General features: G+C 39.7%; 1 protein-coding gene and 1 pseudogene across 1 annotated transcript; both read right to left on the bottom strand.

Moving 5' to 3' along the window:
• Nucleotides 1-40777: 40777 nt before the first annotated feature.
• Nucleotides 40778-106664, bottom strand: ND-B15 (NADH dehydrogenase (ubiquinone) B15 subunit). The gene is made up of 3 exons (XM_090370650.1): nucleotides 106254-106664; nucleotides 65459-65602; nucleotides 40778-40975 (listed from the first exon to the last, which is right to left on the bottom strand). The coding sequence occupies exons 1-3, from the start codon at nucleotides 106395-106397 to the stop codon at nucleotides 40907-40909; spliced, it is 357 nt and encodes a 118-aa protein (XP_090226776.1). The 5' UTR covers nucleotides 106398-106664; the 3' UTR covers nucleotides 40778-40906.
• LOC150088234 (small ribosomal subunit protein eS7 pseudogene) lies at nucleotides 82970-101708 on the bottom strand (annotated as a pseudogene).
• Nucleotides 106665-121896: the final 15232 nt, after the last annotated feature.

Genomic DNA, 121896 nt, shown 5'->3' on the forward strand with positions numbered 1-121896 from the left:
TTGGGGAAACCCCTGGTGCCGTCTGACATAAACACACCTTACACCTTACCTAAACATCAGAGGGGCCAATATGGCCGCCGTTACGAGTGGACGTGTAGTTTAATGCTCTGCAGAATTTTGCTTTAAATATGTGTTTTTACTATAGTTCTTGTATAAAAATGTGTCCTCACTTAAAGATAACGACCAGTGAACTCCCTTGGTAAGAAAATTTGAATTTCTAGTCAGGGAATTTAGCAGGTTATTTGCGTTTTATCTGTATCCTTTTTTTGCGAGACCAAGGTGGTCACCACATGGCTGGCAGCAAGGATGTAGAGAGGCACCAATATAAAGTAGTTGCTACGTGGTTACCCTGCACTTGACTGCGGAGAGTGCCCCCATCAGTGATAAACCTGGGTAGCAAGAGCCACAACTACCAGCGACTGTAAAGTGCTTAAATAATCATAACTTTAACTACAACCACGTGTGCTGTGAATCCCCCCCCCACTTCTCCACAAACTTTCGTCGAAAGAAGTTGCGATTGTAGACCATTGCTGTCATGGGGAAATAACTGTTGCCATTGTGTTCAACACCAAAATAAACCATAGAAGAAATTAGCCCTGTTTCTCTAAGACTATTTTTGCACCTGGCTGTTCCCCACCGCCAAGTGACAGAGGGGACAGCTCAAAATCTTCGCTGACGGACTATTCAGCTCCAAATTCACAGAGACTTGAGGAAGGTGGCCTCATGCTCACCTACACGAACCCGTTCACGCGGGACCTCATAAACCCGATTATTCCTAAAGGTTCGATAATCCAAAATTCGTAAAGAGGCATTGGGAATCATAAAAACCCACAGATGCGCGCAGCAGACCCAAAATTATGGGCCCAACTTCATAGACCAACAACAGAAGACATCAAAACCCCATTCGGGGGCCCCCAGCAGGAAAAGTAAGTATAGAAAGCCAACATTAATCTGGAGCAGGAGACACGCTCCCAAACTGATAACAGTAAACAAAACAAACCAAAAGGACGCCAACGTAGACAAGCCACTGGAGTCCCCCCTCCTGGATCCCACCCTGCCAGGGGGTTCAGTTCACACAAGTCCCTGTTCCTTAAAGCTGCCTTGGAAACCTTATTTAAGGAACAACTAATACGGTAACCACAAGGCTAAGGGCACAAATCGTGAACCTGTGGAACAAGCTAGACACTCTCTTGGTGGAAACCTACCTCGAGAGTGAAAGAGCCAATGCAAAGCTCCAGGCATACATGGAATAGGTATATATAGGTATAGGTATGTTGAGGGTCAGACAGCTCCGGGGATTTCTCCCATCTCCGCGTATGTTCTCTGTATTGAGTGACAGTACATAGAACTATGTACTGTCACTATGTACATTAAGGGCCCGGCGTTTCCATACCTTGTGACGGAGACGCCTGCCAGGTGTACCAAGATACTAATTATACTCTGGCAGGTCCTGCCACTTACTTTCCTGGGATTTCCGTAGCTAGGACCTAAAATAAAGGTTGGAACGATCGCGGTTTATTTCAGTAAAACTGCATTTAGAAAGCGCTGCGTGGGGTTTTACGCTGAAAGAACTATTTCTACAGAGCCTAAAAGGTCGGGCAAAATTTAATGTGATTTAAATTTGGACATTGGCAGTTGCTGTACAAGAGAAAGTGTTGGGAGGGAAGGGTGAAGACTGGGGGGGTGAAAAAGGAAGAAGAGGGGTCGAATAGGAAGGTGACCCCCTTTTTCATGAGATGGGAACCGCCCACTTCCCCTTGCCAGGGGTTGGGGATTTAAAGAAACCAGGTTAGGGCACCTGGTTTAGATCGCCAAATGGCAGGCCAGATTTGGGATGTGGCTCTTCCTAACACCCTGACTAGGGGACTAGAAGATCGTTCCATTAGTTGGTATTTGTTATACTTCAGTCGTATTTCCAGTTCTTCCATTTGCTAGTTTCGGTTTTGGTAGGGATTCTTGTACTGTTGCTTGATGCATTGTGGGTAGTCAGTTCTGGTCCATCAGACATGAGGCTGTTTTGGGACATCCATCATCAGTGTCGTATCACCATAGGCATCATCCTCTTTGTTCATTGCCTTTTCTATTTAATAGCGTCAAGTTTAGGTGTCATTTCTGGGTGTTCAGTCAGTAAGGATTTGTTGATAGGGGCACCATTCCCTTAGGTTCCCTGCTGCTCTTTTCTTTCTCATTTGGTGCGGGTCTGTGGTCTACTTTGTTAATCTCCTGCGTTGTTGTGCAGCACAATTAATGTCCTCATCCTTGAGAAAAGATGCTGTGCAAACTTACTGAACTCTTTGTATTCTTCTTCCGTGTCCAGTAAAAGGTGTTCCCAATTACGAGGAAGGTATGTAGTCTTGGTTATCAGGATGCTTCGGAGATCCTCACAATATTCACATTCATATATTATGTGTTACCAAGTCTCTAACTCTCCGCATCCACAATTTGGGTCGTCTACAATTCCCATTTTATTTAGCTTGGCACTTATGGCACAATGACCCGTCAGTAGGTATGCAGTGTGTAATCCTGGGAAGAACCAATGTGGAGTTCTGGGGTAGACTCTGCTGACTTGAGGTATGAATTTTCTTGTGATTTCTCCTTTACAGGAGTTTGATCATCTCTCTTGCCATGCCTGCCGCAGGTGCAGCACTAGTCGAGCTTTTTCCTGTTTCTGATTATTCGCCATATCTGTTATGTACCCTATGAAGGTCGTTTGGATTCCTCTAGAGAGCAGGCATACATGGAATGTGGGGCAAACCAAATGCGCCAGCGCATACTCACATATGCCCAAGTGTGAGGACCACAACGAGAACGGAGCGACCACCAACCCTCACCTCCCCCGGCAAAAAGAAAGACCCCTACTCCCAAGACCCAACCTGGTCATACTGAAGCCAACTAACACAGAGACTCTTCACACAAATTAAGGAGTAAAGAAGGCTGTACTCACTAACCTCAGCAATGAAATCAAACACACCAGAATAAAATCGATAAGAAAAATCCGAAATGTCGGCGTCATATTCGAGACAGAAACACAGGAGGCCAACAAAATTATAGCACACCCGAAAGTGCCCTGGCCTACAAGCAGAAACTCCCAAGAACAAAGGTCCAAGCATTGGACCTTTGTTCCAGATGACAGCAGTGTAAGATTTGTGCTCCGTCTATTTGTCTATATTTACTTAACTATTAGTCATTTACTAGATATGATTAATATGATAGAAAGCGTATGACTCCCTCCATCTGAATATACTAACAGAAGAAGAAATTAATGCTCAGGTAAAGTTTTATTAATGATTTTCTGAATGTTTATGACTTGCTATTTCATCTTTGGTCCCCTGCAAGTATCCCCAAGGTCACGCACCCTGCTGCGCTAAAGAATTAGACACTACCGCCTAGAGCTAAAGTCAGAAAGAGCTTTCCTACAACAGCCAACCCTCCCTGGAGGATTAAAGAATTCAGTTGGCTATTACAGGCTCATACAATTTACCCTTCAGCATGGAAAAACAACCATCAGAGTTAACTGAACAGATGTGTAGCGTTTGTAAGACCACAAATTAATACAGTCAAGTGTTCACGGTGCAGAATCATAATTGGAAGTTGCTGTTCTCAAGTGGATATAGTGCGTTTAAATCAGAAACGATGCAAGAAGTTTCTTTGCACAAGTTGTAGGTCCACAAATGAAAATGACAGAACAGAATAACTGAATAAAACAACTGAAGCGCCATCATGTATCATAGATACTAGTGACTCAGAAAATGAAGACCCCTCCCCACAGCCCGCTAGCAACCACGCGGTAACGGAGAGGAAAGGGAAACTAAATTACTCCTTAGCTCAAATTTTAGGCTGTGACACATGCCCAGAAGAATGTGAATACAAGAAAACAAGTGACGACCCCCAGGATATTAGTAACATTTTAGACCACACTACAGAAGCCAGCTGTATTGAATTTCAGAGAGAAGATAAAAACGAAGCGTTATACTGCGCCAAGAAAACATACGGAGGCAGGAAGACTTACTAGAAGAACTCCTTCTCCCCATTTTCAAAACTCTCCAGGACATGCAAAAGGAAAATCACGAACTAAGAGAACAAAACATGAAACTAATTGGCAGTCAGAAAGTAATGGATAAGAAACTAGACACCATCCTAGCACAGCTACAAGATATTAACAGACGACATAATCAGACAGCTGAACATTTACGGGCTGGCCTTGCTACCTATCCTAAAGAAGCAAAGAAAGAGCATGATACTCGTCTCAGGACTACCCTCCCAGGCGAAATAAAAACAGTATTGCACGAAGCTGATCCCCGCAGAGAACAGATACGCCCTGAAATTGTGGAAAGTACTAAAAACTACTTCCCGAACAGAAGGAATCCAAAGTGCAGAACAGAAAACAGAGCAGAGACAACTGTCGCTAGCACTGCATTACTCGCAAGCCAACCCTGTATAGATATGAATCACTGCTCCAACTTAGAGCTATATGCACCGAAACAACCTACTTACGCACAGATGGTTACTCTCCCATCAAAATCGGCTGACCAAAGTTCTACTAAAAAAGAAAGCCACCCGCTTCTTACAAATCAGCAACATAATGCAACGCGACCAAACGGCGATCCTACGCATAAAATTCCTGTTTCCTCGCCGAGGTTACCCACAGGATATCGTCCTTGTCTTGCCCAAAGGTACATCACTTCGGTTCAAACGAGAAGGAAAATATTTGTGTCAATATTACTCCTGGTATCATCAGAGAAATGTGTGTTAAGGGATTGGTATCGATGTTGAGGTACGTCAAGTACGAACAAGACATCCTGCCTACTCCTCCTTCACTATATTTTGCCCCATTAATTGTGAAACCCAACTACTTAACAGAAACATATGGCCCAGTGGCACCCTCGTTAAACGATACAGAGAACAATCGACAAGGCCCACTACTAGTGCAGTGAACACCCTAACAAAGCAATAGCAATTAATGAACACCTCGCCAGTCTTCAAAGGGGATACAAAAGTCTCCATTTTTCACAAAATGTTCGCAGCATATCCAATAAACTCCACACCTTGCAGAGCCTTCTAATAAATTCAGGCAGATAAACTCATTTATCTGTCTGACAGAAACGTGGCTCCCAAATAATAAGCAGCTGAACGCTCTAGTAGACAGTTTAGGTTACAAGTGCATTGGTAGAGAGAGAGAGAGAGAGAGAGAGAGAGAGAGAGAGAGAGAGAGAGAGAGAGAGAGAGGCGGAGGAGTAACGATGCTATATAAAACTGATTTCCAGATTGTGAAAGAACAAAGCTCTAATTCTAATAACTTTGAAGCTGTTATCGCCACATTCTCTGGTGAGAACAGCAAGATACAGCTTTGTCTTTTCTACATTCCACCAGAACTTACGAGAGAGACCAGAAATGAGTTCTTTACCTGGCTAGTATCAAATTTAGACATAAATATTGACACAATCATCTTAGGAGATCTGAATATGCCTTTGCCGAGGAATAAAGATGCAAAAGCAGAGCTAGACGCCACAGTAGAAGCACTCGGAATAAAACAATTAACAACACCTGCGACAAGAGGATTACAGCGCCTGGATTTAATTTATTATAACGAGCAAGATGTTAAATTAATAGACAACTCCTTACAGTTTTCCTCCGACCACTACGTGCTTTCAATGGAAGTTGCTCTTCGAAGACAGACTGCCGATCAGAACTGTGGCACACATCAGGGTAATGAATCGAATTTGATATTTTCCACAAAATATATTAAATACGAAGTCATCTTGCAATGCTTAGCGCAATACAACTTTCAAAGTCTATATAAGATGTCCACTGAAGAAGCCATACACGAGATTTCGCGGTTACTTTTGCATATTGCCCGTCTAGGAGCAGCGAAAGTATTAAAGATCTCCGACAGAACGAACTCTTGGTTCACTCCACAAGTTAAAGTTATGTTTAAGAAGAAGCAAAAGCTCTACCGAAAGTTTTTTTTTTTTTTTTTTGGTAGTTGTTGGCGCATCGGCTTCTGTGGCCATAATGCATCTCCCAAGGTTTTTGCAGTACTTTGATCCAAGCCCGAGGTGGAATTCGAACCCGCTACCTTTGGGTTGCCATGCCGGTACTTTACCCACCCGGCTAGCCCGGTCGGCCTACCGAAAGTGGAAAAGAACTGGTCACCCGACTGATAGGACTATGTATAAATGCGAAAGGGCAAAGTTCATTTGACTGAAAAGACAAGCATACTTTGAGGTTATGAAGGAAAAATTAAAAAAAGGAAAGAGAATAGTAAGCAAGAAAAACAACAAAAAAGAAATGACGGACCAGCTTTTTAGAGAGTGGACAGAAGTCACCTTCGGAAAGCCTCTCAATGAAAAACAGAAAAATTGTGAGGAAAAATCCGCGAGATACAGAAAATGATTGAAAAACTGACGGATACCACTGGCACTAACCAAACTGGAGCTAGAAACATATTATGTGAAATTAATATCAGCAGGGAAAACTTATAAAGGAAGCTATTAACTCGCTCCCCAGTAAAGCAACGATCGGGCCGGACCAGTTCCCGCTATTCATGATATAAATATGTAGCGCTTACATAATCGACCCGCTCCACCACCACTTCCAGCGAATACTAAGTGAGGGGGTTATCCCGAAAACATGGAAGAGATATTACGCAAAACCAGTTCCAAAAATAAACAATCCTAAAACCAGTAAAGATTTCAGGCCCATCGCAATCGGATGCTCTCTGCAAAAAAATATTTGAAAAAGCTGTCCTAAACATCGTCAATCAGCACTGCTTTGAGGAGAGGCCAGAATACTTGCATTCTTTGCTTCTTCGAAGGTCGACTATTACAAATTTAATGGAGACTCTACTACGGATACAGTGAGCATTAAATAATAAACAACAGTTGGACATCGTTTTCCTGGATGTAGCAGCAGCCTTCGACGTCTCAATCCCAGCTATAACAGTAATCCTCAAGTAGTATTTCCTCATTTCAGTTGACTTGGCGCATTATGGCCTTAGCTGCCAATGCGCCCTAAAAAACCAAATCAAATCAAATCAAATCAAATCCTCATTTCAGGCAGCACTTTAAGCATTCTGACTAACACCCTTCAAGAAAGACAAATTATCGCAATAAACGGGAAACAAACAGCAACTTACTGTATCTCCAGGGGAGTACCTCAAGGGGGCGTATTGTCCGCCACCTTCTTCGCAATAGCACTAGCCCCATTTTTAGCGCAAAACTGTGAACAATTTATTACATATGCTGACGATTTGAATTTTTTGTAACCTCTAAAGAACAGAAACTGCACCCCATCTATCAGAGGAAGCAAACAAGGCAATCAGAAAGCTAGGAGAATATCTGCACTACATTGGCGTGAAACTTAATGAAAAGAAAACTGCCCAAATGATCTTCACCAACAAAAAGAAGAAAAATGAAATTACGATTTTTGTGAACAATACCGGAGTCCAAAAATCCACCGCACATGTCGGGGGATTTTTGGACTCCGGTATGGATGAAGGATTAAAATTTCATACCTCACTTCGAACACATTAGGAAAAAGACATACGCAGCACTCTGGAGCACTAGACAAGAACTCACCGGTCTCCGAAGCCCTAATATTATGATTCAATACATCCTTAAATGTGTTACACCGATTCCGTTGTACGCATCGACTATCTGGTCATCGGCCCCCGAGAACAACATCAAGGCCTTCTTAGGAGTAGAATACTGGCTCCTGAGATGGCTAAATAAATCGCCGGGAAACCGTTTACCATCTCAAGAGCAGTCTTGTTTGCCAATCTGGACATCACACCCTGGAAGTATATCATCATAACCAGAAACATCTTAACTCTGGCAAAGCTACTGATGGAGAGAATAGATGAGCCGAAAGTGGGAAATGTGATCACTCGCCCTCGGATGATACGACCGAGAATAAACAGGGAAGATCCAAGTCTCAAGTGCCAATTAACTCAATTGGACTCTCTGGGAAGCTTTTTCCCAGCAAATACTGTGAATTATTTTAATAATTTAAATATAGATCCAGAGAAACTATGTACAGACAAAATGTATAGGACAGAAATCTTTGGTAATGTGTACCGGCAGGTACAAATATAATAAGAAGACTAACTTAATAATTTATATAATAATATTTAGCATTTAACAATCATTTAGTAATTAAATAAACCAACTTAACAATTAATTCATTAACCACATACTCTGTTTTTTCTTCTCCAAATTTTATAAATAAGTTCATGTAAATATGTTGTAAATGCTGATATAATGTAACCACACCCTCTAGCCACGTGCTGTTTATGGGTGTCTCGAAAGAGAAATAAACAGATAATAATAATAATTGTAATCTTTATTACAGGAAATGACCTCTCCCCAACACATTTGCAAGGTGAAACCTATCGCAGAAACCTGCAGCAAGCATTTTCGGATATGGACCCATCTAATCTGATAATACCCAGATATCAGACAAACCCAGAAATAATAACTCAACTAACTGGGTGGTAGAATTAGTCCCCCAAGGCCTGGAAAGTACTAACGCAGGCAAGAATCTACATCGATTGGGGCAGTCATCGTTTCAGAGAGCACGTGGCTGTTCTAAAGTGTTTTAGGTGGTGCCGATTTGGCCACAACACACACACGTGTACCCCAACGCAAACCTCTCCAACCTGTGGGCACTGCGCAGAAGTAGGCCATAATTACAACTCCTGCCCCAACAAGACTACTTCACCAGTGTGCACAAACTGCAAAGGCCTAAAGTTACCGGCAGACCACTCCGTCAGGGACAGTAACTGCCACGTGTACTTAAAAGTCAAAGGTACTCAACAACAAAGAACAGATTATGGGAACTGTATATAAATATAAAGATTCTAACACAGTGATTTGCCCAGCATAATGCAAAACGGGCAATTGCAGTCACTGCGCAACTAAAGAAAAAAGTAGACGCGGACATTCTCTTCCTCCAGGAACCCTACACGCACAAGAATGAGGTGAGAGGATACCCACTCATGTACGAAATTGTACAACACAACGGAAATACCCCCTGGGTGGCCCTGGTCGTCTGCAATCCTGACCCCACGGTTACTAAAATAACGCACTTTTGCAACAAATGGGCTGCCTGTGCTCAGATCATCTCCCCATTGGGAAGACATCTGAAGGACAGATGACAACGACGTGGCAGCACTCCATCCGTAATATCTTGGATGTCATCTTTAAGCAACAATACCCGGATCGCACTAACTTCAACTGGAGAGGGAAAATGCCCAGTATCACACCACAGTGCTAGACCCACCCTATATACAGTAGCTCACTGGTGCAGCCTAAAAAATCAGGAATAAGAAATCACCCAGAAAAGACCTAAATGAGCCAGAAATTGCCAAAAAAAAAAAAAAAAAAACAAAGTCATTGAGTATGAACCTGATGTCATTCTAAACCACTATAACCACTGCCTGAAACATAGTGCATTCCCAACAGATAGGAAAATTGCATTAGTCTGCCTAATACTCAAGAATCCGCCCAAACCGTCAGAATGGCCAGAATCCTATAGGCCTAAGGCTCTGTTGTCCATCCAGAGCAAAGTGTTTGAGCGGCTCCTTCGCCAGAGAGTAGAAACCCACTACGAAGGCTGGCTCCTCCAAACAAATTTGGTTTCAAGCCAAGAAAATCAACTGTTAATGCACTGGGGAATATTATAGCCACAGCCACGTATATTGCCAAGAAGTATTTATTGTTGGAGTTTGTGGCTGTGGCTATAATATTCCCCAGTGCATCAACAAAATATTAAATACTTAATACTTTGTTGATGCACTGAAACTCCAACAATAAATACTTCTTGGCAATATACGTGGACTTTGCAGGGGCATTCGACATCTTATGGTGGCCGAGTGTCTTGGGTCGACTCAGAAGAGCCAACATCCTGGAGAACCTATATAACTGCATCAGTAGCTATCTCTGAGATAGAAACATCATGGTGAAGACAACCCCCCCTACAGTCACGTTTCAAGGCATATATACCGAGGCTGCCCGCAGGGTTCCATCTAGGTCCCCCTGTTCTGGAACTACGTCCTGCATGACTTCTTGTACATAGACCTTGGAGAAGTCCAATCACAAGCGTACGAGGATGACCTGATCTTGATGCTGAGGGCAGCTCCAGGGCCCTCTTAGAGACCTATGCAAATTGAGCGCTGACAGTACTACAAGATGGGCTACTTTAACTAACTGAACATCTCACCTGGTAAGACCTGCTTTGTCTTACTGAGGGGCACACTTGCACCAACCAGACCGCCGCAGATAAAGATCCATGGCACTACCATAAAACTGCAAGCCCAAAGGAAATATCATGGAGTCATCGACAAAAAACTATATCTTTCCTACTGCAACTTGTCAACCTACGTAAGATCACAAACTACACTGCCCTAGAAGCCAGGGTAACCCGGTGGCATTTGGTATGTTGAAGGTCTAGTGGCTCCTGGGATTTCTCCCATCTTGTTTTCTGTATCGAGTGAAAGTACCCTGTCAAGCCAGAGATTTAAAATGTGTGGATCGTGTATAATGTAGTCTGCTATGCCCATTGGTCACTTAGGCTTATTAGCCGTCGGGTCCCCGATGGGACCCGACGTTGCCCATACCGTACCACGAGGAGGCTGGTCAGGTGTTACTAGTAAGGAATCAGTACTCTGGTAGGTCCTGCCACCTACTTTCCTCAGATTTCAGCGGCTAGGACCTTAAAAAAATGCTTTAAGCGCTGTTGATGCTTTTGTTTGGTGATAGAGATTTGCTTTAAGAGCAAGAAGGGATTGGACACTGGATGAGTTTTACTCTTGACCGAAAAGGGTCGGGCAAGCAATTTTGGTGTGGTTACAATTTTGACATGTGGGTCTGTGCGCTGCGAAGTTAGATAGATTTGGGTGGGGGAGAAGGAAGGCTGTAGGGGAGAAAAAGAAGAAAGGGACCGATAGAGAAAGTGGCCACTAAACGTTCAGTGAGCATGCCCATGCCACACCAGAGCAAAAGTGGGTTTCGCAGGGAGAGAAGGGGACAGGGGTCTCTCCCGCCGTTGGAAAAAGGGTATAAAGCAGGCCCGGCAAGGTGTCAGACGTGGGTCGCCATTTAGCTAGTTGGCAGTTCGCAGCAAGGCTGCAATCTAAGTCGTTCACTTTGACTCTTCAGGTAGTGGAATGTCTCGGCAGAGGCCAGAATGCGTCACCTGCACGTGACAGGGAAAGACAGTAGGCTACTCCAACTGCATCTAGATAAGTCGGGCAAAAGTGCTGAGAAGTGGCAACTGAAGTTTAACATTAACAAAGGCAAAGTACTGCAACCAAAGAGAAACGTACCAACTGTGAGGTACCCCACTCAGGGAAGTGGAAAGTGAAAAAAGACCTGGGGGTCACTGTGCAGTCAAATATGAAGTTTGCTGAGCAGTGCAGACGGGCGGCCAGGGCAGGTCACGGAGTCTTGTCATTGATATATAAGAATTTTGCTAGCGGGGACAGGGAGGTGATTATTCTGTTATACAAGGCATGGGTCAGGCCACACCTAGAGTACAGTGTACAGGTCAGGAGGCCACACTTTAGGAAGAATGAGTTGCTAGAACGAGTACCAAAAGGACAACAAGGTTGGTGAGGGGAACAAATCGGTGCTCTTACAAAGAAAGGCTTAAGTTCTGTAAATTGCAGCGCCTGGGGAGAAGACACCTGCGAGGTGATCTGATTCAGGTGTATAAGGCCTTGAATGGGTTGAGCAAGCCGAATGCTGATGGGATTCTTGCTCTTGCTCAGATTAAGAATCTGAGGGGGGCACAGTTTCAAATTGAGGAAAGACAATTGTAGAATAGATGTGCGGAAATTTGCCTTTAGTCAGCAGGTAGTTGATTGGTGGAACAGACTTCCATCTTTTGTTGTGGAAGTTGATAGCCTAAATAAATTTAAGGCTGACTGGCTGATTTGGAACAAATGAAGGGGTAAAATGGGAGGGTTTTGACTGATGCTGCATAAGCTTGCTTTCTTGCATCGTATGCCTCTACTAATGCTACTGCTAATTGAGTTACCCAGAGGGCAAGAACTCTCGAAAAGTATCATCAAACCTGAAAAGCCTGTCGACCATTCACGTTCATGCTGACTGACAGCTTTATTGGCAGACCTTAGTAAAGTACTTGAAATGGTTATATCATTTAAATTAACTGATTTCCATTTTTCTGAAATTTTTAGACATAAAATTAATTTGATTTTCAGCACGGTGATATTGCTGATGATACTCTCTTATCTTTTTCATCTTATTTAAAATGCTTTTACTAATTATGTTTTAGCTGGTTGTTGTCTTCGAGAGTGCATTGATTCCCTCTCTTGGGAAAGCACACTAGAAGTGTTAAGGATTCTAAATTTTCCTCACAGTATCTTTAAGCTCATGTGCTACTTTTTTCCTATCATTTTATAACTATTGCATCTGATTTTGAAGCTTTCAAAAAATGTTTTTCTTGGATTTTCTCAAGAGTAGGAAGTAACAAATTTTTGAGAAATTTATTAATGAGAAGTAATAAATTTGTTGAGCTTGAAGTGCTAGTCAAGACATCAAAGGCAGATATTGTGGGGATATCAGGCGTGGTGTCACACAGACATAAGCAGTGCAGAACTGGAATTTGTGGAGTACGTGTACAGAAAGGATAGCCAAGACAGAAAGGAAGGAGGGGTTATGCTGTTAGTTAAGAAACACATAAAATCAAAGGAAGTTCATCCAATCGATGTCGGTGGACAATGCAATGCTGAGTCTGTTTGGTGTGACATAAACCTTGGGAAAGGAAAAATGACAGTAGGTGTGTGTTCTAGGGTTAATGAATCTGATGAGTATAATGAGCAATTGTGCAGAGAAATAGAGTGGGCCAGTAAATCAAAATGTCTCATAATGGTGAATTTTAACATTCTAGATATTGACTAGAACTTGTGGGTTGATCACTCGCAAACCAGCAAGACTTTTGTGGATTTATTTGATAACAGTTTTCTACAGTAACATTTTCGAGGGGCAACCAGAGGGTCTAATAAGTAATACTCTTTAGCATTAGCATTAGTAGAGGCATTTGATGCAAGAAAGCAAGCTTGTGCAGCATCAGCCAAAAAAAAAAAAAAACCTACTTCCACTTCACCCCTCTTTTCGTTCAAAATACCTGTCCAGCTGAGCCTTAAACTTATTTAGGCTATCAACCTCCACCACAAGGGATGGAAGTCTGTTCCACCAACCAACCACCCGCTGGCTAAAGGCAAATTTCCGCACGTCTATCCTACATCTGTCTTTCCTCAATTTGAATTTATGCCCTCTCAGGTGATTTTTCTGAGCTAGAGGAAGAATCCCATCAGCATTGAGCATGCTTAAACCATTCAACGCTTTATACACCTCTATCAGATCACCTCACTGGTGCCTAGTCTCCAGACACTGTAATTTGCAAAACGTAAGCCTTTCTTCGTAAGAGCACCCCTTTGTTCCATTCACTAATCTTGTTGCCCTTCTCTGTACTCGTTCCAGCAGCTCTACATCCTTCTTGAAATGAGGCCTCCAGACCTGTATACAGTACTCTAGGTGTGGCCTGACCATTGCCTTATACAAGGGAATAATCACCTCCTTATCCCTGCTGGAAAAATTCCTGTATATCATTGACAATACTCCATGAGCTACTCTTGCAGCCCGTCTGCACTGCTCAGAGAACTTCATATCTGCCTGCACAACCACCCCCAAGTCCCTTTCATTCTCTACCACTGTCAGTGTAGTACCACAGAGTTGATACGTTGCTCTGGGGTTGCTGTTTCCCATGTGTAGTACTTTACATTTATCAATGTTAAACTTCATTTGCCACCTCTCAGCCCATCTGCTCAACCTTTCCAGATCCTGTTGCAGCAGCATAGTGTCAGTAGTGTCCTTGACAACCCTGCCAACCTTTGTATCGTCTGCAAACTTGGACATTAAGCTTGATATACCATCATCAATATCATTTATAAATACAGAAAACAACAATGGACCCAACACTGAGCCCTGAGGGACTCCACTAATAACATCAGTCCACGATGAGCAGTGTCCATTGATTACCATTCTCTGTCTTCTCCCCCTCAACCACCCCTTTATCCATAGCAGCAATTTGCCTCCAATGTCACACTGCTCCAATTTGTGTAGCAGTCTTCCATGTGCAACAGTATCAAAAGCCTTTCTAAGATCCAAGTATATAATATCAAAGTTATTCCCTGCATCCAGTTCTTTTGTGACTGCATCATAGTATCCAATCAAGTTGGTCAGGCAAGACCTCCCCTTAACAAAACCATGCTGTGTCTGAGCTATAACTGAAGTCTTGTCTAAATGATCCTGCAGTGCTTCTTTAACCAGTGCCTCCATTAATTTTCCTGGAACAGGAGTTAAGCTCACAGGTCTATAATTACTTGTGTCAGCCTTTGATCCTCCTTTGTGAATTGGGGTCACATTTGCACATTTCCAGTCTTTGGGTACCTCCCCTGAGTCCAAGGAAGCTCTCATAATTATGGCTAAGGGTTTGCTTACTTCCTTTGCTGCCTCCTTTAATATAAGTGGATAGATCCCATCCACCCCGGGTGCCTTTCTTGTGTTTATCTTCAACAGTTTCTCCTCCACTTTACTTCCAGTTATTTCAAGATTCTGTAGCTTACTGCTAGAGTTGAATACACCTCTGGCATTCCCCTCGCTGAATAACTCCTCATGTGTGAATGTCGATGCAAAATATTCATTTAGTTTGTTAGCTACCTGAGCAGGATCATCAACAGTTGACCCATCAATATCAAGTGGACCAATCTGATTCATCCCCTTCCTTCTAGAGTTTACATAAGTAAAGAACTCTTTGCTGTTTTTCTTTGCATCCCTTGCCAAGGATTTCTCGTAATCTGCCTTCGTCTGCCTAACCTCCTTTGTAACTTGGTTGCATATAATCTCTTGATCTGATTATCAGCAGTGATTATTCATGCATTAAGTATTTGCAGATAAAGAAACCTGATTTAAAGATGGAACTACCATATATTTAAAGGTGACTAGGAGGGTTCTCAGGAAGCCTTCAGGGACTTAATTTTGTAGGCTACTAGACTTTTCCTTCCCACTAAGAAATACTGTTCAAGGTTTAGGCCTAAATGGATGTCAGATTAATTTATGAAGCTCGTGGCAGAGAAGAAAAATGTATGGGATGCATATAAAGCATCAGGTGATACAGAAGCCTATGGCAGGTATAACCTAGTCTTGTTTTTTTTTTTGGGGGGGGGGGTTTATTGGCGCATTAGCAACTAAGGCTATAATGCGCACCTAGTCTGTAATCAAGTCACAAAGGAGATTAGGCGGGCGAAGGCAGATTACGACAAATCTTTGGCAAAGAATACAAAGAAAAACAGCAAAGAATTCTTTACTTATGTAAACTCTTGAAGAAAAGGGATGAATCAGATTGGACCACTTAACATAGATGGGTTGACTATTGATGATCATGCTCAGGTAGCTGATAAACTGAATGAATATTTTGCATCTACATTCACACGAGGAGTTATTCAATGACGGGAGTGCCAGAGGTTTATCAAACTATAACAGCGAGCTAAGCTAAGTGATTTTGTAATAACTGAGAGCAAAATGGAGGAGAAATTGCTGAAATTAAACATAAAAAAAAGGCACCTGGGGTGGATGGAATCTATCCAGTTATATTAAAGGAGGCAGCAAAGGAAGTAAGCAAACCGTAAGCCATTATTGAGAGCTTCCTTGGACTCAGGGGAGGTCCTCATGGACTAGGGATGTGTAAATGTATCCCTAATTCAAAAGGTGACACAAAAGTAACTATAGACTTGTTAGTTTAACTTGTGTTCCAGGGAAAATAATGGAATCACTGGTTAAAGAAGCATTGCAGGATCATCGAGACAAGACTGCAGTAACAGTTAAGACACAGCATGGGTTTGTTAAAGGGAGGTCTTGTCTGACCAATTTGATTGGATACTATGATGTGATCACAAAAGCACTGAATGCCAAAAATAATTTTGAATTTCAGGAAAGCTTTTGATACTGTTTCACATGGAAGACTGCTGTGCAAATTGGAGAGATATAGCAATTAAGGGTAAGGTTGCTACAATTGATAAAGGGATGGTGAGTGGGAGAAGAGAGAGAGAGAGAGAGTAGTAATCAATGGACACTGCTCTTCGTGGACAAATGTTATTAGTGGGATTCCCCTGGGTTCCGTATTGGGCCCATTGTCGTTTTATATATTTATCAATGATATTGATGAAAGTATATCAGGCTTAATGTCTAAGTTTGCAGACAATACGAAGGCTGGCAGGATTGTTAATGACAGTAAAAAGGCAGTATGCTACTCCAACTGGATCTAGATAAGTTGGGGAAATTGGTTGAGAAGCGGCAACTGAAGTTTAATATTGACAAATGCCAAGTACTGCATATAGGTAACAATAACCGAAGAGAAATGTACCAACTGTGTGGTACTACTCAGGGTAGTGAAAAGTGAACAAGGCCTGGGGGGTAATTGTGTAGCCGAATATGAAATTCGCTGAACAGTGCAGACAGGCTGCCAGGGCAGGTCACGGAGTCTTGTCAATGATATATAGGAATTTTGCTAGCAGTTACAGGGAGGTGATTATCTCGTTATACAAGGAAATGGTCAGGTCACACCTAGAATACTGTGTATAGGTCTGGAGGCCTCATTTTTGGAAGGATGTAGAGTTGCTAGAACGAGTACAAAGATGGGCAGCAAGATTGGAGAGGGGTACAAATGGGTCCTCTTACCAAGAAAGGCTTAAGTTCTGCAAATTGCTGTGCCTGTATAGTAGGCACCTGCGACGTTATATGATTGAGGTTCATAAGGCCTTGAATGAGTTGAGCAAGCTGAATGCTGATGGGATTGTTCCTCTTGATCACATTAAGAACCTGAGGGGACACAGATTCAAATTAAAGAAAGATAGTTGTAGAATAGATGTGCGGAAATTTGTCTTTAGCCAGCGGGTAGTTGATTGGTGGTACAGACTTCCATCTTTTGTTGTGAAAGTTGATAGCTTAAATAAATTTAGGCTATCAACTTCCTAAAAGGCATTTGGAACGAATGGAGGGGTGAAATTGGAACATTTTTTTTTTTTTTTGGCTAATGCTGTGTAAGCTTGCTTTCTTGGATCGCATGCCTCTACTAATGCTAATTCTTGATCCGGAATCTTTTCTTGAATAAAAGATTACTCAAGATTTTTCCAAACTATCTGCTCTAGGATGATCTGGTTTTGCTTTTTCATAACTTCACGCGGAAATTAGAACATACAGCTAATATTTTAAAAGAAATTTATAACTGGTCAGTTGAAAATAAATTAACCATCTCTGCATTTAAGACACAAATGACGGTCTTTAAAGGAACTTTCTCGTCCACCGCTTGTTAAAATGAATGGCGTCTGTTCCCGTTGTTACTTCTTTAAAATACCTTGGTATTCTTATTGACGGTAGACTAACCTTCTTAACTCACCTATGTTCCAGCCCGTAACTACTAAATACGATAAATATTTGTATTGACCATTTATTGTAAACGCTACTGACTTGGTTGTCGTGCCGGATTATAAACAGAAAAATTTAATAAACATAGAAGGAAAAGTTAATAAATTCTCTTTCCAAATTACTCACATCAGTTGTATGAAGTGAAGTCTAAAATATCACACATTGAGCATTCTCTACAAAATCAGTTGTAATTCTTAAAGTAACATGGGCTTCAGGAGCATGGTTCTTTCTTTCTGTTGTGCCATGTTCCTTAGAGTTCTGTCTAAATTAAACTCCGCTCAATGCAGTTTCCTTGTAGTTCTCTTGAGGGCATATCGAGCTGTCTCGACCTCTACCCACCAGATATTATCTGATTTCTTACTCCTGGATCTACGACTTGTTTACTCTGGTGTGTCTTTTTTAATCAGAAAAGGTCTAAAAATTAGTTGTGATGGAATAAATATTTAAATTAATGAAAATCCTAAGGAACAAAAACTACTTTTTAAGATCCTAAAAGCTAGATGTCATGCCTCTGTTAAAGGTGCAGTTACCAAGAATTTTGTACCTTCAATTACATTCATAAATAACAACGGTATTGAATGGTTCATACACGTACCCGAATTATATTTTAACAGGACCATGGGCCCTTTAAGTTAGCGTGTTTTAATTTGTCACATCCTGATTTGTGTCTGGTCAATTAGAAGAATGGCAACAAGTATTATATTCTTGTAAATTTTAATATAATTTTAGAATTTAACTTTTCCATATAAGAACCATTCAACTTAGGAAATCAAATTTAGAAAATGCCATCAACTTTCAGGCGCTTCTAAATTATGCGAATGCAGTGATTTAGTTGCTAATCATAATTTAATTAGCAATACTGATAATTAACCTTTTGAGTACTTAATTTTGATTTCCTCTTTCTTTTTTTAAGATCTTTTCATTGAATAGTTTTAAAGTTAGTTTTGTTGTTTAATGGTTTAAAGTTCTTTTCTTTTAATCAGCTATTGTTAAATCGACAATATTAGTGCCTCCTTGAAATAAATTTTTAAGGCTATTTATGTACTGTCATGGCTTCTTGAAACTTAAAAGTTCACTCTCTAGTTAATTATTACTTAAAAGATAAGAGAATACCCCAATCTTTTGCATTGAATTCTTCCAGTCAATGATCTCCAAATGTAACAAATAAATTGATAAAATAATTCAATGAATTCTTTCACTCACAGAGATATGCCGATTCGACGCGCAACGGAATCAAAAGCCGAGAGTCCCCACGCAACCCCGGAACACATCAAACCAACTCAACAAGACCACGAGGGTGTGTGTGTGAGAAGACATTGTGTCAAAATAAATAATTAAAATCGGAAAACGGCTTACAAGAATAAATAATTAAAATGATTAAAAATTTGGATGAACATTCAAACTTAATTCAACATTAAGAACATCCAGCCTGGACTGTACTTGTTAACAGGAGTGATTGCTTCTACAGGGATGGGATACACTTAAATAGAAAGGGTGCAAGAATATTTGCTGATGCTATCGAGGCAGTGTTAGGTGGGTCGGAAAACTGCTAGCTTGGGGAGAGACAAAGACCAATAGATTGACAGTAGCCACTGGCAGAGGTGAAAGAGAATCTTGCACTGCTTCTATTAGAATGAGCAGAAGCCTGAAAAACAAGATGCATGATATTTCAGAGACTGCTGGGGGCCATTGCGGTACAAGTAAACACATGCGTTGTGTTAGGGTAGCTAAGAATAGAAACAGGTGCAGGTATACTTGCGTGTACACCAAGGCTAGGAGTTTAGTAAATAAATTTGAGGTATTGCTCAAAACATCAAAGGCAGATATTGTTGGGATATCAGAGACGTGGTGTCACACAGATATAAGGGATGCAGAACTGGAATTTGGGGAGTACGTCTACAGAAAGGATAGACAGGATAGGAAGGGGGGAGGGGTTATGCTATTAGTTAAGAAACACATAAAAACCAAGGAAGTGAAGCCAGTCGACATCGCTGGACAGTGCAGTGTTGAGTCAGTTTGGTGTGACATAAGCATTGGGAGATCAAAATTGAGAGTAGGAGTGTGCTATAGGCCTAATGACTCTGATGAGTGTAATAAGAAACTGTACAGGGAAATAGAGTGGGCCAGTAAATCAGAGAGTCTTATAATGGGAGATTTTAATTTCCCAGATATTGACTGGAATTTGGGGGCTGGTCACTCACACACTAGCAGGGCTTTTGTGGATTTATTGGATGATTGTTTTCTACATCAGCATGTTCGGGAGGCAACTAGAGGGAGTAATACTCTTGATTTGATTATCAGCAGTGATTCTTCATGCATTAAGAATCTGCAGATAAATGAACCACTAGGTGGCAGTGATCACAGTGTGCTGAAGTGGGATTTACTCAAAGAAGTAACTACCATTAGGGGTAAAGGGAAGGGTTATTGCTTCCGTAAAGGCGACTACGATGGACTGAGACAGTATTTAAATTCTATACAGTGGGACCAACTGATGATGTTACCAACAGCAAATTCAAAATGGGAAGCATTCAAAGAACTTATCTTGGAAGCTACTAGGCTTTACATACCAACTAAGAAATATTGTTCAAGGTTTAGGCCAAAATGGATGTCAGATGAACTAATGAGGCATATGGCAGAGAAGAAAAATGCATGGATACTTACAAATTAACACATAACACAGAAGCCTATGATAGATACAAGTTGATATGCAACCATGTTACAAAGGAGGTTAGGCAGGCAAAGGCAGATTACGAGAAATCCTTGGCAAGGGATGCAAAGAAAAACAGCAAAGAGTTCTTTACTTATGTAAACTCTAGAAGGAAGGGGATGAATCAGATTGGTCCACTTGATATTGATGGGTCAACTGTTGATGATCCTGCTCAGGTAGCTAACAAACTAAATGAATATTTTGCATCGACATTCACACATGAGGAGTTATTCAGCGAGGGGAATGCCAGAGGTGTATTCAACTCTAGCAGTTAGCTACAGAATCTTGAAATAACTGGGAGTAAAGTGGAGGAGAAACTGTTGAAGGTAAACACAAGAAAGGCACCCGGGGTGGATGGGATCTATCCAGTTATATTAAAGGAGGCAGCAAAGGAAGTAAGCAAACCCTTAGCCATAATTATGAGAGCTTCCTTGGACTCAGGGGAGGTACCCATAGACTGGAAATGTACAAATGTGACCCCAATTCACAAAGGAGGATCAAAGGCTGACACAAGTAATTATAGACCTGTGAGTTTAACTTCTGTTCCAGGAAAATTAATGGAGGCACTGGTTAAAGAAGCACTGCAGGATCATTTAGACAAGACTTCAGTTATAGCTCGGACACAGCATGGTTTTGTTAAGGGGAAGTCTTGCCTGACCAATTTGATTGGATACTATGATGCAGTCACAAAAGAACTGGATGCAGGGAATAGCTTTGATATTATATACTTGGATCTTAGAAAGGCTTTTGATCCTGTTGCACATGGAAGACTGCTACACAAATTGGAGCAGTGTGACATTGGAGGCAAATTGCTGCTATGGATAAAGGGGTGGTTGAGGGGGAGAAGACAGAGAGTGGTAATCAATGGACACTGCTCATCGTGGACTAATATTATTAGTGGAGTCCCTCAGGGCTCAGTGTTGGGTCCATTATTGTTTTCTGTATTTATAAATGATATTGATGATGGTATATCAAGCTTAATGTCCAAGTTTGCAGACGATACAAAGGTTGGAAGGGTTGTCAAGGACACTACTGACACTATGCTGCTGCAACAGGATCCGGAAAGGTTGAGCAGATGGGCTGAGAGGTGGCAAATGAAGTTTAACATTGACAAATGTCAAGTACTATACATGGGAAACAGCAACCCCAGAGCAACGTATCAACGCTGTGGTACTACACTGACAGTGGTAGAGAATGAAAGGGACTTGGGGGTGGTTGTGCAGGCAGATATGAAGTTCTCTCAGCAGTGCAGACGGGCTGCAAGAGTAGCTCATGGAGTGTTGTCAATGATATACAGGAATGTTTCCAGCAGGGATAAGGAGGTGATTATTCCCTTGTATAAGGCAATGGTCAGGCCACACCTAGAGTACTGTATACAGGTCTGGAAGCTTCATTTCAAGAAGGATGTAGAGCTGCTGGAACGAGTACAGAGAAGGGCAACAAGATTAGTGAATGGAACAAAGGGGTGCTCTTACGAAGAAAGGCTTAAGTTTTGCAAATTACAGTGTCTGGAGACTAGGCACCAGTGAGGTGATCTGATAGAGGTGTATAAAGCCTTGAATGGTTTGAGCATGCTCAATGCTGATGGGATTCTTCCTCTAGCTCAGAATAATCACCTGAGAGGGCATAAATTCAAATTGAGGAAAGACAGATGTAGGATAGACGTGCGGAAATTTGCCTTTAGCCAGCGGGTGGTTGGTTGGTTGGTTGGCGGAACAGACTTCCATCCCTTGTAGTGGAGGTTGATAGTCTAAATAAGTTTAAGGCTCAGCTGGACAGGTATTTTGAGCGAACAGAGGGGTGAAGAGGAAGTGGTTTTTTTTTTTTTTTTTTTTGGCTGACGCTGCATAAGCTTGCTTTCTTGCATCAAATGCCTCCACTAATGCTAATGCTAAACGAATTTCAGCTTTTCCCTTCCTAAAGAAGACAACGCACTTAAGGACGGGAAAAGCTGAAAAGCTATGGGTTTGGCATACCCAGCGTCCTGAGCTGGATATCATCATTCTTCTCTTTCTTTCTTGGTGTCTCCCCCCCCCCTCTCTCTCTTTCAGGGTAACTCAGAATTTTTTTTGCTTGGTGCAGCAAAAGTCTCAGGCTTCCTTGCACCATATGGCTAATAATGATAACTCTTTTAGACTGATCGCAGTGTTCAGAGGACGGAACTATCGAAAAGTGTGTGCGCATACGTGTGTTAGGCTCTTAAATGGAGAGATTATTTGTATTCACACTTGCGTAAGAAAGACCAGAAATCCGAAATTAGGTAAGGACTTCGCACATTAATAGAATTTTCGTGTAGTTTCATTTAAAGAATTTTAGCGATCAATAATTTTATCTAATTACGTTGTATGCTTAAAATTTTCACTTCACTGAATACGTGACCTTCTTTGATGGCATGAAATGCCAATTCCGACACGGTTGCGCGCGATGTGCAGACCGAAGCGGCGTGTTGCTTCATGCGTAAATCTGAAATACAGCCAATACAGAATTTAAAAATTCTGTATTGGCTGTATTTCAAAATTCTGTACTCTTTAAAAATACAGAATTTAAAAATTCTGTATTTTTAAAGAGTTTATTGAGTTGCTTATACCATTGTTCGACGTATGGTATAGAAATTGTGTTTTTATTGGTTTTATTAATAGGTATCGTATTTTTTGTCTTATTTTTTAGCTTGTAATCCGATTTGATTTATAATGGAGAATGGACAGCCACTATTGAAAAACGTGTTGGTTAGTATATCAATTTCTAAGTACAGTCCGGCCTCTATATAACGAAATTGATCGTTCCCTTGAAAAAATTCGTTATACAGAAATTTCCTTATAAAGAAATATGACCTTTTCAACAATAAAAAGTACCGTTGCGAGAACTAGTTCAGAAATATAGTAAAAGATGGGAAAGAAGTGGGAATGAATAAATTTTCTAACATTTTAAAACAATTTATCAATACATACATATTAAGAAATGACTACTTACATGATTCCCACAATTTATTAGTACACTTTTAAGAATTATGTTGTAAATTTTTGGTTATCTTTTCTTGTACACTGGATTCTACTGTACATCGCTCATAAAAATGTTCGCATTTGTTTAAACTATAAACATTCAGATATATTTTCTGTTACATTTTCTTTCTACTGAAGGCCTCGATGCAAAGTTTCAAATGCTGCCAACGTTTGTATGGAAGGTTTAATATTGCCCTCATTTTCATCCAACGCATTGTCGATATTGTCACTAGTTCTTTAAATACGCTCCAAAATGTTGGAGTCACTCGGGTATTCAGCTACAATGACCTCATCAATTCCTAAAAATTCGTCAAGATTAAATCTCGCTTGGAATCGTTCCTAAGTTTGCTCAATGTCTTCTAGTAGTTAATCCCACTCATCTCTGTTAATTAGCAAAACCTGCTTTTGCAAATCAATTCTTAATCGTTGTTTCCGTCACACCTTAACTCTGCACTTTCGCCAACTCTGATATGCACATCCACAAATCTATATGTTGTTTGCTTTTCTATTGTTAGTATAACTTTTTTCAGTTTGCACTTTTGGTAGTGCATTTTCAAATTCTTGATAATGCCTTGGTCCATTGACTGCAGTTAAGACGAATTATTCAGAAAGAAGAAAACAAGCTTCACACTTGTAAGTTTCGAAATTACCGAGTGAACGTGGGCAGGGGAGTTGTCGACAGTCAAAGGGATTTTTCTGTTTTCTTTCGTCACCTTTCTATTGAAATTCAAAATCCACTACTCAAAAAATTCGCTTGCGATTTAAAGTTTGTTGTTGTAGTCCAACTTTAATGACTTTACTTCTTTGAAACATCGGAGTTATTTACTTTTGCCTATTACCAAAAGCTTTAATTTTTCATTAATAGCCACATTTGCAACCAAGAGTGTAATTCTCTCCTTACTACTTTTACCACCTAAACATTTGTAACCTTTAAAAGTGTCTTTTTCGGCAAACATTTAAAAAATAGACACGTTTCATCAACGTTGAACATGTTTTTGGACTCATACACCTCCATTTCAGCAATTTACGGTATGGCATTAAGAGCAAGTTGCTGCAATGGATAAAGGGAAGGTTGAGTGGTAAAAAATGGTCATTGGTCTACGTGGACTAATATTATTAGTAGAATTCCCTAGGGTTCTGTGCTGGGCCTATTGTTGTTTTGTGTATTTATCAATGATATCGACATTAGTTGGCAGGGTTGTTAATGACAAAAGGTTGGTAGGGTTCTTAGTGACAGCATGCTACTGCAACAGGATCTAGAAAAGTTGGGCAGATGGGCTGACAAATGGCAACTGAAGTTTAACATTGACAAATGCTAAGTACTGCACATGGGTAGCAGTAACCCAAGAGAAACGTATCAACTGTGTGGTACTACACTGACAGTGGTAGAGTGAAAAGGACCTGGGGGGGGGGGGGGTAGCTGTGCAGTCAGATATGAAGTTCTCTGAGTAGCACAGCCGTGCTACCAGAGCTGGTCATGGAGTTTTGTCAATAACATACAGGGTGTCTCAAAAATATTGGTACAAACGTTTAGGGGAGGTAGGTAACATCTAAAGGAATGTGAATCGCATAGGAACCCATAACCGGAAACGTCACAGTAAGTCGCTACACGGCGCTGTTCGTCAGTTCGCGAGAGGGAAAATTTCTGGTTTACTCATTCAAGCAGTAGTCGCCACACGAAGAGCATGTATCTATATACGAACTGTGAGCTGGCAGCCATGTACCTAGTGTATGGATTAGCAGAGGGCCCACACGGTGTGCTCCCCATGCGGCACAACATCGCTTTACTATAAATGTGTGGGCAGATATGGTCGGTGACTGCTTAGTCGGCCCATACCTGTTACCATCCCGCATGAACTCCGCTAAATATCGGATCTTTCTTGAACAAGTTCTACCAGGGTTACTTGACAATGTTCCAGCAAATGTGGGATGCAACATTTGGTTTCAACATGACGGGGTGCCTGCGCATTATGGAAGGCGTGTTCGTGACCATTTGAGCAGGCGTTTTGGGCGTCGATGGATTGGCCGTGGTGAACCCGTTGCCTGGCCCCCACGCTCACCTGATTTATCAAGCCTTGATTTCTTTCTGTGGGGGCCCTCAAATCTATCGTGTGTGAATCGCCTGTGGAGACGGAAATGGATCTCGTGGAGAGACTCTTCTGCGCTGCCGCTACTTTCAAAGAAACTCCAGGTGTGTTCGACAGTGTCTGCCAATCCATGCTGCGTTGGTTACGCATGCATCGCGTCTATGATGGAACCTTCGGGCATCTGTTGTAACATCATGAAATGCATACATCTCGTACTCCATTGTTAATATTATGTCAAATAAATGTTTGCCACTAATTACTGTCTTGTATCATTTCTGCTTCTTATGCCTCTGCTACTACTTTCCCGTGACGTTTCCAGTTATGGGTTCCTATGCGATTTACATTCCTTTAGATGTTACCTACCTCCCCTAAACGTTTGTACCAATATTTTTGAGACACCCTGTATATATACAGGGTGTTTCAGTTAAACGTCTCGAATTAAACTGCTCCATCTAAATCTTCCCAAAAGCATAATTTTGCACGCTTCCGACTGGGTCCCGGTTCCTGAAACAGGTTGAGAATACAAACGGGGTTTTTCAGAATGGCCGACACAACAGATTTTAAAGCGATTTATCTTTTTTTTTTTTTTAATGCCGCGAGCTACGCTATTGAACACTTCCAATTTTTCAATTACTCAAGGATTTCCTCAAGACATTATAAGGTTACTTGCACAGCAGTTAAAACAAAGCTGAAATTAGGATAACGTTACATGTCTCTGGCCTTTTACGGGATTCTGTACTGTATTCATCACAGAGATACTATATATGTCTACATGTCATGTAGATTCTTGAGTAAATTCCAAGCAGTTGATTGGCAATTTTTTTCCAGTTAATTTGGCAGCATGTATAAGTGCATTTTTGTAGGTAACTTAGTTATTTTTCACTTTTAAGTTCATAGCCCATTTTGCAGATCTATTATGCTCTTTGAGCTCCTTACATCCTTTTTAATATTTAAAATCCTTGGAGCATGTGGTGCAGATACCTTGTGGATTTCCAGTTGCAATAAAATGCTTTCACGACACCATTTCTGAGTTGTTCTCTTAACCACAAAAATTAAATTATTCATTTATTAAAAAATAAAGAAATTTTATTTTTTATTTTACAGACATCATATGGATCCGCTGAAAGGTTTCACGCTTATCTTAAGAGCCCTGAATTCACTAAGAACTAGCAATCGCACTGTACCAGCTAAAACTTTAAATACTAATAGAAAAAAAAATGTTCTCACACAGGACTGTCATTCCTAGCATTGGTGTACACGCAAGTATACGTGCACCTGTTCTTTTTCTTAGCTTCCCTAACACAACCTGTGTTTACATGTACCACAATTACTCCCGGAAGTCTCTGAAATAACCTGCATCGTTTTCCAGGCTGCTGCTCATTCCAATAGAAGCAGTACAAGAATCACTTTCACCTCTGCCAGTGGCTACTGTTAATCTATTAGTCCTTGTATTCTACCAAGCTAGCAGTTTTCCGACCCACCTAACACTGCCTCGATAGCATCAGCAAATATTCTTGCACCCTTTCTATTTAAGTGTATCCCATCCCTGTAGAAGCAGTCCCTTCTGTTAACAGAAGGGACTGCTTCTACAGGGATGGGAAGCAGTCTGTTTAAATACTAACAGAAAAAAAAATATGTTCTCACACAGGACTTGTTATGCATTCACTGTTACTGCCACCACTACAAAGCGAGTAATTTGGTACAGATATCTAAGGAGAAAAGAATTCTGGAAATCAAGAAAAAACAAACAGAATGATGAGTGGCATACAATATTAGAGAACATATTGAATAAGGAAAAAGAGACACTAATAAAAAGAAATTAAGAAGGTATCCTTTTAAAAATTGTCTGCATTTATAACAGACAGTTAAAACAAAGTTTTCTTTTCACTGGATGAAAGGCAATTTCCATAAACTAGTTTTCTGTCTGTGACTAACAAATGCTTTTAAAAACTTTATCGGTGTTAAGATTGATTACAGCTACGATTGTATCTTACCTTTTATATCATATACTAAACAAAAAAAGTATACCTGAAGAAATTTGACGTGTTCCTTTAACAAGATCATAAAGTCATTGTTCTATAAAATGCCGTTCAAACACACAAAATAACTATTGCCTTTTTCTCTAAAATTATTTCAACCCCTCTAATTCATGCATTCCTGTCTTTGCGAAAAATTTTTGTACTTTGAAAAAAAAAAAAAAAAAAATACAATGTGAAATGTCATATCAATCCCATAAAGAACTTAACTTTATGGGACTGAAAGAGTCTATTTTGATACATATATTTTTAAACGTGAATTGTACATTTTAATATAAAAGTAAAACTTGTAAACTTGAAAATAAGAAAGTCTAAGTCTGAGGTATCACTAGAAGCTTGTTGGCAGATCAACACTTTCTGCTGGTAATAGAACTCTTGTCCATTTTTTAATGGAATGCAAATTTTTTGAAAGAAAAATATTTTCATAGTTGTGGCCTTGCAATCTGAGAAATCACATCCATGCATTTTAAAACCTTGCATTTTCATAGAAAACTCACAAAACATGAAACGTGGATTTTAGCAGTACTGGAACTCTATACACAGGATATTCATTTAGTTTTTTCTTGGTAGTGGCTAACTAGAGAACACTGTACCCTTGAGATAATTTCTCTCAGTCTACTAATATGGACAGTAGCAAACTAGAGCCCTCACGTGTAGCACAGTCGGTAGGATTGCTGTCCTCCCCACACTGGATGGAAAAGAGTTCAGTTTGAATCTGGTTGATGATGGAAGGAATTTTTATGGGATTTTCCCATATCGTAGCTGAGTTAGTCTCGGGCGAAGGCAGCATGGTTATATATATTTCAGCAAACAGAAAATTGACCACAGAGCACACAATTTGCATACATAATTATTTTTGGCACATTATGGCCAAGTTGCTGATGTGCCTAAAACCCAATAACAAAAAACTCTAGAAATCACATTATAACATTGATTAACCATTTGATATTAACTCTTGTATTGTTTAGATGTTCATTAACCACTAGTGAAATGTACTTTTGCACTTTGGTGTATGACTCAGTTTGATTTTTTCTCAGTTTAGTACAGGTTGATTTACATTCACTTTTTTTCGCATTAATTTGGCTACTAAATGTTTTTGTTTTGACTGATAGATGACAAGTGACTGACTTGGTACAGTGAATTCTTTTTGCTGCATTTGGATTACAATTTTAAAAAAAATGTTGACTGAATTTCTTAATGGTGTGACTCATCCGCATGGTAAAAATGCCAGATGGTTCAGCCTTTTCCGTTCATTATTCTACTTGATGCATGAATATCATAACTTACTCAACTAACTTATATTTCCGGTTCATATATGTCCCATGTAATTGGGAGAGATTGAAAGTGTGGATGGATGATGGGAAAGCTGATAACTTTCATGTGAAGAAACGTTACAGAGATGAAATGTTAAAATATACGACATATGGGACTCCATGTGAGTTAATTGCAGCTAGTGAAATTTTCCGTTAGTTTTGAGGTATACCTAATGGCCATTTTCATCACGCCTCCGGAGAACAAACAGAGTTGGTTAAGAATTGTTTCTTTATTCTTAACTTAACAACAAACTGATTCGGGGGTAACCTGGGTAATGGGCATTTTGATGTTTACCAATCTTCAAATTTTCATGGAGAATCCTAAATCATCGAAGCCAGTAGTTCATCTTACCAGATTAGACAAAAAATTAAACATTTCCAGTACTGCCCCAAACGTTTACTTTGAACACAGAATATAATTGCGATCGACATGAAAGAAATAAAAAGTGAGAATAAAATTTCAAAAGAAGGTAAGCCAAATAAAGGTAAGGGTGGCAGACGTTGTGCAATATTTTCAGCGGTTGGGTGTGTGGGGGGTGACTGAGAAGCTGCAGTTAGCTAAGCCAAAAAATACTGAGGTTCATTAAAAACCTGCCAAATATGCAAGAAAAAATCTGACGTGAACAAAGCCTCCATTGCCAAGTAATTACTTGGTCACTAGACTGTTGGCATTCGAGGTGAGCGGACGCACTTAGACAGGGCTCCTCAGTTAAGTGGTTTACTTTTGGATAGTGATTTTAAATATTTGATTTATTTAGATATTGTTGGATTATTTTGTTATAGGTTTTCCTGTAACTGTTTGATTTTAATAATATTATAGATATAATTTTTTAAAGTTACTTTCATTGATATTTATTTAATTTTATAATGGAAGTTCTTCCTTAAACACGTCACAGGATATCGTGACTCACACGGAAATAGCCGATGGCGATTTACGGGTGAGTAATGATTTAATCCCGTGGAATGTTTTCCAAGGTCGACCTGGTGACTAATCCTACCTCACCTGGGGATTCTTTTCTTTGTGATCGATGTAAGGAGTGCACCGATCTTAAATTGCAATTTGGTGCACTGATAGAACAATTGGAGTCCCTGAAAAAACGAGTGTTTGCCCGGGAAAATAATGCATCTGGGAGCTCGTCAGGGACTCAAAACTCCAGCAATCTACCAAGTGATGCACACCCGATTCGAGCCTCAAAACAGAAAAACCAAGTGCAAACTACTCTGGTTAAAAAGGACATTGTTTTATTAGGAGACTCCATTGTCAGGGAAACGGCGAATATTTTTTGTAATAAGGATAGGTGGAGCAGAACCGGGGTATGTCTGCCGGGAGCAACTATTGATGATGTCACCAACAGATTATCAGATTTTAAAGGGGGTAAAGAAAATATTATTATTCATGTGGGGACAAATGATATTAAACGTACACGATCTGACGATTTGTTGGAAAAATACAGGACCATGCTGAGTAAATGTCGCGAGCTAGGCCATAATGTCTTTGTCTGCAATTCTGTCCAGACACGATAGGAGGGATTATATGTTAAGAGCCTTGTGGATTAACTCAAGACTTGAAGGAATCTGCAAGGCTTTAGGGGGTAAATTTCTATCAGCATGGCCCACACTTGTAGGTAAAAGGAATCTGTTTTGTAGAGACGGGATACACTTAAACAAAGGTGGTGCAAAAGTTTTTGCCAGTATTATTGAGGATACCTTAAAGGTTCAGGGAAACTGCTAGTTAGGGGGGATGTGGGTAATACTAACAATATTGGTCAAAGTAACTCTTGCACATACCTTAAGAGTTCTTATCTGTTACCCCAACTGGACGTATTATCTAGATGTTCTGGGGGCAGAAACGTTTCACGTGAGCTGGTAGCAAATATCAGGGAAGAGAGCCTAAAAAACTTCAAGGGTTGTTAAATATACAAGAACAGTAAATCTTAATTGTTTATATAGTAACGTTAGAAGTGTCGTCATTAAAATGAGCGAATTCGAACTGCTGCTTAAAACAAGTAACGCAGACATGATAGGGCTTACAGAGACGTGGTGCCATCCGAAAATTGGGGATGATGAGTTTCAGTACGGCTTGTATAATGTATTTAGGAAGTATAGGTTAGATAGAAGGGGTGGTGGGGTAATGCTTCTTATCAGAAGCAGCCTGAGTGCGACGATAGCTTTCCCGGATTCAGACATTTCACATGCTAGTATAGAGTCTGTATGGTGTGAGATGGTTGGAACCAAAGGTATAATGCGAGTAGGAGTAATCTACAGACCAGGTTATTGTGAAGATTATGACAAAAGCCTCTACATGCAAATGGAATCAGCAAGTAAGCGCAATGCCTTATTATGGGCGATTTCAATTTGCCTCTAATTGATTGGAGTAAATGGAAAGGAAACTCGACATGGGGAACAAAATTTTTAAATCAACTAGATGACTGTTATTTGTATCAACATGTCAGGGAAAGTACTAGAGAAAGGAATATCCTAGACCTCATCATCACACATGAATCAGATGACATAACAGGGCTGACAGTAGAGGAACCAGTAGCAGGAAGTGATCACGGAGTTCTACGGTGGATGACGAGAGGGGTAGCAGAAGTAAAAAGGCAAAGGAATGGGTTTTAATTTCACAAAAGGAAATTACGATGCCTTAAGGTACTACATGGACTCTATTAACTGGGTAGATATCGCACAGAGAATGAATACAATTGAACTGTGATATGCTTTTAAAACATTAATCACAGATGCCTTGAATGCGTATATATGCCTTGAATGCGTATATACCATTAAAAAAAAAATACTCCACGAGAAGCGTTCCAAGTTGGATGAATAGTGAAGTTGCCACATTACTTGAGCAGAAAAATGTGGCATGGAAAGGTTACAGAGCAATAAAAAGTACTGAAACCTATAACAGCTACAAGGTGATGTGTAATAGAGCCACAGAAAAGGTTCGACAGGCAAAGGCAGTTTATGAGAAATCACTGGCAAACAGAGCAAAGAGGGGGGGGAAGAATTCTTCACATATAAATGCCAAGAAGAGCAGGACAAACCAGATCGGACCTTTACGTAAGGGAAAGGAGATAGTATTAAATAACCAGCCGTTGCAGATGAACTCAACAGTTATTTTGCATCGATATTTACAAATGAAAAGCCTTTTGTGGCAATGGGAAATTGTGGGAGCAAAGTTGAAAAATATGTAATTAATGATATTGAAATGTTGCAAGATTATTTAATGAAAAAACTTTCGAGCCTACAGACCAGTAAGGCTCCTGCAGTTGATGGAATATACCCTATAAACTTAAGAGAGGCGGCAAGCGAGTGCATTGAACCATTGAATCTAATTATGCGAGCATCACTAGACTCTGGGGAGATTCCCTTGGATTGGAAAAGTGCAAATGTATCTCCCATACATAAGGGTGGCTCTAAAAGTGAAGTTGGAAATTATCGACCTGTCAGTCTGACTTCGGTAGCAGGGAAAATCATGGAGGCAATGATCAAGGGTGGAATTCAGGTTCATTTGGATCAAATTGAAATTCTGAAGGATACTCAGCATGGTTTTGTAAAGGGAAAATCATGTTTAACAAATCTGGTTCTCTATTTCGAAAGGGTCATACACGAGCTGGATTTAGGGAATAATTTCGACATTGTTTATTTAGATTTCAGCAAAGCTTTTGACTCAGTCCCACATGAGCGGTTGCTTTTTATAAGCTGGAACAGGTTGGAATCACTGGGAAAATCCTTAGATGGATAGAAGGATGGCTTCGGGGCAGGAAGCAGTGTTGTGATAAATGGCTATTCCTCAGATTGGGTTGATGTAAGAAGTGGGGTTCCCCAAGGATCAGTATTAGGACCACTGTTGTTTTTAATTTTCATAAACGACATTGATGAAGGTATAGAGGGCGTGATGTCTAAATTTGCAGATGATGTTAAAATTGGTAGAGTAGTTAATGATCACTGTCAAGCTGAGCTTCTTCAGAGAGACCTAGAAAGACTTCAGAAATGGTGAGAAAAATGGCAGCTGTGCTTTAATCCAACAAAGTGTAAGGTATTACACCTGGGAAACAGTAATCCCAAAAAAACTTGTTCACTTGGTGGAGTTCAACTAAACCCAGTACCGGAGGAAAGGGACTTGGGTGTTACGATACGGTCAGACATGAAATTCTCTGAGCATTGTAAACAGGTTGCAAGGAAGGCCCATGGTGTCCTATCGATGATCTATCGAACTTTTGCAAGTAGAGATGGGGACGTGATAATCCCATTATATAAGGCTTATGTTAGACCACACTTGGAATACTGTGTTCAAGTATGGAGACCGAACCTAAAGAAAGACATCGAGCTTCTTGAAAGGGTGCAAAGAAGGGTAACTTGCTGGGGAGATCGGCAAAAGGGCATCCTTATGAAGAAAGACTTTGAATGTGCGTTGCAGAGTTTGGAAACTAGACACCTTAGAGATTTGATTGAGGTGTTTAAGGCTCTGAGATGCATCAGTAAAATGAATGAGGACAACATTTTCAAGATTATAAATGATGCTAGAACTAGGGGACATAAATTCAAGTCACGGGGGGGGAAATGTTTAGATTGGACTGCAGGAAGTTTTATTTTAGCCAGCGAGTTATAAATTACTGGAATAAGTTGCCTTCATGGGTGGTAGAGGCCAACAGTTTGGGGAAATTCAAAGGTCATCTGGATAGTAATTTCAGGTAAGGGGTCTGCGCGGGTAGCACAGTGGTATCGTCACCGTCCTCCCCACACCGGGTGGAAAAGGCCTGGGTTCGAATCCCGTCGATGACGCGAGGAACTTTAATGGGCTTTTTTCACTCTGTGGCTGAGTTGGTCTCAGGCGTAGATAGCAAGGTTTTCCCCCCCAGTAATTGGGGTTTTTTTCGTCCAGCAAAACAGGCAAATCGACCATAGAACATACGCAATTTACAGACACAAATACGGGTTAATGTATTTAATTACGGGCAACTCTAAAATAATTTTTTTTTTTTTCCGGGTAAGGGAAGTGCATAGGATGATAGGTTTAATTTCCTTTTTTTTATTAATTATTTAGTTATTTATTTTATATTATTTATTTATTTTTTGTTTTTATCATTGTTTTGTTTGGATTTTTTTTTTTTTTTGGCTGGTGCAGCATAAGCCATAGGCTTTCTTGCACCATACGGCCGTTACTAATACTAAGTAGAGAAATCTGTAGGTGCACAGAGATCTTGGATAAAAAAATAAAAAAAAAGCAAATTCTAGATTTAGTTATAACCCAGACATACAGATAAAATTATGAAGTTGGAATCAAGTGTTAAACAGGGTGATTCACTACCAGTGCGACAAACTTGCAGGTGTAGGGGGCACAAAGACTAATCGGAATCACATAGCATTGCAGGGTCTGAAATGCATTTGTCATGCAGTAGAGGACGTTGAATGGGAGGTTGCATGAACAGTGATCCCGCTGGAAGTCAGCATTTGCGAACCGGTTCCCGAGGCAGTAGGATAGACGAGTATTCAAACGTTGAACTGGCCGACATGCACCTTGCGTATGGAGCTGCGGACTGTAACGGGCACGCCACTGCGCTTGTACCAGGAATGTTTCCCACACAGGCGTGCTCCTCATCATGATTTTCGCACGTGTGCACAGAAGGTTATGTGAGGCTGGTTGTTTCACAAGAGGTACCAAGGATCGAGAGCGAACGACGAGGACGCCAGACAATGAGGAGAATGTCCTACGTCCTGCAGAAGACAATCCAAGTAAGAGTACTCGAGCGATAGGCCAACAATTAGGTATTTTCCAATCCATTGTATGGAGGATACTGTCAACAAACCAAATGAGTTCATACCATCTGCAACGCGTCCAATCATTGGAGCTTGTGGATTATCCACTCCGGAGGACTTTTGCTACTTGGTTTCTTCAACAGAAACGGTTTGCACATGCTGACTTCCAGCGGGATCGCTGTTCACGTGACCCTTCCATTCAATGTCCTCTACCGCATGACGAAGTCATTTCGGACACTGCAATGCTATTTGTCTTTGTGCCCCCTACACCTCCTGCAAGTTTGTTGCACTGGTAGTGATTCACCCTGTATGTGAGTTGTGCAATGCTCTCTAATGGAAAAATGAGCCTTCTTGGATGTGCTGTAGTGGTGGGAAGGTCCATCTTACCCATTCCATTAACTTTTAATCTCTTAACAGTGTTTTGTTTGGAGCACACACATACTCCGAACATTTCCTCGATTCAATTAAAAAATATAATAGTTCATTTCAAATGACCTCTTTTGGAACAAAACAGGTAACTGAATGAAATTTTATGCTCACATTCGAAGGGCAAAGACAGATATATCACTTGGTGGAGAATTTGTTGCCCACACACTAGGAGAAATTTATAATTCTAAAAATTTACTGTTGTGCACAAAAATAAAATTGGCCGATCACACCCATAAAAAGGCACACATAGGGTTCCAGGATCTGTTCTCAGTACCTCTGCACAGTTACGGCACCCCAATCAAAACATGAAGAGGGGTGAAGATGTTGATCATTATTCCGTTCCACACGAGAACAGTGTCTGCTGTAAGCGTTCCTTTATCTGATGTTGGAGAGATGGTACTGCATTCTCCATCTCCAGATGGAATAACGTCTAGAATCTGTTTAAAGGCTAAACAGGACTTATCAGAGAACAGAACTGTATCCCATTTGCGAGGGCTCCAATTCACCAGTTTTGACAAGCTCTGCAGTGATTTGGTGTTAATGGGATACACACCACTAGCGTCCTTGAGTAACATCCACTTGAATTGAGCCTTCTTAACAGTCTGGTTGGAAATGTTTTCACCTGTGGCTATAGCCTCAATAGACAGTTGATGACAGGACATTGTAGGGATCAGTCTTGATGTTAGAGCCAGATAGCCGTCTGTTATGGTTGACATAGCCTTTGGGCAACCTTTGTCAGCTCTTCATGTAATGGTTCCTGTCTCCTGAAACTGCTTGCATAGTGCAGAGACTACTGTGTGACACATGAAACCAACATGACACCACTGCTTGCCCAGCTTTAAGTTGTCCAACAGCTCACCATCTCAAAGAATCATTTAAACAAAGATGATTTGACATCCTGAGTATTGGAGATGTGGTTATCGCACTGAGAAAACAAAAAAAAAAAAAAATGTAGATCAATTTCTATTGGGATACACACCACTAGCGTCCTTGAGTAACATCCACTTGAATTGAGCCTTCTTAACAGTCTGGTTGGAAATGTTTTCACCTGTGGCTATAGCCTCAATAGACAGTTGATGACAGGACATTGTAGGGATCAGTCTTGATGTTAGAGCCAGATAGCCGTCTATTATGGTTGACATAGCCTTTGGGCAACCTTTGTCAGCTCTTCATGTAATGGTTCCTGTCTCCTGAAACTGCTTGCATAGTGCAGAGACTACTGTGTGACACATGAAACCAACATGACACCACTGCTTGCCCAGCTTTAAGTTGTCCAACAGCTCACCATCTCAAAGAATCATGTAAACAAAGATGATTTGACATCCTGAGTATTGGAGATGTGGTTATCGCACTGAGAAAACAAAAAAAAAAAAAAAAAAAAAAAAAAATGTAGATCAATTTCTATTAGATTCTCAGAATTTGCATACCACAATGCCTATTATATCAAATATTCACCTTCGCCGACTGTTCACAATAAAATATTCATGAATAACATTTTGTTCTGTTAATTTAGTCAAGCAGTGTAGTTAATCAGGGCAAAAACTAGATTCCATCCATCACATCATGCTGTTAACCATAACAAGGGCATGCTGCATAGTTAGCACGCCTGCTTTTATGGTCCTTTCAGCCTTGAAAGCTCCAAAGTATTTATAATTAAAGTTAGATATTTTACTGGATATATACATTATTATTTTATAATGGATGTCATCTGGTCCAACAGCACTAGCCTTGGTAAGCATGAGAGCCGTTCTCAAGCTCCTGTATGGTAAATGGATTATTATATAATAATCTAAATATAATAATATATAATTGATGTAAAACTGAGTGGTTGGTTTTCAGTTTTGTGTTTAAGGAGCAGAAACTCTGGGGAGTAAGATTGTGTTGCGAGGATGTTAGAACGTTTCTCCAAGAGCATTAGCTATTGCAGTTGTCTGCAATAGTGCATCATCAGAAGGGCAACAAGATTAGTGAATGGAACAAAGGGGTGCTCTTACGAAGAAAGGCTTAAGTTTTGCAAATTACAGTGTCTGGAGACTAGGCACCAGCGAGGTGATCTGATAGAGGTGTATAAGGCCTTGAATGGTTTAAGCATGCTCAATGCTGATGGGATTCTTCCTCTAGCTCAGAATAATCACCTGAGAGGGCATAAATTCAAATTGAGGAAAGACAGATGTAGGATAGACGTGCGGAAATTTGCCTTTAGCCAGCGGGTGGTTGGTTGGTGGAACAGACTTCCATCCCTTGTGGTGGAGGTTGATAGCCTAAATAAGTTTAAGGCTCAGCTGGACAGGTATTTTGAACGAACAGAGGGGTGAAGTGGAAGTGGTTTTTTTTTTTTTTTTTTTTTTTTGGCTGATGCTGCATAAGCTTGCTTTCTTGCATCAAATGCCTCTACTAATGCTAATGCTAATTATATTTCAGGACTGATGAGGGGTGTGTGTGCAGTGTATTTTCCCTTCATTTTCCAGATTTAACCAGACCATCTTCATGCTGGTTATCTGGGTAACAGATGATGTGAAATGGATCTACGATTAATTTTGACTATGAGAGCGGATGTGGCTTGTGCATGTTTAAAGGCTATTTAGGCTGACCGTGGTAGGATATTGTCAGAATATCCCCCTGGCTTGAGAAAAGGTGGAAACCAGATGGATGTTTTTGGAACTGCAATTACAGCTGCATGGACAATGCTTTCTGTGATGTACATGATTGTAGCATTGATAGGCTCCTGACTGACTGTAGTGATATAACAATTTTCCAGATGTTGAAAGGCATTCCAGTCAGCCTGATCAATCTTCCACCAGACTAACCTAAAAGGAAGACACAGTCTCAAAGTATGTAAGCAGGTTATCATGGGAAGTGATCACTTTCATATGGATTTTCCTCCACCTCCCAGATACGCAAAAGGAGGAGAGAAGGGGAGCTGATAAAAAAGATCAATGGCAGAAAATGTACAGGTAGGCACATTAAAAAGGTGTTTGTTCCCACATTTATAAGGGATTGGTCGTCAGTGAGCATATGCTCTATGACTCGTACCATTCCACTGATGTCAAGGCACCTCCGTAGCCAGGTGGGCAGGAGTAGCAGTGCGTATTCCTGCCTCGAACCCCAGTCTAATCGAGAAGCACACGCTTCTCGATTAGACTGGGGTTCGAGCCCGTGACCACCAAATACGGAAAGGTCAGGGAATGACCACCGCATATCCCCGGAGCAATATGGCCTTAGTTGTTAATGCTCCTAAAAACCAAATAACAAACAAACAACATTGATATCAGCAATATCCCACAGTGTGTTATGGACACCGTACTGTGTCCAATTCTTCCTCTGCAAAGAGTTCCAAGACAGACTGGCTTGTCAGGTACCTCCTTGGTCTTGACATCCATCTTTTCTTGCATTGATGACGATGTTACTTTTTTACCACTCAATTTTTGTACTGCTGAGGCACAATGAGGTATTGATATTGGAGTGGCAGCTGACTGAGTTTTCTGTGCCGATTTTTCTGAACTCAGTAAATAGCTGGCTATGGGCATAAATTACTTTCGGTGGTACAGTCACATTTTGGTTTCAGTTCCAGTAGAAAGTTTCTTGGCCACCTTTTCAGCATATGTTGTGTAATTGCTATTTCTAGTTTAACTGCTTTTCTGGCCTCCTAGTATGAGATATTAAACTCTGCCTTTTACCTCTCTTGTATTCCTTATATATCTCTGCTTTTTGTATTTCTTTTTTTCTTTCTTCCACCTCCGGCATGCTTGAGAGTATTCAGGGTGCTTGCCTTGGCAATTAATGCAGGTGGATTTTGTGGCTTTGCATGATGTATATTTCTGGCACTTGAAGCACATTAACATGTTTAAAACATATGGATGTACTGTGCGGTTCAGATAACTTTAATCTCATTAGGTGATATTGGCATATTAAAAGTATGGATGAGGTTTCTAATTGGCACTAGATTCCTCTTCCTATGTACAAACATTCTTTACAGCCGTCACTCCTTGTAGTTTCAGTTCTGAACAGATCTCTTCAGACACTTCAAGTAGATACCATTCAGAGATCACACATCGAGATGAATTTAGTGTCTCATGGGGTAATTGGCATTCCCCTCAATAAATGCTGCTCTGAAGAACTGTTCGGCGAGGTTGTCACATTTAATTTCTATAAGGATATCAGCAGAACGCAGCCATCTTACAGAATTTGGGGGACTACCAACCCTTCTGAATAAAGAAGAGCAATATTTTCCTTATAGGTTTCTCTCCAGTGGAATGGAGTATCAGGTATCTAGGTGTTGGACCTGATGTAGCTACAGTCCTGGGCCTCTTTGCTGCATTGGTGGTGTCTGCATCTGTGTCTTTAGCTTTTGGTAGGGGCTGTGTTTGGGGTTCCAGAAGAAAAGTATCAGGATTCATGAGTTTTTTTAGTTTGGTTCAGGGCCCCGACTCCCCACCCACCAGGGCTACCCAGACACTATACATGCACCGCTGACAGCCCATCTCTATCCCTTTCCCTTGGACAACGAAAGTAGGAGGATGGCATTGATGCAGTAGACTGTTGCAGACAAACTTACTAGCTGATTGATCCTGGCCAAGCCATCTAGGATTGCAGAGATCCCTCAACCACAAAGATATGCAAACATGCCCGATTCCTATGGTGTTAGCTTGGAACCTATAGGCTGTGGGCACTAGATATCTAATATGGTTAGTCCACACATGATACACAAGTGATATGACCATGGGGGAACAGCCACCTTTGCTCGCTGTTCCCCTACAACCATATCAATTGTGTATCATGTGTGGACTAACCATATTAAACGTGACAAAAATAAATTAGCATATATCTTTCCCAAAAAAGAAAAATCTGTATTCTGCAGTCTGCCAACAAACTAACTAGACTTTTAACACTGATGTTGATCTGGTTTTACTATGTCTTACTATCCACTGGAACCAAGAACCAGTTCTCCTAAGATCTTGTCCAAAATGAAAAGCAATTTTCCAGCCAGGTGGAACAACCAGCTTCATACAGCCTGACTTATGTGACCCAGTTCTGAATTGATTAAGTTGATATATGCAGTATGGACATCTTCAAACCTCTCTTTCTCTCTGATAAACTAACTCACAATATTACATATTTTTCTTTTGTAATCAATAACAGAACTCTGTATCTTGTTAATTTTGTTTACAACTTATAGCCCATTTGATTATTTGCATATGTCATCATTATGACTAACATCAAAATTTTCAGAGTATTTCCCATTATGACAATTTTTTTAAAAATTCTTTTAGACATTGGGCTTAACTCTATATTGCATTTAAAAGAAACATTATTTACAAATTGTTTTATTTTTTTTTGTACCAAAAGTAATCAACAGATTAATGGTTTGAAATATGCACAAAAGCAGAGAATTTTACTAAAAGAAAAAATATATAAATAAAAAAAAGACAGAACTTTGCGTTCATGTCTTATTTTCAACCATCATTGTGGAATTCTAATATAATGAAGTGTGCAGAATAAATCAGATTTGGCAATCTATTCAAGATGTTCTTATGATGAAGAGATATCAAAATCAATGCCTCTTCATTATTTCTTAGGCCTCATCTTTTGGGTAGAATCTTTCTCCTTTAAAAACATGTCACTTCTGCTCACCAGTTAGAAAATTATTACCATCCTTATACAGGTGAAAAATACCACTAAATAACTGGACATAAAATTAACGTAGAAATGAATATAACTAAACATGGAATAGCAATTACATTTTATGGTCAGCATAAGGAGACATAGCACTGAATGGGTTAACTCTTTTGGAGCAGGGAAATTTTTCTCAGCCTGAGTTGGGCATATAGGTATGGTTGTTCATGCTCAGCATTAACAACCATATGAATTATACATGTTTTCCTTTCCTGATTATGGAAATTTATACCAACAAAATTAATTCGACCAATATTGAAAACCATTGCTGTAGCTGTTAATACTTTATTTCCTTCTTATCTACAAAGTATGTATTTCTTAAGACTCCTAAAAACAGTTAATCTACATTCAGTAATTTCAATACCAACTGAGACTGCAAATATTTATAAAACAATAAACTATACCAATTTAAACATTCGGTCTCTATACTTGATTTCTCCTCTTCTGCATTTTTCTTCAAAATTATCCTAGATAGAAAAAGAAAATACTAAATACACACACACACACAAAAAAAAAAAAAAAAAAAAAAAAAAAAAATCCTCACTTAGGGAATGTCCAGGAACATGAAAATAACTTCTAAAGAAAATTACTGCCATTCAAATAAAGAGTAGCTTTGCATTAGCAACATCTCCAACTGTACCTTCATTCATGCCATTTGCCACCACCTACAGAGAACATTTATATTCAGAAGAATAGTGTTACCTGCAAAACAATGGGCCAAAGATAAAAGTAAATAGATTCCAAAGAGTGATCATAACTGGATCCAGATTAGTGGGAGGTGGGTATCTCAGATGCAGCCACCTCTGCTCGTTGTTCCCCTACATTCATATCACTCACTTGTGAATCATGTGTGGACTAACCACAGAACCACCACATGCTGTTATTGAAAGGAGCAAGAGGAGTCCCAACATGCTGTTCAGCAGAACACTGTGCTAAAGTGAGGCAACTGACAATGCAATACAACATAGGAGAGGATCATATTAACATGGACCATGCTTCTGACATGGTTGGGCTATTGCTTTCAATGGCAAACTCAATAACCCTTCTGACAGCCCATCACAACTGCACCTATAATAGGCATAGGAGCAGAAACATTGGACAGTGAGTGACTAGAAACGGGGTTCCTGGCCCGACGAATCACATTTTCAACTATACCAAGCAGACAGCTTGCTGTGTACTCAACATGTTCTCAAACTTTACTGCATAAAGGAGGGGGGGGGGACAGTATAACAGTTAGGCATTTTCGGATGGGAGACCACAGGCCTCTGATATCTAATGATCAGTGCCTCAGTGGATATTCATATAGGTCCACCATTTCTGACCACATGCATCTGTTTATGGTGAGTTTTACCAGACTACCAAGGCACAATTCAACAAGAATACTGTGTGTGTCATAGTGTTGCAATACTGTTAAGCTGGTTCAATGATCATTCTAGAGAACCAGATCTTCGCACATCTGAATGTGTGAGATGTTGTCGAATAGGCCATTTGGTGCCTGGATGGATCTGGAATCACTGAATACCCTACAACTATGGGATGCAGTGTGGTTGGCAAGGGTTACCATTTTCATAGACACCCTCCAAGCACCTTGCATCACCTGCTGTGATATATCCAGGCTGTGTTGCACAGTAAGATGGTGCAACCAAGTATCAGGCAAGTGTTGTGTTTTTAAAGTAAAGCTACCTCAATGGATATAGGATACACTGAGATAGCTTTGCAAAGAAAATGCTTTAAGTCATAAAAGAATCCCAATTTTGTATATATAATCTTCAATAACAGTATATAATAGAAGCATCATAGATAGAATAATCATGAAGTTTGTGTATAGGGACTATCATTCAACAGAAACATTCTCTGATAATGGTATCACAGTATACAAGCTTTTTTTTTATTTTCTTTTTTGTGAAAGTTGTGGTGGTAGTATGGGAGTTTAATGGGGACGAGGACTATCAGTTCCAAAGTGTATATCTCATATTTTAACACACTAAGTTATGCATTTAACAGAATGCTTACAATGATCATAAATTTATCATTTTTAGATAACACAATAATTCTGATTTAGCATTTGCAAAGGCACATGATGCAAGAAAGCAAGCTTATACAGCATCAGCCGAAAAAAAAAAAAAAAAAAAAAAAATCCCATTTCACCCATCCATTCGCTCCAAACATTTGTCCAGTTCTTCGTTGAATTTATTTAAGTTATCAACTTCCACAACAACAGATGGAAGTTTGTTCCAGCAATCAACCACCCACTGGCTAAAGGCAAACTTCTGCACATCTATTCTACAACTGTCTTTCCTCAATCTGAATTTATGTCTCCTCAGGCAATTAATCTGGGCAAGAGGAAGAATCCCATCAGCACTGAGCTTGCTCAAACAATTCATGGCTTTATACACCTCAATCAGATCACCTCACAAGTTCCTAGTCTCCAGACACTGTAATTTGCAAAACTTAAGCCTTTCTTTTAAAAAGCAACCCTTTGTTCCATTCACTAATCATGCTGCCCTTCTCTGTAATCATTTCAGCAACTCTACATCCTTCCTAAATAATCACCTACTTAAACCTGCTAGCAAAGTATATCATTGACAAGACCCCATGACTTGCTCTGGCAGCCTGTCTGCACTGCTCAGAAAACTTCATATTTGTCTCACAATTATTCCCCCCCCCAGTGTTTTTCATTCTTCACTACCCCGAGTGTAGTACCACTCGGGGTACATTGCTCTGAGGTTACTGCTACCCATATGCAGTATTTTGCATTTGTCATTGTTAAACTTCAGTTGCAACTTCTCAGCCCATCTTCCCAACTTGTCTAGATCCTGTTGCAGTAGCATAATGTCTTTACTGTCGTCGTCATCTGCAAACTTGGACATTAACCTGATATAACCTTCATCAATATCATTGATAAATATACTAAACAACAGTGAGCCCAGCAACGAAACCTGGGTACTCCACTAATAACATTAGTCCACAAAGAGAAGTGTACGAAGAGATTTGCAGTGCACCTCATAAGATAAGAGTGAGTTAATAGTTTTTGTAAATTACTGATTTGAGACTTGAACATGGTATTGACTAGGCTAGTGGAATGTGCTTTATTGTGTGGAATAACAATATACACTGAGGTCTATCTTCTCCCATGATTAAGAAGAAATGTATCAGTATTACTTCTGACTTGCTGTGTCTGTAGTTTAAGCTCGAAACCTAAATCTGCAGAAGTTGATGCTCATAATCAATCCTTTAGTGGTGGCTACAGGATTGATTATGATGTGTGATGGCTTTATAATTATATAGTAGCCGTAAATGCACTATATCAGGACTGTTGGATGTTTTTCAGATTGAACTACTATGTCATTACTTTGAATACCACAATGTCCTGATATGCTACAGAATTTTAAATTTCAATTTGTTCATAATGGGATGAGAAGATGGGGATCAGCATTAGCCATATAGTGCATGGAAGCTTAAGGCTTTTGCTGCACCAGCCAAAAAAATAAATAATAAATAAATCAATAACTAAATAAACCTCTCTAAACCTATCTGACCCTCTCTTTATGCAAGACTATCCAGATGATCTTTGAGTCTCCAAACTGTCTACCGTAATTTGAATTCATAGTCATCGTTCTGAAATTATTTATAGCAGTGAAAATTTCGCCCCCATTCATTTAAATTCAAATGCCTCCTCGATGGTGCCTTGTGACCAAGTTCTTTACCTCACATAATCAAAGTGTTTTTTCATATGGTTATCCTTTTGCTAAACTTACCAGGTGCTTTGCCCATCTTTGGACCTTTTGCTTGACTTTTTTTTGATTTGATCTTACAACTGCATTATGCATAGTGTTGGGGTAAGGTGACACTGGTGGTTTTCCACAACTATGCCATTAGTACTATTGTGAGGTAAACAGAACTCTGTAAATGCCAGAAGTGTGTGTGTGGTAAAGTGTTAGCTGTCAAACGGTCCCAGGGGTTTCCCCCATCTTCACATTGTGTACTCTGTGTACCACAGAACTCTGTGAAGGCCAAGGTTTTCAAAAGTGTAATTGTGTTATGTTATTCCTCTGACCATTTAGCCATTGGGCCCCTAGTGGGCCTCCCGTTGCCCACACTTAGCTGCGGTAGTAGAGGGATCACAGTGTGTTGTTGTGCTGTTCTTCTGGCCACTTGGCTGCAGGGCCCCGAGTGTGGACTCTACATTGTCCACCACCACCACCACCACAGGGAGGTGAGCCAGCCAGTCCATCAATTTCTGGCTAGTCTCTGCCAGCCAGGGTTGCCCGAGCTTAGTGATGGAGACCAAGTTAAAAAGAAAAAAAAGTGAGAGTGAGGGAGATAGTTTGAGGGGAAGCAAAAGTGGGAACGAAGTAGGAAGGATGGGGAAATAAGGCATACTACTGATGAGAGAAGTAGGGATGAAGTAAAGGGTTGGATCCCCCTGGGTTGAGAGGTCCACTCAGACCCAGGGAAAGTAGAAAGCTTGCAGGGCAAGGGTGACCTGCAAAGTGGAGTGCCAGAATGGCATCCCACACTCAGCAGCACCTGACCCACCAGATAGTATACAAGTGCACATTTTTCAGTCTACTGGGACCAGCAAATCCTCACCTGAGGTTCAGGGTTTGGAATCCTACCCTGGAGCATCCAGGGTTTGCAATTTCTTGTAGGAGGTTAGTCCATTTGTCCAGAATCCATCTGAGTAATTTCTGCCACAGTTTAGTCCAGAAGATAGAGGAGATAGCATGTAATATGACTTTGGGAATTTTAGCTCAGCACATACTTGTCCAGTTCCATGGATGTCAAATTAGGGAGGTTATCTCTGAAAAGAGTGCCATGTTAGAATGCCGATTGTGCAAACTCAGTAAGTATAGAATAGATGTGTCCTTCTTGCAGGAGGAGATACTCTTGGTTTCATAGGTTTTACTGTATTTTAGTCATGAGTCTGATGCAACATTCTTCGCATTCAGGGCATATATACATAACATTTCCCAATTTTCAGGTTTATCACAAATGCAGAGAGGGTTTTGCTGTATTCCAAGGGTTGTCAACTTATGATTAAATGGACCATGCCCTGTTAACAGAAATGTTACTTGTGAGGTATAGACCAAGAGAAAAACCAGGGAGGAGACTTTGTGCCAGGAAATGCCACATTAGAAAGAAATTTTTTGATGTAGTTTCATTCCAAGATTCCTACTAAATGGCTTGCACTATGCATGTTGCACCACTCTTTAGAAGATCACTCGTCATGTCTAGTTGAATTCCAAGAATATCAGTAGGGATTACTTAGTGGTTGAAAGAGGCCTTGTTTGGCCTCAAGATATAGAGGCACGAAGCTGGCCAAGACCTGGAGGGCCAGGGTACTATCGATGTGGCAGGCTCTAGTGACTATAAGTAGTGTAACCCTTTGGATAAAGTTGAGCTTTGTCTTGTTTTGCACCAAGGTGGCTTTTGTGCACCAAGCTTATGCGCACAAACAATTGGCAAAGAGATATCTTTGTAGATGAGAGCCAAAGCCCTTCATTTGAGACCCCCAATCCATCCAACTTATTCTAGTTAGCCATGTATTTTCTGATCACTGAAGCCACATAAACCAAGTGGGAATAAAAGATAAGCTTCATGTAAATTACCATGCCTAAGTATTTGATTTATGATGAGAGTTTGATTGGAGTATTGACAATCAATGATTGGAGGTTGTCTCAGCTGAAGGGATCCTTTTAGCAGTATAGAGTTAGTCTTCTCTCCAAATATCAGGGACCTGTGGATGGTGGGCCAGCATTGGAGCTTGGTTAGCCCTGGTTTCTAATTGAGCTCTGTCTGCATGTATAAGCAAGACAGGGTCATCAGCGAAAGAGAGGGATTTTGTACATTCGGGGGTCCATCCCAAGGAACTTGTCAAAGACAATGGACTAGAAGAAAGGCCCAAGGAGTGAGATCTGAAGACAACTCCAAGTGACAAGTCTGGTAATCTGCTGGTATCTAGCTGTAATCACAATTTTTCTTTGGCTGAAATAAGACTTGACACATACATACAGATTTCTAAAGATATTTGAGTGTCAGAGTCGTCTTAGGATATTGGGCCACCAGAGCTGGTTGAAAGCTCGAGTGAAGTCCACAGTAATAGCTAATGAATTTTTGGTGGTTGCTTCAGTAGCTGTGGTGATCAGATATTGTACTGCATCCTCTGTACTAGATCCTTGTTTAAACCAAAACTGCTGTGGAGGGGATAAGCCTGAGTCTGCATAGTGCTTTCCCAGTCTGTAGAGTAGCACTCTTTCCAGGAGCTTAGCAAGTTCTCGAAGAAGGGCTATGGAACAATATGAATTGGAATGTTCAGCTGACTTGTCTGTACTCTTCAATATTAGCTTAAGGTTTGCTCTCCATCCAGATATTTGGGAACTGTCCTGCTTCAAGACATTTGTTGAATGTGGCCAGAAAGTACAGTGGTAATTTTTTCCTTGACTACATCTACTTCAAGATCTCTTCCAAGTATCTTATTTTCCTTGCTTTGTTGTAGTGCAGCTTGCAGTTCTTCCAGGGTGAATGGCAGTTTCAAGTTTTCAATGGTATATTCTTCATTTCCAGAGACAACTGATTGCTGCTCTAGGCTTATTGGGTCATCATCAGCAGGAAAGAGAAAGTCAAGCAGGGTGGCCAACCGTCCCGATACAGCTGGGATTTTCCCGATTTAGAATTAAGTCCTGCTTCCCGATAATACCATCATTTGTTCCAATAAGAGCAGGACATAAAATAATCAACAGAACATAGCCTTCTATTATTTTTTAATATAAATAATCATTAGTCTAAAACTAGACTGATAAAATTCTTAAAATAAAATCAAAGAACAATCATCAATGGAACATAGAAGTAATCACTTCTTTAATCAAATAGTACCTATAAAAATAAGTATGCAAAATATTTCAAAGTTTGAAATTATAATTTTTTGTGACTTCGCACATTTAAGCATATCTTTATTCTTCAGGACATATTGGTGGAATTCTTCACAAGTAAATGGATAATTTACCTTAACTTGTAGTTCTGCCTTTACATTATCTATAAGTAAATCTTTTCTGTTATAGCTCCAGGCATTATTACAGAGTGAAAACACACGCTCTACTGAAGCAGGCATTGAAGCTACAAATTGGAATACTTTGAGAAAGTTTTTTAAACCCTTGTTCTGGCTAAAAAGCTTGTGCCATTTTTTATACGAAAATGGTTTTCAGAGTTTTCTTTTTCTGAAATCATAATATTCAAAACCTCTTTACTTGACAGTATTCTTTGTAAAGTTCGCCAATGTCTATTATGCTATCAAGAGATAATTTATTCATGGCTTCACAAAGTTCGTCAAAAACTAAACATTTTTTTTAGGGAAAAAAAAAATTTGCATTTTAGACAAAATGCTATCTTCAGAAAAATCAAAACATTCTTCAATATATTTCAAAACATTTTTGTACCACATTATTAACTTACTTTTAATAGAAGCTTGTTCGGATATCATCAATCATTTTAAAATATTTGAAGCTACAAAACCTATAAATTCTTTGGCAATCCTTTGTGTCAGTTTGGTCTTTAAATATTTCAGAAGTTAGAATGTCTTCCTTTTCTAGGAACATTAGTGTTGTGAAACACTTTCAAAACATTATGAAAGAAGGCTAGATAACATTCAGTTTTTTCAATTTCTGAGAAATATTTCAGCAAAGTGGTTGAACAGTTTTCTCTAAGTGACAAAGTAAATTTTCAAAGCAGGAAGTCCCTTTAAAATATTGTATATCAGCTTCTTCAAAACAAGATTAACTTTTCCCAACATTTTACGTGATAAGATACCTTAAAAACTAAATTTTCGACGTAAAAATCACATTTATCTATTACAAATTTAATAGAATTATGAAGCATGTATGCAGCACAATGAGAAGGATAGAGATTTGCATTATGTTTCAATATTAGTCGATAAACAGAATGAATTCCAAAATTTACATTGGTATTATCAGCTGAATAGCTTGAAACGTTCTTTAAATCTAGACCAAGTTGTTCCAAGCGAGTTTTCAAATTTAAATGGATTGCTGTGGCAGTTTCATAAGGATCTTCATAGAAATCGAACAGATAAATTTATAATCCGCGATCTGGCGAATAATACCTTGCTAAAATTGGAAAAACTCTGACACATCCGTGATTTGATGCATCAGACAATATGTTAAAATATGCACTGTTTCTCAAGCGACTAATATGCTGTTCTAAAGAACTTGATCCCAACACGTTGTGTGGAAATCTGCTGTACACCAATGGAAACAGTGAAGGTGGAGTTGGCTTTCTGGTCCATAAAGATATAAAAAACAACATTTTGGAATTCAAAAGTACATCACCAAGGATGTCAAGACTACTACTCAGGATTTCTAAGAGGTATAAGCTAAAGGTTATAATGATTTATGCACCAACATCGGGCCATGATGATTAAGAGGTCGAAGAAATGTACACCGAATTGAGTCTTCTAAATGAACAGAAAGCTCAGTACACTATCATTATGGGGGACTTCAATGCTAAGGTTGGAAAGAGACAAAACAGCACAGAAAGAGGAACTATAGGAAATTTTGGAATTGGTGAAAGAAATGAAAGACTTGTGGAATTTGCAGAATCTAGAGGAATATCAGTAATGAACAATTTTTTCAAGAAAAGGATGAACAGAAAGTGGACATGGAAGAGCCCAAATGGATTAACAACTAATGAAATCTACTTCATCTTCACTAACAGAAGATATATCGTGAATGATGTTACTGTCCTGAACAAGGTAAATGTTGGAAGTGATCACAGAATGGTAAGATGCACACTTGATATAGATGTAAGAAAAGAACGAAAAAAACTGACTCGAGTAAATAATACAAAGGTCTTTGAGATAACAGAAGAGGAGAAAAAGCAGTATGTACTGGAACTTAACACGTTTGAGCTTCTGCTGACTGTTCAGGACCAAGATATCGATGAGGAATATTACAACTTTCTGAAAGTGATAAAGCTCAAGAAACCTATAGGTAGAAAGAAATCTAAAGAAGAAAAAAATTAGTCAAGAAACACTTGTTATGATGAACTGAAGACAACAAATGAAGAACAAGAAAAACACTGACAGGAAGAAAAATTGAGTATACTGAGTTATGCAAAGCCATAGAAAGAGACTCAGTTAGTTAGTTAGTTAGTTAGTTATTTGGTTTTTAGGAGCATTAGCAACTAAGGTCTTATTGCTCCGGGGATATGCGGTGGTCATTTCCTGACCTTTCCGCATCCTCCGTATTTGGTGGTCATGGGCTCGAACCCCGATCTAATCAAGAAACGTGTGCTACGCATTGCTGCTCCTGCTCACCTGGCTACGGAGGCGTCAAGACACTCAGAGAGGACAAATAAAATTCCACACAAGAAAAGTAGAACAAGCATTAAGGGAAAACAAAGGATTTACATACCAATGTAAATCCTTTGTTTTAAATCAGCAGTCATGAGCAGTAATACAGAAAGACAAATGTTACTGAAACTGAAGAATAGCGATGGTGTACATAGAAGGCATAATTCAAATAGCAGAAGACTACTATAAAGAGTTATACAAGGAGCAAGGGAATGATGCCAGCAGTCGGGAAAGATGGAACGCAAATTAGTAACACAAAACATACCTGATATCCTTTCCTGATGAGGTAGAACATGCATTGAAGAAAATGAAGAATCAGAAAGCTCCAGGGGAAGATGAAGTTACTGTAAAGTTGTTAAAATTGGGAGTCACAGATATGACACGAAAACGTTTTGTGTCATATCTGTTCACAAAATACATTACTCTTCAATGCAAGACTTTTCACAAAATACATTAGAAAAGGTGTGGCACCTAAGGAGTGGAATAATGCAATCATAGTTTTGCTGCATAAGAAAGGAGATAAATCAGAAATTGGAAATTATAGACCAATTAGCTTGTTATTCCACATCTACAAGTTGTTCACAAGGGTCATTACTAACAGATTAAAAAGAATACTTGATGAGAATCAACCGAAAGAGCAAGCTGGCTCTAGGACAGGATTTTCAACTATGGATCACCTTCACGTAATGTCACAGCTAATGGAGAAGGCAAATGAATATAAAACACCATTATGTCTGGCATTTGTGGATTATGAAAATCATATTATACCTTATCCCTGCGTGGATTATGCATTTGACTTCATACAGTATAAGGCAATATTTCGGGCACTGGAAAGACAAGGCATAGATACCCTATATATTATGATTTTGAAGAAAATATATGAGAGTGCTACCCCCTTTATTAGACTAGATAAAGACAGTAGGAAATTTAAAATCGAGAAAGGAGTTCAACAAGGAGACACAATATCTCCGAAGCTGTTTACTGCTGTCCTTGAGGAAGCTTTCAGAAGTCGCAGAAAAGAGTCAATGTGAACGGAGAGTACCTAAACCGTTTACGATTTGCAGATGACATTGTGGTCATAAGCCACAATCCCAAAGAATTATAGGAAAATCTTAATCAGTTATGCAGAGTTAGTAAGGATTTTGGAGTAAAGATGAATATGGCTAAAACAAAAGTAATGACGAACAAGTATGCCACAGAAAGGGATATGATTGAAGGAGCGGTAATTGAAAAGGTGGAGTCATATACTTATCTGGGACAAGTCATTAGTTATAATAATGATAAATGGATGGAAGTCAAGAGAAGAATAAATTCTGGATGGATAGCATTCAATCAGCTTCCACAACAGATGGAAGTTACTCCAGCAATCAACTACCCATTGGCTAAAGGCAAACTTCCACACATCTATTATACAACTGTCTTTCCTCAGTTTGAATCGATGCCCCCTTCAGGTTTTTAATCTGAGCAAGAGGAAGAATTCAGCATTCAAATTGCTCAACTCATTCAAGGCCTTATACACCTCAATCAGATTGCCTCGCAGGCACCTAGTCTCTAGAAGCTGCAATTTGCACGATTTAAGCTTTTATTCATAATAGCACCCCTTTGTTCCCTTCACCATTCTTGTTGCCCTTCTCTGTATTTGTTCTAGCAACTCTACATCCTTCCTAAAATGAGGCTTTCAGACCTGTACACAGTACTCAAGGTGTGGATTAAATGTCTTATACAAGGGCATAATCACGTCCTTATCCCTGCGTGCAAAATTCCTGTATATCATTGACAAGACCCCATGACCTACTCTGGCAGCCTGTCTGTACTGTAAGAAAACTTCATATCTGACTGCACAATTACCCCCAGGTCTCCTTCATTCTCAAATAACCTGAGTGTAACACCACATAGTTGGTACTCTCTGGGGTTACTGCTACCCCATATGCAATACTTTGCATTTGTAAATGTTAAACTTCAGTTGTCACTTCTCACCCCATCTACCCCACTTTTCCAGATTCTCTTGCAGCAGCATGCTATCATTACAGTTATTAACAACCCTTCATCAATATCATTGATAAATATACAAAACAACAATGGCCCAACACCAAACCCTGAGGGACACCACTAATAATATTAGTCCACGTAGAGCAGTACCCATTAACCACCACTCTGTCTTCTCCCACTCAACCATCCTTTCAACCATTGCAGCAACTTGCCCTTAATGTCATACTGCTCCAATTTGTACAATAGTCTTCCATGTGCAACTGTATCAAAAGCTTTCCTGAAATCCAAGTATATGATATCAAAATTATTTTTTTGCATCCAGTTCCTTTGTGACAACATCATAGTATCCAATCAAATTGGTCAGACAAGATTTCCCCTTGACAAACCCATGCTGTGTCTGAATTATTACTGCTGTCTTGTCTAGATGATCCTGCAATGCGTCTTTAACCAGTGACTCCATTATTTTCCCTGGAACAGAAGTCAAACTAACAGGTCAGTAATTAACCATGTCACCCTTTGATCCCTTTTCATGAATTGGAGATACATTTGCACATCTCCAGTCCGTGGGGACTTCAGCTGAGTACACAGATGCTCTCATAATTATGGCTAAGGGTTTGCTTACTTCCTTTGCTGCCTCCTTTAATATAACTAGATAGATTCCACTCACCTGGAATAGTCAATAGTCTTCGCATGGAAGACTATTGTACAAATTGGAGCAGAATGGTATTAAGGGTAAGTTGTTACAATGGATAAAAGGATGGTTAAGTGGGAGAAGATAGAGGGTGGTAATCAATGGGTGCTGCTCTTCTTGGATTAATGTTATTAGTGGTGTCCCACAGGGTTCGGTGTTAGGTCCACAGTTGTTTTGTATATTTATCAATGATATTGATGAAGGTATATCAGGCTTAATGTCGAAGTTTGCAGATGATACAAAGGTTGGCAGGGTTGTTAATGACAGTAATGGCAGTGTGCTACTGCAACAGGATCTAGATAATTTGGCAGATGGACTAAGAAGTGGCAACTGAAGTTTAACCTTGACAAATGCAAAGTACTGCATATGGGTAGAAGTAACCCCAGAGAAACATACCAACTGTGTGGTACTACACTTAAGGTGGTAGAAAATGAAAGACCTGGGAGTAATTGTGCAGGCAGATATGAAGTTTTCTGAGCAATGCATACAGGCTGCCAGGGCAGGTCATGGGGTTTTGTCAATGATATATAGGAATTTTGCTAGCAGGGAAAAGGAGGTGATTATCCCTCTGTATAAGGCAATGGTCAGGCCATGCCTTGAGTACTGCGTACAGGTCTGGAGGCCTCATTTTAGGAAGGATGTAGATTTACTTGAGCGTGTACAGAGAAGGGCAACAAAATTAGTGAGGGGAATGAAGGGATCCTCTTACCAAGAGAGGCTTAAGTTCTGCAAACTGCAGTGGCTGGAGACTAGGCACCTGCGCGGTGATCTGATTGAGGTATATAAGGCCTTGAATGGGTTGAGCACGCTGAATTCTGATGGGATCCTTCCACTTGTTCAGATTACGAACCTAAGGGGGCAATAAATTCAAATTAAGAAAAGACATGTAGAATAGATGTGCGGAAATTTGCCTTCAGCCAGCGGGTGGTTAATTGCTGGAACAAACTTCCATCTGTTGTTGTGGAAGTTGATAGGTTGAATAAATTTAAGGAGGAACTGGACAGGCATTTGGAGAGAATGGTGTGATTTTTTTTTGTTGGCTGATGCTGCATAAGCTCATAACATTTGCTTTCTTGCATCACATGCCACTACTACTACTACCTCAGGTGACTTTCTTAGGTTTAACTTAAACAATTCCTCAAACCACTTTGCTCTGTTAAAATAAAAATCATTTGTCATTGAGGCTGTCACAGACATTCTCTCAGATATGCCAGACAAGCTGTACTTACTACGTGGGAGTCTAAAACACTGACGGAACTGATATTCGTGTGACACTCAAGTCAAGTTCAACGAAGTCTTGATGGTCTGTGACAGCCAAATCCTCTGCTTGCGCCTTCACGATGGTGGGACTGTTAGCAACCCTGGGTATATCCTCCATGCAATGCACACTGTGGGTGACCATCCAGGCTTGAACCAATAAGGCGTAAGCAGGGGGTGAGGTGTGGCACCCGAACCATATGGAGGAATGCCACCCCTCTGTGTTGTCAGGCAATACTAGGGGGCATATGACTCTATGACTGTCATCAACCGGTGAAATACCACCACTCTGCTTATTGGAGGCTTGAAGTGCAGGAACCCATGTTTAGTCTCCAGAGCTAAGTTCCGGTCAACCCATGGGCTCGAACCCCAGTCTAATCAAAATGCGTGTGCTACACACTGCTGCTCCTGCCCACCTGGCTACAAAGGCACCCTAAAATGAGGCCTCCAGACCTGTACACAACAGGTGATTATCCCATTGTACAAGACAATGGTCAGTTTCGGCCTGACCATTGTCTTGTACAACAGGATAATCACCTCCTTGTTCCTGCTTGCAAAATGCCTATATATCAGACAAGACTCCATGACCTGCCCTAGCAGCCTGTCTGCACTGCTCAGCGAACTTCATATTTGACTACAAAATTACCCCCAGGTCTTTTTCAATTTCCACTTTCCTCAGTGTAGAACCACACTGTTGGTAAATTTCTCTTCGGTTATTGCTACCCACATGCAGTACTTTGCATTTGTCAATGTTAAACTTCAGTTGCCACTTCTCAGCCCATTTCCCAACTTATCTAGATCCACAGTTGGAGTAATATACTGTCTTTACTATTGATAACAACCCTGCCAAGCTTTGTATCATCTGCAAATTTGGATATTAAACCTGATATACCTTCATCAATATCACTGATAAATATACAAAATAACAATGGGCCCAGCTCCGAACACTGAGGAACTCCACTAACAACATTTGTTCACGAAGAGCAGTGTCCATTGATTATCACTCTTTGTCATCTACCACTCAACCATTCCTTTATCCATTGTATCAACTTACCATTTATGCCATACCTATCCAATTTGTACAGTAGTCGTCCATGTACAACAGTATCAAAAACTTTCCTGAAATTGAAGTATATGATATTAAAATTATTTTTGGCATTCAGTTCCTTTGTGACCACATCATAGTATCCAATCAAATTGGACAGACAAGACCTCACTTTAACAAACCCATGCTGTCTTAACTATTTCTGCAGTCTTGTCTACATGATCTTGCAATGCTTCTTTAACTAGTGATTCTATTATTTTCCTCAGAACACAAGTTAAACTATCAGGTCTATAATGGCTTGGGTCACCTTTTGAAACCCCTTTGTGAATTAGGGATACATTTTCACACCTCCAGTTCATGGGGACCTCCCCCTGAGTCCAAGGAAGCTCTCATAATTATGGCTGAAGGTTTGCTTACTTCCTTTACTGTCTCCTTTAATATAACTGGATAGATCCTGTCCCCCCCCCCAGGTGCTTTTTTTTTTTGTTTAACTTCAACAATTTCTCCTCCACTTGGTTTCAGTTATTATAAAATCACTTAGCACCCTGTTAGAGTTTGATAAACTTCTGGAATTCTTCTCATTGAATAACACCTCATGTGTGAATGTAGATGCAAAATACCCATTCAGTTTATCAGCTACCCGAGCACGATCATCAATAGTCAACCCATCTATGTTAAGTGGTCCAATCTGATTCATCCCTTTCCTTCTAGAGTTTACATAAGTAAAGAACTCTATTGTTTTTCTTTGCATCCTTTGCCAAAGATTTCTCATAATCTGCCTTTGCATGCCTAACCTCCTTTGTGACTTGATTACAGACTAGTTTACATCTGCCTTAAGCTTTTGTGTCACCTGATACTTTATATGCATTCCATACATTTTTCTTCTCTGCCACAAGCCTCATTAATTCATCTGACAACCATTTAGACCTAAACCTTCAACAGTATTTCTTAGTTGGAATGAAAAGCCTAGTAGCATCCAACATTAAGTCCTTGAAGGCTTCCCATTTAGAATTCAATGTTGGTAACATCAGTTGATTCCACTGTACATAATTAAATACTGTCTGAGACCCGTAGTCACCTTTATGAAAGCAAAAGCCTTTCCCTTTAGTTTTGATGGTAGTTACATCTTTAAGTAATTCCCACATCAGTACACTGTCACCATTGTCACCCAGTGGTTCCTTTATCTGCAAATTCTTAATGCATGAATAATCACTGCTGATAATCAGATTAAGGGTATTACTCCCTCTGGTTGCTTCTCAAACATGTTGCTGTAAAAAACCGTCATCCAATAAATCCACAAAAGTCTTGGTAGTGTGCAAGTGACCAAACCACAAGTTCCAGTCAATATCTTGAAAGTTAAAGTCCCCCGTTATAAGACATTCCGATTTACTGGCCCACTATTTCTCTGCACAATTGCTAATAATGCTCATCAGAATCATTAGGCCCATAACACACACCAATTCTCATTTTTCCTTTCCCAATGCTTATGTCACACCAAACAGACTCAACATTCCATTATCCACCAACATCAATTGGATGCACTTCCTTAGAATTTATTTTTTTTTAACTAACAGCAAAACCTCTCCTCCCTTCCTACAATGTACACATTGTACTCCCCAAATCCCAATTCTGCACTGCTTATGTCTGTGTGACACCAAGTCTCTGATATCCCAACAATATCTGCCTTTGATGTCTTGACTAGCACTTCAAGCTCATCAAATTTATTAACTATACTCCTAGCATTGGTGTACATGCAAGCATACATGCACCTGTTCCTACTCTTAGTTACCCTAAGATAGCCAATGTATTTACTTTTTCCACTATGACTTCCAGCAGTCTTGGAAATCTCCATTACCTTGCTTTCCAGGCTGCTGCTCATTCTAATAGAAGCAGTGCAAGAATCACTTTTGCCTCTGCCTGCGTCCACTGTTTGTAATAACTGAGAGCAAAGTGGAGGGGAAACAGTTGAGGATAAACAAAAGAAATGCATCTGTGGTGGATGGGATCTAACAAGTTATATTAAAGGATGCAGCAAAGGAAGTAAGTAAACCCTTTGCCATAATTATGAAAGCTTCCTTGGACTCAGGGGGAGGTACCCATGGATTGTAGATGTGCAAGTGCGACCCCAATTCACATAGGAGGATCAAAGGATAACAAGTAATTACAGACCTGCTAGTTTAACTTCTGTTCTGGGGAAATTAATGGAAGCAATGGTTAAAGAAGCACTGCAGGATCATCTAGACAAGACTTCAGATATAGCTCAGACACAGCATCGGTTTGTTAAGGGGAAGTCTTATGTGACTAATTTGATTGGATACTGTGATGTGGTCACAAAGGAACTGGATGCAAAGAAAAATTTTGATATCATATATTTAGATCTTAGGAAAGCTTTTAATATGTTGCACATGGAAGACTGCTGTACAAATTGGAACAGTGTGGCATTGGGGGCAAATTGCTGCTATTATAAAGGGATGGTTGAGTATGTAATCAATGGACACTGCTCTTCGTGGGCTAATATTATTAGTGGAGTCCCTCAGGGTTCAGTGTTGAGTCTATTGTTGTTTTCTGTATTTATTAATGATATTGATGAAGGTATATCAGGCTTAATGTCTGAGTTTGTAGACAATACGAAGGTTGGCAGGATTGTTAATGACACTAATGAAAGTACACTACTGCAAGAGGATCTAGAAAAGTTGAGCAGATGGGGGGGAGAGGTGGAAACTGAAGGTATAACACTGACAAATGTAAAGTAGTTCATATCGGTAGCAGTAACCCCAGAGTAACGTATCAACTGTATGGTATTACACTGAGAGTGGTAGAAAATGTAAAAGGACCTGGGGGGTGATTGTGCAGTTGGATATGAAGAGTTTTGAGCAGTGCAAATGGTCTGCAAGAGCATCTCATTGTGTCTTGTCAATGACACTCAGGAATTTTTATAGGAGGTAATTATTCCCTTGTATAAGACAATTGCCAGGCCACACCTTGAGTACTCTATACAGGTCTGGATGCCTCATTTTAGTAAGGATGTAGAGCTGCTGGAATGGGTACAGAGAAGGGCAACAAGATTAGTGTACAGAACAAAGGGTTGCTCTTACGAAGAAAGGTTTAAATTTTGCAAATTATTATGGCTGGAGACTAGGCACTTGCGAGTGATCTGAGTGAGGCGTATAAGACTTTGAATGGTTTCAGCAAGCTCAATGCCGATGGGATTCTTCCTCTTGCCTAGATTAAATTGCCTGAGGGGACATAAATTCAAATTGAGGAAAGACAGTTGTAGAATAGATGTGCAGAAATTTGCCTTTATCCAGCAGGTGATTGATTTCTGGAACAAACTCCCGTCTTTTGTTGTCATTGTAGTGGAAGTTTAAAGAAATTCAAGGCAGAAGTAGACAAACATTTGGAGCAAATAGATGGGTGAAATGGGAAGGTGTTTTTTTTTTTTTTTTTTTTTTTTGCCCGATGCTGTATAAGCTTGCTTTCTTGCATCATATGCCGCTACTAAGGCCGCCGTAGCCTAGTGGTCAGGCGCGCGGGTGTATAAGTACACGTGCCTTGAGCGACCGGGGTTCAAGCCCGTGACTGCTGAATACGGTGCTGTTTCTTGTATTCTGTCTCTCTTGTTAACTCCTCTGACTGTTTGATCGTCCCGGAGTATAAACAGAAAATTTATTTATTTATTTTTAATGCCGATGCTAATGTCAACAAGTGTCTTCTTAACCTTATAACCCAGGGTGGGTCTTAGCCTTCTCAACAATGTTCCACCAATGAGCCCTCCCAGAAGTCAAATTTCTCCAACTTCTTATTCTCATGGTCTTTTAGATTGTTTTCTACATCATCCATCCATCTTTTTTCGGTCTTCCTCCTCCTCCTCCCTGTAGGTTTCCATTTCATTATACTCTTAGTTGTTCTGCTATTATCCATTTTCATAACATGTACTATAGATTCTAATGTCCCTTGCTTGAGGTTTTCAATTAAAAAAAAAAAAAAAAACAGTCACTCAATCATCCATTATTAATAGCAGTCTCTTGTCCCTAATGGCATTATGCTCTAATTTGCACAGCAGCCTTTCTTGTGGAACAATGTTAAATGATTTACTGAAATCTAACTATATGATATCAAAATTATTCTTTTGATCTAATTTCTTTATTATTGTGTGCATAGTATACAATCAGATTATCCAGACAAGACACCCCTTAACAGATCCATGCTGTGATTTTAACATAATTCCATTCTTGTTGAGATGACCTTTTCAGGTTTTGACTGCACTTACTTCCTTTAACCATTGACTATTTGTTCTGGAACAGAAATTGAGCTTACAGTCATGTAATTACTCACTCTGCCTTCTGACCCCACCCCTTTTGTGAATGGGAGACATTTTTAAATTTATAAATTAAAAACTATGTTATATCAACTAGACAAAATTCACAACAGCATAAAATAGACCAATATTAAGATGTTATATTAATTTAACATAAGTAAGGAATCAGAAAACTCCTCATGACATTGATTCTAAAAGTACAAAAATTACTTGTTAACCTATATACAATGGTTGTTCAATAAAGAATGATCATAATTTTTCAAAACATACCTTAACTGATAATCCATATTGTGATGGTCCTCTGTAAAGTAGTCCCCATTTGATGAAATGCACTTACTCCAACCTTTCTGCCATTCTTCTAAAACATGGTGGAGGCCAATTTTTGACATGCATTTCAGAATCACCTCTGACGTCTTTACAACTTCTTCTGACCACAGAAAAAGTTTTCCTCGCAGCTCCTTTAACTTTAGAAATAAAAATTGCAGTGTGCAATGTCAGGGGTGTAGGGCAGATGAAGAGCACATTTAACATTAATACGGAGTACATTAATATTAAGTACTTGATCACAGTATGAACAATGTGATGTCTCACACTGTTGTGATGCAGCATCCACCCACCTACATGTAGTTGGGTCTGTTTGTGACAAATCTCATCATGCGAAGTGTGCATTACAGTTCTTTAGTAAGGTTCCATAAGAGTCGTATGACATCGCACAATATCCTGGTAAACCATTCCTTGAATGTCAAATAAAGAGATGATTATAACCTTTCCTGCAGAAGCCACAACTTTTACTTTTTTTCGTGTTGGTGATGATGAAGGCTTCCAAACAGAGCTGGTTCGAAATGAAGACATGTTTCATCTGCCATTATCACTTTGTACAGAACCTCATCATCTTCAGAACCATCCGTTGCAGCTTCTGATAAACCTCTGTACCAACTTGCTGTTGCTCAGGTGTGAGTAGCCTTGGAATCCAGCATGCACAAATATCATATGCAAATGATTATGGAGAATTCCGTGCATGCTTCCTACTCATATTTTCAACACCTCTGCCAGCTGCTTTATATTATACAGTATCTTTAGTATTTAGTATTAGTAATGGCTGCATGGTGCAAGAAAGCCTATGGCATATGCTGCACCAACCAAAAAAAAAAAAAAAACTGAATAAAACAATGATAAAAAAAAAAAAAAAAAACTAATTATTAATAAAAGAAAAAGGAAATTAAACCCATCATCCTATGCGTTTCCCTCACTCGAAGGTACTATCCAGATGTCCTTTGAATTTCCCCAAACTATCAGCCTGTACCACCCATGTAGGCAACTTATTTCAGTAATTTATAACTCTCTGGCTAAAATAAAACTTCCTGCAGTTTAATCTAAACAGCTCCCCTTGAAAATTTCATCCTCATTCATTTTACTGATGCCTTTTAGAGCCTTAAACACCTCAATCAAATCTCCTCTAAGGTGTCTAGTTTCCAAACTCTGCAACCCACATATTCGAAGTCTTTCTTCATAAGGATGCCCTTTTGCCAATATCACCAGGTGAGTTACTCGTCTTTGCACCCTTTCAAGAAGCTCGATATCTTTCTTTAGGTACGGTCTCCAAACTTGAACACAGTATTCCAAGTGTGGTTTTTTTTTTTTTTTTTTGGTAGTTGTTGGCGCATCAGGCTTCTGTGGCCATATAATGCACCTCCCAAGGTTTTTGCAGTACTTTGATCCAAGCCCGAGGCAGGATTCAAACCCGCGACCTTTGGGTTGCTGGGCAGACACTTATACCCACCCGGCTAACCCGGTCGGCAAATGTGGTCTAACCAAAGCCTTATATAATGAGATGTCATATCGATGATCTATAATGGGATTATAGATCATCGATACGGCACCATGGGCCTTCCTTGCAACCTGTTTACAATGCTCAGAGAATTTCATCTGAACATATCGTAACACCCAAGTCCCTTTCCTCCAATACTGGGTTTAGTTAAACTCCAAGTGAGTAAGTTATTTTGAGATTACTGTTTCCCAGGTGTAATACCTTACACTTTGTTGGATTACAGCATAGCTGCCATTTTTCTGACAATTCCTGAAATCTATCTAGGTCTCTCTGAAGAAGCTCAGCTTGACAGTGACCATTATCTACTCTACCAATTTTAACATCTGCAAATTTAGACATCATTCCCTCCATCCCTTCATCAATGTCATTTATGAAAATTAAAAACAAATGGTCCTAATACTGATCCTTGGGAAACCCCACTTCTTACATCAACCCGATATGAGAAATAGCCATTTATCACAACTCTCTGCCACCTGCCCTGAAGCCATCCTGATATCCATCTAAGGATTTTCCCAGTGATTCCAACCTGTTCCAGCTTATAAAACAACTGCTCATGTGGGACTGATTCAAAAGCTTTGCTGAAATCTAAATAAACAACGTTGAAATTATTTCCTAAATCCAGCTCATGAGTGACCCTTTCAAAATAGCGAACCAGATTTGTTAAACATGATTTTCCCTTTACAAAACCATGTTGAGTATCCTTGAGAATTTCAATTCTATCCAAATGATCCTGAATTCCACCCTTGATCATTGCTCCATGATTTTCCCTACCACTGAAGTCAGACTGACAGGTCGATAATTTCCCACTTCACTCTTAGAACCACCCTTATGTATGGGAGATACATTGGCACTTTTCCAATCCAACGGAATCTCCCCAGAGTCTAGTGATGCTTGCATAGTTAGCATCAATGGTTCAATGCACTAACTTGCCGCCTCCCTTAAGATTATAAGGTATATTCCATCAACTCCAGGAGCCTTACTGGTCTGTAGGCTCGAAAGTTTTTTCATTAAATAATCTTGTGAAATTTCAATATCATTAATTACATATTTTTTCAACTTTGCTCCCACAATTTCCCATTGCCACAAAAGGTTTTATAATATCGATGCAAAATAACTGTTGAGTTCATCTGCAACGGCAGCTGGTGTATTTAATACTATCCCCTTTCCCTTACTCAAAGGTCCAATCTGGTTTGTCCTGCTCTTCTTAGCATTTATATATGTGAAGAATTCCTTATCCCCCCCCTGCTCTGTGTACTAGCGATTTCTCATAAATTGCTTTTGCCTGCCGAGCCTTTTCTATGGCTCTATTACAGATCATCTTGTAGCTGTTATAGGCTTCAGTACTTTTTATTGCTCTATAACTTTTCCATGCCACCTTTTTCTGCTCAAGTAGTGTGGCAACTTCACTATTCATCCAACTTGGAACCCTCCTCGTGGAGTATTTTTTTAATGGTAAATACACATTCAAGGCATCTGTGATTAATGTTTTAAAAGCATATCACAGTTCAATTGTATTCATTCTGTGCGATATCTACCCAATTAATAGAGGCCATGTAGCACCTTAAGGCATCATAATTTCCTTTTCTGAAATTATAACCCATTCCTTTGCCTTTTACCTACTGCTACCTCTCTTCATCATCCACTGTAGAACTCTGATCACTTCCTGCTACTGGTTCCTCTACTGTCAGCCCTGTTATGTCATCTGATTCATGGGTGATGATAAGGTCTAGGATATTCTTTTCTCTAGTACCTTCACTGACATGTTGATACAAATAACAGTTGTCTAGTTGATTTAAAAATTTTGTTCATGTCGAGTTTCCTTCTCATTTACTCCAATCAATTAGAGGCAAATTAAAATCACCCATAAGACATTGATGCTACTTGCCCATTCCATTTGCATGTAGAGGCTTTTGTCATAATCTTCACAATCACCTGGTCTGTAGATTACTCCTACTCGCATTATTCCTTTGTTTCTCACACCATACAAAGGGAAAGCTATCGTCACACTCAGGCTGCTTCTGATAAGAAGCATTACCCCACAACCCCTTCTATCTACCCTATACTTCCTAAATACATTATACAAGCCGTACTGAAACTCATCATCCCCTATTTCCGGGTGGCACCACATTTCCGTATGCCCTATTATGTCCGCATAACTTGTTTTAACCAGCAGTTCGAATTCGCTCATTTTATTGATGACACTTCTAACATTACTATGTAAACAATTAAGACTTTCTGTTCTTGTATATTTAAGAACCCTAACACAACCCTTGACGTTTTTTAGGCTCTCTTTCCTGGCATTAGCTATCCACTCACTTCAAACATTTCTGCCCCCAGAACATCTAGATAATATGTCCAGTTGGGATAACAGATAAGAACTCTTGAGGTATGTGCAAGAGTTACTTTGACCAATACTATCAGATAAACATGTGTCAGTATTACCCACATCCCCCCTAACTAGCACTTTCCCTGAACCTTTAAGGTATCCTCAATAATACTGGCAAAAACTTTTGCACCACCTTTGTTGAAGTGTATCCCGTCTCACAAAACAAATTCCTTCTACCTACAAGTGTGGGCCAAGCTGATAGAAATTTCCCCCTCCAAAGCCTTGCAGAGTCCTTCAAGTCTTGAGTTAATCCACAAGGCGTTTAACATATAATCCCTATTGTGTCTGGGCAAAATAGTTGCTCCCGGCAGACATACCCTTGTTCTACTCCACCTGTCCTTATTACAAAAAATATTCTCCATTTCCCTGACAATAGAATCTCCTAAAAAAACAAAGTCCTTTTGAACCAGAGTAGTTTGCACTTGGATTTTCTGTTTTGAGGCATGAATCAGGAGTGCATCACTTGGTAGATTGCTGGAGTCTTAAGTCCCTGACGAGCTCCCAGATGCATTATTCTCGAGGGCAAGCACCCATTTTTTCAGTGACTCAAATTGTTCCATCAGTGCACCAAATTGTAATTTAAGATCGGTGCACTCCTTACATCGATCACAAAGAAAAGAATCCCCAGGTCAGCTATAATTAGTCACCAGGTTGTCCTTGGAAAACATTCCACAGGTTCCGCAATGGATTAAATCATTTACATTATACAACAATATTCTTTCACGATTACAGAAAGGGTTATGGTTTCTGTGGTGACAGCAGTAGTTGGAGCTCCAGGGCCGCTGATTTTTGTGTCATCCATCTTGAAACATTCTAAACCACCCGTGAGCTGTGCTATACAAAAGCAGAGATTCATCATAAGCCTCCTTTAACATTTCATATGCTTCAGCTGATATTTTCTTGAGACAGAAACAAAATTTGAGAGCCGCATACTGTTCCTTGTGTGTCATGTCCATTGTTATGTAGGTGAAAACCGAACAGGCATCAACTGCCAAGGTGACACTGTTGATAGAGTCATGTGTGCAGCTGCTGTGTGATGCAGCTTGGTTTAGTCTTAAATTCTGCAGCTCGGCTATAAATAGCAAACAGTACAGCCCTTGTATTAAGTTTATCTTATAAATGTAATGTTTGTTATTATTATTTTTTTTTTTATTACAAGTGCTTAGCAGATATAATAATTCCTTACGTAGTTAGCAAAAACATCTTGTGGCAGATCAGCAGTTGGAGGGGGTATTGATTCTAGTAGAATATGGATATGCCTCTAGGTGGCATTGTGCACTTTTAATATTATGTGTGGCACATGCTGCCAAGGCATATCGAGAAGCTGCAGGGAAAAGGTTGGCCAACTCGGGTTACTGCATAGCACATCTAAGCAAGGTCTTACACATCTCATTAGAACTTGCTTTTTATTTAAATGATAAAAGAAAAGCCCCACTTCTTTCTAGAAAGGATTACATGGAATTATGTAGCTGTGCTCTACATTCAATATGAGACGCTGACCACACCCCATCCTTACTTCCCTGCTTCTTTCCACTGACAGCTAAATGTGCAACGATATGCAGTGCTCTCACAAAATTACAAGGCAGAAGTTTTTGTACACTAGTGGCATCAAATTGGAGGTGTTAAATTATAGCAAAGAACACAGAAAGAGGGCTGCTGAAAGACATTTTTTGGTCACCCCCCTCTCCAACCGATAAAATGCCACCTTTGCTTGTTAATTTGTGTTTCACATATATGGAAACAAACATTTGTTCCTAAAATTCTCCTAAAACCTGCGTGCATCTTAGGGTCTATCACACCTTACTGTCTGGCAAATATAATAAGTTAAGGATTTCATAAAACTGAGCTTGGTATAGTACCAAGCTTTTTCATAGAGCTGTCTAATAAGAAAATATTTGGTTTAGAAAAAAGTATACAGAAAAATGCAACAAATTACAATTAGTACAGTAATATTCTACATTAGGAACAATGAGGATAAATATATAAATAACACACATTTATATATAATATAAATAACACGTATATAAATATATAAATAACACGTATGCATGAACATACGAAAACAAACTTACCCGTCTTGTTTTAAAAAGATAAATAAATCCTACAACTGGAAGTATCGTTGTTACAACATAAGTAGCAAATCCACTGAATGTTGGTTTCCAATGCTTAAACTGTGTATTACGCATAGCCAAAAATCGCTGTACAGCTGGATCAAACTGAAATAAAATTCAAACAAAAATCATAAGCATTATTAGAGCAGTGGTTCTCAAACTTTTTTTACTCACGTCCCTAAAACAGGATGGGTTGGAGTGGTGTCCTCCCCTGAACTCATTATATAGCTCAACTTATTCAAACAATTTTCTTGAGCTTCAATAATGAATGATGCAAGCAACACCAAATAGGTCTATATATTAAGTTTCTATGGAAGATTATAAATAATATAATCTTCCATAGAAACTCAATTCCTAGTGTTTCGATGCAAAAAACCAATCACAATTTAAGGAGTGAATTGTATTTGTGATGAATGGCACAAATCATTTGTTTATATCAATAAAGATGAAAATTTCATCTTGAATAATATGCTTAGGAAAAAATTTTATATAAAATAAATATATTTTGCCTCAATAACATCCTCAATTACATAAGATATATTTATACGAAATAGGCTATATATGATATATGTATCCTATAGAGCAGTGGTTCCCAACCTGTGCTCTGCGGAGACATAAAATAAAATAACGTATTTATACGTTGTCTTAATTTAGGCTTACTGTAAAATATAATAATTTTATTGCATGGACATTGTACAATTGTTTAAATATCTCTTTACTTTACTCTCCCTTATTATCTATCCCCTCTTCCCCCCCCCCCCCCCCCGTAACACTACTCTTAAATAACATTAGCTTGAAAACATAGGGTAAGCCTAAGGAGCTCCTCCATAGAAATTTATTCTAAAAAGGACTCCGCGGGTCAAAAAGGTTGGGAATCGTTGCTATTGAGTATTTCACCTTAGCAATATGCTCAGGAAATAAACCATTGCAGCTTTCATCGTAAGAAACTACTGCGATTTTAAAGTTAAATTACTCTAATTCCATTTTCTTAAACTGCACTTCTAACATTTATTCTGATTTAATTTTGATTATTTGTACACAAAGCTGGTCAGTGACAAATGAAAGGTGACAATATTCTTCGAAGTTCTAGAAAATACTTCTAAAAAAGTGACCACATTACCATGAGAGATGAAAAAATACCAGCTTATATAAGCTTGTGAAGTTCTGAAGAACCTTCACATTACCAATTGGAAAGCCACAAGACAAAACTTATTCCAAAAGGGAAAAAAAAAAAAAAAATCTCCTGTCATGCTAGAAGTTTCTCTCTGAAGGTTTAAACTATGCCACAACTTTTTGGGAACGAGAGTAGCCTTGTTCAGGCGAAGTTTTTACTGCTCCTGGAAATAAGTTTTTTCTGTTTTAATAGCTTAAATTTGCATATTAACTTATTTTCTAGAGTAGCTTTATTTTCATAGTTACGATACTTAGTTTAAAGTGAGAGATTTTGTATGTTATTACTTAGTAATCGGTAAGGGTATCCAATCCACGTGTTACAAGTTTTGCAGCTACGCTGAACGAGAAGTTTTTTAGCCATATTTAGCCGCTTTATTGACCAATTGTTATATTAAATTATTTTCTATAAGTAGCTTTTAGACCTAGTCAAGATCCTTGGTTTATTCTGAATTGAGACAGCAAGATTTTGGAAGTTAATTTATATTTAAGTGTCCGTAGATTTACTGTTCATAACTCGTCACCATTGTTATATGATACGTTATATCCCGAACTAGATAGCGTTGACTTAGTTTAGTATAGTATAGTATAGTATAGTTATTTGGTTTTTAGGAGCATCAGCAACTAAGGCCATATTGCTCCGGGAATATGCGGTGGTCATTCCCTGACCTTTCCGCATCCTCCATATTTGGTGGCTCACAGGCTCGAACCCTGGCCTAATCAAGAAGCGTGTGCTATGCACTGCTACTCTTGCCCAACTGGCTACGGAGGCGCTGTATAGTACAGTATAGTGTCAATTAAACAGTAAAATCTATTAATCTTGTTAAACTTCATTGTTTAACAAGATTAAATTGTACTTTTTAACTAAATACATATAACGACCTAGATTTTACAAACGTAACATAATTAATTAATACATAACTTGATCCGGAAGTTATATAAACGGAACTCGTAGATAATACTCGATTCTGAAAAATATATATATAGATATATAGAGTTATAACTGTGTTGGGATACAAGTTTAGGGTTATAATTTTGTACTGAAATTGAAATTTTATTGAAATTAAATCGAAATCATGACTCAGACCAGAGCAGAAAACCAAAAGGCTCAAGCTATTGGGAGTTAGTTAGTTATTTGGTTTTTAGGAGCATTAGCAACTAAGGCCATATTGCTCCGGGATATGCGGTGGTCATTACCTGACCTTTCCGCATCCTCCGTATTTGGTGGTGGTCACGGGCTCGAACCCCGGTCTAATCAAGAAGCGTGTGCTACGCACTGCTGCTCCTTCCCACCTGGCTACGGAGGCGCCACTATTGGGAGTGCTGTGGCTCAGGGGAGAACTGGGGGGGGGGGGGGCAGTTGCCCTCTGAATCACAGCCTTTTAAAATGCACTGCTTGCTTGATGTTTGTGGAGCAATCTGGTACTGGACATGATATTGCCATGGGGGGGATGTCTTTGTGTGCGCACGATGTAAGGAAATCAGGTGACAACTCAGTGTTGTTAAGGGCCTATATGAGAGCTTGAAGGACAGGGTGGATACCCTCGAAGGATCTAAATTGAGGGGCCCATCAAGCTGTCAAGCTCCCACATCAATGCCAGAGCCTGCACTTGATCATCATGCAACACAGCGGCAACCCCCAAGGCAGAATGCGCTGGTCCCACAGGAACTAGTAGCTATCGGTGACTATTGTCAGGGAAACGGGGAACATGGTATGTAAAAAGGATAGGTGGAACAGGACCAGGCCATGTCTGCCGGGGCAAAGGTGGATGACGTTGTAGAGCGGATATCATATTTTCAGGGCACAAAAGGTGATATTGTTGTATACGTTGGCACTAATGATATTAAGAGTAGGAGACTGTCGGAATTACTTCACAAGTACAGGTCACTGTTGAAAAAAAAAAAAAAAGCCGTGAATTAGGGTTGAATTTGAAAGTGTCTGCAATTGTGCAAAGACACAATAGGAGGGAGTATATGTTAAGAGCCTTGTCGATCAATTCAGGAAAGATTGTGCAAGACTCAAGGGGTAGAATTTTTTTCAGCCAGGTCTGTGCTTGTTAACAGGAGAGACTGCTTCTACAGGGATGGGATACACTTAAATAGAAAGGGTGCAAGAATATTTGCTGATGCTATCAATTCAGTGTTAGGTGGATCGGAAAACTGCTACCTTGGGGGGGGGATACAAGGACTAATAGATTAACAGTGGCCACTGTGCAGAGGAGAAAGTGATTCTTGCACTGCTTCTATTGGAATGAGCAGCAGCCTGGAAAACAGGCTGCAGGGTATTTCAAAAACTGATGGGAGTCATTGCAGTACAAGTAAACACATGGGTTGTGTTAGGGTAGCTAAGAATAGGAACAGGTGCATGGATACTTGCGTGTACACCAGTGCTAGGAGTTTGGTAAATAAATTTGATGAATTTGAGGTATTGCTCAAAACATCAAAAGGCAGATATTGTTGGGATATCAGAGATGTGGGCACCACATCTCTGATATCCCAAGGTATAAGGAATGCAGAACTGGAATTTGGGGAGTACAATGTGTACAGAAAGGATAGATAGGATAAGAAGGGAGGAGAGGTTATGCTATTAGTTAAGAAACACAAAATCCAAGGAAGTGAAGCCAGTCGACATCACTGGACAGTGCAGTGTCGAGTCAGTTTGGTGTGACATAAGCACTGGAAGATCAAAATTGAGAGTAGGAGTGTACTATAGGCCTAATAACTCCCATGAGTATAATAAGAAACTGTACAGGGAAATAGAATGGGCCAGTAAATCAGAGAGTCTTATAATGGGGGATTTTAATTTCCCAGATATTGACGTAACTTGTGGGCTGGTCACTCACATACTAGAAAGGCTTTTGTGGATTTATTGAATGATTGTTTTCTACATCAGCATGTTTGCGAGGCAACTAGAGGGAGTAATACTCTTGATCTGATTATCAGTAGTAATTCTTCATGAATTAAGAATCTGCAGATAAAGGAACCACTAGGTGGCAATGATCACAGTGTGCTGAAGTGGGATTTACTGAAGAGGTAATTACCATCAGGGATAAAGGGAAGGGTTTTTGCTTTCGTAAAGGCGACTACAATGGTCAGAGACAGTATTTAAATTCTATACAGGGGGACCAACTGATGATGTTACCAACAGCAAATTCAAAATGGGAAGCACTGAAAGAATTTATCTTGGAAGCTACTAGGCTTTACATACCAACTAAGAAATATTGTTCAAGGTTTAAGCCTAAATGGATGTCAGATGAACTAATGAGACATATGGCAGAGAAGAAAAATGCATGGGATACATATAAATTAATGGGTGACAAGGAAACCTATGATAGATATAAGCTGGTCTGTAACCAAGTCACAAAGGAGATTAGGCAGGCAAAGGCAGATTATGAGAAATCCTTGGCAAATGATGCAAAGAAAAACAAAAAAAGAGTTCTTTACCTAAGTAAATTCTAGAAGGAAAGGTATGAATCAGATTGGTCCACTGGATATTGATGGTTCAACAGTTGAGGATCCTGCTCAGGTGGCTAACAAACTAAACGAGTATTTTGCATCTACATTCACGCATGAGGAGTTATTCAGGAAGGGGAATGCCAGGTGAAATAAACTCTGGCAATGAGCTAGATGATTTTGTAATAACTGAGAGGAAAGGGGAGGAGAAATTGTTGAGGATAAACATAAAAAAGGCACACCCGGGGTGGATGGGATCTATCCAGTTATATTAAAGGAGGCAGCAAAGGAAGTAAGCAAATCCTTAGCCATAATTATGAGAGCTTCTTTGGACTCAGGGGAGGTACCTAAATGTGACCCCAATTCACAAAGGAGGATCAAAGGCTGACAAGTAATTATAGACCTGCGAGTTTAACTTCTGTTCCAGGAAAATTAATGGAGGCACTGGTTAAAGAAGCACTGCAGGATCATTTAGACAAGACTTCAGTTATTGTTCGGACACAGCATGGTTTTTGTTAAGGGGAAGTCTTGTCTGACCAATTTGATTGGATACTATGATGTAGTCACAAAGGAACTGAATGCAAGGAATAACTGTGATATCGCAAGACTTCCCCTTAGCAAAAACCATGCTGTGGAAGACTGCTGCACAAATTGGAGCAGTGTGGTATTGGAGGCAAATTGCTGCTATGGATAAAGGGATGTTTCAGCGGGAGAAGACAGAGAGTGGTAATCAATTGACACTGCTCATCATGGACTAATGTTATTAGTGGAGTCCCTCAGGGTTCAGTGATGGCTCCATTGTTGTTTTCTGTATTTATAAATGATATTTATGATGGTATATCAAGCTTAATGTCCAAGTTTGCAGACGATACAAAGGTTGGCAGGGTTGTTAAGGAGCCTACTGACAGTATGCTGCTGCTGCATCAGGGTCTGGAAAGGTTGAGTAGATGGGCTGAGAGGTGGCAAATGAAGTTTAACATTGACAAATGTAAAGTACTACATATGGGAAACAGTAACCCCAGATTAACGTATCAACTCTGTGGTACTACACTGACAGTAGTAGAGAATGAAAAGGACCTCGGCGTAATTGTGCAAACAGATATGAAGTTTTCTGAGTAGTGCAGATGGGCTGCAAGAGTAGCTCATGGCGTCTTGTCAATGATATACAGGAATTTTTCTAGCAGTGATAAGGAGGTGATTATTCCCTTGTATTAGGCAATGGTCAGGCCACACTTTGAGTACTGTATACAGGTCTGGAGGCCTTGTTTCAAGAAGGATGTAGAGCTGCTGGAACGAGTACAGAGAAGGGCAACAAGATTAGTGAATGGAACAAAGAGTTGCTCTTACGAAGAAAGGCTTAAGTTTTGCAAATTACACCGATGAGGTGATCTGATAGAGGTGTATAAAGCCTTGAATGGTTTGAGTATGCTCAATGCTGATGGGATTCGTCCCCTTGCTCAGAATAATCACCTGAGAGGGCATAAATTCAAATTGAGGAAAGACAGATTAGGATAGATATGTGGAAATTTGCCTTTAGCCAGCAGGTAGTTGGTTGGTGGAACAGACTTGCATCCCTTGTTGTCAAAGTTCATAGCATAAATAAATAAATTTAAGGCTCAGCTGGACAGGTATTTCGAACGAACGGAGGGGTGAAATGGACATGGGTTCTTTTTTTTTTTTTTTTTTTTGGCTGATGCTGCATAAGCTTGATTTCTTGCATCCTATACCTCTACTAATGCTAATAAGTTTTAATTATTATTAGCATTAGTAGAGGCATATGATACAAGAAAGCAAGCTTATATAGCATCAGCCAAAAAAAAAAAAAAAAGAAAGAAAGAAAGAAAACCTTTCCCATTTCACCCATCCATTCACTTCAAATGTTTGTCTAGTTCTACCTTGAACTTATTTAATTTGACATCCACTACAACAGATGTAAGTTTGTTCCAACTATTAACCACCCACTAGCTAAAGGCAAATTTCCACAAGTCTATTCTGCAACTGTCTTTCTTCAATTTGAATTTATGCCCTGTCAGATGAGTAATCTGAGCAAGAGGAAGAATCCTATCAGCATTGAGGTTTCTCAAATATTCAAGGCTTTATACAACTCAATTAGATCACATCGCAGGTGCCTAGTCTCTAGCCACTCCAATTTGCAGAATTGAAGCCTTTTCTTGGTAACAGCAACACTGTTCCCATGACCAATCTCATTACCCTTCTCTGTACGCGTTCCGCAGCTCTACATCCTTCCTAAACTGAGGCTTCCAGACTTATATGCAGTACTCAAGGTGAAAACTTCATATCTGACTGTAGTGCCACCCAGTTGGTATGTTACTCTGGGGTACTGCTACCAATATGCAGTACTTCACATTTGTTAATGTTAAACATCAGTTGCCACCTCTCATCCCATCTGCTCAGCTTTTCCAGATCCTGTTGCAGTAGTGTACTGTCAATGTCATTAACAACCCTGCTAACCTTCATATTGTCTGCAGACTTGGACATTAACCCTGATATGCCTTCATCAATATCACTGATAAATACAGAAAACAACAATGGGCCCAAGACCAAACCCTGGGGGACTCCACTAATAACATTAGTCCACACAGAGCAGTGTCCATTGATTACCACTGTCTTCTCCCACTCAACCACCACTTTATACAAGAAAGTATTGTATAATTTGCCCTTAGTGCCATATTGCTCCAATTTGTACAGTAGTTTTCCATGTGCAACAGTATCAAAAGCTTTCCCAAAATCCAAGTACAGCAGACTGTCGAAATAACGACACCCCAAATAACAGAACATTCAAGGTAAGGGCACATTGAGATCAGATGTTTACATACACCTCAGATGTCTTGCAGTGCCAAAAAAAAAAAAAAAAAAAAGTCACATTTTTGAAAATGAATTCTGTACTGATATCACAGATTATACCACTATTTTACATTTATTTTAAATTAAAAATCCCTTCACAATGGTTAATAAACCTCATACACAGAAGAAAAGTAAAACAACATTAAAGCTTAGTGACAAACTTGATATAATCCAAACTATTACAATAAGGTCACTTGGAAAAGTTAATTTATATACCCACATGTATTGTGTTTGTAAATTGTGTGTGCTCTCTACTCGATTTGCCTGTTTTGCTGGACAAAGAACCCCAGTTTCTGGGAGGGAAATCTTGGCTATCTATGCCTGAGACCATCTAACTCAGCCACGGAGTGAAAAAAACCGCATAAAAGTTCCTTGTGTGATCGACGGGATTCAAACCCAGGTCTTTTCAACTCGGTGTGGGGAGGACAGTGACAATACCACTGTACTACCCATGCAGACTAAATTTGATATAATGAAGAAAATAGAACAGGGCATAAGTAGGAATATATTAATGGCAGAATATAACATTGGATCATCAAAATGTTTATGTTTTTTTATATGCAGTTCATAACATTGCATTCTTAATATCTCTATTTCTTATTTAGCCTTATTATTTTGCATTAAATATATTAAAAATAAAAAACTTTCTAGATAATGGCATCTTGAATCCCCAAAGGTGCCGTTATTCTGAAAGTCTACTGTATATGATAGCAAATTTTTGCATCTAGTTCCTTTGTGACCACATCACAGTATCCAAATCAAATTGGTCAGACAAGACTTCCTCTTAACAAATACATGTTGTGTCTGAGCTATAACTGCAGTCTTGTCTAGATGATCTTGCAGTGCTTCTTCAACCAGTGCCTCCACCATTAATTTCCCCGGAACACAAGTTAAACTAACAGGTCTGCAATTACTGTGTCACCCTTTGATCCTCCTTTGATTAAGAGTAGGAGACCGGCAGAATTACTTAACAAGTACAGGTCACTGTTGAACAAAAGCCGAGAATTAGGGTTGAATTTGAAAGTGTCTGCAATTCTGCCCAGACACGATAGGAGGGAGTATATGATGAGAGCCTTGTCGATCAATTCGGCCCTGGAAAGATTGTGCAAGGCTCAAGGAGTAGAATTTTTTTCAGCCTGGACTGTACTTGTTAACAGGAGAGATTGCTTCTACAGGATTGGGATACACTTAAATAGAAAGGGTGCAAGAATATTTGCTGATGCTATCGAGGCAGTGTTAGGTGGGTCGGAAAACTGCTAGCTTGGGGGGAGACAAAGACCAATAGATTGACAGTAGCCACTGGCAGAGGTGAAAGAGATTCTTGCACTGCTTCTATTAGAATGAGCAGAAGCCTGAAAAACAAGATGCATGGTATTTCAGAGACTGCCGGGAGTCATTGCGGTACAAGTAAACACATGGGTTGTGTTAGGGTAGCTAAGAATAGAAACAGGTGCAGGTATACTTGCGTGTACACCAATGCTAGGAGTTTAGTAAATAAATTTGATGAATTTGAGGTATTGCTCAAAACATCGAAGGCAGATATTGTTGGGATTTCAGAGACGTGGTGTCACACAGATATAAGGGATGCAGAACTGCAATTTGGGGAGTACAACGTCTACAGAAAGGATAGACAGGATAGGAAGGGAGGAGGGGTTATGTTATTTGTTAAGAAACACATAAAAACCAAGGAAGTGAAGCCAGTCGACATCGCTGGACAGTGCAGTGTGGAGTCAGTTTGGTGTGACATAAACATTGGGAGATCAAAATTGAGAGTAGGAGTGTGCTATAGGCCTAATGACTCTGATGAGTATAATAAGGAACTGTACAGGGAAATAGAGTGGGCCAGTAAATCAGAGTGTCTTATAATGGGAGATTTTAATTTCCCAGATATTGACTGGAATTTGGGGGCTGGTTACTCACACACTAGCAGGACTTTTGTGGATTTATTGGATGATTGTTTTCTACATCAGCATGTTCGGGAGGCAACTAGAGGGAGTAATACTCTTGATTTGATTATCAGCAGTGATTCTTCATGCATTAAGAATCTGCAGATAAATGAACCACTAGGTGGCAGTGATCACAGTGTGCGGAAGTGGGATTTACTCAAAGAGGTAAGTACCATTAGGGGTAAAGGGAAGGGTTATTGCTTCCGTAAAGGCGACTATGATGGACTGAGACAGTATTTAAATTCTATACAGTGGGACCAACTGATGATGTTACCAACAGCAAATTCAAAATGGGAAGCATTCAAAGAACTTATCTTGGAAGCTACTAGGCTTTACATACCAACTAAGAAATATTGTTCAAGGTTTAGGCCAAAATAGATGTCGGATGAACTAATGAGGCATATGGCAGAGAAGAAAAATGCATGGGATACATACAAATTAACACATGACACAGAAGCCTATGATAGATACAAGTTGATATGCAACCAAGTTACAAAGGAGGTTAGGCAGGCGAAGGCAGATTACGAGAAATCCTTGGCAAGGGATGCAAAGAAAAACAGCAAAGAGTTCTTTACTTATGTAAACTCTAGAAGGAAGGGGGTGAATCAGATTGGTCCACTTGATATTGATGGGTCAAGTGTTGATGATCCTGCTCAGGTAGCTAACAAACTAAATGAATATTTTGCATCAACATTCACACATGAGGAGTTATTCAGCGAGGGGAATGCCAGAGGTGTATTCAACTCTAGCAGTAAGCTACAGAATCTTGAAATAACTGGGAGTAAAGTGGAGGAGAAACTGTTGAAGATAAACACAAGAAAGGCACCCGGGGTGGATGGGATCTATCCAGTTATATTAAAGGAGGCAGCAAAGGAAGTAAGCAAACCCTTAGCCATAATTATGAGAGCTTCCTTGGACTCAGGGGAGGTACCCATAGACTGGAAATGTGCAAATGTGACCCCAATTCACAAAGGAGGATCAAAGGCTGACACAAGTAATTATAGACCTGTGAGCTTAACTTCTGTTCCAGGAAAATTAATGGAGGCACTGGTTAAAGAAGCACTGCAGGATCATTTAGACAAGACTTCAGTTATAGCTCAGACACAGCATAGTTTTGTTAAGGGGAAGTCTTGCCTGACCAACTTGATTGGATACTATGATGCTATGATGCAGTCACAAAAGAACTGGATGCAGGGAATAACTTTGATATTATATACTTGGATCTTAGAAAGGCTTTTGATACTGTTGCACATGGAAGACTGCTACACAAATTGGAGCAGTGTGACATTGGAGGCAAATTGCTGCTATGGATAAAGGGGTGGTTGAGGGGGAGAAGACAGAGAGTGGTAATCAATGGACACTGCTCATCGTGGACTGATGTTATTAGTGGAGTCCCTCAGGGCTCAGTGTTGGGTCCATTATTGTTTTCTGTATTTATAAATGATATTGATGATGGTATATCGGGCTTAATGTCCAAGTTTGCAGACGATACAAAGGTTGGCAGGGTTGTCAAGGACACTACTGACACTATGCTGCTGCAACAGGATCTGGAAAGGTTGAGCAGATCGGCTGAGAGGTGGCAAATGAAGTTTAACATTGATAAATGTAAAGTACTACACATGGGAAACAGCAACCCCAGAGCAACGTATCAACTCTGTGGTACTACACTGACAGTGGTAGAGAATGAAAGGGACTTGGGGGTGGTTGTGCAGGCAGATATGAAGTTCTCTGAGCAGTGCAGAAGGGCTGCAAGAGTAGCTCATGGAGTATTGTCAATGATATACAGGAATTTTTCCAGCAGGGATAAGGAGGTGATTATTCCATTGTATAAGGCGATGGTCAGGCCACACCTAGAGTACTGTATACAGGTCTGGAGGCCTCATTTCAAGAAGGATGTAGAGCTGCTGGAACGAGTACAGAGAAGGGCAACAAGATTAGTGAATGGAACAAAGAGGTGCTCTTACGAAGAAAGGCTTAAGTTTTGCAAATTACAGTGTCTGGAGACTAGGCACCAGCGAGGTGATCTGATAGAGGTGTATAAAGCCTTGAATGGTTTAAGCATGCTCAATGCTGATGGGATTCTTCCTCTAGCTCAGAAAAATCACCTGAGAGGGCATAAATTCAAATTGAGGAAAGACAGATGTAGGATAGACGTGCGGAAATTTGCCTTTAGCCAGCGGGTGGTTGGTTGGTGGAACAGACTTCCATCCCTTGTGGTGGAGGTTGATAGCCTAAATAAGTTTAAGGCTCAGCTGGACAGGTATTTTGAACGAACAGAGGGGTGAAGTGGAAGTGGGTTTTTTTTTTTTTTTTTGGCTGATGCTGCATAAGCTTGCTTTCTTGCATCAAATGCCTCTACTAATGCTAATGCTAATGCTAATGCTTTGTAAATTGGGGTCACATTTGCACATCTCCAGTCAATGGGGAACTCCCCTGACTCCAAGGAAGCTCTCATAATTATAGCTAATGGTTTGATTACTTCCTTTGCTGCTTCCTTTAATATAACTAGATAGATCCCGTCCACCCTAGGTGCCTTTCTTATGTGCAATTTCAACAATTTCTCCTCCACTTTGTTCTCTCTTATTACAAAATCATTTAGCTCCCTGCCAGAGTTTGATAAGCTTCTGTTCTCCACCTCCCTGTATATTTATGAATGATATTGATGAAGGTATATCAGGCTTAGTGTCGAAGTTTGCAGATGATACAAAGGTTAGCAGGGTTGTTAATGACAGTAATGGCAGTGTGCTACTGCAACAGGATCTAGATAATTTGGGCAGATGGGCTAAGAAGTGGCAACTGAAGTTTAACCTTGACAAATGCAAAGTACTGCATATGGGTAGAAGTAACCCTAGAGAAACGTACCAACTGTGTGGTACTACACTTAAGGTGGTAGAAAATGAAAAAGACCTGATAGTAAATGTGCAGTCAGATATGAAGTTTTCTGAGCAATGCAGACAGGCTGCCAGGGAAGGTAATGCGGTTTTGTCAATGATATATAGGAATTTTGCTAGCAAGGAAAAGGAGGTGATTGTCCCTCTGTATAATGGTCAGGCCACACCTTGAGTACAGGTCTGGAGGCCTCATTTTAGGAAGGATGTACATTTGCTTGAGCATGTACAGAGAAGGGCAACAAGATTGGTGAGGGGAATGAAGGGATCCTCTTACCAAGAGAGGCTTAAGTTTTGCAAATTGCAGTGGCTGAAGACTAGGCACCTGCGCTGTGATCTGATTGAGGTGTATATGGCCTTGAATGGATTGAGCACGTTGAATTCTGATGGGATCCTTCCACTTGTTCAGATTACGAACTTAAGGGGGCATAAATTCAAATTAAGAAAAAAACAGATGTAGAATAGATGTGCAGAAATTTGCCTTTAGCCAGCAGGTGGTTAATTGCTGGAACAAACTTCCATCTGTAGTTGTGGAAGTTGATAGATTAAATAAATTTAAGGAGGAAGTGGACAGGCATTTGGAAGGAATGGTGCGATTTTTTTTTTTTTTTTTTTTGGCTGATGCTGCATAAGCTCATACACTTGCTTTCTTGCATCACGTGCCACTACTACTTCCTCATGTGTGAATTTAGATGCAAAATACTCATTCAGTTTGTCAGCTACCTCAGCATGTTCATCAACAGTTGAACCATCGATGTCTCGGACCATTCTGATTCATCCCCTTCCTTCTACAGTTTACATAAGTCTTTACAGTTTTTCTTTGTATCCTTTGCCAAAGATTTCTCATAATCTGCCTTTGTTTGCCTAATGTACTTTGTGACTTTAAATCATTAACATTTCTTAATTCCAAAACTTAAAACTGAATAGAGGTTTACTTCATACATTTTTTTGTTCACAAAATGAACATTTCAAAAATGATGTAAAATGTACATTTCTTATTGCAAAATTAAACAGTCAAAGATGGTCTTTCTCTATGGCTAGACCAGTTTTATCTGTCTCAGTCACAAATTATTAGCATTCACTTCCTTAATATATCTAAACCATTTTCCACTAAATGCCTAACAAAAAGAGAATATATTCATATGCTTCATTCTTTATGAACTCTTTCATAATATGAAAGTGGTTATAAAGAATGAAGGGTGAATGAATACATATATATTTTTATTTAAATCAATTTGAGGTACACAACTCATCCTCAGAAATGGCCTACAATGATAGGGAGTTTCTTTCTTAACCAAAGACAGACATCTACATTACTTGACTTAATTGGTTTTTTTTTAATGAAAACCCCAAGCATGAAAATATGAAAGAAGATACTTGTTGATATTAGACTTGAATTTCTGTATTTTGTAATTTTCGAGAAATATGTATGAATGGAGGTTGTTCCAGAAAACAGAAGTCGAAGGAATAAATGAGGAAGAAGAATCACTGCTTCCGTGAATTTGTATTTGGACAATAAAAGGATGCTGACTGTGGCAACATGTGTCTGGACCAGTGTTGCCAACTCTTAATAATATTTCCCGCTAGCCGCATACTCAAAATCCGCTATTTTTAGCACTTGACCCGCCAATTTTTTTAAATTTTCATTTGTTTGTACTTTGTAGTGAATAAAAACAAACAAACAAATAGTACATATAAATAGTTATTTATTTTTCTCTTTTTAATATAAAATCAATATCTAAAAATCTAAATTAATTTCGAAATTCAATACCGCCTCATCTTTTACCTTCTTCAGGTAAAACATAATTTTTACAACACTTTTCAACTCATTTGAGCCCGTATCGTACTGATAAGATTGCATTAACCGTGCCAACACTCATTCTGTTGCGTGTTTTGTTTTTTACTAGATTTAAGTTGCTGAATATTCTTTCCACATCTGCATTGGATAATGGCAAAATTAAAATACCCAATGCAAATTCGCTAATTTCTTTAAATGGATTTTCACCGCTTGCATATCGATATTTCGAAACTTCTAACCAAAACTTCATTGTATTGTTGAAGTTTTCCCATTTAATGAGAGTAATGTTTATATACTGTTTCTCAATTTTTTCAATTTCTACTTCAGACAATTTTAAGTTTTTGTAATAAATTTAACAGAAAATTTTTCTTTAATATATTGTTAACTGAGATTAATGATATTTTTTCTAATTCTTTTATGTTGTCTAGAAGGCGTTGTTTTAATTGTTGATACAAACCAATCAAGAAATTACGGCATCTCTCTCTTATTGCCATTTCATCTGTTGTTGTGATAAGTTTATTCATTATTAATTCATTTATTTTTCTTTCAAATTGGTATGGATTAGGGTCTAAATAATTATTATTATCCTTTCAATATGTGTATTTGGTAAAAACATTTTATTGGCAATCATCGACAATAGCGTGTTTAAATCATGTAGTAATAATGTAGGATCGGCAGTATTTGATTCAAAAGATTTGTTTACTCTTTGTACTTCAGATAAGACAGGTTTCAAAAATAAAAGATACGCTAAATTACTTTAATCTTTAAACATTGAATAAAGAAGTTCTGCAGTATAACATTTGTCAGTCAAACGAGTTATTTCAAAATGGGCTTTTAATTCAATATACTGTTCTAAAATTCTTGTTATAGCAACTTCAATGGATAACCACCTTGTTTGACACGAATGAACTATCTTTTTCGGATCTGCACCATCGTTTATGGCACTGTATAAATATTTGAATTGATTTTGTCGGCTGGTGGATTTACTAAACCAATTATAAGTTTCAGCTATCATGAATTCTAGACTTCTAGGGAATGTTTCGCGGGTTGCATGAGATACTGCTAATTGCAAAGAATGACATACGCATTTAATTAATATCAAGTTCGGTACATCGGACTTCAAATGTGTATAAACGCTGTTATTAACTCCAATCATAACGCTAGCATTATCTGTCCCAATGCCACAAGATTATTTAAAGGAAGTTTAAAATTTCCCAGCGTTATTTTAATTGAATTTGAAATATTTTCAGCGTTACACTTATCTAATTCTACAAGAGCTAAGAATGTAGAAACTCTTTTATCGAATTGCTCATCATAATACACAATTGCAATACCTAATAGTTTTGTTACACTAATATCGTTTGATTCATCTAGTAACAAACTATAGTTTGAAAAGCCATTGAGCACTGACTTCAATAAATCTTTCTGAAAGCGGGGGTGTAGGATATATTTTATAATGCCGCTGCATTTTGTTCGATGAATTTTTAAAGTTTTGGCTGTTTGATCTTGGAATGCATTCTTACATAATTCACCAAGGTGGTCTATTGCCAGTATTGACGAGTGAGCACAAACAAACAAACTTAACTTTGCTTCAGCTTCCGCTGTTTGTAAATTCTTGGTGGGAAAATTTAAGTTAGATTGGTTGCCTGATCTATTAGGTGAAAATGGTTCTGCTGACTTAATAGGTTTGAAAGTTTTTAAATGACTTTTAATGTCCGAAATTTTAGCAGTAAAATCAGACTTGCAATATTTACTTCTTGCTCGAGTTGGATGTCCTGGAATCTCTACTAACCAGCCTTTGAATTGTGGAAAAGCTAACCATTCCTTCCGAAAATTTTGGGTATATTTCGTTTTGTTTTTGTCCGCCATCCCGTAAGGTAAGGCTTATGGCCAGTTCGCCTCTATCGATAGAGAAAAAAATATGAAATCGTGAAACGCTTTGAGCGAAATGAAAGACCATGTGATATTGCACGTGCTACAGACCTAAATGAGAGGCAACGCCGAGAATTACAAAGAATGCGGAGAAAATAAAAACAACTTTGATAGCAGGAACAACTAAGTGTAATTAAAATCCATTAGATTAAGACAAAGAATTGGAAGAGATGGAACGGCTGTCATCTGTTTGGATAGAAAATCAAACAAAAAACAAGTTTGCTTACGATAGAAGCAAAAGCATTAGCAATATTTTATTACGACCTTTACGTAATAAAAAAATACGTAATAATCGTAATAAAATACGTAAGTATTTTATTACGATTATTTATTGTGTTTGGTAATGTTTTGGTTACAAATGTGTGTTCAATCTTGGGTGGTCGGCACCTAACCCAATTTTTCCCATAGGGCCTGTTGTTTATATTGCACGAGGATTTCTAGGAATACAACTATCGTACTATACGAGGACTGACTATACTAAGATATTATTACACTGTGGTTATTAGAAATAATTATTACTTATTACTCTTATTACTTATTGCTCTGTGGTTATTAGAAACGTTGAAAGAGATGTCGGTAATTCGGATCGCATTTCTTTGAAGCCAAACAAATACGACGAAGAAAAATTATCCAATGCCATTCCTTCGCAGTTTCAAAAAAAGGCGTCATTAGAATTTTTTCCACATTTTTAGATTTGATCCAACAATTTAAAGCTATGACCCAATGATCAGGTCGTTTGACCGCGAGCGTAACTATGTAAAATTGTTGGGGTTCTCCTCAGGGAAATCCAGAATAATATAAAACCGATTCTTCGATTTATAAAAAAAAAAACTATGAAATATGATATCCCTACTATTTCAATTATGAATTATTTTTATTATTAATTAAATAATCAATTGAACAATTAATTTAAGATTTCTTAAATGAATATTTCTTAATTTAAATGTTACATTGCCAAATTACATAAAATGCTAAACATTTACACTCCTCCCGCTAAAAAATCCGCTATCCGCTATTTCATATTTTTATCCGCTAAACCTGAAGCAATTCCGCTAAATCTAGCGGGAAAACCGCTAAAATGGCAACACTGGTCTGGACAGGCTTGGAAGAGAAAATTTGAATTATAGAAGCCAATTCAGAAGAAAAGTGCACATGGGATTTCTGTAGAAAATGCATGCAGCAGAAACAGAATGTCTAAGAGAGAGAGAGAGAGAGAGAGAGAGAGAGAGAGATATGAGTCATTAATTAACCTAACTGCCCTCTTCTGAACAGAATATAGAAGCCTGAGAGACGTTTTGTGAGCATTGCCCCAGATGTGGGAACAACATTTCATGGTATAGTGTACTTGTGATTTGTACAGAGTGAACAGCTGTTTGGAAGAAAGGTAAATTGAGAGAATGAAAGAGAAAACCCAGTTTGTTTAGATGCAGAGGGAGAAATATTTCTGATGTGCTTGTGCTATCATTAGCAAAACTATAGACAGTTTTTGTGTCTTGTACACAGTTGCAAAAATGTCAATTTTATTTTCAATATTAGTCAGCTGGTTCTTATCAAGATGAACTTTTGTTATGCGTGACTCGCCTGATCTTATACGTATTCTTTTCCCTACAATTTCTGCTGGGTATACTAGATCTTCTAAGATTCATGCATGGATGTCACTGTTCGGCTTTTTGGTCTCTTTTGTTTCTTTTTAATTTTTATCTTTCGGGTTGGCTTTCTTAGCATAGTTTGCTTAGCAATAAAAACCATGTTTCCTACTGAATTTCTTTTCAAGTTCTCTGATGATCAACCTTGTTTGGATTTTATGGTATAACTGCAGCCGTGGAACTGAAACAAAGATGATAATGGCCTTCTTGCCATGTACATCAATATTTTTTGCACTAGTTATGTGTAATTCTCCATACCTTCAGATCACTGTTCATCTGCAGCTGCCAGAGAGCCTGTGCAATAGACAATCCTAATTCATCTGTCTTTTCTCCCTGCCATTTCACAATCTTTGTACTTACTGAATACACTGTGCTCGCCTCTTGCCATGCATTACAGAATTTCTGGCCAACGGAAGAAGGTCAATAATATACAAAAGGAAAAGAGTGGAGAAAGAACTGAACCTTGGGGAAAAACTGCATCAGTGGGGAAGTTAGACAGAGAGTCATATACCATCGCCTACAGTGAGCAATGAGAGAAAACTGGATAACCAATTACAAAACACTGTTGGCAAACCATAAGATGGAAGATTATTTAGAAGATCTTTATGACAAACACAATCAAAAACTATTGAAATGTCAAGAGCAACTGCTTGTGTTTCACAAAACTATTCCAATGAATCTGTTCACAAATGTGTAACATAAACCAGTTTATCACCAGTGGATTGACACTGTTGGAATCCATACCAGCAATCATTGATCAGATAGAAGATAGTTAGATAGTTTATAGCAATTAATAGGGTTCTTCGTTATTTTAGAAACGAGTATAAGCAAGTGCAATGGGATGATATTGAATGGGCGGGATTTGTCACCCATTTAAGGAACTGGCTGAATATGAGCATATTTCCAAGCAGAAGGGAAAATGCCTGTGGAATTAGAAAATGAAAACAAGTGAAAAACAAACAGAGAGGGTGCTCTAGTCATGGAAGAGAAGAGTTGGTGGGTTTTTGACTGCTGTAAAGGGATAAGTATTTTTAATTTTTACTGTATTCTTTGTTAAGTAATATACTACATTGTGTTTTACAGAGTAGGTTTAGTAGTGTTTGCTAGCTTCTTATTTTGAATTTAACTAGTGATTTTTGGAAGTTGCAAATCCCTGTGTTGGCGCCAATATTGTTGAACTAGCCACCATATTGTAGTTGATAAGAAATAGCTTAACGTATATATATCTCAAACTGATAGCAAAAGTATAAAGTAAAACTAGATAGCGTAATACAGAGGAATTAGGAATCTGTTAGCTTAGTATAGTATTATCAATTAATCTAAAATATTATTAATCTTATTAAATTTCATTGTTAATTAAAAATATATTTAAATGGCAATCATGAGCCAGACTAGAGTTGTGAAACGAGAAAGACACAAAGGGGCAATTCTCCAATGTATCACAGTTTCAAAAAAATATGCAAAATATGAAATGTTTACCTTTCTAAAACAGGACATGAACTAGCCAAGGAGGATGCCATTGTGTGTGCTAGGTGTCTAGTGTCAAGAAATTAGCCGGCAATTCAACGTTCTGATGGGCATTATGAGAGCTTGAGTAGTAGGATAAATGCCCTTGAAGAAGTTAATGAGAGGCCCATCAAGCTCTCAGCTGCCCAGTTCAATGGCAGAGTTCACGCCTGTGCATCAGGCAACACAGAGACAATCTCCAAGGCAGAATTTGCTAGTACCAAAGGAACTAGTTATTGTTGGTGACTACTGTCAGGGAGATGGGGAATATACTATGTAAGAAGGAACAGGACAGGGAAATATTGTTCAAGGTTTAGGCCTAAATGGATGTTAGATGAACTAATGAGACACATGGCAGAGAAGAAAAATGCATGGGATAAATATAAATTAACATGTGACACAGAAGCCTATGATAGATATAAGCTGCTCTGTAACCAAGTCACAAAGGAGGTTAGGCAGGCAAAGGCAGATGAGAAATCTTTGGCAAAGGATGCAAAGAAAAACAGCAAAGAGTTCTTTACCTATGTAAACTCTAGAAGGAAAGAGTTGAATCAGATTGGTCCACTGGATATTGATGGTTCAACTGTTAATGATCCTGCTCAGGTAGCTAACAAACTAAATGAATACTCTATCGACATTCGCACATAAGGAGTTACTCGGCAAGGGGAATGCCAGGGGTGTATTCAACTCTGACAGTAAGCTAGATAATCTTGTAATAACTGAGAGTTAAGTGGAGGAGAAATTGTTGAAGATAAACACAAGAAAGGCACCTGGGGTGGATGGGATCTATCCAGTTATATTAAAGGAGGTACCAAAGGAAGTAAGCAAACCATTAGCCATAATTATGAGAGCTTCCTTGGACTCAGGGGAGGTACCCATACACTGCAGTTGTGCAAATGTGACCCCAATTCCCAAAGGAGGATCAAAGTCTGACACAAGTAATTATAGACCTGTGAGTTTAACTTCTGTTCCAGGAAAATTAATGGAGGCACTGGTTAAAGAAGCACTGCAGGATCATCTAGACAAGACTTCAGTTATAGCTCGAAAACAGCATGGTTTTGTTAAGGGAAAGTCTTGCCTGACCAATTTGATTGGATACTATTATGCAGTCACAAAAGAGCTGGATGCAGGGAATAACTTTGATATTATATACTTGGATCTTAGAAAGGCTTTTGATACTGTTGCACATGGAAGACTGTGCACAAATTGGAGCAGTGTGGCATTGGAGGCAAATTGCTGCTATGGATAAAGAGGTGGTTGAGGGGGAGAAGACAGTGGAAATCAATAGACACTGCTTATCATGGACTAATGTTATTAGTGGAGTTCCCCAGGGTTCAGTGTTGGATCCATTATTGTTTTCTGTATTTATAAATAATATTGATGATGGTATATCAAGCTTAATGTCCAAGTTTGCAGACGATACAAAGGTTGGCAGGGTTGTTAAGGACAATACTGATGCTATGCTGCTGCAACAGGATTTGGAAAGGCTGAGCAGATGGGCTGAGAGGTGGCAAATGAAGTTTAACATTGAAAAATGTAAAGTAATACATGTAGGAAACAGCAACCCCAGAGCAACGTATCAACTCTGTGATACTACACTGCCAGTGGTAGAGAATAAAAAGGACCTGGGGGTAATTGTGCAGGCAGATATGAAGTTTTCTGAACAGTGCAGACGGGCTGCAAGAGTAGCTCAGGTGAACTAATGAATCTGTTCATTAGTTCACCTGATCGAACAAATCATTAGTTCAATCTGATAGAGGTGTATAAAGCCTTGAATGGTTTTAGCATGCTCAATGCTGATGGGATTCTTTCTCTTGCTCAGAATAATCACCTGAGAGGGCATAAATTCAAATTGAAGAAAGAGATGTAGGATAGATGTGCGGAAATTTGCCTTTAGCCAGCGGGTAGTTGGTTGGTGGTACAGACTTCCATGCCTTGTTGGGGAAGTTGATAGCCTAAATAAATTTAAGGCCCAGCTGCACAGGTATTTCGAATGAATGGAGGGGTGAAGTGGAAGTTTTTTTTTTTTTTTTTTGGCTGATGCTGCATAAGCTTGCTTTCTTGCATCCTATGCCTGTACTAATGCTAATTATGTCTGCCAGTGGCAAAAGTAGATATTGTTGTACAATGTTGCAACTAGCATTAGTAGAGACATATGATGCAAGAAAGCAAGCTTATGCAGCATCAGCCAAAAAAAAAAAAAAAAAACTCCCATTTCACCCCTCCGTATGTTTGAAATACCTGTCCAGCTGAGCCTGAAATTTATTTAGGCTATCAACTTCCACAAAAAGGAATGGAAGTCGGTTCCACCTACCAACCACAAGCTGGCCAAAGGCAAATTTCCGCACATCTATCCGAGATCCGTCCTTCCACAATTTGAATTTATGCCCTCTGAGGTGATTATTCTGAGCAAGAGGAAGAATCCCATTGGCATTGAGCATGCTCAAACCATTCAAAGCCTTATACACCTCTATCAGATCACCTCGCCGGTGCCTAGTCTCCAGACTCTGTAATTTGCAAAACTTAAGCCTTTCTTCGTAAGAGCAACCCTTTGTTCCATTCACTAATCTTGTTGCCGTTTCTCTGTACCCGTTCCAGCAGCTCTACATCCTTCTTGAAATGAGGCCTCCAGACCTGTATACAGTACTCAAGATGTGGCCTAATCATTGCCTTATACAAGGGAATAATCACCTCCTTATCCCTGCTAGAAAAATTCCTGTATATCATTGACAAGACACCATGAGCTACTCTTGCAGCTCGTCTACACTGCTCAGAGAACTTCATATCTGCCTGCACAATTAACCCCAGGTCCTTTTCATTCTCCACCACTGTCAGTGTAGTACCGCAGAATTGATACGTTGCTCTGGGGGTTACTGTTTCCCATATGAAGCACTTTACATTTGTCAATGTTAAACTTCATTTGCCACCTCTCAGCCCATCTGCTCAGCCTTTCCAAATCCTGTTGCAGCAGCAGAGCGTCAGTAGTGTCCTTAACAACCCTGCCAACCTTTGTATCATCTGCAAACTTGGACATTAAACTTGATATACCATCATCAATATCATTCATAAACACCGAAAACAACAACGGACCCAACACTGAACCCTGAGGAACTCCACTAATAACATTAGTCCACGTTGAGCAGTGTCCATTGATTACCACTCTCTGTCTTCTGCCACTCAACCATCCCCTTATCCATAGCAGCAATTTGCCTCCAATGCCACACTGCTCCAATTTGTGCAGCAGTCTTCCATGTGCAACAGTATCAAAAGCCTTTCTAAGATCCAAATATATAATATCAAAGTTATTCCCTGCATCCAGTTCTTTTGTGACTACATCATAGTATCCAATCAAATTGGTCAGGCAAGACCTACCCTTAACAAAACCATGCTGCGTCTGACCTATAACTGAATTCTTGTCTAGATGATCCTGCTGTGCTTCTTTAACCAGTGCCTCCATTAATTTTCCTGAAACAGAAGTTAAACTAACAGGTCTATAATTACTTGTGTTAGCCTTTGATCCTCCTTTGTGAATTGGGGTTACATTTGCACATCTCCAGTCTATGGGTACCACCCCTGAGTCCAACGAAGCTCTCATAATTATGGCTAGGGGTTTGCTTACTTCCTTTGCTGCCTCCTTTAATATAACTGGATAGATCCCATCCACCCCAGGTGACTTTTTTATGTTTATCCTCAACAATCTCTCCTCCACTTTCCTCTCAGTTATTACAAAATCATCTAGCTCACTGCCAATGTTTACTTCACCTACGTCATTCTCCTTCCTGAATAACTCCTCATGCGTCAATGTACATGCAAAATACTCGTTTAGATTGTTAGCCACCTGAGCAGGATCCTCAACTGTTGAACCATCAATATCCAGTGGACCAATCTGATTCATCCCTTTCCTTCTTGAGTTTAAATAGGTAAAGAACTCTTTTCTGTTTTTCTTTGCATCCTTTGCCAAAGATTTTTCGTAGTCTGCCTTTGCCTGCCTAATCTCCTTTGTGACTTGGTTACAGACCAACTTATATCTATCATAGGCTTCCATGTCGCCCATTAATTTGTATGTATCCCATGCATTTTTCTTCTCTGCCACATGTCTCATTAGTTCATCTGACAACCATTTAGGCCTAAACCTTGAACAATATTTCTTAGTTGGTATGTAAAGCCTGGTAGCTTCCAAGATTAGTTCCTTGAATGCTTCCCATTTTGAGTTTGCTGTTGGTAACAGCATCAGTTGGTCCCACTGTATAGAATTTAAATACCGTCTCAGACCATCATAGTCACCTTTACGAAAACAAAAACCCTTCCCTTTACCTCTGATGGTAGTTACCTCCTTGAGTAAATCCCACTTCAACATACTGTGATCACTGCAACCTAGTGGTTCATTTATTGCAGATTCTTAATGCATGAAGAATCACTACTGATAATCAGATCAAGAGTATTGCTCCCTCTTGTTGCCTCACGAACATGCTGATGTAGAAAACAATCATCCAATAAATCCACAAAAGCCTGGCTAGTGTGTGAGTGACCAACCCACAAATTCCAGTCAATATCTGGGAAATTAAAATCCCCCATTATAAGACTCTCTGATTTACTGGTCCACTCCATTTCCCTGTACAATATCTTATTATACTCATGGGAGTCATTAGGCCTATAGCACACTCCTACTCTCAATTTTGGTTTCCCTATGCTTATGTCACACCAAACTGACTCGACACTGCCCTGTCCATCGATGTCGACTGGCTTCACTTCCTTGGATTTTATGTTTTTCTTAACTAATAGCATAACCCCTCCTCCCCTCCTGTTCTGTCTATCCTTTCTATACACATTGTATTCCCCAAATTCCAGTTACACATTCCTTATATCTGTGTGACACCACGTCTCTGATATCCCAACAATATCTGCCTTTGATGTTTTAAGCAATACCTCAAATTCATCAAATTTATTTACCAAACTCTTAGCATTGGTGTACACGCAAGTATGCATGCACCTGTTTCTATTCTTAGCTACCCTAACACAACCCATGTGTTTACTTGTATCACAATGACTCCCAGCAGTCTCTGAAATATCCTGCATCTTGTTTTTCAGGCTTCTGCTTGTTTCAATAGAAGCAGTACAAGAATCACTTCCACCTCTGCCAGTGGCTACTGTTAATCTATTAGTCCTTGTATCCCCCCAACTAGCAGTTTTCCGATCCACCTAACACTGCCTCGACAGCATCAGCAAAAATTCTTGCACCCTTTCTATTTAAATGTATCCCATCCCTGTAGAAGCAGTCTCTCCTGTTAACAAGTACAGACCAGACTGAAAAAAATTCTACCCCTTGAGCCTTGCACAATCCCTCCAGGGCCAAATTGATCGACAAGGCTCTCATTATATACTCCCTCTTATCATGTCTGGGCAGAATTGCAGACACTTTCAAATTCAACCCTAATTCACGGCTTTTTTTCAACAGTGACCTGTACTTGCTAAGTAATTCCGCCGGTCTCCTACTCTTAATATCATTAGTGCCAGCGTGTACAACTATATCACCTTTTGTGTCCTTAAAAGATGATATCCGCTCTACAACGTCATCAACCTTTGCCCCTGCCTCTTTCCTCAATTTGAATTTATGCCTGCTCAGGTGATTATTCTGAGGAAGAGGAAAAATCCCATCAGCATTGAGCATGCTCAAACCATTCAAGGCTTTATACACTTATACTGACAACTAATGACATTAAGAGTAAGAGATCTGCAGATTTACTCAACAAGTAGAGGTCAGTGTTGAAAAAAAGTCTTGAGTTAGGGTTGAATGTGAAAGTGTCTGCAATTCTGCCCAGACACGATAGGAGGGAGTATATGATGAGAGTCTTGTCGATCAATTCAGCCCTGGAGAAACTGTGCAAGGCTCAAGGGGTAGAATTTTTTTCAGCCTGGTCTGTGCTTGTTGATGGGAGAGTGCTTCTACAGGTATGAGGTACACTTAAAAATAGAAAGGGTGCAAGAATATTTGCTAATTCTATCGGCGCAGTGTTAGGTGGGTCGGAAAACTGCTAACTTCGGGGATACACAGACTAAAAGGTTAACAGTGGCCGCAGGCAGAGGCAAAAGTGATTCTTGCACTGCTATTAGAATGAGCACAAGCATAGAAAGCAAGCAATGGAGATTTCTAGGACTGCTGGGAGTCGTAACGGAACAAATAAATAGAACAAATAAATACATGGGCTGAGTTAGGGTAACTAACAGAAGAAACAGGTGCATGTATACTTTCATGAAAACCAATGGTAGGAGTATAGTTAATAAATTTCATGAGCTTGAAGTGCTACTCAAGACATCACAGGCAGATATTGTTGGGATATCAGAGAAGTGGTGTCACACAAACATAAGCAGTGCAAAATTGGAATTTTGGGAGTACAATGTGTACAGAAAGGATAAACAGGAAAGGAAGGAAGGAGAGGTTACACTGTTAGTTAAGAAAGACAAAATCTAAGGAAGTGCATCTAATTGATGTTGGTGGGCAATGCAATGTTGAGTCTGTCTCGTGGGACATAAGCACTGGGAAAGGAAAATTGAGAGGAGTGTGTCATAGGCCTAATGAATCTGATGAGTATAATGAGCAGCAGTTGTGCAGAGAAATAGTGGGCCAGTAAATCAGAATGTCTTATAATGGAGGATTTTAACTTTCCAGATATTGACTGGAACTTGAGTTGGTCGCTCACACACTAGCAAGACTTTTGTGGATTTATTGGATGACTGTTTTCTACAGCAACATATTCGAGAGGCAACCAGAGGGAGTAATACTCTTGATCTGATTATCAGCAGTGATCATTCATGCATTAAGAATTTTCGGATAAAGGAACCACTGGCGGACAGTAATCACAATGTAATGTGAGAATTACTTAGAGATGTAACTACCATCAAGGCTAAAGGGAAGGGTTTTGCTTTCCTAAAGGTGACTACAGGGGTCTCAGACTGTTTTTATATTCTGTACAGTGGGATCAACTGATGATGTTACCAACTTTGAATTCTAAATGAGAAGCCTTCAGGGACTTAATTTTGGAGGCTACTAGGCTTTTCATTCCAACTAAGAAATATTGTTCAAGGTTTAGGCCTAAATGAAAGTCAGATAAACTAATGAGGCTTGTGGCAGAGAAGAAAAATGTAGTAGTAGTAGTGGCAAGTGATGCAAGAAAGCAAGTGTATGAGCTTATGCAGCATCAGCCAAAAAAAAAAAAAAAAAAACACACCATTCCCTCCAAATGCCTGTCCAGTTCCTCCTTAAATTTATTCAACCTATCAACTTCCACGACAGGTGGAAGTTTTTTCCAGCAATTAACCACCCGCTGGCTAAAGGCAAATTTCTGCACATCTATTCTACATCTGTCTTTTCTTAATTTGAATTTATGCCCCCTTAGGTTCATAATCTGAACAAGTGGAAGGATCCCATCAGAATTCAGCGTGCTCAACCCATTCAAGGCCTTATATACCTCAATCAGATCACCGCGCAGGTGCCTAGTCTCCAGCCACTGCAATTTGTAGAACTTAAGCCTCTCTTGGTAAGAGGATCCCTTCATTCCCCTCACCAATCATGTTGCTCTTCTCTGTACACGCTCAAGTAAATGTACATCCTTCCTAAAATGAGGCCTCCAGACCTGTACGCAGTACTCAAGGTGTGGCCTGACCATTGCCTTATACAGAGGGACAATCACCTCCTTCTCGCTGCTAGCAAAATTCCTATATATCATTGACAAAACCCCATGACCTGCTCTGGCAGCCTGTCTGCATTGCCCAGAAAACTTCATATCTGACTGCACAATTACTCCTAGGTCTTTTTCATTTTCTACGACCTTAAGATGTATGGGATGCATGTAAAGTATCAGGTGACGCATTAGCATTAGTAGGGGCATATGATGCAAGAAAGCAAGCTTATATAGCATCAGCCAAAAAAAAAAAAAAAACATCTTTCCCATTTCACCTATCCATTCACTCCAAATGTTTGTCTAGTTCTGCCTTGAAACTTATTTAAGTTGTTGACTTCCACTACAACAGATGGAAGTTTGTTCCAACTATCAACCACCAGCTGGCTACAGGTGAATTTATGCACATCTATTCTACAATTGTCTTTCCTCAATTTGAATTTATGCCCCCTCAGGTGAGTAATCTGAGCAAGAGGAAGAATTCCATTAGCATTGAGCTTGGTCAATCCATTCAAGCCTTTGTACACTTTAGTTAGATCATCTCGCAGGTGCCTAGTCTCCAGAAGCTGCAAGTTGCAGAACTTAAGCCTTTCTTGGTAACACCAACTCTTTGTTCTTCTCACCAATCTCATTGCCCTTCTCTGTACTTGTTTCAGCAGCTCTACATCTTTCCTAAAATGAGGCGTCCAGACCTGTATACAGTACTCAAGGTGTGGCCTGACCATTGCCTTATACAAGGGGACAATCACCCCCTTATCCCTGCTAGCAGAATTTCTGTATATCATTGACAAGGCACCATGAGCTACTCTTGCAGCCTTTTTGCACTGCTCAGAAAACTTCATATCTGTCTGCACAATTACCTCCAGGTCCTTTTCATTCTCCACTACCTAGTACCACCCAGTTGATATGTTGCTCTGGGGTTACTGCTACCCATATGCAGTACTTTACATTTGTCAATGTTAAACTTGAGTTGCCACCTCTTAGCCCATCTACTCAACTTTTCCAGATCCTGTTGCAGTAATGTACTATCATTACTGTGATTAACAACCCTGCCAACCTTCGTATCGTCTGTAAACTTAGACATTAAGCCTGATACACCATCAATATCATTGATAAATACCGAACTTAACAACAAACAATATTCAGTAGGATTTCATTGCACTAGCATTAAAGCACACGCAGAAGCCTATGGCAGATATAAACTAATCTGAATCAAGTTACAAAGGAGCTTAGGCGGGCGAAGGCATATTACGAGAAATCTTTGGCAAGGGATGCAAAGAAAAATCAGCAAAGAGTTCTTTACTTATGTAAACTCTAGAAGGAAAGGGATGAATCAGATTGGACCACAACATAGATGGTCATGCTAAGGTAGCTGATAAACTGAATAAGTATTCTGCATCTACATTCACACATGAGGGGTTATTCAAAGGGGGAGTGCCAGAAGTTCAAACTCTAACAGGGAACTAAGTGATTTTGTAATAACTGAGAGCAAAGTGGAGAAGAAATTGTTGAAGTTAAACATAAAGGCACCTGGGATGGATGGGATCTATCCAGTTATATTAAAGGAGACAGCAAAGAAAGTAAGCAAACCCTTAACTATAATTATGAGAGCTTCCCTGAACTCAGGGGAGGTCACCATGGACTAGAGGTGTGCAAATGTATAACAAATTCACAAAGGGAGTTCAAAAGGTGACACAAGTAACTATAGACCTGTTAGTTTAATTTGTGTTCCGGGTAAAAAAATGGAATCACTGGTTAAAGAAGCATTGCAGGATCATCTAGCCAAGACTGTAGTAATAGTTAAGACACAGCATGGGTTTGTTTAAGGGAGATCTTGTCTGACCAATTTGATTGAATACTATGATGTGGTCACAAAGGAACTGAATGCCAAAAACAATTTTGATATCATATACTTAGATTTCAGGAAAGCTTTTGATACTGTTGCACATGGAAGACTGCTGTACAAATTGGAGAGGTATGGCATTAAGGGTAAGTTGCTACAATGGATAAAGGGAGGTTGGATGGAAGAAGACAGTGTGGTAATCAATGGACACTGCATTTCGTGGACAAATGTTATTAGTGGAGCTCCCCAGGGTTCGGTGTTGGGTTCATTGTTGTTTTGTATATTTATCAATGATATTGATGAAGGTATATCAGGTTTAATGTCCAAGTTTGCAGATGATACAAAGGTTGGCTGGGATGTTAACGATGATAAAGCCAGTATGCTACTCCAATTGGATCTAGATAAGTTGGGCAAATTGGCTGAGAAGTGGCAACTGAAGTTTAACCTCAGTGTAGTACGTACCACAACTATGTGGTATGTACTACACTGAGGGAAGTGGAAAGTGAAAAATACCTGGGGGTAATTGTGCAGTCAAATATGTAGTTTGCTGAGCCTGGGCATATCATGGAGTCTTGTCAATGACATATAGGAATTTTGCAAGCGGGGACAGGGAGGTGATTATTCCGTTATACAAGGCAATGGTCAGGTCACAACTAGAGTACTGTGTTCAGGTCTGGAGGCCTCATTTTAGGAAGGATGTAGAGTTGCTAGAACGAGTACAAAGAAGGGCAACAAGATTGGCGAGTTGAACAAAGGGGGTGCTCTTACCAAGAAAGGCTTAAGTTCTGCAACTTGCGGCACCTGATCTGATTGAGGTGTATAAGGCCTTGAATGGGTTGTGCAAGCTGAATGCTGATGGGATTATTCCTCTTGCTCAGATTAAGAACTTGAGGGGGCATAGATTCAAATTGAGGAAAGACAGTTGTAGAACAGATGTGCAGAAATTTACCTTTAGCCAGCGGGTAGTTGATTGGTGGAACAGCCTTCCATCTTTTTCTGTGGAAGTTCATACACTAAATAAATTTAAGGCTGAGCTGAACAGGCATTTGGAACGAATGGAGAGGTGGGAGGGTTTTTTTTTTTTTTTTTTTAGCTGATGCTGCATAAGCTTGCTTTCTTGCATCGTATGCCTCTACTAATGCTAATCAACAGAGAACAGGAGTAAGCCAGGTTTTGAGAACAAGGGGAAATACCTCCAAGACCTGGCACTCTCTTGGCATCAAGACTATCTATATTAGAAAATTATTTTGATACCCTTCTGAGAGAAGACCACAGGAGGCAATGAATGGGATGTACTGCAAATGGTAGTAGATTCTTTATCAAGATCATTAATACCTCTTATAACAAGGTAGTTTGGTTCCTACAAAATCTTGTGTAATGCGAAACTGTGTTATACAGGACTAAGAACCAGTACAAAAAGGGGATTACGTTCCAAAAGCTAACTAAAATATACCATTTTTTTATAACTATCAGAAACTTAATTTTTATCGTAGAAATAACTTAATATTTTAACTTTATTTTTATAATAGGAGTCTTGCCTTACAAACTGTGATACTTATGTCAGATAATGTACATTCATTTAATTTTCTTCCTCTTCATCGCTGCTAAGCACAATCTCTTCTGCAGCATCTAGATTTCGTGTACCTTCTGCTCTCTGTCACAATCTGCACACACTTTGAAGTCACACATATTTTATGGTCTCAAACAAGCGCAAGTTCAATAGCATAGAACCTAACCAGGGATCTCCGAACAAAATACAGTGGACCCCAGCTTAGATATAAAGCACAAATTTAACTTTATTACCTTACCAATTAACAACGGTAAACAATACGTGAAAATCGGAAGAATATTTTCCAGTTAACAAAATAAAATTAAATTTAAGCTTACGTACATAGATTAATTAATATATACTGTAATAAGTACATACTAATTAATTCACTGACTTTTTTTTGTTGTAAAATTTAAAACAGTAAAAATTATAAGCAATTAATAACAAAGAACATGGCATGCACGAGTTTCAACAAACACGATACGCACAAGTGAGATACAAAGCAATGAGTTTCCGAAAATTTATTTCTGTTTTTTTTTATCTATATAATATCGGTGTAAATACACCATAGTTAACCCATATATTTGAGCTACGATTGTAGTGTAGAAGGCATCGTTTTAATTGTATCTCATAATGTGGTTGCCTTAACAAGATAGCTACTATTGAATTACTTCAAATAAATAACGCTTCTCTAGTAGAGAAGGCTACTGTTATTTATTTTCAGCGGTACCACCACCCAGACGATCGTTTCGAAGCTGTTTGGCTTCGTCATCAGTGGGCGGGCAGGTACCCAGGTAATACAACAAGCCATCTCAGTTGCGAAGTTATATCCACATTATGAGAGATGCCAAAAGGGTGTGGTGGTAATGTATTTTGGAAAATTAAATGCACTAGGCATAATCCTTATGGGTTTTGATAATTAACTATATAATATCGGTGTAAATACACCATAGTTAACCCATATATTTGAGCTACAATTGTAGCATAGAAGGCATCGTTTTAATTGTATCTCATAATGTGGTTGCCTTCACAACAAGATAGCTACTATTGAATTACTTCAAATAAATAACGCTTCTCTAGTAGAGAAGGCTGTTATTTATTTTCAGCGGTACCACCACCCAGACGATCGTTTCGAAGCTGTTTGGCTTCGTCATCAGTGGGTTTTTTTTTATATAACTGAATATTTCATGGAAGGGGTTTGTTTGTTATTTGGTTTTTAGGAACATTAGCAACTAAGGCCATATTGCTCCGGGGATATGCGGTGGTCATTCCCTGACCTTTCCGCATCCTCCGTATTTGGTGGTCACAGGCTCGAACCCCGGTCTAATCAAGAAGCATATGCTACGCACTGCTGCTCCTGCCCACCTGGCTATCATGGAAGGGGAAACACAAATGCAAGAAGATTGAGTTTACTACCCCTTTATAACTGATTACACTAACAGAAAAGATCAATAAACCGGGACCTGCAAATTGTTATTGTTTTATGGTAGTGACCTCCAGAAATGTGCTTTGGAAAAATATCACAAAGGCGATAATGATTGATGAGTCAACAGCAAGGATTCACAAAAAGGAATGGAAACGTTGAAAATTACATATAACATACTAGAAGTGTTTTCTCAGCACAAAAGCTCAAAAATACTGTGGTATGTGAGATTTTCCGAAATTCTCAAACCACGTTAGAGCGAAACCATATTATATAAGTACCGTGTTATACGGGGGTTGCCTGTACACAAGTCAGAAGAAAAGTAAGATGTTAGCAAGTCAACTTTATCTTTTGCTGAAGTGGCAATAGAACAATCTGGTTTTGACAGAGATGGAAATAGACATGGGAAAAATTTGTGGCCAATAGCTTTAGCAAGAGACCAGAATGTTCAACTACCATTTGGACAACAGGAGAGTTTTCTACTCTTAGACAGCATGAAATCTAGTTTGGATTGATTAATAACTGCTTTACAATTGTTGCAAGCTTTTGTGCAGGCAGAAAATAAACCTGGAGATTGGATGCAAGCCAATTGTGATATGCAACATTATTATATTGAACAGCCTTAACACATTTATTGGAAAACCAAGATTTAGATAAAGGACAAGATTTTAAAGTGGAGTGTGGAATAAAAGATTTCATCCCTACAAGAATTTCACTGACATGATCTGAGAAAACATTCACATCAGAAGATTTGAAACAGTAATCAAAGAAAACCAACCAAGGAAAAGAAATCTTGCAGATCATTCATTCTGCATTCTTGTAATGCTAAACAACACTAGGTTGAGGACTGCCACGAGAGAAAGGCTCCATTGGAGATGATGTGCCTAGAGGACCACTTACCTCAACAGGGTATTCAGAAGGGTGGTTTGTGAGAAAAAGATAAAGTGTTTTGGCTGTGTGGTTAGGATTGTCTGGTATTTGGGTAGGTAAATGAACAATCTGTGCAAGGACATTAGTAATTGCAAAAGCCTTAAACATCTCAACCAGCTGGGTCTGTGCGACTACAAAATGGAAGCCAGCTGGAGTTGTGAACATTAAAATACCTAGGAAAATTACCTCACTGTTAGGAAAGTTGGATATGAGAAAGTCAAGTTACAAAGAGAGGAAGTCAAAGATTTCCAAGTGATTAGTGGAGATTGGAGAATGACAGAGGCAATAGATGAATTTGACACAATGAGGTAGAGAGATTTTAAGCCAGAGAAGATGAAAAGGAGGAGATTCCAAATTACCAAGTCTCTGAGAAGGAATATCAAATTATGACGTGTATACCACTTTGAAACAAAAGGAATCATACAGCAAATAATTAGGACAACTGAGATGAGCAGTTGTTTTATGAAAAATGCTTTTTCTGCTGCAGTGGATAAGCAGAAAAGTATATGGGATTTGGGACACTAAGTGTTACTTCAATTATGTAACTTCAATTATGGTTGTGTGTGTTTACAATGAAGTTTAGTAACTTCAGTTTTACTTCAATTATTGTTTCGCTAAAAATAAATAATATACAAGAATAAATATTTAAGAATATATAAACAGATAATAACAAGCTCATCAAATTTATTACCTATACTCCTAGAACTGGTGTACATGCAAGTATACAGCACCTGTTCCTTCTCTTAGTTACCCTAATACAGCCCATGTATTCATTTGTTTCACTATGACTCCCAGCAGTCTCAGAAATCTCCATTGCTTTGCTTTCCAGGCTGCTGTTCATTCTAATAGAAGCAATGCAAGAATAATTTTTGCCTCTGCCTGTGGCCTCTGTTAACCTTTTAGTCTGTGTATCTCCCCAAGCTAAGCAGTTTTCCGACCCACCTAACACTGCCTTGATAGCATCAGCAAATATTCTTGCACCCTTTCTATTTAAGTGTACCCCATCCCTATAGAAGCAGTCTCTCCTGTCAACAAGCACAGACCAGGCTGAAAAAAAATTCTACCCCTTGAGCCTTGTACAATCTCTCCTGGGTCGAATTGATCAACAAGGCTCTCATCATATACTCCCTCCTATCGTGTCTGGGCAGAATTGCAGACACTTTCACATTCAACCCTAACTCAAGACTTTTTTTCAACACTGATCTGTACTTGTTGAGTAAATCTGCAGATCTCTTACTCTTAGTGTCATTGGTTCCAACGTGTACATCACCTTTTATGCCATTAAAAGATATCTGCTCTACAATGTCATCAACTTTTGCTCCCGGCAGACATACCCTGGTCCTATTCCACCTATTCTTCTTGCATAATATATTCTCCGTTTCCCTGACAACAGAGTCACCAACAATAACTAGTTCCTTTGGGACCAGCGCATTCTGCCTTGGAGATTACTTCTGTTTTGCCTGATGCAGAGTGAACTCAGCTGTTGAGCTGGCAGCTGAGAGCTTGATGGGCCCCTCATATTAATTTCTTCAAGGGTATTTACCCTACACCTCAAGCTCTCGTAGACGGCCATCAGAATGCTAAGTTGGCACCTAATTTCTTGACACTCTAGACACCTATGGGCGTCTATGAGAGCTTGAGGTGTAGGGTAAATGCTCTAGCACACACAAAGGCATCCTCCTTGGATAGATCATGTCCTGTTTTAGAAAGGCAAACATTTCACATTTCGCACATTTTTTGAGACTGTAACGTGTTGGAGAATTGCCCCCTTCGTTTCTCCCCCGAGTCACAGTACTCTCACTAGTCTGTGATCTTTAGTCTGGTCTAGTCTATTCCGTTTAAATCCAATTTAATTAACAATGAATTTTAATAAAATTAATATTATTTTTGATTAATTGATAATACTATAATAAGCTAACAGATTCCTAATAGAGTGCTTCGTATTACGCTATCTAGTTTTACTTTATACCTTATGCTATCAATTCGAGATATATATACGTTAAGCTATTTCTTATCGACTACAATATGGCTGTTAGTTCAACAATATTGGCGCCAATACCGGGAGTCGTAACTTCCAAAAATCGCTGGTTAAATTCAAAATAAGAAGCTAACTTATTTTATTAACTTATTAATAAAATAAGTTAGCTAACTTATATTAACTTATTTTACACAGAGATTAAATACGAAACCTATTTAATCTGTGTAAAACATAATGTACTATGTTAATTAACAAAGAATATGGTAAAAATTAAAAAATACTTATCCCTTTACAGCAGTCAAAAATCCACCGAATGATCTCTTCCGTGACCTTAGCGCCCGACACTAATGACAGTATGCTACTGCAACAGGATTTAGAAAGTTTCGGCAGATGGTCTGAGAGGTGACAACTCAAGTCTAACATTGACAAATGCAAAGTACTGCATCATACGGGTAGCAGTAACCCCGGAGAAATATACCATCCATGTGTAATACACTCAGGGGAGTGGAGAATAAAAAAGACCTGGAGATAACTGTGCAGTCAGATATGAAGTTTTCTGACAGTGCAGACAGGCTGCCAGAGCAAGTCATAGGGTTTTGTCAATAATATACAGGAATTTTTCCAGCAGGGATAAGGAGGTGCTTATTCTCTTATATAAGGCAATGGTCAGGCCACAACTTTGAGTACTATGCACAGGTCTGGAAACATCATTTTAGGAAGGATGTAGAGTTGCTAGAACAAGTACAAAGAAATGCAACAAGATTGGTGAGAGGAACAAAGGGGTGCTCTTATCAAGAATGGCTTAATTTCTGCAAATTGCAGCATCTAGAGACTTGGCACCTGCAATCTGATTGATGTGCTTTAATGGTTTGAGCAGGCTCAATGCTGATGGGAGTTTTCCTCTTGCTCAGATTTCGAACCTGAGGTGGCTTAAATTCAAATTGAGGAAAGCCAGTTGTAGAATACCCATTTTTTTGGCTGGTGCTATATAAGCTTGCTTTCTTGCATCATATATCTCTACTATACAGTGTTTACTGACAAAGGAATGGATTTTAGTTTGCCTGCATATTGTTTCCATGTATTATTTCAACCATCTTTACTGCTGCAGAAAGAACAACTGTTTCCCCATTGGTGTGGCTTTTTGTCTTTCACTATTAAGTAAGAAACCTCAAGAGAAGCTTCAAAACATTTATCATTAAGTTTGATGAAATTATGTGAAGTACTGGATTGAATATTGGAAGACTTTATACCTGGTTAAAAAAAATGTACAGGTTTTTTGCATGTTCTAGATGCTTAGTTTTTAAATGTCTTGCTAATCATGTTGGCTTTATACTATCATTAGCTAATATCTCAAAACACAATACACATTTAGGACATGGTTCAACATTAACAATAATGGATGTAAATCCAAATTTAAAATAGTTTTCTTGATAATTTTTAATTTTTGTAAGCAACTTCTTATTCAATATTAGACAGACATTTTTACCTCAATGTTGTTGAAGATGAGCTCTTACTAGGAGAAACATCAGCCTCACTATTTTCTTGTTGGTTATTTGTGATAATAGCACTATCGTTATCACCTTCAATCCAATTAAGCCACTTATCCATTTTGTGAGGGCAAGTCCAGTGAGAATAATATTTAATTCGTGAATTAACTGGAAACAAGTTTTTTTTATGTACTTTTAAAATAAGTTAGATTGTGTATATTAGAAAAGAAATATTAGAAAAGATAAACTTATTTATGTTTTGAAAATCTAAAATCTTTCTATAATTAAAAAAATAAATATTAATTGATTGTGGATGGTCTCACACAACCCAATGGATCGTCTTGTGAACCCCTGGGATCCATGCACCTCACTGGAGACCACTGTCATACAAGCCACCTTGGCAGATATTTATCTGACTGAATGCTGTAAAACAGCAAAACACCAGATGTTACTAAATTTTTTCCACATACAGGATTGCAGAGTAAACTGTCCTGTAAATGTATAATAATATTGCAAGATCTTGAACTTGACAGAAATTTTTTTATTACCATCTTAAGCCACACATTTTTATGCAAAGATTTCAATGTCTATGAAATACTTCATCCAATAATTACATGAATAGGGGCCCCTGCCTGCATCTTCCATGACTCAAAGATGCAAGCTTACTATTGGTGAGAATACAATTTCAAATTTTGTAGTTCTGTGTTTCCCGATAACACATCTGGCCACTATATTACAGGGCAATTATGCCACTCGTCAACTGGCCTTTAACAATATTTGTTACTGAAATCAATTATAGTAGTGTATTTAGGGGTGCCAAGTGTTCATCGCATAATACCTTATGGAGTTACCATACACAATAAATAAAAACAAAAGAACTGTGGGCCTGACAATAACACACGGTTTTTTGGGGGAGACAGCAATCCTGTATCAATGTGAGATATATGTATTCCGATAAAAACCTAACGTATATATTTAAAGATATAATTATTAACACTGTATATTTGCATTGGAAGTTTTTGTTCTGACCATGTACCTCAAATACAAAGTGGTAGTTTAGCATTAGCATTAGCATTAGTAGAGGCATTTGATGCAAGAAAGCAAGCTTATGCAGCATCAGCCAAAAAAAAAAAGTAACATAAATAAATAAAAATAACCACTTCCACTTCACCCCTCTGTTCGTTCGAAATACCTGTCCAGCTGAGCCTTAAACTTATTTAGGCTATCAACTTCCACGACAAGGGATGGAAGTCTGTTCCACCCACCAACCACCCGCTGGCTAAAGGCAAATTTCCGCACATCTATCCTACATCTGTCTTTCCTCAATTTGAATTTATGCCCTCTCAGGTGATTTTTCTGAGCTAGAGGAAGAATCCCATCAGCATTGAGCATGCTCAAACCATTCAAGGCTTTGTACACCTCTATCAGATCACCCCGCTGGTGCCTAGTTTCCAGACACTGTAATTTGCAAAACTTAAGCCTTTCTTCGTAAGAGAACCCCTTTGTCCCATTCACCAATCTAGTTGCCCTTCTCTGTACTCTTTCCAGCAGCTCTACATCCTTCCTGAAATGAGGCCTCCAGGCCTGTATACAGTACTCTAGGTGTGGCCTGACCATTGCCTTATACAAGGGAATAATGACCTCCTTATCCCTGCTAGAAAAATTCCTATATATCATTGACAATACACCATGAGCTACTCTTGCAGCTCGTCTGCACTGCTCAGAGAACTTCATATCTGCCTGCCCCACCACCCCCAGGTCCCTTTCATTCTCTACCACTGTCAGTGTAGTACCACAGAGTTGATACGCTGCTCTGGGGTTGCTGTTTCCCATATGTAGTACTTTACATTTGTCAATGTTAAACTTCATTTGCCACCTCGAAGCCCATCTGCTCAACCTTTCCAAATCCTGTTGCAGCAGCATAGTGTCAGTAGTGTCCTTGACAACCCTGCCAACCTTCGTATCGTCTGCAAACTTGGACATTAAGCCTGATATACCATCATCAATATCATTTATAAATACAGAAAACAATAAAGGCCCCAATACTGAACCCTGAGGGACTCCACTAATAACATTAGTCCACGATGAGCAGTGTCCATTGATTACCACTCTCTGTCTTCTCCCCCTCAACCACCCCTTTATCCATAGCAGCAACTTGCCTCCAATGCCACACTGCTCCAATTTGTGCAGCAGTCTTCCATGTGCAACAGTATCAAAAGCCTTTCTAAGATCCAAGTATATAATATCAAAGTTATTCCCTGCATCCAGTTCTTTTGTGACTGCATCATAGTATCCAATCAAATTGGTCAGGCAAGACTTCCCCTTAACAAAACCATGCTGTGTCCTAGCTATAACTGAAGTCTTGTCTAGATGATCCTGCAGTGCTTCTTTCACCAGTGCCTCCATTAATTTTCCGGGAACAGAAGTTAAACTCACAGGTCTATAATTACTTGTGTCAGCCTTTGATCCCCCTTTGTGAATTGGGGTCACATTTGCACATCTCCAGTCAATGGGTACCTCCCCTGAGTCCAAGGAAGCTCTCATAATTATGGCTAAGGGTTTGCTTACCTCCTTTGCTGCCTCCTTTAATATAACTGGATAGATCCCATCCACCCCAGGTGCCTTTCTTGTGTTTATCTTCAACAATTTCTCCTCCACTTTGCTCTCAGTTATTACAAGATTCTCTAGCTTACTGCTAGAATTGAATACACCTCTGGCATTCCCCTCGCTGAATAACTCCTCATGTGTGAATGTCGATGCAAAATATTCATTTAGTTTGTTAGCTACCCGAGCAGGGTCATCAACAGTTGACCCATCGATCTCAAGTGGACCAATCTGATTCATCCCCTTCCTTCTAGAGTTTACATAAGTAAAGAACTCTTTGCTGTTTTTCTTCGCATCCCTTGCCAAGGATCTCTCGTAATCTGCCTTCGCCTGCCTAACCTCCTTTGTAACTTGGTTACAGATCAACTTGTATCTATCATAGGCGTCCGTGTCACGTGTTAATTTGTATGTATCCCATGCATTTTTCTTCTCTGCCATATGCCTCATTAGTTCATCTGACAACCATTTAGGCCTAAACCTTGAACAATATTTCTTAGTTGGTATGTAAAGCCTAGTAGCTTCCACGATAAGTTCTTTGAATGCTTCCCATTTTGAATTTGCTGTTGGCAATATCATCAGTTGATCCCACTGTATAGAATTTAAATACTGTCTCAGTCCATTGTAGTCGCCTTTACGAAAGCAATACCCCTTCCCTTTACCCCTAATGGTAGTTACCTCTTTGAGTAACTCCCACTTCAGCACACTGTGATCACTGCCACCAAGTGGTTCATTTATCTGCAGATTCTTAATGCATGAAGAATCACTACTGATAATCAAATCAAGAGTATTACTCCCTCTAGTTGCCTCCCGAACATGCTGATGTAGAAAACAATCATCCAATAAATCCACAAAAGCCTTGCTACTGTGTGAGTGACCAGCCCCCGAATTCCAGTCAATATCTGGGAAATTAAAATCCCCCATTATAAGACTCTCTGATTTACTGGCCCACTCTATTTCTCCGAACAGTTTCTTATTATACTCATCAGAGTCATTAGGCCTATAGCACACTCCTACTCTCAATTTTGATCTCCCAATGCTTATGTCACACCAAACTGACTCGACACTGCACTGTCCAGCGATGTCGACTGGCTTCACTTCCTTGGATTTTATGTGTTTTTTAACTAATAGCATAACCCCTCCTCCCTTCCTATCCTGTCTATCCTTTCTGTAGACATTGTACTCCCCAAATTCCAGTTCTGCATTTCTTATATCTGTGTGACACCACGTCTCTGAAATCCCCACAATATCTGCCTTTGATGTTTTGAGCAATACCTCAAATTCATCAAATTTATTTACTAAACTCCTAGCATTGGTGTACACACAAGTATACATGCACCTGTTCTTTTTCTTAGCTACCCTAACACAACCCATGTGTTTACTTGTACCCCAATGATTCCCAGCAGTCTCTGAAATATACTGCATCTTATTTTCCAGGCTGCGGCTCATTCCAATAGAAGCAGTGCAAGAATCACTTTCACCTCTGCCAGTGGCTACTGTTAATCTATTAGTCCTTGTATCCCCCCAATCTAGCAGTTTGTATCTGAAAGTTTGTATCTGAAAAAAAGATCGAGAAATACTGCTAGGGTTGCCATGTCTCTTAGGAAAACCGGACAGCTATCGGTTTCAACACATTTACATAGCCTCTAGTTCCACGTATATTTATATTTAAAAAAAAAAATAATTATAAAATACCGGGCAATTTGCATGTGCCGTATTTGCTCAAATTGTTTACCGGACAGTATGCCCAATACTGGACACCTGGCAACTATAAACACACAGCTATAGTTGATTTGAATAACAAATTACAAAAGATACTGAGCAAGACATAATTAGATTCATGAGTGCAGCGATTCTGTTCGGAAACTTTCAATTTCCGCGTACATTTAAAGTTTTTAGTATTACCTTAAACTATAAGTATTAAACTAAAGTATTACCTTAAACTATAACTCTACATTTCAGTATTACCTTAAACTTATAGTTTAAGGTAATACTGAAAACTTTAACACAGAAAGAGAGAGAGACAGCATTAACGCCATTGAAGGTTATCTAAAAATTCACATACCAGATATCCACCGTGTCCATGTCGATGAGGATCAGTTAACTGTCTGATGTATTCACGTTTCAATTGCTGGCGAAGTGTGGCTCTTTCCGAGACAGCACGGCATTCATCAGACGTAAGATCGAGTTGGCGATTTCCCTTACTCATAATGAAAACGAAGCGTTGGAGAATAACTCGGGACGACAGGGAAATTCTCCGATTTCCTAGGTGCGCATCTCTACGCAGAAATATCCTCCACTAAAGTGTTCTTTAGGTTCTGACGGAGGTGATCTTTAGCACAAAGTAGTAAAGATACTCTGTGATGTTTAGTTTACGGAATACGCTTGAATCGGTCGTCTGTACCGAGGTGTGTCTTGAAGCTGTGGTCGGAAAGAGTAGCTCCTCCTACCCATTGCGTGTTTGTCAGGGCTAGTCTGAATAGTTTACCACTGATTTGCATTAATTAGAATGTGCTTCAGCCAGTGGTGTCCTGGTAAATTTTTAACAACCGACTCACTAAAAAAAAAAAAAAACAAGACCAAAAATATGTGTGTGTATGTTTATAGTAATTTTTACTGATTTAAAACAATTTTGAGTTAACTTTACAAGTTGATCGTTGCGAGTAGCAGTGATTGACGTGCCTAGCCCTCTATGTTTAGGGTGTTTATACCCCCCCACCCCGATGTTTTAAAATCGGAAAACGAAACCCCGATTTTAAACAGCGGTAAGGGGGAATAAACACCCTAAAACTAACCATAGCGGGCTAGCCATATGGAGTGACGTCACGCCTCCTTGAAACTCGTTGGCACTAACGATATTAAGAGTAGGAGACCGACAGAATTACTTAACAAGTACAGATCACTGTTGAAAAAAAAGCCGTGAATTAGGGTTATTATTATTAATATCCATATGATATAAGGAAGCCTGAGGTTTATGCTGCACCAAGAAAAAAAAAAAGTTCAGGAGTAACCCTGAGAGAGAGAGAGAGAGAGAGAGAGAGAGAGAGAGAGAGAGAGAGAGAGAGAGTCAAAATTAGAAGGGAATCACCAAGAAAGAGGAGAATGAATTTGAAAGTGTCTGCAATTCTGCCCAGAGATAGGAGGGAGTATATGATGAGAGCCTTGTCGATCAATTCGGCGCTGGAAAGATTGTGCAAGGCTCAAGGGGTAGAATATTTTTCGGCCTGGTCTGTACTTGTTAACAGGAGAGACTGCTTCTACAGGGATGGGATACACTTAAATAGAAAGGGTGCAAGATTATTTGCTGCTGCTATCGAGGCAGTGTTAGGTGGATCGGAAAACTGCTAGCGTGGAGGGATACAAGGACTAATAGATTAAAAGTAGCCACTGGCAGAGGTAGTAGTAGTAGTAGTAGTGGCATGTGATGCAAGAAAGCAAATGTATGAGCTTATGCAGCATCAGCCAAAAAAAAAAAAAAAATCACACCATTTCCTCCAAATGCCTGTCCAGTTCCTCCTTAAATTTTTTCAACCTATCAACTTCCACAACGACAGATGGAAGTTTGTTCAAGCAATTAACCACCCGCTGGTTAAAGGCAAATTTCCGCACATCTATTCTACATATGCCTTTTCTTAATTTGAATTTATGCCCCCTTAGGTTCGTAATCTGAACAAGTGGAAGAATCCCATCAGAATTCAGCGTGCTCAACCCATTCAAGGTGAAAGTGATTCTTGCACTGCGTCTATTGGAATAAGCAGCAGCCTGGAAAACAACATGCAGGATATTTCAGAGACTGCTGGGAGTCATTGCGGTACAAGTAAACACATGGGTTGTGTTAGGGTGGCTAAGAATAGGAACAGGTGAGTGTATACTTGCGTGTACACCAATGATAGGAGTTTGGTAAATAAATTCGATGAATGTGAGGTATTGCTCAAAACATCAAATTCAGATATTGTAGGAATATCAGAGACGTGGTATCACACAGATATAAGGAATGCAGAACTGGAATTGGGGGGGAAACAATATGTACAGAAAGGATAGACAGAATAGGAAGGGAGGAGGGGTTATGCTATTAGTTAAGAAACACATAACATCCAAGGAAGTGAAGCCAGTCGACATCGCTGGACAGTGCAGTGTGAAGTCAGTTTAGTGTGACATAACCATTGGGAGATCAAAATTGAGAGTAGGAGTGTGCTATAGACCTAATGATTCTGATGAGTATAATTAGAAACTGTACAGGGAAATAGAGTGGGCCAGTAAATCAGAGAGTCTTATAACGGGGGATTTTAATTTCCCAGATATTGACTAGAATTTCTGGGTTGGTCACTCATGCACTAGCAAGGCTTTTGTGGATTTATTGGATGATTGTTTTCTACATCAGCATGTTCGGGAGTCAACTAGAGGGAGTAATATTCTTGATCTGATTATCAGTAGTGATTCTTCATGCATTAGGAATCTGCAGATAAAGGAACCACTAGGTAGCAGTGATCACAGAGTGCTGAAGTGGGATTTACTCAAAGAGGTGATGATGTTACCAACAGCAAATTCAAAATGGGAAGCATTCATAGAACTTATCTTGGAAGCTACTAGGCTTTACATACCAACTAAGAAATATTGTTCATGATTTAGGCCTAAATGGATGTCAGATGAACTAATGAGACATATGGCAGAGAATAAAAATGAATGAGATAAATATAAATTAATGGGTGGCATGGAAGCCTATGATAGATATAAGCTGGTCTGTAACCAAGTCACAAAGGAGATTAGGCAGGCAAAGGCAGATTATGAGAAATCTTTGGCAAAGGATGCAAAGAAAAACAGAAAAGAGTCTTTACGTATGTAAACTCTAGAAAGAATGGAATGAATCGGATTTGTCCACTGGATATTGATGGTTCAACAGTTGAGGATCCTGCTCAGGTGGCTAACAAACTAAACGAGTATTTTGCATCTACATTCACATATGAGGAGTTATTCAGGAAGGGGAATGCCAGAGGTGAAGTAAACTCTGGCAATGAGCTAGATGATTTTGTAATAACTGAGAGGAAAGTAGAGGAGAAATTGTTAAGGATAAACATAAAAAAGGCACACCGGGGTGGATAAGATCTCTCCAGTTATATTAAAGGAGGCAACAAAAGAAGTAAGCAAATGCTAAGCCATAATTATGAGAGCTTCTTTGGACTCAGAGGAGGTACCCATACACTGCAGTTGTGCAAATGTCACCCCAATTGACAAAGGAGGATCAAAGGCTGACACAAGTAATTATAGACCTGTGAGTTTAACTTCTGTTCCAGGAAAATTAATGGAAGCACTGGTTAAAGAAGCACTGCAGGATCATCTAAACAAGACTTCGGTTATATTAAACAAGACACAGCATGGTTTTGTTAAGGGAAAGTCTTGCCTGACCGATTTGATTGGATACTATGATGCAGTCACAAAAGAACTGGATTTAGGGAATAACTTTGATATTGTATATTTGGATCTTAGAAAGGCTTTTGATACTATTACACATGGAAGACTGTTGCACAAATTGGAGCAGTGTGGAATTGGAGGCAAATTGCTGCTATGGATAAAGAGATGGTTGAGGGGGAGAAGGCAGAGTTTGATAAACCATAGACACTGCTCATCGTGGACTAATGATATTAGTAGAGTCCCTCAGAGTTCAGTGTTAGGTCCATTGTTGTTTTCTGTATTTATAAATGATATTGATGATGGTATATCAAGCTTAATGTCCAAGTTTGTAGACGATACGAAATTTGGTAAGGTTGTAAAGGACACTACTGATGCTATATTGCTGCAACATGGTCTGAAAAGGTTGAGCAGATGGGCTGTGAGGTGGCAAATGAAGTTTAACATTGACAAATGTAAAGTACTACATATGGGAAACAATAACCCAGAGCAACGTATCAACTCTGTGGCACTACGCTGACAATGGTAGAGAATGAAAAGGACATGGGTTAATTGTGCAGGCAGATATTGGAGTTTTCTGAACAGTGCAGCTGAGGCTGCATGAGTAGCTCATGGTGTCTTGTCAATGATATACAGGAATTTTTCTAGCAGGGATAAGGAGACGATTATTCCCTTGTATAAGGCAATGGTCAGGCCACAACTTGAGTACTGTGTATAGGTCTGGAAGCCTCATTTCAAGAAGGATGTAGAGCTGCTGGAACGAGTACAGAGAAGGGCAACAAGATTAGTGAATAGAACGAAGTGTTGCTCTTACGAAGAAAGGCTCAAGTTTTGCAAATTACAGTGTCTGGCGACTAGGCACCGGCGAGGTGATCTGATAAAGGTGTATAAAGCCTTGAATGGTTTGAGCATGCTCAATGCCGATTGGATTCTTCCTCTTGCTCAGAATAATCACCTGAGAGTGCATAGATTCAAATTACGGAAAGACAGATGTAGGATAGGTGGGCAGAAATTTTCTTTTAGCCAGCGGGTAGTTGGTTGTTGGAACAGACTTCCATCCCTTGTTGTGGAAGTTGATAGCCTAAATAAATTTAAGGCTCAGCTGGACAGTTATTGCGAACGAACGGAGGGGTGAAATGGGAGTGTTTTTTTTTTTTTTTTTCTTTTAGCTGATGCTGCATAAGCTTGCTTTCTTGCATCATATGCCTCTACTAATGTTAATGCTAACTGAACCGGAAGAGTACCAGCTTGTAAAAATTAAACAATTTTGAAAACGAAAATTTCAAACAATAATAAAATATTCATTTTTATTGTAATTTCCATATAGCCAATTGATTCTCACGAAATGTTTTCGTTGATTTTTTGAGGAGCTCTTCTGTTGTAGCGAATTTATGCTTGCTATATTTCCGAGCCATGAAATTTATTATTTTCATTAAATGGTCTCCTTGTCTCCTGGTGATGCCATCTTTTGCAACCATAATGTGCAACCAGGGATACATGCTATCTCGAGACCAGAGGTGGGCAGGGTGCATCTCTCTGCATAGCTAGGGAGCAAACCAGACTGTACCTTTCAACATAATGAAAGAAGAGCAGGCACCGTGCTGACCAAATCCTGCAATCATCTTGTCAAGTCTGATAACCAGATACAAGTGCACATTACTAGTAGAGTGGGTCCTAGTGCCACATCCTCCTCAAGAGGAATCCACCTCCAATCAGCCACCATCCTCGGGGAAAGGAACCCTACAAACTTAATCCAGATCAAGCCTGTCAACGATAAACATGTGAAATGCTTCATGCAGAACATCAGGAGCCTGAAGAACAAGCTCAGTGCCCTGATTGACATACTTCTAAGTGCGGATTACGACTTTGTTATCCTTATTGAAACCTAGCTTCGTGATGAATTGGACATATCACCTTTAACCACCAACATCGGTTATCAGTCTGTTCTGGCGAACAGGAAAGATAGGAAAGGAGGAGGAGTATTAATCTGCCAAAGGCAACAGTTCCCTTTGATCAAGGCTTGTGCATACCCTGGTAACGATTCTGAGGCTGCACTGGGCTGCTATCTAGTCAATGGATTACAGTTGCTAGTATGTGCAGTTTACTTACCTCCACCCGTTGCAGACCAATGCATTACTAATTTTCTGCTTGGTTCCTGACCTCTATCAAGTGCAACCAGAAAGTAATAATTCTGAGAGGCTTGAACCTGCCCCTGCCTGCTGCATCAAATTTCGGTCAGTTAATTTCGGATCTGTCGAGTCTCAACATCCAGTGCATCTGTATTACCCCCTCTCGAGGAGAAGCCACGTTACAGAGAATATTTTTCAGCCATGGGAGTGTTGAAGCTGCAATCAATTCTAATTCGGCATCTCCCTCTGACCACAGGCCAATTGAAGCTTCTCTCATCCTGTTGAAATAATGCCATAACCAACCAAACCAATCGACTTCGATTGAAACGATCAGGAAAACTGTATATGATCCAAAATACCTAAAAATTGAAACAGCAATGGATCTCTTTAGGCTCTACCCCTGGCGAACTCTCAGTGAAATAGATATAGAGGAAGCTGCGTTTTGGCTTCAGAAATGGTTGTCTTTCATTGCTAGAGTGGCAATGTCAAGAGTTTGCCTCATCTGCACACACTCGAAGCCGTGGTGGTCCAGTACCCTTATGCACCAGTTTAAAGAAAAACAACGGCTGCATGCCCAATCCAAGAGATCACCCACAGAAAGATCATACCCAGAGTACTCAATAGCCAGATATAGTTTTCAGAAATCCAAGAAGCCGGCTATAAACTCGTTCATGGAGAAGAGGATAGCGTGTGGCCAGCGATCCTGGTCTGCCAATCCATCCGGTCAGCAGAATTGTTAGACCTGGCCGAATGGTGCGATCTTGTAACCCGTTTCGTCAAAACAGACAGTGCAGCTGCGGATTCCCCCTGGAACAGTGCACACTACGACATAACTAATCTAACTGACGTGACGATTGGCGAAGAGAAGCTAATCAAAGCCGTCAACGCCCTGTCCAATAAAAGATCAATGGGAAGTGACTGTTCCCACCTTTTGCCTTAAAGTTGCCTCCTACTTCATCAGCAGTGAGCTGACAAAGTTGTTTAATAGAATTTTACAACAGGGAGTCGTCCCAAACGCTTGGCTAAATTACAGTCATCCCAATTCCAAAGGTGATGAATCCGACCTCTACTGCTGACTATAGGCCTATTTCAACCTCCTTCCCTTTTCTCAAATGCCTGGAGAAGTGCTTGTTTAAAGTGGTTGCCAATCAGATCCTTTCCCAGAGACCTCAGCATACACATTACGCACTCTCATAAAGATCGCCGATAACATGCATACAGGCTCTGAATTTGAAAACCCTTCAAGCCTGGGAGCAAGGCTATGTTATGCGTGCTGTTTTTCTGGATCTGAAAGCGGCCTTCGATTGAGTGCAAGTTAAGCCACTTATGTGCCTCCCGTAGTAGTTCTCCAGGAGGCACTTATGTGCCTCCGGGAGAATTACTACGGTTTCACGGGGTTAATGTCTCGAAGCTACTCAGAAATTTGCTGTCCAAGAACCCCTGGAACAGTTGCCTTACCTTCCAGAAATGGAATAACTACATCACAAAACAGGCGGAAGTCGATATACCCCAAGGTGGATTGTTGTCGGCACTGCTTTTTTCAGCAATATTTATTCCATTAGTGAATGAAATATCGGCATTTATGGGCTACGCCAACGGCCTTTTATGTTACCGCTCAAGCCTGGCTAACACCTCACCGGACCAGGCAGAGGAATTATCGAATTCTATCATCCTGAACAAATATCTGTCCTCTTTCTGTGAATACGCTACTTATTTTGGGCTTAAAATGAAAAGTCCAAATATATCATCTTCTCACCTAGAGCACCAGCAGACCTCAATCCAGCAGCCTCTCTGCAGCCTTCAATTGCGGGGCATGTTCTCGTCGCCATTCATTCAGTAAAATTCCTAAGAGACGAAAACCTAACGTATAAGGAACAAATCCAGCAACTGCGTTCAAGAGCATTACGGGCTTTCTGGGGTATGAAAGTTGATCTCTGTAGGGCGCACAACAAGAAAACAGTCAGAAAATTTCTCCTCTACTATTTTAGTTCTATAATCAGTTATGGTATTGAAGTTTGGTCGGCTGCTCCTATGTCCAGTCTGAAGATACTCTGGGGGTCTGGAATTCTGGGTCCTAAAGTGGGCAAACAATTGGGCTCACCTGCCCTATACAACATCAAAATCACAGCTCTGCATAAATCTGATACACCCCGGCCCAGGACCTGGTATATGCGAGGAAGCTCACAATGGCGCTTAATTTACTCCGCTGCTCTCGACTTCTTTAATATCTGGGAAATCCTAGGCTGGAAAATCCCTGGTAGAGCCCTCAGAAACCGTCCGGTGCTCGGTTCTAACCTGCGAAAGCTCTCGTCCTTCAAGCAGCACTTCCCGAACAGCATCATCGGCGCGCCGAACTCCGCAAACATTGATTTGGATGTGTGGTCCAGCGATTCTATCTACAGAGAAGAAAAGCGCAAATCCATAGTGAAGTGCAGTTAGCATTCCCGCAATTGTCAGCAGAATAACTCCCAGTGAAAATTTCCAGACTGTCTCAATATGTTGCAGCTTGTATATAATAACTATAAAATCTATGTACTATGATGGAATATAAGCTCTGTATAATCAATCTATTATAATAACTATAAAATACATTTATTACAATATTAGCTGTGTATATTGCACTGTCTATGTATTCTATGTATTTGCTGTGTACCCACGTAGTTTTTTATGTATTGAATGTAACGTGTCCAGTTAATTGAAAGATTCCTCTCGTTGCCTGTAGCGGGAATCGTGTCCTACATTTCTACGAATAAAGAATTTTATTATTATTATTAAATGGAATATCTTTAAACTTATCAGATTTAATCAAACCTTCATCTTAACAGTCATGTTTTCAGCTTGTTTAGCCGACCGGGCTAGCCGAGTGGGTAAAAGTACCTGCCCGGGCAACCCAAAGGTCGCGGGTTCGATTCCCGCCTCGGGCTTGGATCAAAGTACTGCAAAAAAAAACCTTGGGAGGTGCAATATGGCCACAGAAGCCGATGCGCTAACAACTACCAAAAAAAAAAAAAAAATTCAGCTTGTTTGTTTGTTTTCTTCCGTTGAGTCGCAGCCGACTTTCGGAGACTTTATGGGGGAGCTGCCTCCATTCTGTCTGGTCTTCAACAGCTTCTTTCAAGTCGTTCATGTTCATGCCAGTGTCGCTCTTGATGGTGTCGAGCCAGCGTGTTCTTTCCCTACCTCTTCTCCTTGTTCCACTCACCTTTCCTAGCGTTTCAATTTTTCCAATAAATTGGATCGCATTACGTGAAAGAATATGTTAATCGTAGCTTAGTGTTCTTGGCTTCTAGTGATTTTTCTGCCTTGATGCGATCCAATACCTCTCTTCGTAACCTTTCACTGTTCATGATATGCGAAGCAGCTTTCTCCACCGCCAGAATTCGAAAACGTCAATTTTTCTTCTGTTTCCTTTTTCATTGTTCAGCTTTCACACCCGTAAGTTGTTATGGGAAACATTATAGCATTAACCATTCTGATCTTCGTCGTAAGGCTGACGTCTTTGTCTTTCCAGATCTTTTCCCTGTTCATCGTTGTGCTATGTCCAAGTGAAATTCTTTCAATTTAAGGGCCAGATTCTCTGCATAGATCGATCTTAGATTCAAGAAAGATGAAATCCCGGACAGATTCGACCTCTTCATTGTTCATTTTAACTTCTCCTGTCCCAGCTGTTCTCATAATTTTTGTTTTCTTGAAGGTAAGCTGCAGTCCCGCTTTCTCACTCTCATCTTTAACCATTAAAATAAATTGTATAAGATCTTGTTCATTTTCTGCAAGAAGATTTGTGTCATCTCAATATCTTAAATTATTGATGTTTCTGCCACCAATTTTCACTCCAATTTCTGACTCATCCAAATACAATTTCCTGATAACTGATTCAGTATACAAATTAAATAGAAATGGGGATAAGATACAGCTGTTCCACACCTTATCTGATTTCAAAGCAAACAGTATCTCAAAATGTCGTCCTGACAGTTGCTTCTTGATTGGTGTATAATGATCTTATTAGCTCGACCAAGCGTGCCCGTACTCCAAATTCTATCGAAGGGTTCCACAATTTTTCGTGTTCAAAAAAAAAACTAAAAACCAAACTATTATATTTAGTGACAAATGGGCCTGGAGTACTGGGGTCCATAGTTTAACAAATAGATATTTATTTAAAGTATACCCAGTATAAAATAAAATAAAATAAAATATTTCAGTAGCTTTCGGAACTCGTGTCCCTTTATCAACTGACAAATTTGAATACATTACAAGCAAAGTGTGGCACGTTACTCATTCGTCATTGTTGTAGCACGGACGTGTGCTGCCTTGCGCCAGTTATCATCCATCAATAAAACGGTTGTCTCCAGGATTGGATGTATACGCATGCCTTTCTGGCGATTTAATGCCTTAGGGTTGTTCATTATGTTTAGTGACTCTAGCCATAGGCGGTGGCGAAAGTGTCGCGCGTGGTCCACTATCTCAAAGTCGCGCTTGGGGTCAAGATCGTGGTTGGTAGCCCAAAAATGTTCTGCAAGCGCGGACTGGTCAGTTTCGGCAAGCCGGATTGCTCTGTCGTGTTCCGTGAGGCGATCCTGGAGACGTCTCGATGTCTCACCTACGTAGCAACTGTTACAGGCCCTACAGGTGATACGGTACACTACATTGCTGCGTAAGACAGGTGTGACAGGGGTCTTCACACTGGAGACAAGTGAACGTAGGTTCCTACCTGGTAATTGTACACATTTGATGTTGTAACTTCTCAGGATCTTCGAGATACGTCCTGACACTCCTGGATAGTACGGAATGTAGGCGGATGATATGCCGACTTGCTTCGGAGGTCTTGGGTTGGAAGTAAGTTCTTGTGCCTGTAACAAGCATCTGTTTAGTACATGGGATGGATAACCGCATCTGGTTAGGTCCGCCTTCACACGGGAGATCTCGTTACGTCTAATTGTGTCGGTGCTGGAATGGCTCCAGGCCCTGGAGAACAGGGTGCGGGCAGTGCTATTGAGATGGCTTGGAGCGTGGCCGGACCCGTAGTTGGTGAATTGACCGCACCACATGGGTTTGCGGTATACTGAGGTCTCTAGATGTGGGCCTACGCGATGCACTAGCACGTCCAGAAACGGGAGCGAACCGTCCACCTCTGATTCTACGGTAAACTTGATGAAATTGGATAGAGAGTTGAAGTATTCTAGTAGTACCGTTTCAGAACCACGTGGTATTATGGTAAAAATATCGTCGACATATCTACACCACGTTGTAATAGGTGTAGGTGGGTTCTGGTGTATTTGCTTCTCCAGATCTTCCATGGCGATGTTAGCTACTACGGAACTGACAGGGGCACCCATAGCAGTGCCATGTACTTGTTTGTAGAGTGAGTCTTCAAAGGTGAAGATGCTGCTAGAGAGACATAGGTTGAGGGCGGTACAGATGTCATCAGTGGATAGTGACGTCTTGGATTGGAGGCTTAAGTCGCTCTCAAGGAGCCTTCTGGCGCAGTGCACGGCCTGTTTAACGGGAATCGAGGTGAATAAAGAAACCACGTCAAATGATGCCATGACAGAGTTATCAGGGATTGAAATGTCCTTAATGGTGTTAATGAATTCACTGCTGTTTTTAACGGTGTGAGATGTATTACCTATAAGAGGCGAGAGGAGGCTCGCGATGTGTTTGGACAGTTCATACGTTGGGGCACTGCAGCAAGACACTATAGGTCTGAGAGGAATACCCGGTTTATGAATCTTTGGATCCATAAATCGGGTATAAATCGGGGGTGCCCTTCTCCGGATCGACTGGTCCGCTGCTTGTAGGATGGCATTAGTGACAGCACGCTGGTGTTGATCGGGGGTTTGGTTGTGGAGGTTATTGGAAGACAGGTTCTCTGTGTTCCTGATTATGGCTTCTTTAAAGTTGTTCCAGTTGGCCTTATCAACGGCATATCTGTTGAGTTTGTAGCGGTTTGTTGGAGCCCGGTGAAGCGATCTGTGCATCGTGAAGGTGATAGCCCTATGGTCTGAGGAGGTCCAGTCTTCCTGTACCTTCCAATCAATTAGGTGCCCAGCAAGGGATCTGGTAGCCATTGTTGCATCTATAGTGACCTCCCAGAGAGTGGAACTAAATGTGGGGAGATTGTTTGGTCGATTTAGGACAACGAAGCTGCTGTTAGCCAGGAATTCCTCCATATATTGGCCATTCCTAGTTCCTCGACGTTCAGGAGTGTCACTATGCCACAATGGCTATCGACAGTTTAGGTCCGCAGATACGAGGATCCTAGAACCCACAAGTTCTGTTTGTACTTGATTTAGGTATTGGATGGCTGCTCCTGGGCGGCAGTACAGAGAGATGATATATAGCTCTCCCAGTGGAGTAACAATGTGAGCGCAGGCCGCCCACTCCAAGCACAGGTGTGTTATTCTTGTCACAGTTATGTCAGGATTCCTGACAGCCACCGCAGCCCAGGTGGTGGTGGCTCCTTCTACCTGAACAATTTTGTAGCTGAGTGGGTAACCCCGGACAGCACCCACGCAGGTGTAGGGCTCCTGCAGCAGAAGGATGTTCAGGTTCTCTTCTTCAGCTTTTTGTCTAATTTGACCAGCGACGGCAATAGCCCGCTGCGCATTCAGTTGAAGAAATTTGATACAGTTGTTATTGTACCTTTTAGGGAGAGTTCCCATAATTTATTCTTATTTGTTGTGCACTTCTTGCTTTTACGTATACCGGGCATTTGTTGTCTCGAACAGAGTGCGTGTGGGGAAGCTTCTGCCACTTGCAGTTTGCACAGGCTGGTTCTTTTCCTTTGTTCGGGCAGTTAGCATAGTTGTGCCCCTTCTCGGCACAGTGTCCGCAGGTTGGTTCCTGTTGGGCGCATGTGTGGGTGGTGTGACCGAATCGGCAACATCGGAAGCATTTTGGCAGCGAGATGTGTTCCCTAAAGCGGTGGGAGCTCCAGCATATGTAGATCCTTTCTTGTTTTGTGATGACTCTCCACGCTTCAGGGGTCAATCCGATCACCCAGTTGTTCGAGCTGCTATCCTTGGTCCTGGTTTGATGTTTGGGCACTACTAAACTTTTGTAGTCTCCGTTGGGGAAGTCTTGTTGCAGATTTCGCATGAAGATTTCTTTACAGATTGTCTCCGGAGTCAGATTCGGGTCTACGCCAAATATGATGACTGAGGGACCTTTTTCTTTAGGAGTTTCCGCCATGAGACCGAGTGTAGGGATCTTGGTGTTGTTGATAATCAATTTAGCGTCTTCTTTATTTTCCGTTTCGATTATCACACCAGTATTTCTAGTTTTCCGTATGGAGCGGATTCTGGCTGTTTTAAATTCCTGCGTTAGCGAGCCAATAACCTTTTTTTTGACATCTTCACTTGTTTTCAGCGTATCTGAGTTGGTCGGTTTGAGTAGCACGAGATGTGGGGTGGGAAGCAGCGTCTTCCTAGTTGCTGATTTTGTGGTTATAGTGGTCATGGTATCGGCAGCAGTGGCGCCTTTATGCCTCAGCGCTTCAGAATATGTCGGGGCGCGCTGTGGCATTTTACTTGCCCCGCATTCTATATAAGCATGAAGTCGAGTGGTGGCTCGCTCACTTTCAAGGTACTGGTCATGTAGTATTGTTTCCATCTTGTGGAAAATTGTCACAATTTGAGATCTAAGTCCGGAGGACACTCTGTTTGAATTCTCCTTAAATATATTTTCTAATGCCGTTTTAAGGAAGAGGGTCTTCTCGTAAACAGTTCCCTGTGGTAGGGCAGAGTCGAGGGGTGAGTCCTGCTGCTTGTCCTCATTGGTGTTCTTTTGCAGCGAAGTAGCTTCTGGCAGCTCCCTGTTCTCCGTCTTGGAGCGCATTTCCCGTTCAGGTATTGGGACATTTTCTTTGCGGTTTTTCCGCTTCATTGGGGTGAGCCCGGATGGCATGTCCTCCCCCTCCTCCTGCAAGTAAATGATGACAGGATCATCCTTCTTCCTCTGCAACTGGTTATCGCCGTTTTTACCTTGTTTTCCCTCCATTTTAGTGTAATCCGGTGAATCGAGAACAGTTCGGATTATCAGGGTTACACCTCTATGTCAGGATTGAGCTTTTGGAATGTTGCAGGATGTGGTAGTGATTTGCTAACATCAGCGGACTCAATAACTGGTGTTAAAGCAGTAGCAAGTAGCGAACATGCTAAGCCTAATCACTGCGTTTACGGTGAAACAACCCGTGACATAACGTATTAGCATACAGTTAGCAGAAAGCTAAGCCTAATGAGACAAACTTTATAATATGTAAAGGAAATACCTGATAAAATAGACAAAACTTGCACAGGAAGTTAGATAGCGTCCACCTAGCTATAGGAAAAGCCTTCTTTCAGTTTATAATGCAAACATTACCTTAAAATAACAGCTACAGAATAAGCATCAATTTCTAAAGCATCAGTCAGCAGCGCCACCTCCAGGTATCTCCTCATGTTTGCTTAGTGCTTAGTGCGGGTTATGTTGTTCATCTGGCCGCTTATACAGGGGTCTGTGGAACACCACAGACTGCTAGTTACCGTCACTGGCACTGAGAGCCGGACCAGGTAAGTGGGAAGAGAACTCTGGCTGGCCGACCCTGGGGTTAGCCTGAGCTTCCCAGGGAGGGCCAAAAATAAAAAAAAAAAAAAATAATAATAATAAATAAAAAAATAAATAAAAAATAAATGCTTAGGTATAGTCCATGAAGCCCATGTATACATCTTTCTGAAATTCGTGGGCTTTTTCCATGATCCAACGGATGTTCGCGATGTGATCACGAGTGCCACTTCCTTTGCGGAAACCAGCTTGAACATCAGGCAGTTCTGTTTCCATAATTCTCTATCTATACAATCGTACTTGAATTATTTTAATTACAATTTTGCTTGCGTGTGATATCAAGGCTATTGTACGGTAGTTCGAGCAATTTCAGGTGTCTCCCTTCTTCGGGATTGGAATAAACACTGATCTCTTCTAGTCTTTTGGCCGCAGATTGCTTTTCCAAACCTCCCCGGCATTAATCTGTGATAACTGTAATTGTCAAAAGTGTTAACAATTCTGATGGTATATTCCATCAATTCCAGGAGCTTTTCTCCTTGATAGTTGTTGCAGAGCCCATGCTTCCTCTTCCTCTAAAATAACCTGTTTTAGTTCATCCTGCCCTTTCGCTTCGATCTGTTAATGATTGTTTTTATTTGCATACAGTTCTTCCATGTATTCCTGTCATCTTTTCCTAATTCCTTGTTTATCATTCAGTTCATCTCCATCACTGTCTTTGATTCAACCCTTACAAGCAGTGAAAGGCGTCCGGATCTTATTTATTTATGCGAAGATATCTCCCGTGTATCCTTTTTTCTTATTATCTTCATTCCCAGTTTCGCCTTGGAGACAAGGCTGCACTTGCGAGGTGATTTGATTGAGGTGTATAAGACATTGAATGGTGTGAGCAAGTTCAATGCTGATGGGATTCTTCCTCTAGTCAGATTATTCGCCTAAAAGGACATAAATTCAAATTGAGGAAAGAAAGTTATAGAATAGATCTGCTGCAATTTGCCTTTAACCAGCGGGTGGTGGATTGCTGATACTAACTTTCATCGGTCGTTGTAGAAGTTGACAGCTTAAATAAATTCAAGGCATAACTAGACAATCATAAGGAGGGAATGGATGGGTGAAATGGGAAGGGTTCTTTTTATTGGCTGATTCTGTATAAGCTTGCTTTTTTGCATAATAGCCTCTGATAATGCTAATGCTAATTTCTTTGCAACGTACGTTACAATAATTTTCCTTGTCTTTTCTGGCTGCCCATTGGAACTTTGCATTAAGCCTTCTTGTCTTATTTCTATCTCCAGTAGCTGTAGCCTTTCTTCTTTTTTCATTAATTTTGATGGTTTATTCTGACAGCCACTTACTCGATTTTGGACGTTTTTTGTATGGGATGTATTGCTGTGCTGTGCTGTTTGTTTGACGACTTGGCTTATTTTCTCCCAAAGTACGTCTGGTTGCCTTTCATTTAGGCAAACGAGTTGAATCTGTTTTTTATCTCGATTGCATACAACGATGAAATTTTATCTATGTCATATTTCGTGGTGAAGCATTCGTTTTATTGTTACAGAATTTGAGTCTGACTTTGGCTAATAAGAGTTGGTGGCCCGAGCCGCAGTTTGTACCAGGCAACGTTTTCACTAAAAAAACAGA

The sequence above is a fragment of the Mastigoproctus giganteus genome, chromosome 3, assembly GCF_048544385.1.
Source record: "Mastigoproctus giganteus isolate SK-2022 chromosome 3, ASM4854438v1, whole genome shotgun sequence".
NCBI lineage: Eukaryota > Metazoa > Arthropoda > Arachnida > Uropygi > Thelyphonidae > Mastigoproctus > Mastigoproctus giganteus.

Coding starts and splice junctions, on each gene's coding strand:
- ND-B15 (XM_090370650.1), bottom strand. CDS start 106,397: ATGAGTAAGGGAAATCGCCAACTCGATCTTACGTCTGATGAATGCCGT. Junction 65,603..106,253: donor ATGGACACGGTGGATATCTG/GTATGTGAATTT, acceptor ATTTTATTTCAG/TTTGATCCAGCTGTACAGCG. Junction 40,976..65,458: donor ATCTTTTTAAAACAAGACGG/GTAAGTTTGTTT, acceptor TTTTCTATCTAG/GATAATTTTGAAGAAAAATG.